This window comes from Adiantum capillus-veneris, chromosome 21 (assembly GCF_014529385.1).
Source record: "Adiantum capillus-veneris isolate H3 chromosome 21, ASM1452938v2, whole genome shotgun sequence".
Lineage (NCBI taxonomy): Eukaryota > Viridiplantae > Streptophyta > Polypodiopsida > Polypodiales > Pteridaceae > Adiantum > Adiantum capillus-veneris.
This window is the reverse complement of record NC_140951.1, coordinates 120,079,217-120,223,395: the sequence shown is the minus strand read 5'-3', so window position 1 is coordinate 120,223,395 and position 144,179 is coordinate 120,079,217. Positions and strand designations below refer to the sequence as shown.

The 144,179-nt window shown below is 40.4% G+C and overlaps 3 pseudogenes; 2 read left to right on the top strand and 1 right to left on the bottom strand.

The window, feature by feature from the left end:
- Positions 1 to 66,549: 66,549 nt before the first annotated feature.
- Positions 66,550 to 67,268, bottom strand: LOC147431624 (small ribosomal subunit protein eS27w pseudogene; annotated as a pseudogene).
- Positions 67,269 to 67,573: 305 nt separating this feature from the next.
- Positions 67,574 to 68,329, top strand: LOC147431623 (uncharacterized; annotated as a pseudogene).
- Positions 68,330 to 68,674: 345 nt separating this feature from the next.
- LOC147431622 (mitochondrial adenine nucleotide transporter ADNT1-like) lies at positions 68,675 to 127,589 on the top strand (annotated as a pseudogene).
- The last annotated feature ends 16,590 nt before the right edge of the window (positions 127,590 to 144,179 follow it).

Sequence of the window (144,179 nt, the reverse complement as noted above, 5' to 3'; positions counted from 1 at the left end):
CTTTATCGCGTCGTACAGGGAATTTTGTGAGATTTTTTTGGAGGTTCAGGTGATCACATACGATGCGATACGTACCTATTCCAGAGCCTGGATCACCCTTCTATCGCATCGTGTTGTCACCCTTCTCCTCACACACGGCGCGATAGAAACATCTTGAAGGTTGGGGCTTGCGTGTCTGTCGCGTGGTGTGTTCTTTTACCCAAATGGTGAGAACTAAGAAAACTGCAAGGAAGGTCTACCAAGCCCCAACTGATCCAGAAATAGGTGATGTTGAGAAGATGCAGAGAAAGCACCCCCTCCACTACCTCTTCAGAGGCCCAATGCCAGAAAAAGATTGAATTATGAGGTGAAGTCCCTAAGAGAAATAACAAAATCACAAAAGTCTACTTGTCTACCGACTCCAAAGCTCTCCTTCATGAGAGTTGTCAAGGAGATATCTGATAGACTTGTAAGAATGATGAATATCAAAACTTTTGTCTCAGTAAGGTGGCAATCTCAAGCTGTGATGTGCCTTCACGAAGCTGCTGAGGATTTTCTCATAGACTTTATGAATGATAGCTACATTGAGCTCCAATTTCTCACAGGGTTACACTTATGAGCAAAGATTTTGTGCTTGTGTCAAGGCTTAGGTACAAGTTTGATAAGGCTCTTGAGCTCATTCCTAGTGAGGATCTTAGAGCCTTCCAAATTTTAAACATCCCTCCTTCCAAGCAGCAGAAAGATTATGGGGTTGTCATTAAGGATGTTACACATGAGTACGACACAAAAAAGTCCCAGGATATCAAATCAGGAAAGGAAGTTGAGAGGAAGCAAGACATGATATCCGAGGATGCTATCCTTAACACTAGAATGGTAACCTAACAGGACATAAAAGTGTCCTTTCAGGGTTTTGGGAAAAATTTCCAAAACCATAGTAGATCCACTCATTTTGAAAAATCCTTTCATGAGCTTATAGTTCAATAACTACTACATATGGAAAAAATGAGAAACTTGTAATTTTTCTCATCCCTTGGTCACTACAAGCCTCCAAAGTTGATGGACCAGTACATTTTGCCCAAAACAGCAGTTTCTTACGGTTGATTGCATATAAATAAGAGTGGAGATTTTTGTAGGACATGAGATAAAATTCCCCGTTAACTTCAATGGGTTGGTGACCAAAACATATGGTTGATTTTACCTCACTAATTTTTTTTTGGGCAAAAAAAATAGGTACAAAAAAGTTGCATTTTTGCCATTCTACGGACCTATCATCAAAGTTTCTATAGTCACGCTCAATACAGATACTATATACATGTTTTCTTAGTTCCCTTTGTGTATCTGGATTCAAAAGGAGCCATCGAGCATGTCGAAATGATAATGGACCTCTTACAATTGGAACCTTAGGGGCAATGATAAAGTGCTAAATACAACAAACATGAAAAAACTGGGTTTAGCATTATGACCTCTAGAAACCCATAGAAACTACTCAATATCTAGCCAAGTTTGTAGTCTATGATTAGATATGGTTACTACCTACAAAATACACACAATTGGCCTAAGAAACTAGCAATATTGAGAAAGTTATACTTGCTACTCTAAAATGTATCGTATTCTTCAGCAATCAAAAAACTCAACCATCATCATATACTATGCTATATAGCATATTAGGTCCCCCAAAACTCAAGGAAGATTAGCTTTATGTTATACATTACACTTACACAATCAAAATTGAATTTGGATATCAAGAAAGCCACCAAAAAAATCATAAAATTGCTAATTTTGGCCAAAAAATAGGATTATGCAATTCTTGTAAATTGGTCATAACTTTCAATTTTAACACTTAGCTCTCCCTACAAGAATCAAAACATGTTGAGAACTATAAAGGCCTAACCTCTAGCCATCTAAACCTCACAAACATGAAGTTTAGAGTGGTATAGTTGTCAAAAATTGAAAAAAAGCCAAAAACATGACCCGTTTTTTCACACAGTTTAGGTTCAAAAATGTTGTGCAAGAGTAAGGTTAATGGTGATATCGATACTCAAAAAAAAATGCTAAGTTTTTTTCAGCTCATAAGGCAACTTTGTGGATATATAGCACCTAGAAATTCATTTTCATACTCTTCAAATAATTCAAGCAAAATGGTCACTTAACAGGACACAAAAGTGTCCAAGGACATAAAAGTGTCCTGTTACCATTCTAGTGTTAAAGAGCAAGCTGAAATTTTAAGAGCATCCAACTCTCTTCTTTTTGAAAAAGTCACAGGCCAAATGGTGGCGGATGTCTCCTTGTTTGGAGATACTGAGGCATATTTGGACATATTCCCTCAAGACACAAGTATGCTTGTAAATCCCAACATTGAGCTTGGTGACACTGTGCTCTATATCTGTCTCAGGTATGTGTTGCTTTGCTAATTATTAGTGCATGTGCAAGGCAGACAGGCACAAGGGGCTCATTGGGGATTGTGTTTCCTTTTCCAGGTGTCTTACGAGGGATCTTCGAGACGCTCTAGCTATGCAAATTGCCATACTTGACCCTCTAGTGACACAGTGCCTTTTCAACAAGCAAGGAACCCTTTCAAGTTTTTTTGATGATTTTAACATGCTGACCTGCAATTACATATTATACCCCTATGTTGAAGGGTAATTCTTAACTCCTTACATGTTATTTTTAACATTTTGTGGTATTCTTAGCTAATTGTTTTTTATTTTGAAGAGGACATTGGAGTTTTATTATCTTCAATCTTTTGGAGAAAGATATTATATTTATGAATTCATTGTCAAGTATCCATGGGAAAAGTAAACTGTAAGTATGAAGCATAATCTATGCTTGATGATGGCCCATTGTTTTCTATTAGTAGCTTTTTGATTCAATTTCTTCTTGCAGTGCTGCCAAACTTGTTGTTGGTCACTTGAGTACCACAAATAAGGATTACAATATAGAAGCTTTCAAGTACTACAATCAAAAAGTTCCTTTACAGACAGACTCAACATCTTGTGGATGGAGGGTGCTTGCAAATGCATGGAGATATCTTGAGTCAAGGTTCTGGATGACTACACTCACTGTAAGTGTGGTTCATGTATTTATTTTGATGTTTTATGTATGTATGTCATGTCCTTTAGTTCCTTTTTCTATTTTTTTCAGTTGCATGACTATCCAGAGTCTTGGGTCACGTGGGTGAGAGAGAAGGCTGTTTCTATGGTTTTGGAAAGATCAATAAATCCAAATGATCCAGATTCTCCTTTGCCACCAAAGAAAGGTAGAACCACCAAAGGTTTGGATGCAAAGAAAATGGATCAAAAGAAGAAAAGTCCTGCAAAGAAGAACCATACAAAGAAAAAGGATCACAAGAAGAGTCCTGCCAAGGGGAAGAGTCCCACTAATAAGACTGCCAAGGGAAAGAGTCCCACTAAGATCCCTGCAAAAAAAAGAGCAGATACAAAGGGCCATCCATTCCACTCACCATTGAAATTCAAGGTTCAAAAGCATCGTACACTTAAGAACAATAAGGGGGAGGCACCTAACTCACCTTTCAAGCTACCATTCATGTTGTCAAAGAAAGCTGCCAAATCACCCAAGCCAGCCAGTCCTAAGGAGCCCAAATCACCAACCCCTACCAAGTCACCTGTGCCAAGCCCTAAGGGGTCCAAAGCACCAACCCCTGCCAAGTCAGCACCACCACCCACTCCTGAAATTTCACTCCCTTCTGAACACAAAAGGAAAAGGGTCTCTAAGGATGCAGAATCCTCTCAAGCAAAAAGAAAAGTGGAATTTCATGATTGAATAGTCCACAAAAGCTATGTACACTTTTGTTCATTTTGTCCATATGAACATATATATATATCCTTTGGTGATTCATAATTTTGTACTTCAAATACTTAATACCAACTGTCGATTCTTAAGTGTGTATCATGATGTCATGTAAGTTTCAAACAACATAAGTAGAGAAAAGATAAATATATTTACAAAATGATTACAATATTGAACTTGTTTTTTCAAGTCCTTGCAAGTGGCTCAAATACAACTCTTTTTGGGGGAAGGCATGTGATCCAAGAGGTTGAATTCTCCATCCTTGTGCTCACCACAATTTCATCCACTTTGAATCTATACTCGGGAGATGTTTCATCGAGAAACTCAAGAGATTCTCTAACATCATTTAGTCTCCAATTTGTTGCTACTATCAGGCTTCTATACTCGGTGTGTGGATGGACTGTGACCTTTAGTTCAAACTCTGGACAATTTTCCTCAGAGTCAAGAGGAACCCAGCTACCTAATTTGCTTCTCCATCTCCTATAGTCGTAGCCCAGAACTAATGATTGACGACATAGTTGATATGAGATAGACATAGAATTTGGGCTTACTCTACAACTAATATTGTCACCAATATGGAAAGTTTCTTTGGTGTTCCATCCGTCTCCAAGAACATTATCCAGTTCAATCATAGAAAGTCTTCTATTAAGCCACATCGTCTTTGTCCTCTGCAAATCCATTGTTTTGAAACATGCCACAAAGACATGTACACGCAAGAACCATTAAACTTTAATACTTCTTGATATCCTACCCGGAGACATAGCTTTAACACTAGAATGGTAACCTAATAGGACATAAAAGTGTCCTTTCAGGGTTTTGCGAAAAAACTCCAAAACCATAGTAGATCCACTCATTTTGAAAAATCCTTTCATGAGCTTATAGTTCAATAACTACTACATATAGAAAAAATGAGAAACTTGTAATTTTTCTCGTCCCTTGGTCACTACAAGCCTCCAAAGTTGATGGACCAGTGCATTTTGCCCAAAAGAGCAATTTCCTACGGTTGATTGCATATAAATAAGAGTGGGGATTTTTGTAAGACATAAGATAAAATGCCCCGTTAACTTCAATGGGTTGGTGATCAAAACATATGGTTGCTTTTACCTCAATATTTTTGTTTTTGGCAAAAAAAATAGGTACAAAAAAGTTGCATTTTTGCCATTCTGCGGACCTATCATCAAAGTTTCTATAGTCACGCTCAATACAGATACTATATACATGTTTTCGTAGTTCCCTTTGGGCCTTTGGATTCAAAAGGAGCCATGGAGCATGTCAAAAGGATAATGGATCTCTTACAATTGGAACCTTGGGGGCAATGATAAAGTGCTAAATACAGCAAGCATGAAAAAACTGGGTTTAGCATTATGACCTCTAGAAACCCATAGAAACTACTCAATATCTAGCCAAGTTTGTAGTCTATGATTAGATATGGTTACTACCTACAAAATACACACAATTAGCCTAAGAAACTAGCAATATTGAGAAAGTTATACTTGCTACTCTAAAATGTATCGTATTCTTTAGAAATCAAAAAACTCAACCATCATTATATACTATGCTATATAGCATATCAGGTCCCCCAGAACTCAAGGAAGATTAGCTTTATGTTATACATTACACTTACACAATCAAAATTGAATTTGGATATCAAGAAAGCCACCAAAAAAATCATAAAAGTGCTAATTTTGTCCAAAAAATAGGATTATGCAATTCTTGTAAATTGGTCATAACTTTCAATTTTATTACTTAGCTCTCCCTACAAGCATCAAAACATGTTGAGAACTATGAAAGCCTAACCTCTAGCCATCTAAACCTCACAAACATGAAGTTTAGAGTGGTATAGTTGCCAAAAATTTAAAAAAAGCCAAAACCAGGACCCGTTTTTTCACACAGTTTAGGTTCAAAAATGTTGTGCAAGAGTAAGGTTAATGGTGATATCGATACTCCAAAAAAAATGCTATGTTTTTTTCATCTCATAAGGCAACTTTGTGGATATATAGCACCTAGAAATTCATTTTCATACTCTTCAAATAATTCAAGCAAAATGGTCACTTAACAGGACACAAAAGTGTCCAAGGACATAAAAGTGTCCTATTACCATTCTAGTGTTAAGGATGTCTTCTTTGATCTTGGATTTGAAGCTTGATATAGTACATGCATCGGGAGCTTCCCAATCAAGTGAACTTATGGTGGGAACGGGTAATTGATGTAGTTCTCCATATGCACCTTCTCGTGATGGAACTTTGTATTCTGCAAAATAGACAAACAAATTGATTGTTTTGTAAAAGGAAGGTGGCTTGTCAGCATACATAGCATCTGCAATCCCTTTATGCATTGCTTTGAACGTCCCACTTAGACTCTCAACAGGCTACCATTCCACAACTGTTGAAGGAAATATATCTGGAATGGAATCAAAAAATGAGAAAAACAATGGGATAATGACAAAATTCACTGTATCAAATAGTTTTTTTTGTACTTACAGTAAGAATGCAGTGTGGGATGTTCTTCCCAGTCTAACACCATGTCCTTGGCCATGTACTCATGTTGAACCTTAGCTAGCCAGCCATTGTCGGTCACTTTGAAAGCAAGAACACGACCTTTCCAATGGTTTTTTACTTTATCGTGTTTAGTTCTCTTCACTCTGTGTGTACACCTTTGCATGAAGGAAGCATTGTTACCTAGTCATTCACACGAAAAGATATGGACTTCCAAAGACCATCCTCTCTAACGTTATGAAAGTCACAAGAAGTTATGTTATGTGAAGGGCGACGTGCAAAAGACGCCATGGAAACTCAGAGATTAGAGAAGAAAGAAAGTATAGACAGAAAGACTTAAAACCTCTCACAAACTAGAGAGTGAGAAAGGTATACGTTTGAAAAAAGTAGGTGATTTGTCATTAATGCTCTTGTTTTGAGATCCTTCTGACATAGATTTCGTATCTTTTGACAACGTTTTTATGAAATATAAAATAGAATAAAAGATGAGACTTCATTGCTTTGAGCCGCAAATTTAATGAGATCTCTCGCCGAAAGCACCTAAATATAGCAGTTTCAGCCTTGTGATCAAGACATTTAGCGGTTCTCCGTCAAAATAGGACCACCAAAACCCAGAATAGAGGAGACAAGAGTGCCATACTTTTGTATATGTGTCAAATAACTATTGGACTATTCCTTAATCCTTAGATTAACAAACAGCCCTTTTTGAGTCGTTTTTGGCCCTAATGATATGTACATGCCTGAATAGGATATCGGAGCCTTGGATATGGTTCTAGGTGGCTTATTTTGGCTCCATATAATTTTTTTGAGCTTTCTAGAATTTAAATAATGCAAGTGAAAAGTGTGGGTACTCTCATCCCGCTCGAGAAGTTTGACACATGCGGTAACTGTCTATTTGCGGTGCCTGATCTGTGGTGATACGTGCATCACCCTAGAAGTGGTCAAAATTGGAATGTGGGGATGTGGAAATGTGATTTGGGTATCTAGGATCAAGTGTGTGAAATTTGGTGAATTTTGGAGTCCGTTTGGGGTTTTTCCAGCAAAACATGCCCATCAGGGGTCAAAACTAGCCAAAACTGGGCCAAACAAGGTCCAAAAATGATGAAAAAAGGTGTGAAATGGCTTCAAATTTCCACATCACTCATGGTGCCGTGATGGCCCAGGGTGAGGGAAGACTTTGGAAGAGCAATATCAACACTTTCACCCCTCTGTGTGTGGGAGGAAGCAGGGTTCCTACAGGTGGTCTAGTGCAGTCCCGTTGCGTTCCCGTCCTGTTTTCAAGTGTATGGAGGAGTGAATGAGAGCTTTGTCTCCTCAATTTTGCACTTGGGAGAGTTTATGGAAGTTCTGAGGTTTCCATGGATGTGTGTGTGCAAGTAATTGAGGGAAGAAGGTGCGGCTTTCTGCAAGACTATGTGACCCTGTATCGGTGCCATTAGGGTTGGCGCTACTCCAAAGAGTCCAACAGAGTGGAGTTTGGTGAAGCTTTTGAAATGGTTTGAGAGTGGCCTTTTGTGGCTGGATTTTTTGGTTTTTTTATGGTTTTTCTTGTATATTTTGGTCACCATCAAGCGTGATTTCAAGTGTTGATCACCTCGACTCACCTTGGGGCAGGCAAGGGCTTGTAGGTCGAGGCGTTTGGAGTTTGAATTGAGCTTGTGGGTAGAGTTTTTAGGGAGCTTTTGAGTGGTATGGAGTGAGGTGAGGAGTTCGAGTAAATTCCTTGTGTTGTGTTGAGTAGTCTGGGTGTGTGAGTGTGCGCACGACATCTTTTGCTCCATCATCCTTTGGTGATCCCGCTGGGGAGCGGAAATTTGCCCTTTGTGCACCCAGGTGGAGCGGTTTTGCTGTGAAGTTCGAGCTTCATTGAAGAAAAGTGGTGGTTTGGTTGAGGTGCAAGACTTCAAATTTCGTGGAATTACTCAGGCAAGGGAGAAGCAACTTCAAAGGGATGGCGTATAGTCGGCCAGTGTTTACAGGGAAGGAGGATGTGAAGGATTGGATTGCGGACTTCGAGTGGCATACGCTTGGTATGCACATTGTGAATGACGAAGCCAATCTTCATGTATTTCCTCTTGCGCTCAAAGGAGAAGCTCGCGAGTGGTTTGAAGGTTTAGAGGAAGACAAAAAGCAAACATGAGAGCAGGTGAAGCTGGCAATTTTTGACAGGTTTGGGAAGAAACTAACCGCAACAGAAGCGACGACAAAATTGAGAGGTTTGCAGCAAGATGTTCATTCTAACTTTAAAGAGTTTTTGCAACACTTCAAAGGGCTTTGGGTTCAATTAGAGGCGGCATCCCAAGTACCTCCAGGGGATTTCTTTAAAGTGCGTCACTTTATGGATTGTCTCCATCCAAGTGTAAGGGAGAAGGTCGATGAAGATGAGCCTGCTACATTTGAAAGAGCTGTGGAAATTGCCGAGGCCAACAGCAAGAAGATCAAGAGAAGGTGGGAGCAAGGCATGACACACGCTGAGCCAGTTGTGGTGCAACCAACGGTCCTTGTGACAACGGATGATAGAGTGGAGCGAGTGGTTCAAGGTCCAGATCCTGTTACGGCCCGGGTTCTACATGATCTTTCCGGTCGCAAGAATTAAGAATTAACATAATGAATAAAAGCCAAAGAGAAGAGCCGCCAGCTGGGAGAGGTAGGGGACGAAGGCTACAAAGAAGATGCTACAATTGTGATGAAGAGGGTCACTACGCCCTTGATTGTCCTGAACCACAAAGAGAGAGAGAGGAGGGATATACCCCCTATATGAATGTGGTCGAGGAAGAATAGAAGAAAATCATCAAGAACCAGCATAGAAGCACCGCCACCGCAACAACAACCGCAACCGTTGCCTGCAAATGGAGAAGGTAGGGCTATCAACATCATTACCTTTGAGCATCAAGATGTGGATGTTTTGGCCAATAAGAGAGCTAGGCATGATAGGGAGAAAGAGACAGAAGAAGAGAAGGAAACAAGAGCAAGGAAAGGAAAGGCTAAGGTAGAAGACAAACCAAAAAGTAGCAAGAGGCGGCGAAGAAGGAAAATTGGTCCAAAGGACTACCTCCTTGGCCAAGATGTTGAAGACTATGATATTGTCGACGACATACGAAATCAAAAGGCAAATATATCTTTTGTTCAGTTGGTGGCTTTCAATGCTAAATTGAGGAGGCAGTGGACCAAGTGTGTGAGTACGCGGCTTCCTTCCAAGAAAGAAAAGCATCTATTGGATATGGTGCCAATAGTTGAAGCTATGCTGGGAAAGAAGACGAAAGTGCAAGCATATGTGGATGGTGGTGCCCAGGTGTGTGTCATGACCGAGTCTATCATGAAAGAAGCAGGTGTCAAGATGTCAGTGAATGCTTCGATCCGTATGAGGATGGCCAACCACAAAAAGGCAAGGTGTCTTGGAATAGCTGAAGATGTGAAGATAAAAGTCTTGGGGATTGAGTGCTTGGTTGATTTCTACGTGATGCAAGCGGGTGAGAATGCGCTTATAACCCTTGGTGCTAAGCAGGATTGGGACACGGGCTTGATCACCATCCCCGACAAAGAGAAAGGAAGGACCATTGTCTACAACATGAAGACACACGAGAGCCGTACACAGCCCCTAGTGGAGATGCAAGATACAGATTTGATGGAAACCACATCATATGATAGTGATGCTTCGTCTACATCATCAGAAGAAAGTGTAGAGGAAGGCTTGATGCAATTATGTCTTGATCTTTTTGGGATAAGTGTTGAAAAGGAAGCATCGATGCATGATGTGAAGGTCAAGGAGGAGAAGGATAGTCCAAAAGAAATTGTAGAGCCTGCCAAAGTGAATGTAAGGAGCATGCTAGGAGAGGACTTGACAGAAAAAGAAAAAAGGAGTATGAAGACATGTTTACAGAGTTTCCAAAGCTATTAGCCACTGAATATACAAAGTTGCAAGGAGCTAAAGGAGTTGAGCATAGAATCAATCTAAAAGAAGGTGCCAAGCCAAATGTTCAAAAGCTTAGGAGATTGGGGGTCATTCATGAGAAGGCACTTCATGAAGAGGTGACGAAGCTTTTGGAAGCAGATTTCATCTTTCAAGTGGAGGAGTCCGAATTGGTCTCTCCAGTTGTTATTGTGCCCAAGAAAAATGGAAGATTTAGGATATGTGTTGATTTCAAACCTTTGAATGCTGCCACAAAAAGGAATCTTTATCCACTACCCTTTTTAGATGAAATCCTCAATCAGGTTGTAGATCATGGACGTTACTCAATCATGGATGGATTTTCTGGCTACTTTCAGATCTTGATAGCGATTGAAGATCGATTGAAGACAACCTGCGGATAGCATTTTGAGAAAAGTGGCGTACAAAGAAGAGAGGCTTGATTTTGGAGCACTGCCATGAAGAAACGGGCCATCAAGGCAAGGATCAGGTTGTATTTCGTGTTTTGAGAGCAGGTTACTGTTGGCCCTCTATGATGAGAGATGGTTATTTTTGGTGCAAGTCATGCCATGAATGCCAAGTGTTTGCAAATCAGAAGCTTTTGGCTGAGCCTTAGAAAGCTATAATGTCTTTTGATGCATTTGCAAAATGGGGAGTAGATGTTGTAGGTCCAATGCCAAGGACCAACAATGGTAAAAGCTATATCCTTGTGGCTGTGGACTATTTGACAAAATGGGTGGAGGCAAGAGCAGTAAAAGATGTAATAGCAGGAAGAGTGGCCTCTTTTTTATATGAACAGGTGTGTTGCAGGTTTGGAGCTCCTATGGTTATTATTTCTGATCATGAACCAGGGTTTAGGGGAAAACTTGTTGCTTCTCTCATGGAGAAATTGAAAATTCAGCATAGGCATTCTTCTCCTTACTACCCACAGTGCAATGGGTTGGTTGAGAACTGCAATGGTCAAATTGTGAAGATGCTATCAAAGTATGCTAGAGAGCATCCTAAAGAGTGGGACTTGGACTTGGAAAAGTGTTTGTGGGCTTATAGATCTGCGTATAGAGTGTCAACACAATTTACACCATATGAGCTTGTTTATGGAAAAGAAGCTCTTATGCCCATACAAGTGCAGTTGGATGCCTTGAAGTTTTTCTGCAGAATGCAAGGTGAGCATAATGACAAGCTCCAAGAAAGAATTCTTTCTCTAGAGTTGTTGCGAATGAATAGAGAGAAAGCCAGTGATTATTATCTTCAACAAGCAGAGACAAGGATGGAGAAAATGAATAAGAGGTTGCCAGAGAAAGAGATCAAAGAAGGAGATTTGGTGATGAAGTATGATTCTCGCTTGGATTTTACTTTTCAAAAGAAGTTGAGGGACAAATGGTTGGGTCCATACAAAGTGAAGCATATATTTCGTAATGGCACCTATGAGTTGGAAAAATTATCTGGTGAACGTTTGCGCTACAGAATAAATGGGTATCGATTCAAGAAATATTTTGCGAGGGATGTGATTCCAGATGTAAATAGTCTCTTGGTTGAGCATAAATGCTCTACCTAGAGGGTGGGCAATGACGATAGACCGCTTTTGGTGTGTACAAAGTAGCGTTTATATGCATGGTCATATGTACAAAAATATGTAAATACATGCATTTGGGAGATTTGTAAAGTGGTTTCAAGTTCGAAAAAAGGTGCAATGTGTGCACATTGTAAATATGTGTGCTTGCGTGTCGGCAGTCGAGCATATGTACATGCTTGGATAGGGTATCGGGGCCTTGGATATGATTCTAGGTGGCTTATTTTGGCTCTATATAATGTGTTTGAGCTTTCTAGAATTTAAACAATGCAAGTGAAAAGTGTGGGTACTCTCATCCCACTCGAGAAGTTTGACACATGCGGTAACTGTCTATTTGCGGTGATACGTGCATCGCCCTAGAAGTGGTCAAAAATGGAATGTGGGGATGTGGAAATGTGCTTTGGTTATCGAGGACCAAGCGTGCGAAATTTGGTGAATTTTGGAGTCCGTTTGGGGTTTTTCTTGCGAAAAATGGCCGCCAGGGGTCAAAACGGGCCAAAACTAATGGTAAAAAAAAATGGCTTCAAATTGCCACATCACTCACGGTGCCGTGATGGTCTAGGCTGAGGGAAGACTTTGGAAGAGAAATATCAACACTTTCACCCCTCTCTGTGTGGGAGGAAGTAGGGTTCCTACAGGTGGTCTAGTGTAGTCCCGTTGCATTCCCGTCCTGTTTTCGACTGTATGGAGGAGTGAATGAGATCTTTCTCTCTTCAATTTTGCACTTGGGAGAGTCTATGGAAGTTCTTAGGTTTCCATGGATGTGTGTGTGCAAGGAATTAGGGGAAGAAGGTGCGGCTTTCTGCAAGACTATGTGACCCTGTATCGGTGCCATTATGGTTGGCGCTACTCCAAAGAGTCCAACAGAGTGGAGTTTGGTGAAGCTTTTGCAATGGTTTGAGAGTGGCCTTTTGTGGCTGGATTTTTTGGTTTTTTGATGGTTTTTCTTGTATATTTTGGTCACCATCAAGTGGATTTCAAGTGTTGATCACCTCGACTCACCTTGTAGTGTCTGCGGGCAGGCAAGGGCTTGTAGGTCGAGGCGTTTGGAGTTTGAATTGAGCTTGTGGGTAGATTTTTTAGGAAGCTTTTGAGTGGTATCGAGTGAGGTGAGGAATTCAAGTAAATTCCTTGTGTTGTGTTGAGTGTGCGCACAACATCTTTTGCTCCATCAACGGCTGTTGGAGCTATATAAGTCTCACTCTACTGAACTTGGTGTCACCTATATATTTGTATCTTGTCCTCAATATGAATCAGTCTTTGGGAGCGTATATGGTGTGTCTCTTGTCTCGGCTCTCTCTCTTTCTCTCTACATCTCAACATGGTATCAGAGCGGTAACGATCACGCGCCGATTCAATTCATGGTGACAACAGTACGTGTATGCGATTCGCATGTAAGATTCAAAATTGTTACAAATTTTATTTTTGAGCGTTGATTCTTGTTAACTGTGGTTGTTTTGTGTTAAGAAGAATATGCTTAGTGTTTTATGTGGCGTTTATTTCTAATCAATCTAATCGTTGATTACGTTTTCTTGTTGATGACACCCTGAACTTCATCTCAATTTTTCTTGCTGTTCTGCTCAAAATTTGGAGAAACGGGAAAAGCACAATGGAGCATAGTGCAATGGAACTTTTCATCCAAAACTTGTTCGTCTCCTCGAGCTCTTCAATTTGAGTCCTAGGTTTGCGTCAATCGGAGTTCGCAGCAGAAAGTTATGTTGTTTTTACTGCAATTGAGCTTGACGCAGCTTTCTTCGTCCTACTTCTTCGTGAAGCGTCTGAGATCGTTTTTCTTATTTTGGCGTTAACTTTTTTCGAGAAGATTTATATTTTTGCTATTCGTATTGTGGCCGTCAATCTTGCGTCTCATGCCTCTCTATTTTGAGGACTCGTTTATTATTAACGTCTCCTTTACCCTGCCTTTTTTTGGGTGACGTCTCTCACACCTTTGGACGTTCCTTGAGCATCCTTCTTACGTTTATCGTTGACAGAACGCAGTACTCATATCTCTCTCGTTCTCAATTGAGGCCTTCACCATATATGGTGTGCAGATTCACCGATCTTATCTTATACGTCTTCTCGCAACAAGATATGGCTATGAATATTCTCGTCAACGGCTTTCCTTCTGGCCAGCGTTCTGTTCCTCCTTTCCAAGGTCAAGGATTTCCAGGCTGGAAACCAAAGATGTTGTTAATTCTTGAAGGCGATGAACTCTCCGATGTTGTTCTTGGAAATCGTGTTTGTCTGCCTTAGCCTGTGGATACGGATAATGATAACGTGCTTATCACTAAAGGACCTATATTTGAAGATCGGAATGTTGCCTATACGGATTGGCAACGACGTGATAAAGCAGCTCATCAGTATATTCTTTCTACTCTTACTGATTCCCTTTTGCTTGATATGTAAGAACTACCTACTTTCCACGACGTATGGAAGTACCTTATTGCAAACTTTCAGAAGAAATGTGTTACAGAAATACTTTATTTGAGAGGGTTTCTTAACAAGTTACAATATGAAGTTGGTATTGCCATGACAGGACATATTGAATCTTTCAAATCTATTATTAATCAACTTGCTGCTGCCGGTGATCCTGTTCCACAAAAGCAACTGATTACACTTCTCCTTGATACGGTGAAGGACTCTTCTTATGATAACATTGTTACTATTCTTTCTAATAAAGATGGTCTTGATTTCGACCAAGATTGCATGTCTTTAATTGAATACTCTCAACGTCAAGAACGTCGGAATGCCGGTCACGATACAACTATGATTTCACAAGAGGAGACTGAGTCACAACAGATGGAACGTGCTTTTGATGCTCGAAGGCGTCCATTTCAACGAGGAAACCGCAGAGGTGGCCGTCGCGGTAATATTTTCTCTCGTCTCAAATTTCCTAATAAAAAATGTTCTTACTGCAACAGAAATGGCCATACTAAAGATGATTGTTGGGCACGTCAATATGATGAAGAACACAATATTACCACAAAACAACCACGTTTATCTAGAGACTCTTCTTCTTCTTCTTGTGAATATTGTGGACGATCTGATCATCCCACTCATATGTGTTATAAGCGTCCATTCGACACAGATCGGAATAGAGCATATGCTATTGAACATCGAAACAACATTGTACCAGAAACAAGCTCCGTCCTATGTTCAGTTGCTCTAGACAGAATACTTCATGTACGTGATGGATCACTTTTTATTGTCGATTCTAGTGCTAAAGGAAATATGACATATCAGTCTAAGTGGCTCCATAACTATCATCCACTGCCAGTTCAACGTGTTGTTTATCTTGTTGATGATACTACTTGTCAAGTAAAGGGTATTGGAGACTTATATCTTGGTACCTTATCTTCTTCCACTCGAATTTTGTGAGGAGTATTACATGTACCAGATCTTTAACATAATCTTCTTTCAGTTGCTAGACTTGTTGATCTTGGTCTGTTTGTTGGATTTGATCATACCAAATGCCGAACTGAGAAAGATGGACAGAGTATAGCCACTGCTCCTCGAAACGGTAATTTGTTTGAACTCTCTCTCAACGATGCTGTAGAAAATATTGTCACTGCTCCAGGTGATCATGATTGCAAAGTATGGCATCACCGTTTTGTTCATGCTGATTTCTTAAAACTCCTTGATCTTCAACGTCATGATCTTGTTCATGGCATGGATCTTAAAGACCATCCCCATATGGGAATTTGTGAATTTTGTTCTCTTGGGAAACAGAATCGTAAACCCTTTCCTCTTTCAAATACAACTCATTCTCATGACATATTGGATCTTGTTCATACTGATATATGTGGACCTCTACCTTCTTCTAGATCACAATATCGCTACTTCATTTCTTTCATTGATGATTTCTCAAGGTATACGATCGTATTTCTACTTAGACAAAAATCTGAAGCCTTATCTGTTTTCAAACAATTCCACAAGGCTGTTGAACTTCAAATTGGTCGTCGCTTTAAGAAGCTTCGTAGTGACAATGGAGGCGAATATGTTTCTCGAGAGTTTGTGAGTTACTGTGCTGACAGTGGAAGTCATCATGAACACACTATTCCATATTCGCCTCAACAAAACGGTGTTGCGGAACGAAATAATCGCACTATTCTCAATGCTATAAGATGTATGCTGGTTCATTCTGGCTTATCTTGTGTTTTCTGGGCTGAAGCTACTTTGACAGCAACATTTATTTAGAATCATCTTCCTACTACTGCACCCTCTGGTAAGATACCCATCACAGCATGGACCGGTGACATTCCTTCTGTATCTCATTTTCGAACCTTTGGATGTATTGCTTATATTCATGTTCCCAAAGAAACACGAACAAAGCTTGATGCTCCTGGTCTTAAAGTTATTTTTATTGGATATTCTGACACTTCCAAAGGCTACAAATTCTATGACCCTTCCTCCAAGAAAGTAATTGTGAATCGTGATGCTACTTTTAACGAACAGCTTATGGGAGGCTCATGGTCCATGGATGATTCTGATGATACTAAATCATTGCTTCAGGCTTTTCCATTTCTTTCAGAAGATGAAACTCTTCCTATAGAGCAACTTTCCTCTTCACAACCATCCATTCCAAATGTTGCCAATGATGATATTGATATTTTTGTTGATCTGCCTATTGATTTTGAACATGGCTCATGTCATGTTTATGATGACGATATTGCTGATAATGCTTTTTCTACTTCTGAAGATCCCATTACTTATGATGAAGCTATCTCTTCACCACAAAAGGATCAATGGCAAGAGGATATGGAAGCAGAGTCCGATTCTCTTATCTCTATAGGTACATGGATACTAACTGAATTACCTCCTAGTCGTACATCTATTAAATGTAAGTGGGTGTATAAGACAAAAGTAATGGATCTTTTGACAAGTTTAAGGCACGTTTAGTTGCAAAAGGTTACTCCCAAGTAGCTGGTGTTGATTATCAAGAGACTTTTTCACCAGTTGTTTGCATTGCAGGTGTTTGAGTTTTATTGGCATTTGCTGTTCAATTTGATTTAGAAGCTCATCAAATGGATGTGCGAACTGCTTTTCTTAATGGTGACTTGGAAGAGGAAATTTATATGGAACAACCAGAAGGGTTTGCTATTCCAGGTAAAGAAGACCTTGTTGCTCAACTCCATAAGGCACTATATGGTCTCAAACAAGCTTCGCGAGCCTGGTATACAAAATTTGATCTTTTTCTCACCTCTAAAGGATTCATCTCTTGCTCGTCAAACCCCAACTTATACATAAAACGCCAAGGTAGCAGTTTTGTGATTCTTGCTCTTTATGTGGATGATACCATCCTTGTTTCCAATGATTTGGGATTTCTTCATCAAGTGAAAAAGTTATTGTCTTCTGCATTCGATATGGTGGATCTTGGAGAGATTCACTCTTGTCTTGGCATTCAAATCCAACGGAACCGTACAAAAGGTATTTTATTCCTTCGACAATCAAAGTTTATTGCAGATACTATTCAAAAATTTGGTATGGAATCTGCACATTCAGCCAACACACCTTGTCTTGCGAGCTCTACGAAGAATATTTCTGACAATGGCGGTCAACTTGTCACAAATCAACCTTATGCTAACTTGATTGGATGTCTTCAGTTTGTTGGCATGAACACTCGTCCTGATATTCTGTTTGCTGCTAATTATCTTGGACAACATCTTGCATGTCCTTCTCTTAAGCATTGGTCTGCTGCAAAGCGTGTATTGAAATACTTGAAAGGCACTACAGATTTTGGTTTAGTCTATCGATGACAACTCACATCGGATTCTATGCAATCTCTTTCTCTTTTGGGTCACACAGATGCAAACTGGGCAAGCTCACATTTATCTATGCAATCTACTAGTTGAAATTGCTTCTTTATAAATGGTTGTCTTGTTTCTTGGACCAGCAAGAAACAACAGTGTGTTGCAGTTTCTACGACTGAGTCAGAATATGTTGCGGCATCACTTGCAGCTCGTGAGTTGATTTGGCTTCGACAAATGCTGGTTGATATTGGTCACTCTCCTCTTTCTAGCACACCCTTGCGGTGTGACAACCAAAGTGCTATTAGTCTTGCAAAAGACTATGTTCAACATAATAAGTCAAAGCACATTGCTTTCCATTATCATTATGTCAGGTATGAAGTATGCAAAGGAACCATTATGGTTGAACACTGTCCAAGTGACCAGATGATTGCAAACATTTTGACCAAAGGCCTCAATGAGTCACATTTCATCCTCTTGCGCTCGGAGCTTGGAGTTGCTTCGGCCTCACTTTTTCTAGATTAGCTTCTTTGCTATTGTAATAGCTTTGTACTTATGACATTGTAATCTTTTAGGTACCATGCACTATGCACACTCCACATTTGCACCTTGTGATATCTAAGTCACTTGAATATTTGTACATAGATGCACAATTCACCTTCACATCATCACCGCTGGTTCATATTTCACATTATATAGGGACTTGGGTTTTTCCCTTGAGCTCCCCAAGGGTTTTTTCATCCAAATCTAGAGACCTTTGTTTGACTGGGGGTGTTGGAGCTATATATGGCTCACTCTACTGAACTTGGTCTCACCTATATATTTGTATCTTTTCCTCAATATGAATCAGTCTTTGGGAGCGTATATGGTGTGTCTCTTGTCTCGTCTCTCTCTCTCTCTTTCTCTCTACATATCAACAACGGCTTCATGGCAGAGGTGCACAAGATGATCAAGAGGTATGGATGGATCAACTTCTTACACTAGTGGAGCTTGAGTGGAAAACAGAAGCAGCCTATGAGTGCTAAAAAACGAAAGCTACACAGATGAAGGAGAAGCTTGACAAGAGACTGAAGAACAAAGGCATCAATGAAGGAGATCTTGTGCTAAGATATGACAATCGACTCGATAATCGTTTTGATGCCAAGTTTGAAACTAGATGGCAAGGACCATACATAGTCAAGAAGGCTTTCAACTCAAGTTACTATCAGCTTATGGATTTGAATGGGAAAGATTACTCTAGGAAGGTAAATGCAAATCACTTGAAGCCCTATATGAGTCGCCTTCTACCAAAGGATCTACTAAAGATCTATCAAAAGGCAACTATCTCATGTAAGTATTGTTCCATGAAGAATGAGTGTAACTCCAACCAAAATGCTAAGGGGCCAAACAATGAAGATCTCGTCAAGGACTCTGAAGCACTCTCCTTGGAAAAGATGCTCTATGATGGTATATGAATATACCATCATCCTGGGGAAGGGCTAATGATAGTCGTTTTATGGCTATTCAAAATTGTCATAGTGAGCTACCTCACCCTATCAAATCACTCAAACACTGTGGTTATCTTCACCCTTTCACTGTACATAGGTGTGTGTGAGTTAGGGGACTTTTCTCAGATCTTCTAAAAAAACCCTCAATTAGCTAGTCATTGTGCTAGTTGAGCCAAAGAAATACAAAAAATAAAAGAAGAAGTATATTATGGCCTTTTTTGTGTGTAAATATTTCATTGTATATATGGCCTAAATATAGGGATTTTTAGAATTATTTTGATATTTTATTTAAATATTTATACCTAGGTGTGTGTCTTATTAAACCTATGTACGCCTTTTTTTATCCTCTTGCACCATAAGTATATTTTTTGCCAATGTGTACATACTATAACCTCATAAATTTTTTTTATACAAATCACCCCCACATTTTCACCCTCACCCTCATGAAAACAAAAAAACGATTTATACTCCCTTAGTCACGTTTATTATATTATTTTCATTTACTTGCATACCTTTTCCTCTTTCACCCAAAATAATACAAAAGAGGGATCATATCATATGATTCCAATATCTTTTTCCATATCCATAATTCTTCCATAATTTTCTTATTATATACTCATTATTCTAAGACCATGTGCTCATTGAGCTAAAAGCCATGAATAGTCCATACACTAGTCCCACCATGTATATACTTCTTATTTCATCAATAATCCTCCTCCATGCATGTGTAAAGGGAACTTGGATGCCTTGTATTATGATATGACAAAGGAGGGGCTCACATTGTGCAAATTCAACAAAGAAGGGGACCACTAAAAGACTTTTGCAGGCCTAAAAAGTAGGCTTTTTGGTGAGATTTTTGGCACCCATCTCCGCTCGGAATTTGAAGAAGTAGTCAACAAAGAAAATGTATCCTATAGGCTGAATAATCACTTCAATTTGTTTCATGATTTTTGGAACTACCACCGGTGAGATAGGATTTTTTGAGTGGACCCCAGTCTGCCCACTTTTCTCACAAAGTAACCCATAGTCTTCTCTCACCTCCTTTCCCACTTCCACATCCATGACTCAAGCAGACAAAGAAGGCCTACAATGTTTTGATATTCAAAAAATATCATAATCTTGATTTGTTAGCTTGTAAATTAGGATTTCTAATAATCTTAATGAGGGTATCCAACCTATAAATAGGCCCCTCTCTACAAAGAATAATCAACATCTACCCAATAAAAAGGACCAATGACTTTGTAACCTTAGGTCAATTCACAAGGAGATGACAATATCCAGCACTCGGATCCACTTCCCAAAAATTTGCCTAGTCAAAACACCACGGTAAGCACAATATTTGCTTTATATTATTGCACCCTCCAGGATTTTTTATTTTCTCGACGGGGCCGTCACGTATTGACTTTTACTCGTCGGACCCGCCGAGAAAAAAAAACCCCGATAGAACCTGCAATGATATTCTTTTACCCGGTGGGCTAAACAACTCTATGGGTTTTTGCAGGTCATCATCAAAGTCACGTTAACAATTAACATGATCGCGTGTTTTTTTGTGTAATTACTAGAGTTATTAACGTAATCACAGGATCGTGATCACGTCAATGAAAATCACAAAAAGCATACAACCACTTTTTATCGCACATTGAAAATAGTATAAATGTGTTTTTGCCAGGTATGGATGAGCATGAGAAATCCCAAAAAGCATACAACCGCTTGCATGCACTTGCATTTACTTTCGCTTCTGTTAACTGAGTCAATGTCAGTTTAACAGAAGTTGCTAAATACCAAAGACATACGGATGCACATCGAACATCAACATGAAAAAGCAATAAACATTGGAGTTACACATTTTTCACATTTTCCCAAAATGGTCACGTATTGTAAATTCCCAATTTATTTCAAGCCATTGTAATATTTTTAATGTGTTACGGGCTCAATGGGAGTTCCAAACTGTAAAGAATAGGTTAGTTATTGTGCCTAGGTTGCAAATTCAGTAAGTGGTGGAGCCCTAAAGGCCTTCGGTGCCCAGACATTGCATATTTTTACCCTAGGTACATAAGACAATGTGTAAAAGAAATTAGGGTTCTCAAGCTTATTTGTTGAAAGCACTCTTTGATGAGAGCTCTTGAGGTGTGTGGCTATGGAGTCCTTGAGCTTCTCCTTGCTCATGAGACTTGATTAACACTAATCTATGATTCATTCTCTCTCACTATGCCTCTCTCTTACCTCTTACGATTGCCTATGATGCTTAGATTAACTAGATCTTAACTAATTAGTGTTTAATCCCTCTCTATCTTGTGTGATTGCCCTCTTTTACTTGTGTGTGCATGTAGGTTTGATTGGAGTGTGGTGCTCGATAGATCTATGTGTGTGTGTTTGGGATTAGTTGTGTTGCATGATAGGATTAGTGTTGTGTGCATCTTGCAATTGTAGTGTGTGTGATTGGGTTGATTAGAGGTGAAGAAAAGTGGATATGGAGATTGCCCTTCATTGCGGCTTAGCTCCTCCATAGGCCAAGAATCTCACCTCGTAGAGTTAACCATTTGTATTGCCACGATTAGCTCACTAACCATGTGAGTATTTCCATGCCCTAGCTGGGTAGCTCATCCCTCTGGATTGATAATTTTGTTGGTCATTGGAGCTATTGCAACTGTGGGACCCCCAACATTTGGCACCGTTGCCGGGGACGATGGCCTGCGCTAGTGTAATTGTGGCATAAACGAATGCATCCCCTCACTAATTTCACTTGTGTCTTTATGTTTTTGTGGATTTTGGATGTGTGTGCATGAAGCAATGTGTTCATAATGCCCTAATGTGTGACTGTATCTTGCCTATAGTGTGTTTACACACTCTAATTTCACACTAACCCATTGCTAATTTGACTAATTTTTGCTAACTTACTAATTTGCTATAAAGGATTGGAGCATTCGATCATTCAACTGATCTTCAATGGAAAGGTAATTACGGTGGTATTCTCAACCTCCTTAGGATCTAAGGATGTGTAGAATTGTGTAGAAATCCCACCATGTTGCAATGTAATGCTGATGCAATGTAATGCTGATGCAATGTAATGCTATGCTATGTTGATGCAATGTAATGTTGATGCAATGCTATGTTGATGCAATGTGGATTGAAAATTTTGTGATTTTTCGTTTTCACGCCGTCAAAATGTCAAAATTTTTAAGATTTGGTGGCGTATGATTTGACAAGTTTCAATTGCTAATTGGTGATTCTAGATTGCTAATTGGGTGTCTAATTGAGTTAATTGCATGCTTGGATGTTCGATTTCAAGTGTGTGTGCACTAAAATCAAGTGTATGTGCATTTTAATTTAGTGTGTGTATGCCTAATTTTAAGTGTCTGTGCATTATTTTGCCCATGTTTGAGCACCTATAAATCAATGTGTGCGTTATGATTTTTCTATTGTGATGATTGATTTGTGTTCTGCTCATGCCCAACTAATGATTTGTGAAGTCACATTGCAATTTTGACAAAATTTACCCTTTTGTGTGCGCACCTAAAGATTAGTAAAAACTGTCAATTTTATTAGTGTGTGTGTGACTAAACAGTGCTTAATGTGCATGATTAATTCAATGTTTTGATTGCATACTTGATATGTGTAATGGTTAGTTGCTGTGTTTGTAGCTCAAAGCAGGGATTTACACACTTCAATTGCATCAAGTTTTGACCTAATTTTGCCACTAATTTTGCCGGTTTAATTGCCTAGTCTTGATTTTATTAATAAAATTGTTTGGCAATTGAATTGATGTGATTTGTGTAATTTTATTTGGTTGCACTATTCCCCTATGTGTGGAGAATTTTTAGAATTTTTTTGGGTATTTTTCGGATAATTTTTGCACTTTTTTGGTAATTTTTTACTAATTTGTGCATTACTATTTGCTTAAGTCCATAAAAATTTGATATTTGGCGATCTTTACAAGTTGTTTTGAATGTGTGTTTTTGGCTTGATTTCGAGTGCAATTGGGCCTTCATTCTCCAAATTTTGAGCGTTTTACTATTTCCAAGGGTCGGGTTGACGATTTTGTTAAATTTGGTATTCTCGGTAAAAATTGCTATTTTTGGTGTGCTTTTGTATGTGAAAAGTGTTTGGTTGTGAATGGCAATGATTTTCTAAGGTATTTTGATAATTTTTGGGATTTTTTGGTGATTTTTGAGATTTTGGAGTGAATTTTAGCGATTTCGGCTAATTATCGGCCTATTTTTGGCATTTTTGGACGTTTTGAAATAAAAAGAATAAAAAAGGATCAGTTCAAGTTGTGACGCCCGGGCCTTTTGGCGCCTAAAATTCTCCGCGGCGGATAGATCTTTACGCTCTGCTGGGATAATTTTCACCTATGTTAAAATTCTCTTCTTCTTCTTTCCTTTCCGTGTGAACCCACCCACACCCACTCTCTCTCTCTCTCTTCTCTTACTCTCTCTCTCTTACCTCTGCAAAAGCACGATTATTTGCTCTCTCTCTCTCTCTCTCTGCCTCTCCCACAATTCACAATTATTTAGACTCTCTCACTAACTCCCTCTCTCTTCCCACTCTCCAACTCACTCTCTCTCCTCGCTACACGCCAAACCCAGCCCGCCGCTGTCAACACACGTGCACACACACACATACACCCCCTGACGCTCTCTCTCCTCTGCCCGCATAACTGGGTCGCCTTCTCTTTGTACCTTCACAATTAATGCCAACAGATGCAGCCCACGTACAGTCTCTCTTAACTCTCTCTCTTCCGCTGTCTTCCCCACACACACACATGCGTGAATGCACCCCTGCACACACACACTTCATTAACCTACAAGAAGACACACAAAAGAAAAAAAAGGGACCTCTCTTTTCATGTTGTCTTCTTTCTCTCTTTTTTGAACGGCTGCCTATGGAACCTTTTGTCTTTTTGTTTTTTTTTTTTGTGTCATTGACTTTTGTATTTTATTCATGGGAAGATTACCAAAATACCCTCTAATTTGTGGAAATTCCCAAAATTCCTCTCAAATATCAAAACTCCCAAAATACCCTTGTATCTATTTTGGTTGAATTATTCAAGCTTATCATTCCTTTATTCTTTTCTGACAATCAAGATACATTTTTAAGTGCTTAGCACGTAATTTGTCACAAATTACCTCGCAAAAAAGGGCAATTATATCTAAAAATAATGATGCAATTCATCTCCAAAGCCTACATAACCTACTCAAATTCTAGTTTTAGTATCTTGTATTGATAGACAATCAGTCTTCTTATGAAAGATACAAATTTTTTAATCTTTGGAAAAATTTAATCTCACAACCAAGGGTATTTTGGGAATTTTTGAAATTTGAGGGGTATTTTGGGAATTTCCACAAATTAGAGGGTTATTTTGGTAATTTTCCCTTTATTCATTTCATTTTATTTGTTTTCACATTCATTTTAATTTCATTTCATTCCCTTTAAATTATATCACCAAAAAACAAAATCCCAAAAAATTTATAAAAAATTAGAAAACTCATTAAAAAAACACAGCTAATTCACAAAAATATAGAAAATCCATAAAAACTCACAAAACATTCATAAACTGATCGAAAAAAGTTACAATAAATCACAAAATTTGAATAAACCTTCAAAAATTCAAAAAATACAAGAAAATTAGAAAATTCACAAAACATTTCCTACAAATCAAAACTTTTCCAAAAAAATCATAAAAATATCCAAAAAAATTATAGAAAGAAAATCGTCGAAAGAGCAAGCAGAAGCCAAAAAGCAAAAAGCAAAGCGGAAAAGTGTACGCACACCGAACAAACCGCGAAAAAGTTGTGAAGGACAAACAAATTTCTAAATTTGTCAAAATCAAATCGAAAATCGATAAATCAGAACTGTGCAGCGATTCGATCAAGGAGCTATAAGTGAATGTGCACGTTAGAAATTGGCAGATTAAGGCTAGTACGAGTAGGAGAAATTCTGCTAATCAACACCAAAATCTTCTAGGAGATGATTTTTATAGATCAATCCAACAAGTGCAGTAGAGCAAGCTAGTAGCAGTGGCAACACATGCACACGTGCAACAGAGCAGATTTTGCAACTTTATGGCTACAATGGAGATAAAGTCTTGTACACAGATTCAGAAGGTCATAGGTATCTTATGAGCAACAAAAGCAGCACAAGAGCCAAGATCCTATTGATCAAAGTAAAGCAAGATTCAGAGAACTCCGAGATGTTCACAGACTTCAGTGGAGCCAGGTATTGCAAGCTCAAAGATGAAGTGCAGATAGAAGTTTAGAAAATCAACCCAAGTGGTTATCCAGAAACTTGCACAAGTCTGCAAAACATACACTTGGTGCATATGCAATCAGGGTCATTGGACATGGATTACAGTGGTCAGATCTATAGTCGAGAACCAGAAATGGAAGATCCAACACATCAACCAATAGAAGGCAGTCTAATTGGAGAACCGAGCCAAAGACAGTACTAAGGTCTGATGGAGCAATCTATAGCTTGATGCTCAGTGTTCTGAAAGAAGATGCCGACAACTTGGCAAGCAAAGAAACTGAAGCTCCTCAGGTAGAGCTTGACATGACAAAGCCAATTGAAATACCACTAGTCATGGCCTATTGCTCAAATTGTGGAAGAAAAGGTGGAAATTTTTCTGAAGATTGTCCGAGAAATCTAGACAACGAGGACACATCAACTACCAAGCAAGATACAAAGAAAATTGGAAATGCGAATCTCGATGTAAGTGCATTGAACTCATCACTTTTAATGCAATCGGATGATTCTGCATTACCATTAGAAGCACCAGTAAAATCACTGCAAATTCAAAATCAGCATAAAGATGCACAGACACCTGAAAAGCTTAAAATTGATTCTTTGCACAACAAATTCTTTAACATCGCCTTCTTGGATCTTTTCCTTCATTGAAAGTTGTGGATGTGCCTATCAGGCACTTGTGTTTGATGTTTAGACTGAGCTTCAATACATAACTCCCATGCTACGAAAGTGTTGGGAATAAGGTAATCTCTAGTTCCCTTTGAAACTCAAGCCACTTCAATCCCTCAATGGAGACTGAATCCAACCACATAATTGAAAATGATTCTTTGTGCAAAATCACTCGGGAGTTCATCAAGACAATTAAGAAGATCCAAAACAAGACAATGAGAGAGAGAAAACTTAGTACACATGTGAACCAAAACTAAAGCTATGCTTCTTTTATTCATCAAAATTTGATCTTTATGATTTCGTTACAATATTATGGGTGTCTTGGAGCTAGTTCTCTACATATTCTTTTAACTCTCTTAACAGTGTATTCTCTCAGACCTCCCACGTGACAAGGTGGTTTGTAGTTATCTTCCAACTTTTCTTTTCCTATGATAGCTGCAAGAGCTTCAAACTTCTTAGCGACTTCAAAAATCCTTAACATTTGGGAACTCATCGCCAAGTAGTAGAACATGTCTTCTAGGCCTAGCCATATTCTGAGTTGAAGTAGTCTGAGGTTGGCAAACCAATCTCATGGACTGTCGTCAATATAGATGATGAATTGATAGAAGGGTTCTTGGTGATGCGTAAGGTAACTAGGATCAACACTCTTCCAACAAGTTGTGCTTCGTGGTATGCCAAAGACTTTGGTCCCGATTTCTAAGTAAAAGAGTTCCTGTTCATCCCTGGACAATTGTGTCACCATATTGTTGAACACTATGGCCAAAACCTCATTCCCCTGGCTAAAGCATTCACACGTCACTCTGGGAGCCATTTGTTACAACAAAACAAACATTCAAATAAAATTACATCACCGTTGTTGAACAGTTCAACCACTTTATCATAACCTCAAGAAGACAAGTCAACAAGTACCACCAACCAATGTCACTTATAGATGCATCATGAATACAATACCCTTTCTCAAACAACATGCATGAATGCATGCACAATGCATAACTAACCCGACTAGTATTAGGATTTAGTCTATCCCCATAACCTTAAGCATTGGCTCTGATGCCAAGTGAGAGATATGTCAAGACAAGGATCCTAAGCCTAGGGGGTCAGGGACCTGAGCCAGGGGCTTAGATTGGACCAGTGGGGGTTGGGAATCCATATGATGGCTACGGCTAGGAGCCGGTCTATACATAGGGTGGTACGGCAGTGGATCCAGTATCACAGTTCCCTAGGTCTTACATTGGTATCAGAGAAAGGTGGAGAGGAGGGGAAAGCAGGGAGCTATGGAGGAGGGATGCATGGCGATCTTTCTTTCTCTCTCTCTCTCTCTCTGGTTCAAAAACCTTCACATGGCGAAGCATGATTCTTTTTTGAGGAAGGAGCTTAATGGAGGCGTGGAGATGAAGCCATGCATGTTCAGGCTTGCATGTTCATGTAACCTTAAGCAAAAGCCGAGGAGAAACCGAAGAAGCTCGGACGCGGGAAGCATCCCCTGTGCCAAGCCGAAGTTGAAGCCATTGCGGTCGCTGCGTGGGTAACACCGTTTGCGAGGAAGGTCATCCATAGGGACCTGCGATGTTTGCAACATGACTGGCCCCAAAAGGGAGCACCCTTGCGAGCTGGACCGTTCTCGACTCTGCAGGAGGAGAAGACAACCCCGCAGGGCGCTACAAGAAGGTTTTTCTTGGGCAGGCGTCGATGGCAGAAATCCGCCATGGCTGGCCTTGATTTCACATAAGTCAAAAGGGGTGTGCCCTATTTTGGGCACCCCCTCCCAGTTTAGGAGATTTTTCCCATGCCGAAGAGCAATGGGGAAGCAATACGATGCATGGCGAGTTCTGAAGCAAGGCACTGAGACAAGCTATACGATGCATGTTGAGTTCCGAAGCAAGGCACTGAGACAAAGTGCAAAAATTCTGATTGCACCACACCGGGCAGTCACAGTGTTAGCATCCCTTGGCCGGTGCACAACTACGAATGCAAAAGGGCTACAAAGTGCGTATTTGGAAAGATGGCTTTGCATGCATGATCATGTGACATGTGAGATGTTAATAACAAGGATAGAGGCCGCCGAGGATAAGCAGGTCCAAAAATCATGGCGGCTCCACCACACAAATCATGCAAGGCATGTCGAGTGGGTAGCAGAAAATTTGAAAGCAAGCAAAGAGCGTCAGTATGAATTAAGATCGGTCAAAGTAGGACCCCAATCAGGAATGATACCAAAGATTAAGCAGAACGCCACAACATTGGACATCATGGTTTTCTCGGTTTTCTTCTTCCTTCTATTAGTACAACGGTAAGACCAGACGGCATGAGCACTTAATGAGGTATGTATGGTGCCGTGCAAGCAATGCTTGTGAGCATTCTTACAAGCATGGTACTTTTATTTTTGTACACACGATACACACCAACCACTCACAATCAAGCAAGGCTTGGGTGAGAAATGGTTTCGTTTCCCAGCAAGGATTTTGTCCATGTCTGGCAAAGGTTAGGGCATGGTAGTGCTGGAGAATCTCATAGAGATCGGCACGGTCTGTTGCTAATCTTGATGAAGGAGGTAGTAGATGCTTGATAGGACCAACCATTAATGACCATTTCAAGAAGTTTGTTTTCTAAACATCACTGGAGCAAGGCTTCGTCTTCGTAATCAAGCCACGCAGGTACGAGGTACATACTTTGCAAGGAATTTTTATTTTTATTTTTTGTTTTTCAATACATTGTACAATTCGACAAGGTAGATTATTTGTGATTGCTCGACAAGGGCAACTTTCTTTTACTATGACATTTGTCTATGAGCAAGAGTATCTATAGCTCTGAGGCAAGGTAGCATCCAAAGTGGGTCTACTGAGAAGTATCATGCAAAGACAAGACTTCCATGTTTGGACTCTACTAGAAGCATACTAACTTGGGAAAACTTGTCGAGATGTTTCCAGTTTTTTTTCTTTTTTACATCACAAAAGCATGTATATGCTCCATCTAGCTCACTCAGGTGATACATATGTCTATGAGCCGTCTTCGATCGCCTTACCAAACTCTTGGCCACAAATGGGAGACAAGGTTAGTCAATTTTCAAACTATATTTGTTTTTGTCTATGTTTTCCTTTCTTTTTGGAAAAGATCTCTCTACCATGCCAAGAAAAGTGCTTGGGTAGACTCCTTACGAAGCAATTGTACAAGCAAAGTGCTTTACCTGTCTTCATATGAAGTACGACTTCTCTTATGTGTCATAGTCTTATTGATTGACTTTGTATGATTGATAATGACACACATCTTTGGCACTATATGGATATAAGCTCATAGTTTACGCAATGGCGTATCCATGCCAAGTGTAATTGTCCTACCAATTTACACTATGCAAGGCACTGTTGGTTTTGGTTCTTGTAGGGGAAGCGGATTGCGTCCCTAAGAGACATAGCTATGGAGAATGAGAGCGCAGATAAGACACGAGAGGAGAAAAGAAGATAACACTCTAATCTGTACAAAATGTAAGAGAGTTCCAATTAAAGTTTAATGAGCCTTATAAAGGCATGTATAAGAGTGCATACATGGTGTCCAGTTCACACTGTCTGCCCAAGTTAGGCTGACCCCAACAATCCCGCCTTCAGCCAAACTTTGGCATAATCATTCTCATGGCGCCCCCTAGAACTAGATTCTCACTCTCATGACACAAAGAGTTTTAGGTGTACTCCCAACCAAGAGTTTTTGGTATTTGTAAATCGTGAGTTTTAGGTTTTCTCACAACCAGGGGTTTTAGGTGTACCCATAACCTGACACTACCAAGAGAGCCTCTTGTTTCTCATAGGTGGAGGTAGACGTAGCCGCCAAACATGGAGTTTTTGGTTTACTCCCAAACCCTAGAGTTTTTGGATAACTCTAGCTAACCTTGGGTTTAGGTTTACCCAATAACCTTGTGAGACGTGACTCACAAAAAAAAATAGGGCTTTGCTTCGGGAAGGTCTTATCGCCGACTACGCTCACTTGTCGGGGCATTGTCTAGTCCAGTCCATCATAATCAAAAAGATGAAGGGGTGTGGGGTTTGAGCAAAACGCCATGCGTTATACATATCATATGTACGTTCATCGCCAAGTGAAATTCATATAGCGATCCTGTGAACAACACTTATAACTAAAACAAAATAAAGGCCACTCAATTTTGATAAGTCTCTACTGTCAACACCGGCGTCGATCCCCTGTGTGCTTGCAAATCCGCTTGCAAGGATGGTGGCGTCACTGCTGCTGCTTTAGTGTGGGTTGCCCTTATACCGCCACACGAGGGTTCCCCAAGGCAGCTCTCTCACAGCGGCTCTTTGACACTCGCATTTCCTGCTACCCGTTTGCTTTGCTTCCGACCTTGGATGCTCCTGTGCTTCCCAGGTCCAGGTGCCTGCACCTCCTCTCTCCTCCTCCGATAGGTACATGGCAGTGACTTGCAGCCTGTTCGACGGCTGGTTCCATGGCACCACTGGACTCTCTCTCTCTCTCTCTCTCATGCCGTCAGATGCCTCTCCAGCTCCAAAGATGCCTTGCACGCGAGCCTCTTCCAAATTCTGGGCCTTCCTCATGACTCTAGTTGAGCCGCTTTGGAGTAGGTGCTGCAATGGTTCTTTGCTGGCTCTCAACCACCATCAATTCTGCTTGAAGCCCTGCAAAATTGGTTGAAGTGCTGCTCTTGCACTCGAATCACGAACCTTGGCAAGCCATCCCAACTCAATCAGTTCCTCAATAGTCCATTGCACACGTCGATGGCATCCTACTGGCCCCTTCTACGGCTAGTCGTCTTCTCATTGGCCTTTGGCCGCTCAAGCCCGGTTGAGGCTATTCCGTTGGCTTCCTCTACACCAAGCTTTGCAGCATCCAATCACTTGCTTCTCAACTCCTTCACAAGCCTCTTCTTGACCTCCTCAGCTAGAGAATGCTCCCAAGACTGTCCGAAAGCTCTGATATCAATTGTAGGGGAAGCGGACTGCGTCCCTAAGAGACATAGCTATGGAGAATGAGAGCGCAGATAAGAGACGAGAGGAGAAAAGAAGATAACACTCTAATCCGTACAAAATGTAAGAGAGTTCCAATTAAAGTTTGATGAGCCTTATAAAGGCATGTATAAGAGTGCATACACGGTGTCCAGTTCACACTGTCCGCCCAAGTAAGGCTGACCCCAACAGTTCTCACGTTTGAAGCCATCACTTTTGCCAAGGGCTTAAAATTCTGTATGCACGGCATGCTAGCTAGGTGGATTCAATTCTATCGCCTCGCGAAACACGCTTCGGCTATAACATCAGACACTTTGTCAAAGACAAGATAAGTTCTGGATTGTTTAACATGATTTTTGGGTCATTGTCAAAACACAACAACACTAAAAAGAACCTAAAATTCGGACTTAATTCAAAGGCAAAGTGCTATCATTAAGTCACATTGGTGTCGTCACAACCACATACACGGTAGGTGAGTCAGTGTGTGACTTGTTTGTGTTTTTCTGTTACCTCTCTCCATGAGAATCATAGCAAAAAACTGCTGCATGCTTATAGGATAAGCTACACGTTAGGCATAAGAAGCATAAGAGCATGGCAATCAACTATACATGTCATAGTTGTTTAAGGAACGCTCCTCAGCCCAGCATGCTCTTCTTTTCTCTCTTTCTTATTTCTCTCAAAGAATAATGAAAAAATTTTAGGAATATTTTGATACATGCTTTGCTCGTGAGTCAGCCTGAGCCAAGGTGCTCTAACTCTCAACTAGTAAGTGGCCAAGACGCCACTTTAATTAGTCTTCATCGATTTCTCGATTAAACACTAATTTGTTATTGGCATAAGGGCTATGAGCCACACAGGCTAAGAGCCATTGTCAAACCTAGGGTAAGACCCAATGCTGGTATTTATTGGGTGATTGTTCTCCAGCTTGAACAGATCTATCCCATGGAGTTCCCATTGATGTTAATAGCCAAGCAAGAGTCTTGCCATTATAGATCTTCTGCGTGTTCGGTACTCACAACAGTTTTTTAGTGCGCCGCTTGAATTGAGTCTCTAATAATCTTAAACTCACATCAACTAATCTCTACCACGGAGTATAGATGCAGCAATCAGTTAAGACAGCATGGATGTCCATAAGAGCTAGACATCTCCCTTGTGTAGATCTCTTGCTCTCTCTATAGCACTACGAGTGTCTATGGCAACACATTTTTGGGGTAAGACCCAGCGGGTGATTTAGTTTGATCTATTCCATAAGAGCTAGACATCTCCCTTGTGTAGATCTCTTACTCTCTCTATAGCACTACGAGTGTCTATGGCAGCACATTTTTGGGGTAAGACCCAACGGGTGATTTAGTTTGATCTATTCCCGTTATATTTTCAAGAAAAGAAGTCCTCAATAAACTACCATGCTGTAGTGGACAAATTCAACTTTTTAAGTTGATTCCAATCATTCTCTACACAGTTGACTATGTTGGTTACCGTTACCTGCTTGTTGAGCAGTTTCTACAAAGGATCTTACCAAGGGGTTGGACTATGTAGATTCTAACCGACGGGTTTGAGTTGCACAAGCAACACCCAGGGTTTCCAGTGCAATGTTGCTTGGTTTTTCTCAGGTGGGAAACGTGCTCCTCTGCATTTGAATACGGGTAAGTGACCATTAAGTTCAAATCTCCAGGTACGCATCTATTGATTTGGTGTTACTCCATTTTTTAGTATGCTTTGCTTGGTTTCTTCAAGGCGTATAAATCTGCTTGAATATTTCTGAGCCATGACAAGGACATGTCGGAACACAGTATTTTGGGCCGTAGTGTCCAATCTACATTATGCTGTTATGAACCCACTTGACAGGTTCGATTTGGTACATGTTGTCACATGGGATACAACATGGTCTAGGAACTCAAGGAGTTCAGTTTAGCCTATGTGGAGCAATGATAATGAGGGTCCCTCTCACTCTTCTCGCGGAGTGTTTTGCAGTTACCTCCACACAGAAGTACATCTTGTACTTGATGGATGTCGCTTTTTTCGGCCATCCTTATTTGAGACGTATTCTACATGTGGAGACTATGACTCTCTGGGACTAACACTGGTGCCTAATTGATAATGATGTGTCACAACAAAGTCCCTACGCGTTGGTCGCATTCATTTATTCTACCATTTGGAACACACCGTATTAGGAACAATTTCAGTGGCCAAAAATTGTCGGGTACCCAATACAAAGTTGTTCTGATTACAAGTGCTGTGAAATCACCTTAACGGAGGATTGCTTCTACATCTATCCAAGTATGCTACGTTCATGATAATGTCTCATAGTTGGTACCTAGGTGTGACTGGGTGGTCACATTCTGATATGGTCCAAGTTTGTTGCAAGACTTTCACGTATGTATCGTGGAAAGTCTCGTCATAGAATTGCGGTTTGGATAAGTTTGTGTTAAATGCATGCACACTAGGTGTTATGGGCCCTAGTGTTTAACAGTGATTTATTTGGAAGGGCATGCAAATTCATGGACTTTATTATTTCTGCACCTTTTTTCACTGCAAGTGCAATCTACGGCAGATATATTATGCGTTTACACGCTGCCATACAAGGTCATGGCACAGTATGGGTATTTGTGGTTGTTTGGTCTAAACTATAAGAGTTTACTCCACTCCAACCCGCTTTCAACGTAGTTGGTTGTCTCCACTCCATATCAAATATATGGTTGGATACTCAATGGTTGAGTCCTAATTTATCATCAATCCTAGAAGACTGTCTGTAAGTGGTTGGGGAAAAGCACCTCACTCTCACTGCTGCTATTTTTTGCTAAAGGACCTGCTACGAGCATATGTTAGCACAACGCATTTTGAATGGGATATTCTCTCCCTATTCTAGAATTTGCTTACGTAAGGTTTTCAACTTTGAACATCTGTTGTGGTGGGGTTGGATACCGTTTCCATAGTTTCATAGGTCAAGGACTTAATAGGTGTGCTGACAAAGTATGTTGGCAGGTAACCTTCATTAGGAGTGAACATGTAGTTCTGGGTGTTCCAAAATGTTCAAAAGTCTGACATAAGGACACACCCTATTCTACTTCTTAGTAGCTATGATCTTTTTAAGATACTCACGCGAGTTGGAAATCTAACTCACAACTTCATAGAAAGTTGCACCAAGGTTTTCTTGCATTATTCCAGTACCCTCAGAAGATCTGAAAACTGGTTATGCCTTTGGACAACTCCTAGTTGTGGTTACTCCTTTACAATACTCAAGTGAGTTATAAATGGAGTTACCATTTAGACCCAAGTGCTTGCAAAAGGACAACAATGTTGAAAATCAAGATGTTTCTCTTGGTTTCATTGAACGTCCTCACTGCATCAAGTATCCGTTGGCTCGCGTATGGGATGCCAACACGAAAAACATCAGTGGTCTTACGAATATACTACCACTTTTGTTTTCGAGGACGAAAACGCTTCTCCGACGGGGGAGTAATGTCAGGATAAGGGACCCTGTGCAGGGATCGACCGGTCCACCCATCCACTTCCGCTCTACTACGACAGAGAGAATTTCACTTTTTATGTACGCATGTGATCATAAACGCATCATGTGCATAGATCAGCGTATTAAACATGATGAAATAAGCATGGGGAAACTTTGTATATACTCGGTTGATCCATACATGCACTCATATGCAAAAAAACAATCACCAAGAGGGTGACTACTCAGAAAAACAACATAGAGAGAGAGAGATGATGGCTATGGAGTTTAGAGCTTCTCAATGTGCTTTAGAATCGATTAGGGGCTGTCGAAAGGCTTCTTGCTTTTCCGCAAGAGAGCGGGGATGAAAGCTACATAGAGGTATCTGCCACAAAAACTTCCAAAGAGCGCTTACATCGTGAAACGAGAGAGAAGACAATAAGCAAGTAGAGATTTTGGAGGAAATTTTGCCACTGATATCACTTACAAGAAGATTTTGCAGGCTAGATTGTGGTGGAAACCTTTAATATCTAATGTTAGAAGCTTTTGTAAAACATGTGATATATGCCAGAGGATGGGCAGACCACGGCAGCAGTAGATATGACTCCTCTAACTCCAGTGCAGCCACTAGGAGTATTTATGAAATGGGGTTTGGATTTCATGGGTCCATTCACGAAAATTACTCCAAGAAGGAGTCGATATATATTGATGGCCACTTGTTATGTCACCAAAGGGATGGAAGCTAAGGCTCTTCCTAACAACACCGCGAAGTCCACTACTGTATTCTACTTTGAAAAATTTATCTACCGATATGGATGTCCTGTGGAGATTGTGTGTGATCAAGAAACACACTTTATAAATGATACTATGGACATTTGAATGGAAATGCTCTCAGCAAAGCAACGGAAATCAACACCATGTTATCCTAGTTGCAATGGGCAAGCAGAGAGTAGCAATAAAACTGTCAAGACTATTCTCACTAAGATTGTGCAGAAGGAGCCACACCAGTGGGATTTGAAGCTCTAGACTACTCTTTGGGCATATATGACAGCTTATAAGGTCACCACTAGACTAACATCGTTTAGAATGGTGTATGGCACTGAAGTTGTCGTGCCTATGGAATTTGTAATTCCCAGTCTCAGGATGGCAGTAGAGTATGGATTGGATTTTAATCACAATCTTAAATAGAGACTGGAGGAGTTGACACAGTTGGATGAGTTAAGACAGAGGGCTATGCTACAAAGAAGGAAACACTGGCATGATTGACGAATCAAAGTTAGGGAGTTTCATGAAGGAGATTCAGTACTACTCTATCGATTCAATTTGGGTCCTAAGAAACCAAACTTAAAGATATCTTGGTCCGGTCCATATGAAGTTGATTAGGTGTTTTCCAATGGCACACTAAGGTTGTAAGATTTATCTGGATTACTACTGCCAGGTGTCTATAGTGGGGCCAAAGTCAAGATATATTATTCGAATAACAAAGAGACTTCCAGGGATAATGATACTGTTATTCTGGGAAGTGAAGGTCAGGAGAATTCAGAATTAGTCATTTTAATCCTTTTACATATACAACCAATACCAGAGCCAGTCAAAGGGACAGAAAAGGCTCGGCACGACAAAACCACTTCAGTAGCATAATCAGTAGAGTGTTAGAGCTAGTATCAATTTTTATGGGAAAAAGGACCAGAAGGACTCTCTGTGATAATCATTTCAAGGAAAATGGTGAGTATTAACCAATGCAAGTACGTCACGTCATTGGCGGTGCACAAAACTCTAGGAAGGGCAAGTAGTGGAGCTTTTATAGTGCGGACACGTATAACAGTAAGGCGAGTAGGCATTTTTACTCCTACATCTCCTGCGTGACGTCTACCTGTTGTTACACATTCGCCATCGCCAAACTCTGAAGCTTCTTCACTACAACCACAAACTTATTCATTCGACGCATCTGTCGATTGCTATCTATCCTTACCGAACACACCTGGATATGGATTTGAATATTCAAGTAATTCTTCTTCTGCTATACAGATAATCATCCTCACAGTGCATGGGTAGGAAGAAAATGTCGAAAAAGATGCAGGAAATATTAAATGAAACCTCCACACTTGTTGTTGCTGCTAAAGCTTATCTATCACTAATTCCCCATAGCAAGATACAGCGGTATGTGTTTATTGAGAAAGCAAAAGCGTTGCTGCAACTGTGGGATTTTCATGTGGTTGTGCAAGCCACAAAAATCGAGTTTGACATGTCTATAATCAAGCTAGTTCTTGATTCCTTCAATGTTGATGAAGGCAGCACTCTAGTGTATGGTAGGAAAGTGTCAGCAACTCCGAACGACATTCCTTATGCTTTCAAGATGCCGAATGATCCGAGTCTGACCATTGCAACTGTAGAACAGATAATTGCAGCTCTTAAGGACATTCCTTATGCTTTCAAGATGCCGAATGATCCGAGTCCGACCATTGCAACTGCAGAACAGATAAGTGCAGCTCTTAAGGAAGATGACATAGCCAAGATAAAACACAAGGCTAGTGCACAAGGGGTTTCAGTAGCAAGTCTGGACATCCCAGTTGCTTACTGGTATGAAGCTTTCAATCTGAAAAACAATCCCACGTATGTCTCAGAAAAGTTGTTTGCTATGTTTCTTGCAAAGAAACTAGATGCCATGGATTTGATCAACTTATGTCAGCTTCTGTGTCATAATGTACTTCAGCAGACTGTCAAGTTATAATCTTGACATACTGTTTTTAAAGCCCGGTAAGTCTGAGAGTTTCTTTATTGGGGAACTTCTCTTGATGCTCATGACCAAGTACGGATGGCTTGGAGTCACAAAACCATACGAGAAACTAACAATGTTGATTTATCTTCAGATGAGGAAGTCTCAGATACTCAATTGACTATCACTAGACAGAAGAGAAAGGCCACACAGATGGAATCTAGTGGTGCAAAGAAACCAAAAACTACATTGGCCAAAAGCAGCGCTTTCTTGAATCTATTAGAAAGCCAGGTTAAGCCTTTGCCTACTACAAAATTTTTGGCTAACCAGACTTCAGTAGATAAGACTGCAGTAACATCTGTTGGGACCAGTTAGCAAGCAGAGCAGAATCTAGCAAACACCACTGTTGAAAAAGACCAGCCAAAAAAAACCAGTGTGGAAAAATTGGTAGTTCATACTGATAAAGGAAAAGGTCCTGCCAGTCCAGCCAGTAAAGTTCCCGTCCCTTTCAGCAAATTGGCTTTAGCCTAAACTAAAAAGGACAGATTACAACAACTACAGACTCACCCTCTCACAAGACAATTAGTCCTGCAGAAACCTGACTTTACCACATTACCATATATGGCCCTTGTTACAGTTTACGAGCCAGTTGCCTGTGACCCAGCAGTAGTAATGGATGGTTGCTCAGTGCCTATCCAGTCATCCTGGAATACAATTTTCAATGCTTTGGGACAAATCATGGATGCCTCATATCCACTGATGAAGTGAATAAGTTAAAAGAAGAACTGAGGATCAGTGAGCAACAAGTTCAAAAGTTGAAACGGGATATAGGGGATCAATCCTTGCGACATAGTATTCTTGAAAATTAGTCAGCCAAGACAATTCAGGCAATGGAAAGTAAGTTCTCAAAGCTTGAATTTGAGAATAGGTAGTGAATTGAAGACGAGGTAGAGGCGAAGAGAGCTGCTGACAAATTTGAGACTATGTTGAGGATGAAGAGGGTTGACTTCAACACGTTGTTGGGGCTAGCCACACTGCATTAAAGGCCTCTTTAACAGAAAGATACATCTACAATAACTTGGCTGATAATCTGAATCCGAAAGGCAACGTCATTCTCAATATGGATAATCTGAAGGCGCTTATGGAAACTATGCAGAATGATTTGTAGGCTAAGCTTTTTGAATATAACAGTGCTTTGGCAAATCAAGCTATTCTAGACTACCTTGATAAGTATAATAACCTCAATGAGTATTTTGACAAAGAAGAAGAGAAGGATGAAGAGAGGGAGGACAAACCAGCGGATAAACATGATGATGATAATGACTCTTCTCCATCTCCACCTTCAAGATCTGGTGTAGGTGGATCAACTGCCACGGGGGGTAGTTAGCCCAACACAGACCAGCCAGATCAATACAAGGATCATAAGCCAGAAGATCAGGGAGCTGATGAGCAGAGACTAGGTAACATTAAAGACTCCCCAATACACCAGTGCTCACAGCACAATTCAAATGTGAAAGGAAAAGCTAAAGCTGTGACTAAGACTTTGAAGGGTGATGAGCAGCATTCATTATAGATTATCACAATGAATAAAAGGCTAAGACATCAGCAAGCTCCTACTACGATGGTGTATCTAGAGGATGATGTTCTTCTTTATGATCTGAAAGGCTTTCAAAGACTATATGGCGGCACTAGAGAAATGATCCAACATTGGAAATCAGCTGCTTTCCATGGTCAGGAATTGTGCCACGTACCTGTGCATCCCAGCAGCATCCAGCTATTGGAGAGGGTACCTGAATCAGCACTAGCCTCTGATGATAAGCTGGTCAACCCACATTGGCAGCGGTAGTCCACTACAGACTATCACTCCCTAGCCATTCAATTAGAGCTCGTGCTTGGGAGCAAGCCCGCATATAAATGTATGACGGAGGTCAGGAATCAACTGAAAGAAGTTCTACTGCAAATGAAAATTACTAGAGGAGTTTTAGACTAGGGAGTGCAGGTTATCATTGAAGAACATGCTTCTAGCAGCAAAGGACCTTGGGTTTGAATGACAGTAGGAGAATAGGAAATTGCTCTTCGACAATGTTTTGAGCTGGTTTGAGTCACCAAGAAGATGATGCAGTAGGAGAACCAGACTATTCTCAACTTTCTAGATTTTGTCCCTAATTCCCCAGTACTCTTGTATGCATTGCCTGCTAAAGAGGCTGAGCTCCCCAGGTTTTTTCCAGCTTTGTATCCTCAGCATCCAGGACCAGTGGATCGGCTCACATACTATAATATCACTACTAACCTTTAAGAATGGTATGAGTGAGCCACTATAGAATGGAAAATCTGGCATACATTGATCAATGATGCTCTCCAACTAAATGATTTTTGGGAATTGCAAGAAGAAATGAAGAGGGTCAGACTCTGTATGGGACAATGGAAGATTCAGCTCAGAGGTCTCAACAAAATCACAAATCAACTGCTTCAACTTACTATGGAGTCCTCTAAGATTCCTAAAAAGGATATTACGGCTAAACTAGGGATGGGGCCACAGTACAGAGAAATGGATGGGATCCTCTTTAAGGCCAGGATTTAAAAAAATCATCCTCTTCTAGAAGGATGGATCCACACAGCTTTGCATTGTCATAAATTGGCCATAACCCGTTTGACAAAGGGTAGATGCACGCTATATGATCCCGACACCAAAACATATAACCCTCTCACACCTTATGAATTAGAGATGACTACTGAAAGGCGGGATCAGCTTGAGTAGGAATTATCCAGAAGGACAATGCTGGCACTGGGACTTCTGAGGCACCAGCACAGAAGAAGGGCAAGAGGAAGTAGGTTCATTGGAAGGATACTGGGTAGTTCCATCTCAGAATCAAATGGTGGATTTTTCCAATGAGGTGTTGGAATTTCTTTGGCTAGGCACCCTAGGAATTACAATTATAGGGGTGTCAAGCACTCCACAAGCATGAAATATGGCATAAAGCTAGCAATACCAGAAGAGCTAGCAACTCCAAAGGAGTACTATCATGAGGAACATCGGCCAACTCAGAAGAACATCGGCCAATTCAATAAATAGATAAATGGGTTTAGGGTTTAGGGTTTGGGACACAACCAGAAATCCAGATGGGTTCCTCAACACCAATTCAGGATCAGGTGGTGGATTTTTTTTCCCAAAAAGTTTGGAGATATACCAAAATTCAAGAAAGGAGGGAAGGATGTAGAAGGCAAAGACAATCCCAGCAGGCGTGAACTGTCTCCTGGAAAGTTGAACAATGGTTCAGACACACGTCAGTAATTACCATGGCAGTTACTGCAGTAACTTCTAAAGGGCTATAAATAGGACCCATTACATTGTAATCGTGCTTCTTGCTTCTTAGTTATCTTGTCTTAGCTTTCAAGTATTTCCGAGCTAGCTACAATCTCTTTGCCTTTAACTTCACCTTGTAATCATTATTGTTGTAATCATTTGAGCTTCAACCTGCTACACCTTGTACTGGTTTTCCTTGAACTATTAATCAAATACTTTTCCAATTGTCCAGTGTGTCTCTCATTTCAGTATACTATTTTAGTTCAGCTAACTATTTCAGTCCAGTCTCCATTGTCTATTCCGGTTTTACTAACTGAATTGACGACTTATCAGTAGTCTTAAATATTAACATTGGAATCAGTTATCTGAAGACATCAGCTCCAATTCCAACAACTCATATTGGCCTTCACCTTGCATCCTACGCTCTTTGTTCTCCCATAGAGCGCTAGTGAGGTCTTTGATGAAGACGTTGCTTTCACTAATCTTTTGTATGCGACCATTTGCACATGATGATATTGCCAAAATACATTATTTTTTAATGACAAGCATAATAATTTTCTTTTGATTTGGAATCATTTTAGCACTGGACAATAAAAAACAACATATCAAATACAAATTCATGGCTGCACACTGCACTAACACTCTCACACTACTTCAGACAAACCACAACCATGACTTTAAGCCTTTAATAAATGTGCACAAATATATTGATAAACATTGGAAACAATTTTAACTCTAAAATGCAATGTTTACATGTGTAAAATGCATAGCAAACAAGTAGTTTATAAGAACTTCATCCAGATCAAACAATACATGTTAAAAATCTGAAACATTTTAGCATAATGTGAATTTTGAACTTAAATTTTTCGTCGTGCACTCTCACACTAGTTCAAACAAAGCATATGTACACTGACTTAAAGACTTCAAAAAATTGTGCAAGATTATATTTATTCAAGTTGATAATCATTTTCACTTTAAAATAGTATGTTATTTTATTGTCAATTTTATTTTAGCTCATTTAAAACATTGAAAGTATACAAACCGGGCTAGGAAATTGCAAAGAACGTCTTGCTCTTTAAAAAGATAAAAAAGAATACTTAACATGCAAATTGTGTGCAGATACTTTTTTTATATAGAGTTTACAAAAATGTAGCATTTAAACTAGCGATGATGCTGGATGAATAAAGCATTCTTTTGACATGATTAGCTAGTATATATTTTCATAAGAACACTTAAAAACAACAATATCAAACAATTCAAACATTTATATATGAAATACTCTTCACAGCCGCGTTATCGACCAAGTATTTCATATTCTTAATACTTGAAAAAATGAACTGCACATGCACATAAAAATTATATGGCGTGTGTACGGGGGGCTAACGACCTGAACACCACATTTATGCAAAAACAGATGCTTCTAACAAACGACACTCAATTAGCCAACATTGCCTGGTTATCGGGAGTAGTACCAGCAGCAAAAAATAATCCTCCATCTCTTCGAGCCACACTTCAGCATCGCGCTCAACTAGGGCTCCTTCCCCTTTGAAAGAGGGAAGTTTACTTGCTTGAGAAGTAGCTTTTTCTCTTGAAGAGATGTGTACACCACACTCTGTGCAATATAGATTAAGTGAAACTTTATTGGATACTCTAACTTTAATCCATTTTAAGGTAAGACTTAATCAAACAATAATACAAAAAAAGGATAATATTAATCCAAACTTTATTTATACACATATTATTTTCTATCAAGGTTGGTAGTCTTTAGGTACAAGGATTGTAGTGTCTCTATATTTTGAGTTTAGTGACTACAAAAGGATAGGCTAAAGGATCAAAATAATAAGTTTCTTTTGACCCTTGAAAGCTACGAGATACAAATATGGGTCGAATCCTACCACCATGGATAACTTTTGTAACTTGGTTATAGACCCATTGAGTCTGAGATATCTTTTCTCCTCCTAAGGTAATGGTAGCATCCGGATTCTTAGTACCAATGAAAAGATAAACTTCGATGACTTTTAACTCCTCTGCCCATCGAAGTTTCTTAAGGTTGGTATCCATGCACCATATCTTGTCAGCATCGATGGTATAGATTCCTCCAGATGGACTCCAGTTGATGCCCCATCCTCTATGAACCCTTGGAATAGGTGGTGCAAACACCCTATCCAAAATCATCATCACCCTTTTTCGAAACTCATAATTTGGTGATTGGCATGCATTTTCAAACATGATGGTGAACACCTGGAATTTCTGGTAGGCTGAATGAACATTTTCCTGTACCGGGAAAGTTCAGTCTTCAATACCATATAAAAACTCAAAACAATTTTTCTAGGTTCTTCTATTATTTCAAACATTCGCATCCTTCAATATCCAAACATCAATCTAAAAATCTCCCCAAGCTTTAACCTAGGCTCTGATACCATTGTGAGGTCCCTGTCCCTTTTTGAGAGGATCGGAGTACCTTTGATAGGTCTCCAATCCTGAGAAGGGAAAAACCAACGTACATTGCCTTAGCTACTACGTAGCCACGGGCATGAACCGTTAGTGAAGGATTGGTCCTATCTCGCTATGGCGGAGCGTGACCACCATAACCCTATCTAAAAACTATCTATAATCAATTATACCTAAAAGTATAAATCTTAGAGTGACCAACGTGTGTGCTTTTTTCCCCATGTTTCAGAAGCACAGCCGCCAAGGTTTGTCTCTTTTAAGATTTATGACTAAAAAAAAAAATCAAACGTTGGAAAGTTACCCGACTCATCCGGTCCACCCGTCCATAGAATGATACCATCGGGGTATCATTCTCCCACTTTCCACACCACACTCACCCTTCTTTTGTTATCTAATTACTACCACACTGTTTAAACATACATGTTCCTTTACTTTATTTATGATACTGGTTCGTTAAAACAGCCCTTCAAACAGTATTACAAACAATAGTCAAACAAGAAGTCGTTCAATTTTAAACCAACAACCCTTGGATTAGGTTCACTCAAGAATCTCTACTAGTGCTATTATGTCCAATCGGTATATACATTATTTATAAAAACCCTTGTCCTCATGAGCATCCCATACCGCTCGACAAGTATTCGTTGTGCTAATCTGGACGTACTCCCGTCACAACAACAAAAGTGCCAATCTGGGCGTCATCCTCACGCCACGGCAAAACAAAACCGCAGTATCCAGCTGGGCTAATCTGGGTGTACTCCCACCACAGCATCAGCGGTGCCATCCTGGGCGTCATCTCACACCTCGGCAACTGCCACATAATACCAGCGCTAATAAGTAGAGAGACTTGAGAAAAACCATACCGAAGGTTTTGGACAAACATTCTTTCCTATAGCAACCAGTTTAACCAAACAATCTTTCCTACTTGTCAAACATATGATGAGTTTCTTGGGGTTAAGCCTCGTGGTTTCGGTCCGTGTTTTCTTTTCATAAGGTAAATAATATATTCCTATGGTCTCGCATATGCAATGATGCATAACTTGAAACTGCAATACTAACCTATACCATAGCTCCGATGATCCGATTGGTGGAGACATAGCATTTTCCGCAGGGATTCCACCGTTACTTGTACCAGCTTCATGATCATTAGCGCCTTGGGTTCGAGCACACTTTGGAGCCATTTTTTTTGTACTACACTTATGTTATACACTTAGAACTTTAAATTGGTCAATTTTCCTAGTAATCTCCTTGTTTTCAAAGAGAGTCTGTAATTTGAATCCTCGCTAACTCGGATTCACACTTAGTGTTGTTGTTCTACATCTAATTTCTATACATCAAATATTTGCTAATCTTAATTAATCAAAAATTAAGTGTGTAAATTACAAGTGAAAGTTTAGGAATGCATGACATTTCTAATCCAATTCTAACTTCCATTCTATACTTCAACTAAATCAATTTTTAGTATTATTCAAAATTCTATTTAACCTAATTGATAATAACATTGGTGAATGAGAATTTCATCATGTATAATAAGAATATGATGAGTTCTCTTAGGTATTAACTTTCAATTAACTATACATAAGTTAATAGTGAAGATCTACTAACTAGAGAGTAGGTATACTTAGAGAGATTAGAGTAAGAGAAAACATACACACACATCTTTTCTAAAGTTAATTGAATCTTACTATCCATTAGAAAGATTAGAGTAAAAGAGAACACACACACATACTTTTCTAAAGCTAATTGAATCTCACCAATCTATTAGAGAGATTAGAGTAAAAGATAACACACACACACACACACACACATATCCTTCTTAAAGCTAATTGAATCTTACTAATCTATTAGAAGATTAGAGTAATAAATAGCACACACACACACACATAATTAATTGAATCTTACTAATCTATTAGAGAGATTAGAGTAAAAGATAACTCACACACACACATATCCTTTTTAAAACTAATTGAATCTTACTAATCTATTAGAGAGATTAGAGTAAAAGATCACACACACACACACACACACACACACACATATCCTTCTTAAAGCTAATTGAATCTTACTAATCTATTAGAAGATTAGAGTAATAGATAGCACACACACACACATAACTAATTGAATCTTACTAATCTATTAGAGAGATTAGAGTAAGATATAGCACACATACATCATTCTTAAAGTTAATTGAATGCTTAATTAATACGCACCTTATTAGTCCACTAGAGTTTTTGCTCTCTTAGTGGTTTGTGGACGCCTTCTCTCTAAGAGAAGTGGCAGCACTTCGTGAGCGCTATAGAGGCAGTCTCTATGTCTAAAGTGTGAGCATGGATGCTCTATTTATAGCAGAAAGAAAAACGTCCAACTTTTTTTTCAAAAAAAATATTTTTTAATTTTTTCCAAAAATCATACCCGCGTTTTTGGTACCCTTGTTGTACCCATGAGCTTGACCACTTTGTCATTATCATCAAAAGATAAGGCCACACAAGCCCCCCCTCATTAAAATTAGTCAAGAGTAGCCTCTCCTTTTTCATGTGACAGTGTGTCCCACTTTGTCCCCTCCTATGTGATCCATGTGCCTTCATTTGTCATCTCTGTGTATTCTTTTGTCTTTATAATTATTTTATTTATTTTCTTAATGATAATTTACTTTACATTTTTAAGTTAAACTTTACAGTCTTATATTAACTTTACAGTAGTAAAAGAAAATTCTACAATCAGTAAATAAGTCTTGCAATAAGTTAGTTAGTGATTCATATAGCTAAACATGTCAGAATTTTGTAGCGTAAATTTTAATTTCTAGGTTTTCTTAACCTACGATTCATAATTTGAACTCGAATATCTTAAATAAGGAGTGATGGTTCAAAAAAATACAAATGTGTAATAGAACTTATGTGCAATTTGAAAGTAGAGACCTTACAATCAAAGAGGATGCACTATAGCCAGTGATGGATAATCAAATGTCCAGCAAAGGCCGCCGATTAATGTGATGCTACTAAGTCCTCGAGGGAAGTGCTTTATTAAATCAGTTAACAGTGTGGGTGAGATAAAGTGAGGGAGCTATATATACAATATAATCAAAGAAACAATTCATCAAGTTGGTGTCCAAAATGTAGTACATGTAATAATGGACAATGCCAAAAACCAGTATGAAAGAGCTTGTATTCAATGTGTTTTGATCATATACAATGCTTCATATTTTCAACTATACATAATTTGTCGATCTTAATTGTTATGCTCAAAACCAGCATCTTGGTCACCATATATATTTATAATTGTGCTAGGGGTATCTTGGAATGCTTGCTTGAATTTATACTCATTTTCCATGGAAAACATAACATATATTCCTTGTGGAATATCTTGTGAACAGATTGCACATCGGCTACTATTTTGCATCAAAAAAATAAGACAGATGAAGTGATAATAATAACCACATGTCAATGTATACTATCCACTCCATCCATCAAAATTCTTGTAGCAAACTAGACATTAAGAACATGAAGATGCACCCAAAGTAGACAATGGGACAAAATCTATATGCAAGACAAGCTTAAGGTGACCAATGTGTGTCCCTTGTACAGGCAGAGAATTCTGGCTGTGTCAGATTTTGACGTCTTGGCTTAAGCGGTGAATACTTTTCTCCATCCAGACTTGTGAGGGTTGGGATATTTGGATGGTTATAGAAATCCTTGTTATTTTTTCATCTTTCTTTGTCAGTTGTGTCATGTTAATATCTTTATCTCTCTTTAATTGTAGGTTGGTGCCTTCAACTATCAATGTCAACTCATCTCGGGTGAAAGTGACATAACTCTCCCTGATATCATGTGTGGCAACAATTGTCTCCTTCAGCGAAAAGTCTATTGGTTGCTGTTGCACAAAATGAACATATAACAATTTTGCAGAATATAACGCACAATCTACATTATGTAGTGGATGACCATAAACTTCCAAGTAGATCCTCTCAACGTTTTCTTTGATCGCTTCATGGAGGCACTTCAATACCTTCTGTTAGCAATGGCTAACACAAGCTACACCGGTTATGCTAGGCTAATTCAATTATTGGAAGCCTAAATTCCAAAAAAATGGACAAAATTTGAGTGTGTGCGCCCATCCAAGACGACTTGATTTTCAAGATTGATGTTCAATTGGGGCACCCAAATGGTTTTTGATTATAGAATGTTCATGAAAAGTGTATGCAATCATTATGTGTAAGCCTAATTGCATTGTCAATTGAGCCAAATTTGAACTTTTGTACTTAATTTTTGAGTGTGTGCATTGCTTGATTGGGTATAGTGTTAATTTTTGAAAAATTAAACATGCATGCATTCACTTATGCTTGATCAAGTGTGCAATTTGAGCATGGATTATGCGAAATTATGGATTTTTGGGGTATAATTTTGGTCTAACTTTGGGTGTGTGTGCCTACTCAATGGCATTCAATATCCAAATTGGGGATGAATAATTGGTAGCAATTACCAATTATGATGATTACTAGACCTAAAGATTGGTGTGTGCATGATTGATCGATTTGGGATTTGAGATGAATGACTCACTTTGTGAGTAATTGGAGATGATTGAGGTGCAATACCATTACCACATATCTAAATTGTTTAAATGTGGTGTACTTCTAATTTTCCATAATCACGTATGAATGACAAACCCCAATGGGAATTAATTGATTTGGAAGCTGGAGATGAGCAACTCAAAATTGCAATGATTGAAAAGTGGATACATTAAATTGGTACTTGAGGGACAATATTACACTACGTTGTGTGTGCAATTCTTGATTTGTAATCACTTTTGACTTTTTTTTAGCTTACCTTATGAGTTAATCTCAGGAATGTGTGTCCTAAATAATATGTTATTGCATGGCACATTGGATTGAAATAAAGTGATGAAATACTTCATTGGGACAATATGTAGATGAATTTGCATCATTGATTGAGTAATTGAAAATTACTTTTGGATGTGTTGAGATCAATTTAATGAAAGTTAACACATTGGGAGAGTGGTGTTAGCAGCAAGCTAACTCGGATACCATTTTTTGAAGCTCTCATTGTAAAAACACTTTTTATTTTGATAAATTGTGAATATTGTAACTCTTATTTTTTGGATAAACTTTGTAATAGATGAGCCGAGGCTACAAGCTTCCAGATTGAATCAACCTGTCTTCACCCATCTTTAGCTAGAGCTCCCAGCTTATTAGTTTTGACCACCAAAAACCTTGGCTAAGGTATAAAAGCCAATTTTTGTAAGTTAATTTCAAGTTTTGGATAATAAAATCCAGAGCGTGAGCTAATGGCGTTCATTTCTCTCTTTCTTCGCTTCCTACTTCCTCCTCGGTTGTCACGTTGCAGTCGCGTCCATTGCGTTGCAATCGCAGGTAAGAGCTCTACTCATTGACGTAAGCATTTCACGATATTTTCTAGCTTTTGGCGTCACCGACCCGCGGCCTAATCTCATCATAAGTAGGAATTTACACTTCAAAATCAAAAACTAAGCATAGGCGGGATATTGGGGCATCATTGCTAAGCATTTAGGTGTATTTTAGGTCAAAAACGACTAGGTAAAAAATCCACTGCTGTTAATAATCGAGATTTTTGCACTTAACCTAAAGTGAGATTTGAGACCATAAGCATGTGTGCTTAGGTCTTGTAAACTTTTCCTAGAAGTTTCGTTGCATTTGGATGTCATTTGATGCTGTAACGGATGTAATTTGTTTGCCGATGAGCGATTGGCTTTTGGTGAATTCAGTCACTTGAGTGTAGCTTGAGTTAGATGTGAGTTGTTTGTTTTTTTCCAAGAGATTGACAACCTCTTGTAGCCTCTATGTACTACTTGAGTCACCTTCGTCCCATGGATTGACAATTTAATCGTGGTTCTCGCTAAATCTGCAATAAGATAGGAGTGAGGTTAGACACTCATCCCACATTTGGCGCCGCTGCCGGGGATCGAAGAAACCTAACTAGGGAAAAACACGAGTGTCTTGTGAGGTTATCCTTTAACTTCCTCTAGGATCTTTTAGAGTAAAAACTTTCTTTTAGAACCGCATAGCGTAAGATTGTCGTCTTTTGCTATATAGAGGTAGCTTGAAAGTAATCATACTTGCTAAGTGCCTTTAGAATTGTAGGATTGTAGAACTAGATTAGGATTTTGAGGATGATTAATAGACGAGACAAGTATTAAGATCAATGCTCAAAAAACCATAAAAAACATTAAAAGGAGTGTTTGTGAACACTTTCCACAACCCCATTGCATGAGAACTTAAGAGTAGGGTAAGTAGGAACCAAGGTGGATTTCAGAACATTGCTCTCTCCGAAAGAATCATTGTGAGTGTTATTTGAAGTTGCAAAATTTCAGGTCTACGGCTAGAAATAGTACGAAAAGACTCCAAACCATTCAATCCAACTAGAGAGTATGCTTAAAAGTTTTATGAAACAGTGGGTAAGCTCAAGGACACATTGAGGTAAAAATTTCAAGAGTTTGCAAAAACTCAGATTATTTACTTTTTCTTGATATTTTAGGCCAAATTAAGTTTTGACTTGATTCATAGGCTTAAAATAGCTCATGAAAAGACTGTCCATTGAAAAAGTGCAAAAAAAATGTTCATTTTAAGCCTGAAGTAAATAATCGTGATTATTTACTTTCAGCTCAAAATTGACCAAGCTTGATACCAGTGACTCATTGCATATGTACAAACAACTTTTGTGAAGGCACATAGGATTTGGATCACCAAACTGGCAAAAAATTGGGTAAAAACTAAAGTTTGTACTGACTTTGGAGAACTTGAGTGTAAATTGGAAAACAAATTGTCCAAACTCAATGAAATTTGATCCATAGACTTATATTGATCTGATAGACATGTGTACATGCTCACTTGACAAAAAAGATGAAAAAAGTTGCTAGAAGTAAATAACCGCGATTATTTATATTTGTCCCATTTTTCAACTTTTTTGACTAAGTTAGCCTACCTATAGTTTTACCATGTTGTAATAAGCCCACAAACCAAATTTGAAAAGATTTGGATCATTGGATTGAAATTTGTGACCAAATTTGCAAAGTCAATCTGCGGACACAAAACTGATGACCATTTGATCAAAAATTGTCCAAACTTGATGAAACTTGGTTAGAGACCTTAAGTTGAGGTGCTTAACAGATCTGTGTCAAGATTGGGATAAAATTTTGTAAAAAAATAGTTAGAGTAAATAATCGTAATTATTTACATCTGCTTCAAAAATTGGTATTCTTGCACACTTGAGTATATCACAAGGTGAAGCATATCAAGTAGACCACATAAATCAATTTTGGTGAAATTTGGATCACAAAAGTGAGACTTACTTAAGCCAGATTCTTGAAATCAGAGCCTGCGAACTTGAAACATTTGATAAACTTGAATAGATTTTGTCCAAACTTGTTGAAACTTATCCAAGGACCTTAAAAGGTGGTATACTTGGCAAACCAAGCCAAAAAGTGCATAAAATTGACAAGTAAATAATCACAATTATTTACTATTGCTACACAAAGCCACCAATTTTGACTTTTGAACTTGTACAGTGTTAGACCAACATAATACAAGGCCACCAAGAAATTTTGGGTTCAATCGGATCAAAATTGGTACATGTTCACTCAGTTTCTAGGTTGCAGATTAATCCCTTGAATTTTTGCCAAAGTGGATCTGAAAATCTCAATTGTTGATCAATTAACTCGAATTGAAGTGATACACATAGACCAATCACAATAGTTAGCAAAACTTACACAGTCTTTGTGAAAGAATAGCTAACTTGATTAAAATTGATATAGGAATCAGGTTGCAGACAAGGAATCGCAGTTTGACAGAAGTTGCAATGAACTCAAGTTTTTTGGAGGAAATTGACAATAAGTCAATCTGACATCGGTAAGTATTCTATCTAGGGCTTCACAAGTCTTCATGAACCTTAGATTTGGTCATGCACTAGGAAATCAAGGCATATTTGGAGAAACCTCCAGTAGAATATCCATCAAAGAAAGCGTTGTCATGCATTTTTTGGGTGGAAATGAAGTTGCTAATCCATGCTAAAAAGCTTGCTCACTAGACCCGAGTACCTAGATGTACATAATGCTTTGAGTTTTTGGAGTGCTCTTGTAGAATTTATGTACAAAGGCTTGGTTTTGGTCAAGCTATTGGTTGAGTTTTGGGTTGTTCAAGTTTTTAAAAAGTATTTTTTAATGAGCATTCCTAGCCGTGCTTGATAGCTTGCAAATCGGACTCCGTCATCATGAGTTACACGCATTCGAAGTGGATGGTTTTTCACTTAAAAAGTGGCGGCGGATGCACGTGGGAAGACGGCAAGTGGGCCAACTTGATGGTTTTTTTTAGCAATGGTATGTTTAGAATTTTTGGAGTTAGCCGGGGTAATAAGCTCCAAGCCATGCTTTACGGCGCTATATTTGGTGGTCGTGGTCACCCGCTACGCCTCCGAGAAAATGACTCAGGTTGGGGGAAAAACAGAAATTTCGGGTTTGGACATGGGGAAGTTGGGGAAGTTGCGGAGAGCATGCCAAGTGGCAATGGAATAACCCCACATGGGGGGGAGCATGTGAAAATTGGAGGGTATAAGGGGGGGAGTGGGTACCCCTTAAGGGTGTATCAAAGGAGTTAATAGAGCTTCTTGGCCTTGCTTGAGAGGGCTTGTGGACTTTAGGGAGAGGAGGGGGCACCCAATTTGCATTCCCACTGCATGGGCAGGCGCCCTGTCCATTTTGTGGTCCCCGGACACTGTCCCCCTCCACTTGCCTTGGTCAAAAAGTGGCCGATAGCCCATTGTTTACCCAAAAAAAGGCTCAAAATGGGCCAATGAAAAGGTGCCTAAAGGGGGAAATGAAGTTGGCTAAGAGGGGAGAGAAAATCCCTTGGGATAAGAGCCAAAAAAAATCCCCCTTTAATATCGGCATTTCTCTGCACACCTGCAGACACTTTCCAGAGACCTCATTTTTGGAGCTTTTTGAAAACCCCCGAACTTCAAATGCTTGTAATTTGCTCATTCCTTATCGGAATCAAGCATATGGATGCTCTACGGACATCTATGCAAGCCAATATATACACTCATGTTCTCTAGTTCTTCTAATTCCAAGTGTGGTTTCCGCTAGAGCTGTTCTTCTCCAAGCTTTACAGGTGTTTAACACAGGTGAATTCGACGGTGCAGCTGTTGTTCTTTCCGACGATGTGATCGGTGCAAGGCTATAGGGGCATTCATTTTCATTGTCGTTTGCACTTCACATCATTTTGGTGCCCCCACTGAGGAGAAATCCTCATGTGCTCCAATTTTCGCAAAATTTGTCCACTATGCAAGCAGAGAATGTAAAGGGGATGTGGGTCCTTATGGACAGCCGCCTATGTATGTGCTATTCGTGGATAGTATTTGAGGCAGTCGTTTAATTTGGATTGCAGCATTTGTGAGGGTCGTGAGGTTTTGTGAAGCCGAGCACTGGGGGCCGGATTACCCAGTGTGAGGTGGATTAGGTACTCGAGCAATCCATCGACATCCCTTGAGTTTTCGACGTCACATGTAAGTGTTTTTGTGGCAATCAAACATGGCAGACGAGTTTCCACAGTTTCATGGATTGCCTAATGAAAATGCACAGACATTTATTGAAAAGTTGGAAGTCAATTGCTTATTGCGCAATATACTAGACCAAGCTATATTGTTGCGGCTGCTGCAATATAGCTTACAGGATGGGGCAAAAGTTTGGTTACACAATTTTGAGGAGTTAATGCAGGCACAAAACCCAGGAGTGGTTTTGGACTACAATTGTGTGAAGCAAGCTTTCCTGGCACAATACCGATCCATTGAAGCACATGACAAAGTTTGGCATGAAATTTTGGGATACACTCAGAAGGATAATCAAAGCGTGGATGATTTTGTCATGTAGTTTACCCGTTTATGGGATAAATGGGCTCGAGCTTTGGGAAATGAAATTCCGTCGGCCATGTTAAAGAAGGACCATTTTGTAGCCAATCTCAAGGAAGGTCTGAAGTTCAAAGTTGAGCTAAAAAGGCCCGTTACTTTCGAAGAGGCAGTCGCGATTGCCAGGGAGAAAGAATGGGAAAGCTCAACGACTCCATGAGTACGGCAAGGCAGTTCTTGTGCAAGCTAATGGTGGCCAAGGTGAATATAATCAGACAGAGACTAGAGTCCCACCCACTGAAAGGGCTGTAGACCCTGAGCAATTACAACGTAATATGCATGACATGATGAACATGATGTAGGAATTACGGCTCAATGTCCTTGGAGGTGGTCGCGGTCGCGGTCGAGTCCGTGGTAGAGGAATGGACCAACCATATGAAGCTCAACCTAATGCTAATGCAGGTCATGGATAGGGTGGCTTTGAGCCACGAGGAAGGTTCATTCCAACTTGTTATAATTGTGGGGAACTTGGTCATATCAGCACTCATTGTCTAGGACCAATAAGGATGGGAGGCGATATGTTTCCACTTCCTCAACAGATCCCTAACAGGGCCAATGATTATTCATTGGATATACGGGGAGATCAAGGTACTGGACAGGAAAATCAAGCCTCAACCTCTGGTGGTCATGTGGGTATTGTGCTGGTAGAAAAGAAAGACACAGATGTGTTGCCAGTAGGCAAAAGAGAAAGGGAAGGCTATGTAGCACCAGGGCCTAGTCGAAATAAAGGGAAGGAGAAGGAGGGTGAAGATGCGAAAGCCAAGAGAAAGAGAAAGCCTCGTAGGACGATTTGCAGTGGCAAATTTGCCTTTGGGAGAAGGCCAAACAGCTTACAGCTTAAAGGAAGACCTGATTGGGAGGAAAGTAGATTGTACTTTTGGACAGTTGATGAATATGGTGCCCAAACTTAAAGTCATTAGTGAATCCAGAAAAAGAGCCGAAGCATGGACAAGTTTGAGTGTTGTCCGTGGGAGAGTTACCCGACATCTGTCCTGTGGTGAACGCTTGGCACAAAGGTGTGGGCATGGGAGAAGCCTACATTGATGGAGGTGCTCAAGTTTGTGTGATCACACAGTCATGTGTTGAGATACTGGGTCTCATCACATGCGAAAGCTCTTGGTTTTGGATTTGACTAGCAAACCATGCCAAGGTGAAATTTTTGGGGATGATCAAGAATTTGGAAGTTGAAGTCTTTAACATGAAAGTTATGGTGAACTTTCATGTTATGCCAGCCGGTCTGGGAGCCTTTCCTCTCATTTTGGGAAAACCTTGGTTGAGAGCCGTTGGTGCCGTGCTAGATTGGGGCAAGTGCACAATTAGTGTGCATGGCAAGAAGGGTGAAAAGAGGGTGTTTGATATGACTACCAAACAACCTATGGCACTTGAGGATGTGAGTGAGAATGATGAGTCTGAAACTACCATTGATGTTAGTTCTGAAGACTCAAAAAGTAGCACTACTTTAAGTTCCAATGATGAGGGTGAAGTGTCATTCTTGTTGTTGGAGGAGGAACAGAGAGAAGTTAGTGAAGTGCTACAATTATCAGGGAATATAAATGCTTCAAGCCGTTTAGAGCAACTTGAAGAGTTGATGCAACCTAAACAGGAACTGCCAGTGAAGAAAGAGTTGATTCAAAATATGTTGAGTACTGATCTGACACAAGGAGAAAGAAGGGAGTACTTAGCAATGTTGGACAGGTTTTGAAATCTTTTTATTACCTCATATTAGGAAATAAGGGGTTTTGTTGGGGATCCTGTGAAGATCGAGCTAGTTAAAGGGGAAAAATCAATTAGATAGAAGTTAAGGAGGATGGGCAAGGAGCAGATGAATGCTTTAAAGGAAGAAGTGGATAAGCTTTTGGATGCAGGGTTCATTGTGCCAGTGGATAATGCTGAATGGGTAATCCATGTAGTAGTCACCCCAAAGAAAGATGGGCGTTGGAGAGTATGTCTTGATTACAAGCCACTAAATGCGGTGACCAAGAAAGATCCTTACCCTCTACCTTTTATTGATCAATTTCTAGATGCACTGGCCGGTTTTGAGAGATACAATGTCTGTGAGGGGTATTCAGGATACTTTCAACTTATCTTTGCTCCTGAAGATAGGAAAAAGATTACTTTTATCACGCCATGGGGCTGTTTCTGCTTTTGTTGCCTTCCTTTTGGGTTGACAAATGAGCCAGGAGCCTTTGAAAGAAAAGTAGATTGGGTCCTTGCCCCATTTCTTGGGAAGTTCGTCAAAGGGTTCATAGATTATTTTTGTGTACACAGTTCAAGGAAAGAGAATATTCAGAAGCTTGAAATGACGTTTGCAAGGTATGATGAATGCGGGGGTCAATTAAACCCCAAAATATGTCATTTGGCGCAGCCAAGGGTGAAGATTCTTGGAGATGTGATTTCAGAAAATGGGATTGAGGCAGATCCAGAGAAGTGGAAGCCTTATTATTGCTATCATCCCCTAAGGATACAAGACAATTGGTTACTTTCATTCAGAAGGTTAAATATCTGTCTTGATTCATACCTTTGGCATCACAGTTATTGTACCCACTGCAGCAAGTGGTTAAAAATGATCCATTGGAGTGGACACAAGATTGTGAACAAGTTTTTGATAAGGTCAAAGAAGTTTTGAGCACACTGCCTATTATAAAAGCTCTTGACTGGGAGAAAGAATTTTATGTTAACCTGTTAGTTGGAGATGATGCCATTGGGGCTATGCTATTGCAAAGAGGGAAGATTCCAAGTATATGAAGCCTGTTTATTATGCTAGCCGAGTTAAAACCCCTCATGAAAGAGAGTACTCAGAGATTGAGTTGGTGATAATTAGTATGGTCTATGCTTGCAGACAATTCAGGCATTACCTATTGCAAAAGTCATTCACTTTTCTCACCAGCTATTCATTGCTGCCTCAGTTGTTTAATAACTCATATATATCAAAGATAATGATGAAATGGGTTATAGAACTGCACGAATTTCAATTCACTTTTTTGGTGGAAGAGAGTACTCGGGCTACCCTGGCAGATTTACTCACTTACAAAGAGACTCCTGTTTTGGTTAAGGAGGAGGTGGTGCAAAGGAAGAAGGTCAAAAACCTTTCTATATCCAATGCTTCACTGTTATATTTTGATGGCTCTTATCGAAGAAGTCATGAAGCTGCTTCTAGAGGGATTGTTGTCTATGATGCACAAGGAAATCTTGTGAGGAAACAAGGGTTAAAGCTTGATGCAAAAAGCAATAATGAAGCAGAGTACATGGCCCTTGAGGGAGGTCTGCACATTTGCTTACAGCTGGGAATTAAACGCCTGCAAGTCAAAGGAGATGCCTTGTTGGTTGTGAAGCAGGTATTGGGGGTGTAGAAGAATAAGAGCCCTAAGCTGAAAAATTTATGTTTCAAAGTGAAATCTTTGCTCAAAAAGTTTGAGGCATGGCGTTTACAGCATATTGAGAGGTCTCAGAATGAAGAAGCTCATGATGCTGCACAACAAATGATCAATTGTGTGTTTGTGTTGAAGGCTGATGCCCCTCTATAGCATGGAAGAGAAGTGCTATCAAAGGAAGCGGATTTTCTGCTTACAGGTGTTTTGCCTGAAGATTTTCCATCATCCAAAAAGTATGCTTTTATGAGAAGAGTCAAAAAGTACAAAATTCTTGATGATGTGCTTTACATGAAAAGAAGTGATTTGATATTGCGAGGTGTTCCCTAGAAAGAAGAAATCTATAAGATTTTGGAAGAGAACCATCAAGGATCCTGTGGAGGACATTTTGCCATGAAAATTATCCTACATAAGGTTTTACAAGAAGGCTATGTGTGGCCGAGTGTCCTGCAGGATGTGAACCATTGGTGCAAGTCTTGTTTGTCTTGCCAGAAGATGGGGAAGAGAATTTGAAGCTTGAATTGCGAAAGATGATTTTAGCTTTTGATGTATTTGAAAAATGGGGTCTTGATGCTATTGGACCCTTACCCATGACTGGTAAAAGAAATGTTTACATTCTGACAACAGTGGATTATTTGTCACATTGGGCAAAAGCTAAGGTTGTCAAACAGATTACCAGTAAAGAAATGGGAAAGTTTGCGTACGAAGATATATGCTGCAAGTATGGTGTGCCTTTGGAACTACTTTTTGATCGGGGACCAGGATTTAGAGGAGAGTTGTTTGATTTCCTTTGTGGAAAGCTTAATATACAACATAGGTATAGTTCTCCTTATTATCCACAATGCAATGGTCTTAATGAGAGGTTCAATGGAGAGTTAGTGAACATCTTGACAAAAATGACTCAGACACATGGGAATCCTTGGGATTCAGAGTTGCCTTGTGCACTATGGGCTTATAGAACCGCTATCAAAACAAGCACAGGGTTTTCTCCTTATCACTTGATTTATGGCAAGGAATCTTTATTGCCTATTGAAGTGGAAATCCATGTACTTAAGTGGTTGTCATTGGAAGGTGAAGAGAAGCGAGATGCTTGGCGGAAAAGGTTGTTGGATTTACAATGCTTGCATCAGTTAGACAGAATTTTGGCCTTGAGTCATTATGAAGAAGTGTCAAAGAAGGCCCAGATGAAGGCCAATGAATGCGTCAAGGATAAAGGAATTGAAAAGGGTGATCTTGTGTTGCAGTACAATAGTAAACTGGACAATATTTTCCAGAAAAAGTTTTAGATTAAGTGGGAAGGTCCTTTTACTGTTGTAAATAAATTTGAAAATGGCACATATCAATTGGCAAACTTAAATGGTGCAGAGCATAAATACCGTGTTAGTGGTTACAGATTGAAGAAGTATCTGGCATGTTTGATGACAATGCTATCAATAGAAGCAGACAATGCGGAAACATCTGAACATGTGGACGAGGTTTCTAGGGATGAAATGCAGCAGTTATTCACCCTACGGACCTCTGCTTATCATGAATGACTAAGCAGGCAAGGGGGGGTTGGCAAGCTATGTCAGGCATTTTTTGGGTGGAAATGAAGTTGCCAATCCATGCTAAAAAGCTTGCTCACTAGCCCCGAGTACCTAGATGTACATACTGCTTTGAGTTTTTAGAGTGCTCTTGTAGAATTTATGTCCAAAGGCTTGGTTTTGTTCAAGCTGTTGGTTGAGTTTTGGGTTGGTCGAGTTTTCAAAAACTAGTTTTTAATGAGCATTCCTAGCCATGCTTGATAGCTTGCAAATCGGACTCCGACATCATGAGTTACACGCACTCGAAGTGGATGGTTTTTCACTTAAAAAGTGGCGGTGGATGCACGTGGGAATATGGCAAGTGGGACGACCTGATGGTTTTCTTTAGCAATGGTATGTTTAGAAATTTCTAGAGTTATTCGGGGTAATAAGCTCCAAGCCATGCTTTACGGCACTATATTTGGTGGTCGGGGTCACCCACTACGCCTCCGAGAAAATGGCATAGGTTAGGGGCAAAACATAAATTTCAGGTTTGGACATGGGGAAGTTGGGGAGAGCATGCCAAGTGGCAATGGAATAACCCCACATGGGGGGGAGCATGTGAAAATTGGAGGGTATAAGGGGGGGAGTGGGTACCCCCTAAGGGTGTATCAAAGGAGTTAATGGAGCTTCTTGGCCTTTCTTGAGAGGGCTCGTGGACTTTAGAGGGAGGAGGGGGTGCCCAATCTGTGTTCCCACTGCATGGACAGGCGCCCTACCCATTTTTTGGTCCCCGGACACTGTCCCCCCAACTTGCCTTGGTCAAAAAGTGGCCGACATCCCATTTTTTACCTAGAAAAGGCTCAAAATGGACCAATAAAAAGGTGCCTAAATGGGAAAATGAAGTCGGCTAAGAGGGGAGAGAAAATCCCTTGGGATAAGAGCCAAAAAAATCCCCCTTTAATAGCGTCATTTCTCTGCACACCTGCAGACACTTTCCAGAGACCTCTTTTTTGGAGCTTTTTGAAAACCCCCGAACTTCAAATGCTTGTAATTTGCTCATTCCTTATCGGAATCAAGCATATGGATGCTCTACGGACATCTATGCGAGAAAATCTATACACTCATTTTCTCTAATTCTTCTAGTTCTAAGTGTGGTTTTTTCCAGAGCTGTTCTTCTCCAAGATTTACAGGTGTTTAACACAGGTGAATTCGATGGTGCATCTGTTGTTCTTTCCGACGGTGTAATCAGTGCAAGGCTATAGGGGCATTCATTTCCATTGTCATTTGCACTCCACAGTGTGAATCAAGGCAATTCCTTGCACACTATCCTTGAAGAAGTCTCATACACTTTTTTTGATTCAGCATCTGAAATGTCTTCTTACTCGACTCACTCAAAAACCAAAACGACGGTGCGCTATAAGCATATATCTATCATTTTATAAGACTAATTGCCATGGATCTCAGGTTTACCTGGATCCTAACAAAGAGTATGCTATTCACATTGATGACCATGGTATTGAGTTCAAAGAGAAGATCAAGGAAAACAAACAAGAAAAAATGTACATGGATAGAAACAGAACTCAGTACTTACAAGTTTAAAACCCTAACATGATAGACAAATGGGGGTTAGAAGTTAACACCATAATTCCATATATGGCAGCTAAAGAAGGACCACCAACTTTAGAATTCGAGGGATACAATCAAGTTGATTTAAAGCCTTTGAAACGGCTTAGTACAAATAATCCTAGGATCGGAGTCTATTGTTGGGAGGATAGAAATATAAAAGATCTTCTATGGACTTTGCATGCCAGATCAGGACAATTAACACCTATGAAGATCATCTATATCTTCAGATCAAAGATAAGGGATCAGCAGATCTACCAACCTACCTGTTTAGGGATTGTTATAACAATAACTTTGCTATGATGACTACTGAGGAGGTGGAACAAACCAAATATCAAGGGTATTCAATAAGGGGTTGGATATTGAGCCAAGGACCAGAAACTATTCCAAGAGATGAACAACGTGAGAGATCTTCTGAGAGTAATGTTAAGAAATCAAAAACCACCTCATCACGAAGAAAACCGGGTGACTCTAAAGCCAGTCCAAGGCTACATGAGTCACTATTTCCAACAGACTGGTTTGAAGGACTCAAAAAAGAACCAACTGCCAGGAGACCGAGAGTTGAACCAAATAGACGTGTTAGACTAGCTGATTTTCAAAAATGGGTTAAAAAATAGAGTGGATCGGGAATCCATACGACCACTTAGCAATCTTTAAGCAAGTGCTAAGAGTAAAACGCATATTTGACTTCCATACCCAATTTGAGGGGTTTGGAATGACATTAGAAGGAGAAGCATTGACATAGGTCAATCATGGACTTGAACACATTAGCTCAAGGATTTGTAGCTGCTTGTTCCAAAACAGGGATCAAACACAATATGGTAGCTTAAATCTACAGCTTTAAACAGAAGCAAGGTGAGGTTGTTAGGGATTGTGCAACTCAAATGAAACAATACTTTATCAAGTGCCTAGAGCTAGAGATACCTGCAGAAGAACAACTAGTATCATTGTTTCTAGAGGAACTGCTAAACAAAGAACTCCATGCTATACTGTATAGCAAGAAGCATAAAACCCTAGAAGAGTGTGTGCCAGATGCTATTGACTTAGGAGACAATTATGATATTTTCAGCGAAGAAGATGTCCCTAAGGATAACCAAAGTGAGAAAATAGTATCCACTAAACTAGCACAAGGGGGAACGTCTGCTGCAGCACCACTTTTAGCCATAGAAGACATGCTCAAAAGAATGAATGACATGATGAATAACATGCAAAAAGCACCTATGAGGGGACTAGGGCAAGGGATACCTCAACAAGGACAACCAATTAGACTACAAAAGTGGTATGCAATCAAGGGTAAATGGACCAACCATGAGACCAATGAGTGCTACTATCGACCAAAGTATGATGGGAATGTTCAGTACGTGCCCATGAGTCCATATGGACAACCCATGTACAGATATCAGCCTAATATAGAATCAGCTCAAAGACCACCGATGGGTATGGAAAGACCTCAACCCATGTTGGGTCAACAACCTCCATATCCAAGAGATGCGTGTAAAGTACATGCATTGAGAACAAGTCATAGATGAACAAGCACTAGTTCTTATTACACCCTATGCTGAGCCTAGTCCATCTATAGGAATGGTAGAAGGAGATGGGTATAATTCACATCCACCACCAATGGAAGAACCTCTGACTTATACTCCACCAGAGCTTGCACCAATGTATTATATAGATAATCAAGGTGTCCGACCTCCTATGGTAAGACCCATGATTAAGCTAAGAACGGGAAACGGTCATAACTATGGTGCAGATGATCATTGGAAAATGAATTTCCAAAGCCAGTTGAAGCTTACTGCATACAATGTTACAAAAAGGGAGGACACTTGCCAGAAGATTTTCCTAAAAATCCTTTAAACAAGGGTAAAATAGTAGTGAATGTAGTCCAAATGATACCTAGTAGCTCATCTGGGAGTGAACCGATTGTTCCAATCAAGGTAATCACCCGAGCCCAGGCTAAGAAAAAGAAACATAACTCCTCTGATGATTCAAAGAACACAAAAATTGTGTCTCACAAGACCAAAAGAAGCAAAAGCAAAAGGTATGAGATGAGAAAACAGAAACAACGGGATGAAATTGAGGAGAAAGCAAAGAAGCTATTCCAGGAAAAGGTGAAAGAAACTGGAAGCAAAGTCAAAGAAACCACCATGAAATTGAGAGGATCAATTTTAGTTGATAAAATTTTTGAGCCTATTAATGCAGCTTTGGAAGCCTACCAAGCAGGACTTAAAGCAGGCCAAAACATGGAAAACAAATGGAAAAACTATCCTTCTCCACACATGGAAGCAGCTAAGCTTGAAGCTTATCAAAATTTGGTAAAAATCACGCAAGAAATGTTGGAAAAACAAAGAACCAAGCTCAAAAGTATGGCAAAACCTGAGGAGCTTGTGGTAAGAGACAATCAAGAAAAATCCGAAAGTGATGGTTGAACCCCACCTTGAAACAAAACAGTCAAAACTTATAGTGCCGGACAACGAAGATGCCTTAGACAGAATTCCATTTGTAGAAAAAGACTGCCAGGACACTTATGGAAAAAAGTTAGAGAGATCAATGATGAGAGCCTAACTCTAAAGTCAGCTCCTATAGAGGAAGTTTGGTAAGACAATCTACCTCCAAGGACTTGATGGAAGCTCAACAAGTCTTTTCAGACCTCTACTACGATGCAACAAATGAGTTAGAAGAACATTCATCTAACTCAGATGATTCAGGGTCGAAAAAAGAACATGTGAGAGCTAAGCTACTCATGAAAGGAGGGGAGGAAAAGTTTTTTGACTTTTCTAACCAGAAGCCGAGAAGACAAAAATGGTATAGAAGAAAACAAGACACTAGAAACGTGAAAACTAAACCTATGCCATCAGTCTCCAGTAGAACACAGTTTCTGATGTAGATAGATGCACATGATTGTATCAAGGAAAAAATCACTGGTAGATATCCTTCAAACAAAAATCCAATAATGTCAAAAACATCGAGAAAAACGAGAAAGAAAACTCAAGCAAAACCTAAAAAACAGGACAAAGGAATCAACCATGACATGAGTTGAGTGGAAAAACAAATATCAAGAGTTGAAAAAAGCTCTAAAGGAGATATATACGACCGAAATGGAAATCACAGAAGAGGATGATAAAGATATAATGAGTGTTCCATCCCATTACAAGAAATATACTCTCCAAGATAGTCGAACAACCTGTTAGAGAACTATGAAAACAAGGCGAGTCCTACGAAGTGCTTGAAAACGCAAAAAAGATAGATTTGGATGAACCAGAGAAGAGAGTAGATCAGCCTACATTGCAAATGACCTAACACAAGAAGAAGAGCTTTTGATAAGCTTACTAAAAGAATACCGAGATATCTTTAATGCTTGGTCTTATAAAGATCTCAAGGGTATTCATCCAGAAATTTGTCAACATACCATACCCATGAGAGATGATGCGAAACCAAGTAGACAAAGTCCATACACATATAATGAGACATTTTCCAAAAAGATCAAAGAAGAGATTGAAAAACTAAAGGAAGCCGAATTCATTTATGAAATTGAACACACAGATTGGGTGTCTCCAATTGTGGTAGTACCCAAGAAAAATAAAAAATTATGAGTGTGTGTCAACCTAAAGAAAGTGAATGCAGCTATCATTAGAGACAACTTTCCTCTTCAAATCATTGAGCATGTTTTAGAATGAGTTGCAAGTAAAGAAGCTTATAGCTTCTTAGATGGATTTTTGGGATACAATCAAGTTTTGATTGACCCAAAAGATCAGCATAAAACTGCTTTTGCAACGAAATGAGGTATTTTTGCCTATCGAGTTATGCCCAGGGATTTCACTAACGTAATCACGATCATGTGATTACGTTAATACCTCTCACAACCAGAGGTTTTGCACCTTCCCAGCTAGACCGCACACATTCTGACATTTCTGGTGAACCCGACGTGAAGTTAATACCTCTCACAACCAGAGGTTTTGCACCTTCCCAGCTAGACCGCACACATTCTGACATTTCTGGTGAACCCGACGTGAAGTTGCTGGGGTGGGAGTTTGTGAATTGATCTACATACTTTGTTAGCCATGGATGAAAATCAAGAGACACATGGGATGCACTTTGATCCTGCAGTCATGCAGATGTTTCAAGCATTTTCCATCTACATGCAGCAACAACAAGCAACGGAAAGAAGCCAGATTTCAACCTTTAAAGCACTACAGTTCATTGTGAAGAGAATTGACCAAATTGATGGCAAGGACATCACAAAGTATCTACGAGCTTGTATGAAGGAAATGGAGTTGAACCGAGTGTGTGAGGAAGACATGGTTCAAAGTTTTGAGCTAGTTTGTGTCCCATAGATCAGAGACCGTATTAGGGCAATTCAAAATGCTCATGGAAGATTTTGGGAGGAATTCAAGCTTACTCTAAAAGAAGACTACTTTATGGAGAACTCTAAGAGGGTGACCAAAAGAAATTTCTTAGATTGGGTTGCAAAGCCTAAAGAAGGGATTTCTGCTAAAGAGCTTCTCAGAGAGTTTGAGCGACGACATGCTCAGCTACCACAAACTGGAGTCTTACCACGCACCAAGCGAGTTTTTCCGAGCAAAGACAAACCCGAGCAAGTGTTTGTACGCAATATAGTAAATTTTATCATCAACAAAACATTTATTTTTTGCTATACATTGATGCACTACAACAAAAAGGTTTTTCAATGGATATACTACATCTTTGCATCAGGGTTTAGTGAACAATTCCTCGCAGGATCCTCTCACTGTCTCTCTTTTTTAGTCAAGAGGATATAGGATCCTTGGAGCATTATTACTTTTCAAGTCATAACAAAAACTCCTATTAACTAGTTTAGTATTCAAACCTCCACTCACAATTTTAATTGGTCTGGATCTTCCAATCATTCAAATTGTCTTGCTAGAAAGTGGATATTTACATCATGACTCCATCAATGCTGATCACTAGCCTATCATATTGATATGGCACATAAAAAAGAAGCTAAACTATAAACTATCAGATAATAGCTCGACCTAAAACATCAGTCAGCACACAGCATGGGCATGTTTTTCCCCCAACGCAGCAGTTTAAGTCTCCTGGCAAAAAATGGCTTAGACAAAGCAGATAACCCCCACGATTGCATTGGTATGATCAACAAACTTTTGGAGGCACATTTTCTTCATAGAGCCAAGTATTCAATGTCAGTGAGTTTGTCCTACTTCATAACACCTTTCACAATCCAATCCAAGGCATCAGATGAGATAGCATAGAGAAAAGGAGAAAGTGGACACCCTTGTCTTATGGATTTATGCAGTGGAATAACATCTGTAAGAGCACCATTAACTAAAAATCTACCTGATGCATTCCCAAAAGAATGTTAAAAAGAATCTATCCAAACTCATATCATACAAACATTAAAGTATGAACTCCCATTTAATTCTATCATAGGCCTTATCATATGCTCTGTGGCCGATTGTTTGTGAGGAGATCTTTTAGAAGAGAGTTTTTTGCAATTTGCAATGCAGTGATCAGCATCATATCTAATAAGCAATGAATTATTACTCTCTTCAAATGATGTACGATGGTGCTAGTACTACTACTTGTAGTCAACCGAAATATTGGCGGCTGTAGAAGTCATACCATAGTAGTGCAAGCTGAAGCTCATGCCTCCTGCCTCTTCCCAATATCGAAGGGCCAATTATCTCTCGTTCCTAATTGCACTTGCATGATTTACTACTTGACTTCGGATGCAATGTTATTGCATCTCCTTGGAGCTACGTCACATTAACCAACTCTTGTAGACACCATATTCTGCATTGAATCGGTCATGAGAGATGTTTCTGCTTGTCTGCAGATCGTTCCGAAATGCTTGCCTCATCAAATTTTCAAATAGGTTATCAACAGAGCTAGACGATGAGTGTGACTGAAGCCAAAGGCTCATCAGACCATGACTTGCACTAGTGGCATTATTCCCTAATGCCTTTCCCTCGACATTGAGTTGTCTGCCACTAATCCCCTCACACACTCTGCTAAAAGCACAAGCAACTAGCTTCATTGAAGCCGTTGGCTTAATTATTTGAGGATTATAACCATCATAATCTTTTCTGCCCTCATGTCCACTTTGACGTTTACTCGTTCTATTTCTTTGCCCTCCGCCGTCTGCATCGCCAACAACCTGATAGCATCAAAAGAAAAATGTGCTGACAAGTGGGGACTCAAGGAATTGAACACTTCTGACACCTTAACATTGTCTCGTCAAAATGCCTTCTTAAGGGGAGGATCACATAAGATTTGTGATTTCTCAGTATTACTATGGAGCTTGTGAGCCTTGATGTAGTCCCATACTCTCTTGAGGGCATCAAGCCTCGTGGTCTCCGAGGTTTGCAAGATGGGAGCCAGGCTGGAGTAGACCCTATAGAGGATCTTAGCGCCACCTCTGGGCTCGCCGTCAAGAGTGGTTTTGAGTTTGGCCTTGGGCACTTTCTTGCTCATCTATTTATCAACTCATGCAAAACACAGAGCAGTCACACACTAGGCTAGGGGCAAGATCCCGGTCGATGGCAAGACGAAGGATCGTGATCGATGGTAAGAAGATAGATTGGGATTGGCTGGGGTTAAACAATTGAAGTTGGCACTTGCATGTGCAATACCCCATACTTTAGCATGAACAAGGCTGCATGATACAACCGAGCATTGGACGGCCTGTACCGAAAAGCACCTGCATGGACCATAAGAGAGAGGTAGAGGTGATGGCGAGGCAACTTTACACAGCTTGCCGACGAGAGAGGAAATGCTGATCGGCTGGCTGCAACAGCACACATGGAAACCCTAACTTCTCCTCTCTCTCTCTCTCTCTCTCTCTCTCTCTCTCTCTCTCTCGAAAAATAAAGCACTAAATTTCTCCTCTTCAAGTATCATTCTCCTCGCATACAGAAAACTCAAGTACTAAAATAAGTCTCACAAACAGATAAACTAAAACCGCTCAAAATGAGCGGACTACACAAAAAAGTGACCCTCTTAACTAGACTCACTTCTCCAAAGTCGCTATATTGAAGCTCTATTAGCTCACAAGAGAGTCATTCAAAGATAAGCTTGACAGGTCGATTGCATTACTTGGCCCCGTACCATCTTGGGCCATTTGTAATACCTCCATCACCTCTGCCACTTTGGCTTTCAGCGCCTCAGAAGATTCAATCAATTAAATGTAAAAATTCTGGTGATCCAACTCCACTAACATGCCGATAACTAACTGGCTCTAGATAAATATCGGCCTGGTAGCCGACGTGTAGGTGGGCGAAACCAGCGCAGCCAGTCACAGCACTTTTGAGGGGGCAGCAAAACTCAGTGCGCTATCATGCACCAGCTTCAAGATCTTCACATGTGCTTGTATGCAGCGTAGCGGTACAACGTCCTAAGTTCGAGCCTGCGTGTACATGCCGCGTTTGCTTTATGGTCAACTGCTGGCAGCCGGTTGGCACTGACTGGCAATCGACTCGGCTGGCTTCGCCACGATGGCAACAAGTCGATAAATATTCAAACCATAACTGTTCTTGCGTGATCATGTTCCAATTGATCTCTGTTGAACATGATCACGCAAGAACAGTTATGGTTTGGAACATAATCATGCAAGTCGAGCACAGCCTCCTGTCGAGCACGATTACTGTCGACATAATCACGATTACGATTACTGTCGAGAGCTGATCGACGAGAGAGAGAGAGAGAGAGAGAGAGAGAGAGGATTACTGCTGCCTTCAGTAAGTCGAGCACGGCCTCATGTCGGCTGGCACAATACCGCCGAGCAGTTACCGCACAAGACCACAGTCTGGGAATGGCTGAACACAGTTGTAATGCTAAAACATCCCTGGCACTTCACATCCATGAAATATAAGTTCAGAGATTGGACCAGTCGCTTGAGCCTGGGCTCCTTCTTCTCCACCTCTGCGGGCGGATGCAGCAAGTCAATGTCATTTGAGAGAACCATGGTGGCGTATCAAGAAAGGCAGGGTGGAGGCTCCGTTTGCTCTGCTGCAAAGATGGTCTGGAAGCGCCAGCACTCTCGAGCAAGGAGGCACAGCTCTCTCTCTCTCTCTCTCTCTCTCTCTCTCTCTCACTCTTATAGTTAAAAAGAAACTCTTTGAAAGAGCGTGCGCCGGCACGCGCTGTTTCAGAGAGTTTCTTTTTAACTATAAGAGTGAGAGAGAGCTATTGCATGTTAGAAAGAGCTATTGAAAGAGCAAGAGAGAGCTATTGCATGTTAGAAAGAGCTATTGAAAGAGCGCGCGCACACTCTTATAGTTAAAAATAAACTCATTGAAAGAGCGCGCGCTCTTTCAGAGAGTTTCTTTTTTAACCATAAGAGTGAGAGAGAGCTATTGCATGTTAGAACCCAACATGGCGGCCATCCTGCGAGAAGTATCCATCAGCTTCATGCAAGCAAGTTCCATCAGCATTGCCGCAGGAAATGGAGCTCTGACCTCTCTCTCCACGCCCAGCACACCTTTGTAGGGTTTTCCCGCTTTCTTGTCTGTGGCCATTTCTGCATGCTTCGGGGCTTCCCGTGGAACTTTCTTCTAAGGAGAGCAACCGGGGATGGCAATGAAAGCACCGGATCCCTCACCATCCTCCCATCTGGCAAGTGGTCTGAGAATGTTTCCATTCTTACTTTCGACGATCTATCTAAGCACTATGAGTCTTTTCTTTTCAAAGAAGAGGTAGAGCCATCAAAATTTCTTGCAGATGTTATGTCAAACACTATTTACACAGAGCAACAAGGTCAATGCCTACCACTATTTACCCAACCGGACCAAGTCAACGCCTAGAGGAGATTGATCACCATTTTATTCATATCTCAAGATTGTCGATGATAAATGAGAATTTAGAGTGTATTGAAGTCTTATCTAATTAGAAAGACAAATTCAAAGCGAACGATGGGTTGAATTCAAAAGTTCAAGAGGTCATGAGTAGCCCTCCCATACCTTGCCTGCAAACAGGACGGTGTTAGATGCTACAATCTTGATTTTGAAGCACAAGATACATCAAATGCCTATATTTGTCAATCATTCAAGACAAGTTGTTGTTATTGTCACTAGGACGGACATATTTAGCGCATTGGACGGGAAATCATCTTCATGATTGATGGGTGATTAAGTTGGGCTATAGCAAGCAACACAAACTGCGTAGTGTGATGGAATACATACTTTAGTCTTAGGTCACATGCAAAGTTAGCTGATTTACTAAAACAAATTTGATGCGGTCTTGTGAGTGGAAGTGTGGCTTTTACTATTTTCAAATTTTGTAAGATCCATGTGTCATGTGAACACTTATGTCTGTACTTGTATTGTGTGGACTTGCCTTGAGAGAAACTGATTAATGAGAAGCTTATTTTAAGGGTAAAAGAGAGAGAGAGAGAGAGATAGAGAGAGAGAGAGAGGGAGAGAGATTTGTTGTGCCCTAAATCACCAACAACCACCATCCATCATGCTTCCTACATGCCGCTCATTGCAGCAGCAGGTGTGGCAGTGGCTTCTAGCCATAGGCACCTTTGTCCTTTTTCTCAGCTCGCTCGCCCCACCCAAGTGGCTCTTCCTCTCCTTCCATTTCGTGACTCGACTTGCCTCCATTAGCTTTCTGGTCTGTTGCTTTTCCCTAGTTTTCCATGGTTTCTCAGAGAGAGGCCACAACTTCCAGGATATAGAAGGACCATGCATGGTGTCATAGCAGCGCGAAAGAGGAGATTGCCTCTCATGGGAGCGTTGCCTTTTGCCAGAGATCTCCTCTTTATGCTTTTGGGGAAGAATTGGCTTCCTCCACACTTGCAACTCTTGCTGAAGAAGCAAAACTTGCAATTGTTGAAGTCAAGGCTCTAGGAGATAAATCACTGGCCGTTTGCAAGTCTCTCATTGCTGGAGATTTGGCTGGTGGAGTTTCACGTAGTGCTATGGCCCCACTTGAACGTTCAAAGATTCTTCTTCAAGTTCAAAATCCATTGAAGCCTAAATATAATGGCATGGTGCAAGGCTTGTAGTACATTTGGTCAATGAAGGCTTAGCTAGATTTTTCATAGGGAATGGAACAAACTGTGCTTGAATAATTCCTAACTCTGCTGTGAAGTTTTACAGTTATGAACAAGCTTGAAGTGAAATTTTGTGATTGTACAGGAGGGAGACTGGGTGAGAGGATGCTAAGCTTACACCATTACTAAGACTTGGAGTTGTTGCATGTGCTGGAATTATTGTAATATCTGCCATGTATCCTATGGACATGGTTCGGGGTAGGCTTACAGTGTAGACAAAGGTTTCACCAATGCGCTATCGAGAAATGTTCCATGCAGCGTCAACGATAATGAAAGAGGAAGGACCATCAGCAGCCTACAAAGGCTAGTTGCCAGCTGCCTGTTATTGGTGTGATCCCGTACGTGAGTTTGCATTTTGCGGTATATGAATCACTCACAAAGTTTGGCTGGTGAAGAGGAACATAGCAAGCAAGCCAGAAGAGAATGCTGATTTGAGCGTCCTTACAAAACTTGGGATGTGGAGCAGCAGCAGGTATAGTGGGCCAGATGGTAGCATATCCATTTGATGTTGTACGTGTTGGAGCTATATAAGGCTCACTCTACTGAACTTGGTCTCACCTATATATTTGTATCTTGTCCTCAATATGAATCAGTCTTTGGGAGCGTATATGGTGTGTCTCTTGTCTCGTCTCTCTCTTTTTCTCTCTACATCTCAACATGGTATCAGAGCAGTAACGATCATGCGCCGATTCAATTCATGGTGACAAAACAGTATGTGTATGCGATTTGCATGTAAGATTCAAAAATTGCTACAAATTTTATTTTTGAGCATTGATTCTTGTTAACTGTGGTTGTTTTGTGTTAAGAAGAATATGATTAGTGTTTTGTGTGACGTTTATTGCTAATCAATCTAATCGTTGATTACGTTTTTCTTGTTTGATTGACCCCAATGAACTCATCTCAATTTTTCTTGCTGTTCTGCTCAAAATTTGGAGAAAAAAAACGGGAAGCGCAATGGAGCATAGCACAAATGGCACTTTCATCTCCAAAACTTGTTCGTCTCCTCGAGCTCTTCGATTTGAGTTCTAGGTTTGCATCAATCGGAGTTCGCAGCAGAAAGTATGTTGTTTTTACTACAATTGAGCTGACGCAGCTTTCTTCGTCCTCCTTCTTCGTGAAGCATCCGCGATCGTTTTCTTATTTTGGCGTTAAGTTTTTCGAGAAGATTTAGATTTTTTCTATTTGTATTGTGGCCGTCAATCTTGCGTCTCACGCCACTCTATTTTGAGGACTCTTTTATTATTAACGTCTCTTTTACCCTGCCCTTTTTGGGTGACGTCTCTCTCATCTTTGGAAGTTCCTTGAGCATCCTTCTTACGTTTATCGTTGACAAAAACGCAGTCCTCATATCTCTCTCATTCTCAATTGCGGCCTTCCCATATATGGTGGCTTGACAAATTCTGCGATCTTATCTTATACGTCTTCTCGCAACAAGATATGGCTATGAATTTCTCGTCAACGGCTTTCCTTCTGGCCAGCGTTCTGTTCCTCCTTTCCAAGGTCAAGGTTTTCTAGTTTGGAAAGCAAAGATGTTGTTAATTCTTGAAGGCGATGAACTCTCCGATGTTGTTCTTAGAAATCGTGTTTGTCCGCCTCAGCCTGTTGATACGGATAAATGATACGTGCTTATCACTGAAGGACCTATATTTGAAGATTGGAATGTTGCCTATCGATTGGCAACGACGTGATAAAGCAGCTCGTCGGTATTCTTTTTGCTCTTACTAATTCCCTTTTGCTTGATATGTACAAACTGCCTACTTCCCACGACGTATGGAATACCTTATTGCAAACTTTCAGAAGAAGAAATCTGTCCCAGAAATACTTTATTTGAGAGGGTTGCTTAACAAGTTACAATATGAAGTTGGTACTGCCATGACGGGACATATTGAATCTTTCAAATCTATTATTAATCAACTTGCTGCTGCCGGTGATCCTGTTCCACAAAAGCAAGTGATTGCACTTCTCCTTGATACGGTGAAGGACTCTTCTTATGATAACATTGTTACTATTCTCTCTAATAAAGATGGTCTTGATTTCGACCAAGCCTGCATGTCTTTTATTGAATACTCTCAACGTCAAGAACGTCGCAATGCTAGTCATGATACAGCTATGATTTCACACGAGGAGACTGAGTCACAACAGATGGAACGGGCTTTTTATGCTCGAAGGCGTCCATTTTAACGAGGAAACCGCAGAGGTGGACGTCGCGGTAATATTTTCTCTCGTCTCAAATTTCCTAATAAGCAATGTTCTTATTGCAACAAAAATGTCCATACTGAAGATGATTGTTGGGCACGTCAATATGATGAAGAACACAATATTACCACAAAACAACCATGTTTATCTAGAGACTCTTCTTCTTCTTCTTGTGAATATTGTGGACGATCTGATCATCCCACTCATATGTGCTATAAGCGTCGATTCGACACAGATCGGAATAGAGCATATGCTACTGAACATCGAAACAACATTGCACCAGAAACAAGCTGCGTCCTATGTTCAGTTGCTCCAGACAGAATACTTCATGTACATGATGGATCACTTTTTATTGTCGATTCTAGTGCTACAGGAAATATGACATATCAGTCTAAGTGGCTCCATAACTATCATCCACTGCCAATTCAACGTGTTGTTTATCTTGCTGATGATACTACTTGTCAAGTAAAGGGTATTGGAGACTTATATCTTGGTACCTTATCTTCTTCCACTCGAATTTTGCGAGTATTACATGTACCAGATCTTCAACGTAATCTTCTTTCAGTTTCTAGACTTGTTGATCTTGGTCTATTTGTTGGATTTGATCATACTAAATGCCGAATTGAGAAAGATGGACAGACTATAGCCACTGCTCCTCGAAACGGTAATTTGTTTGAACTCTCTCTCAACGATGCTGTAGCAAATGTTGTCACTGCTCCAGGTGATCATGATTGCAAAGTATGGCATCACCATTTTGTTCATGCTGATTTCTCAAAACTCCTTGATCTTCAATGTCGTGATCTTGTTCATGGCATGGATCTTAAAGCCCATCCTCATATGGGAATTTGTGAATTTTGTGCTCTTGGGAAACACAATCGCAAACCCTTTCCTCTTTCAAATACAACTCATTCTCATGAAATATTGGATCTTGTTCATACTGATATATGTGGACCTCTACCTTCTTCGAGATCACAATATCGCTACTTCATTACTTTCATTGATGATTTCTCAAGGTATACGACTGTATTTCTACTAAGAAAAAAATCTGAAGTCTTATCTGTTTTCAAACATTTCCACAAGGCTGCGGAACTTCAAACTGGTCGTTGCCTTAAGAAGCTTCGTAGTGACAATGGAGGCGAATATGTTTCTTGAGAGTTTGTGAGTTATTGTGCTGACAATGGAATTCATCATGAACACACTATTCCATATTCTCCTAAACAAAACGGTGTTGCTGAACGAAATAATCGCACTATTCTCAATGCTATAAGATGTATGCTGGTTCATTCTGGCTTATCTCGTGTTTTCTGGGCTGAAGCTACTTTGACAGCAACATTTATTCAGAATCATCTTCCTACTACTGCACCCTCTGGTAAGATACCCATCACAGCATGGACCGGTGACATTCCTTCTGTATCTCATTTTCGAACCTTTGGATGTATTGCTTATATTCATGTTCCCAAAGAAACACGAACAAAGCTTGATGCTCCTGGTCTTAAAGTTATTTTTATTGGATATTCTGACACTTCCAAAGGCTACAAATTCTATGACCCTTCCTCCAAGAAAGTAATTGTGAATCGTGATGCTACTTTTAACGAACAGCTTATGGGAGGCTCATGGTCCATGGATGATTCTGATGATACTAAATCATTGCTTCAGGCTTTTCCATTTCTTTCAAAAGATGAAACTCTTCCTATAGAGCAACTTTCCTCTTCACAACCATCCATTCCAAATGTTGCCAATGATGATATTGATATTTTTGTTGATCTGCCTATTGATTTTGAACATGGCTCATGTCATGTTTATGATGACGATATTGCTGATAATGCTTTTTTTCTACTGAAGATCCCGTTACTTATGATGAAGCTATCTCTTCACCACAAAAGGATCAATGGCAAGAGGCTATGGAAGCAGAGTACGATTCTCTTATCTCTAAAGGTACATGGATACTAACTGAATTACCTCCTGGTCGTACAGCTATTAAATGTAAGTGGGTGTATAAGACAAAAGTAAAAGCAGATGGATCTTTTGACAAGTTCAAGGCGCGTTTAGTTGCAAAAGGTTACTCCCAATTAGCTGGTGTTGATTATCACGAGACTTTTTCACCAGTTGTTCGCATTACAAGTGTTCGAGTTTTATTGGCATTTGCTGTTCAATTTGATTTAGAAGCTCATCAAATGGATGTTCGAACTGCTTTTCTTAATGGTGACTTGGAAGAGGAAATTTATATGGAACAACCAGAAGGGTTTGTTATTCCAGGTAAAGAAGACCTTGTTGCTCAACTCCATAAGGCACTATATGGTCTCAAACAAGCTTCGCGAGCCTGGTATACAAAATTTGATCTTTTTCTCACCTCTAAAGGATTCATCTCTTGCTCGTCAGACCCCAACTTATACATAAAACGCCAAGGTAGCAGTTTTGTGATTCTTGCTCTTTATGTGGATGATACCATCCTTGTTTCCAATTGAGGGCGAGCTTTTTGAAATGGGGTCTCTAAACCCAAACCAATGGGCCTACCCTCACAAAATGTTCGTAAAGAGGTACGCACACTACTTGGGGCACCACCTTCTTTTGGGAGTGGAGAAGGAAACCAATCAAAATAACACTAGCACTCACCCACTCAAGCAAAACACTTTGAAAACCCCCTTACTCTATATACACTTTGGACACTTGAACACCATCAACGATTATGCAACCCAATGCCGTGCATCAAAATGAAATATGCAATTTGTGGAATAGCATTCACCTTCTCCCCATAAGAATACCCATAATACATCCAAACTCTTCCTCTCTCAAGCACTCATCAAAAAATCATGCGCACAAGACTTGCCTCTCAAACACGCAAGAGAATCACTTACATAAAACTAACACACTTTGCATAGAGAGCTCATCTCCATCTATGCAATGCCATGGCACAAATAAAATCACCATGAGAGGTAGCCACATGCATATGTAATGAAGCAAAAGAGAGTTGGAGTGAGAAATTTCTTTAGACCAATTGAATAAGTGTGGAGAAACAAACCAATGGTAAATTGAGAATAGAACACTTACTTGATTTCTCGCACACCTTTTAAGGGGAGGACAGACGCTGGCTAACCATCACGAATTGCGACACTTGAAAGTTTTGAAGATGATTTCATGATCATTAACATAACCATGAGAGAGATCATGATGTATTTACAAGTTATTGAGGTGCTACAAATGATTTATTGGGTTGATGGAGTAAGAGATTGTAGAATGGAAAGAGTGGAGAATAGAGTTGCACTTCCTCCAAAGAGGAGGGTTCGGAGGGAGGATGTGAAAGAGGGAGAGTTGGGGTTTTCTCTACTATTGATCAAGAAACAACATGAAGTTGAAATTATAGGTGTGTGTCCTTGAGTCTCTCCAAGGGGGGCTATTTATAGTTGTGTAGGAGTGGGATTATGCTACACTTAATTAGAGTAAGTGATTAGACCTAATTAAGTGTCCTTTGACCACTCATTGAATATTGGACATAAAAGGGACTATTTATTCACCAAAAATATCATTTTAAACCATGAAGGCTCCATAGGGGTGCATAATGTAGGTGGGCCCCACCATGAGGCCCTACGGGTGGCTCCTGCGGGGTATCTCAACTTGTCTGTCTTGGCATTTAGAAAGCATCTTTAGGTTGGTCCCATCACATGCAAGTGACCTTGAACACTCATTGCTCTTCTAGAAGATGAGTAGGGGAAAAATAAGATCTCACCCTCTTGATTTACTTGATTTACAGTTCCCTTTTGCTGCGAATCTGACAGATTTACACTATTTTGACCATAACTTTTTACCTGTAGCTCGGAATGACATGCTTCAAAAGGAAAAATTGACCTTCTCAACATGTTTGATATGAATTTGGACTATTCTTCACGCCCATGCACCAAGGAATTCGGTTTGGAAGGTCCACACTAGGCTAGGGAACCTTTTGCTTCCAAGTCTTCTTGTATGGGCCCTTTGCTTGTATGCATCCAAGGGGAATCATGCTTTTTCAAAAGGCTATGATGCTTAAGCAAATAGAGGAGGGCCCAATATTATTTTCTTGTGAAAAGAATATACAATTGGAGTCTTTTTTGAAAGGAGAGAAACTATATGTATATTCTTAAGAGATATTGGGCCACCTATGTAGGGGGCATAGAAGACTTGTAGAGAGGGACCATAATCTTTGGTAAAGACAAGTGGAGAGTTGATTTCCATGGGAATTTATCTATATGGGGTGGAAGATGGATATATTATTTTTCTACTACTAATTCACAAGAGGTAAGAAAGTTTAGGGGTATATAGTTGGTTATTGTATGCTTATTCCATTTACAAAGCAAAAAAGAAAAGGGTGGTAATATAAATATATGACTAAGGTGACATTTTTGGAAAGAGTATAATGTATGTGTCGCCAAAAAGGTTAAACGAAGAGGGGGAATTTACTCTAGATAACTTAATAGCGTAGAAAAATATAAACACATATGAGGAAGAGGACGTTGAGTAGGCTGACAAATGTTGCAAAAAGATGGTTACCATTTTATGCCACTCATATTAGCCCTCCCCCAAGCCTAGAGATATTAAGACCATATTAGGTATTTTGGTAAAAATCTCACATTATGGGAATCTCCAAATCGACCGAATTCATGTAATTTGGGAATTTTCCACTTAAAGTGGGAAAAATTGAGGTGTGTGGCTAGTAAATAAAGTGAAAATCTCATAGGATTGTGGTGTTGATAAACACCAAAAGTCAAGAGGATGTACAACACATGGATTTGAATAATAACTATAAATTACATAAAACAAAGGAAGATACAAAAAAGATTTTGTTTACAAATTGACTAGTATAGTCACAATAGAAGCTCCACATAATTCTACTCCACATTTGATACCATATCTGAACTTTGATCCAAGTGTGGCTGATGTGCACGAGTGAGGCCTTCTTTGGCTTTTAGAGCATGTCTTTCTGGAATCTTTATTCTAGAAAATGGTCCTTCTTTGTTGGGTCTCCAGGACCAAACAATTGCATCTATAGTTTCCCACACTTGTGGGTCCTTATAGTTGACAGCCCAATAACCCTTCCAACAATTACTGTAAGCTTGAGTATCTGTCATCCCACTTTTTCTCGCGCAAGGTGCCCAATATTGAATCAAGAGTTTTCTGTAGTTTGGTGATGTAGGCTCATTATCAATGTCAGATAAAGCCATTGCAAGCCACACTGGATAGATTTCTGTGTCACTCGGAACAAGCATAAGAAAGTCACCTTGGTGCACATCAGACATAGGGTCAAACTCTTCCCTTGGCCTATCTCGTTGAGGCCCACAAAAATGATCATTCAACTCTTCAAGGCCTAGGAATCTTTCTGCTCCTTGTTGCAAATTCATTGTAGTGCTTTGTAGATGAGAATATTCTTGAGTTTTTGGCCAAAACATTTCATACAAGACTCCCTCTGATATGATTGCTTTTCCAATCTCTTCAATTACCTTACTCCAATAATCTATCACGGGTCTATAATATCGCCTATCCGGAATACTTGAACCATTCCCTAAATTTTTCCAAAATTTTATATAGTCTTTAGCCCCAAAATGACTTCTTCGTGGGCCTTGACATACTCCGCCATTTGGTACAAGAGGTGGATCTCCATGTGGTAACATTGGCTTGCCTTCTGTGTCTGTTTCCAAAGGCGAATACTTCCACTCCAACTTGATACACCTACATGTGCCTTATATTGCATCATTGGTGTCTCATCCTTGCATAAAGAACCTGAACTGAAGCGGGTTTGGAATGTCCAACAAGTATGTCTGCTCCATCACAAAGATAGCCATCAAATATTGCTTGAAATCGGGGATCTTTGTGAGAAAAAATGGAGCTGGAGATGAAGATGAGCTGTTTCGTAATGTATCCATCAAATGTGGCAAAGTATAGGTTTGTGTAACTCTCAACTTCTTGAAAAAACCTACTAAAAACATGGCGTCTATGTCCTCATGTGTATGCCCAACCATTAAAAATCCAGCTGGATGGTTTGAAAACACCCCTTGCAACAAGCATTGACAAATAGGCAAATAAGTATCGATTTTTGTTTTCCCCTGCACAATTATCCAATTGTAGCAACAAGTTCTCTGGCAATCTGCGAAATGTTGACCCCAATTCCTCTTCTGCAATTTCTGACGACTGCACAATGGGCTCTTTTCCATCACTCAAGTTATGGTAGTCCAAAGCATCCCTGAGTTCAAAGCATGTAGTAGTGAAATATTGCTCCTTGGAAGTCCATTTGTTACTAGATCACCAAGAGGATGCTTATCTATCCTCTCGAGGTATGTAAACAATTAGCAATTGAGCCAATTGTAAGATTTGGATCAGCTGGCCACAAACCATTCAAGACAAAGTGTCCGTAATGACCTTCTCCATGTCCATGAGTGATCATGCCAATCAATGCCACCTGCAGATTTAATATCCTGAATCCACACCCTTGGGAACAATGCGTAATCTAGGAATGGCAGTCTTCTTTTGATCCATCTTATCATGGATTATGCATACATATTTTTGTGGTTGAGTTTCTGAATACGTGCGCCATGCATAATATAGGCTTCTGCAACTCTTTTGTTGTGCCATGTGAACTTCTCTCTCCCTCAAGAGAAGAGCTCTCTCTTCAAGAGAAGGTTTAGCTTCTAACCTTGCCTTGATTGAGCTACAAATATTGCACTTAGAGAACTCACTCGTCTTTGTTAAAGTGACATGTGGGTACTCTTTGTTCCAAATTCTACCAAAAGAAGATTGGGATAGCTTCTTCTCATAGCCCATTTGGTCAAGTGTCGTGTTGATTTCACATAAAATATCCACTTGTTTGTATGTTGATGGAATCACCAATTGAGTCTCTCTTGAGCCATCTAGCAGTGTTCTACTTCTATGTGGCATTTTCTCAGAGTTATTTTCCACAAAACTCGTTTAGTAGTGCTCTTGCTAAACTAGTATGTTGAAGTCCCTTCTCAATGTACATGTGTTCCATGTACATATTGGCGCACACACCATTTTCAAAGTTCTCCTTGTATCGATAAAATGATGTCTTTGGTATTCCATGTAGCTCATACCATGCTCTACACCAAAACAATAGAGCCATTTAGCCTGAATTGGTATCGTGACTTCTCATCTTTCTGATAACATATAGAAAGAACATCATAAACATAATTAGTGCGTGATTTTGAGACTCTCCCCAAAATTGTTGTCGTAAACCTTGTCACCATATCACGATCTGCAAATTGGCAGCATTTTTGTGCACAACAATCAATGCATGATACCCTTTGAATTGATTTGTTTGAAAGGTAAAAAGTCGAAGAAGTGGTGCTGCTTTTGATTTTTGAGTCCTGTTCATGAAAGTGTATCGTCTCTTCCTTGACAACTGGACAACATACTCCCATCAAGTTTTTTTCCAACATTCATCGTTGGATACATCCTCATATGTAGCATGCATGCCATCAACAGGAACAAAGCGTTGTAATGGGCTCCCATTCAACATTGTTGTTGCTTGATGGGCACTTTAGCAAAGTGATGCTACCCACTTCAACCACATCATGAATGCTTGCATTTTCTCTTTCAATACCCACACCCACACAATCAGGACCAAGTCCTGAAAGTTGACATAATCATGTGGAAATACATATAAGATGGTCCCTTCATTCATGGTTTGCATCATTGTGTCATCTTTTAAAAGGACCCTCTGATTTCTCCAAGACTCTCGAATCATTGCTTCAAATTCCTCTGGGATTGTCATAGGTATTGCATCTGTAACTAGAGATCAGAATGATCATGTTCTTCATCACCATTGTAGCTTTCGTGTGGATCAATTAAGTTCCCTTTAATACAAAAGATTGGCAAAAGAAGCTTGACCATCGAAAGCACTCCATAATGAGCCTTGGAGAGATGAAGTATCAATTGTAGGAAAGGTTAGGACTCATCCTTCAAGAATTCCTCCACTAGTATGGATTACATTTCCCAGCCCTATCTTTGTCTACCACACAAGTGGAATCTGGATCTGTTCTACACACACAACCAATACCACGATTTCATTGTCAAGTATTCATATGTACTTTCTCCCCAGATTCAAAGTCCATCCTGTAAGTAAAATGATTACATTGTTAATCCCATAGTTATAGAAATTACTCTTCAAAACAAAAATCATGCTACAACATGAAAAAGGTTTTGCCATAGTTGGACAAGTGGTGAACCTTGAGACCAAATCCTCCTTGCTATATTAATGGAAGCAAGGTTGGACAAGTGGTGAACTTGAAACCAAAGCCTCTTTGCTATATGAGAGCATGGTTGGAAAGTGGTGGACCTAGTTGTAATACCCACTGCCACCTATTCAACTACTATAGGACTATGCTTTCCAATGTCCAAGTATCCCTTGAGTCTTCAAGGTTGAACACGGGTGGACTGGAAACAAAAAAATCCCCTTTCTATATCAGAGCATAGCTTGGACAAGTGATGGGACCTGTTATAATGCCCAATATCCAAGGTTGAATTATACCTTAGGACTTTGCTACCTTGCTTGCCAATGTTGTACGTAGCCCCTCATTTCTTTAATGGAAGTAAGGTTGGACAAGTGGTGGACCTTGAAACCAAAGCCTCTTTGCTTTATAAGAGCATAGGTTGGACCTAGTTTTAAACCCACTGCCACCTATCAACTATATAAGACTATGCTTTCCAATGTCAAGTACCCTTGAGTCTTTCAGGTTGAACACGTGGTGGACCTTGAAACAAAAAATCCCTTTCTATATTAGAAAGGTTGAACACATGGTGGACCTTTGAAACGAAAATCCCCTTTCTTTATCAGAGCATAGCTTGGAAAGTGGTGGACCTAGTTATAATGCCCAATATCCAAGGTGAAATACCTTAGGACTTTGCTACCTTGCTTGCCATGTTTAGTAGCACCTCATTTCTTTAATGGAAGCAAGGTTGGACAAGTGGTGGACCTTGAACCAAAGCCTCTTTGCTATATGAGAGCATAGGTTGGACCCTGTTGTAATACCCACTGCCACCTATCAATACTATAGGACTATGCTTTCCAATGTCCAGTATCCCTTGAGTCTTTCAAGGTTGAACACGTGGTGGACCTTGAAACCAAAAATCCCTTTCTATATTAGAAAGGTTGAACACATGGTGGACCTTTAAACGAAAATCCCTTTCTTTATCAGAGCATAGCTTGGACAAGTGGTGGACCTAGTTATAATGCCCAATATCCAAGGTGAAACACCTTAGAACCTTGCTACCTTGCTTGCCAATGTTTACGTAGCCCTCATTTCTTTAATGGAAGCAAGGTTGGACAAGTGGTGGACTTGAAAGCAAAGCCTCTTTGCGATATGAGAGCATAGGTTGGACCTAGTTGTAATACCCACTGCCACCTATCAACTACTATAGGACTATGCTTTCCAATGTCCAAGTATCCCTTGAGTCTTGCAAGGTTGAACACGTGGTGGACCTTGAAACCAAAATCCCTTTCTATATTAGAAAGGTTGAACACATGGTGGACCTTTAAACGAAAATCCCTTTCTTTATCAGAGCATAGCTTGGACAAGTGGTGGACCTAGTTATAATGCCCAATATCCAAGGTGAAACACCTTAGAACCTTGCTACCTGCTTGCCAATGTTTACGTAGCCCTCATTTCTTTAATGGAAGCAAGGTTGGACAAGTGGTGGACCTTGAAAGAAAAGCCTCTTTGCGATATGAGAGCATAGGTTGGACCTAGTTGTAATACCCACTGCCACCTATCAACTACTATAGGACTATGCTTTCCAATGTCCAAGTATCCCTTGAGTCTTGCAAGGTTGAACACGTGGTGGACCTTGAAACCAAAATCCCTTTCCATATCAGAGCATAGCTTGGACAAGTGGTGGACCTAGTTATAAAGCCCCTCCTTTCTTTAATGGAAGAAAGGTTGGAAAAGTGGTGAATCTTGAAACCCAAACCTTTGGCTATATATAGAGGATATCTTGGACAAGTGGTGGGCTTAGTTGTAGTATCCAATGTCCAAGGTCCAAGGTGAACTATGTAAAGACCTTACTTCCAAACAGAGTCGTACAAGTGGTTCTCCTTGAAACCAAAACCTCCTTAGTGTATTAGAACATAGCTTGGAGAAGTGGTGGACTTAGTTGTAATGGTGAATGTCCAAAGCAAACTATTATAGGACCTTGCTTCCCAAATCAAGTTTGGACAAGTGGTGGATCTTGAAACCAAAACCCCCTTACTCTATTAGAGCATAGCTTAGATAAGTGGTGGACCTAGCTGCCATGGAAAATGTTCAATCTGAACTGCTGCAAGACCTTGCTATTAAATGTCTAAGTAGAGCTAGCTTCTTTAATGGAATCAAGGTTGGGAAGTGGTGCATCTTGAAACCAAAAGCCCTTTATTGTATTAGAGCATAGCTTGGACAAGTGAGGGACCTAGTTTTAATGTGTGATGTCCAAAGAAAAGTATTACAAGACCTTGCTTTCCAATATTTGAATTGGTCAAGTGGTTAAAACTAAGTATAAAACTTTGACCATTTTCTTCTCGAATTGCCAAAAAGCTAGTTTTAGACACCCCTAAATGAAAATGGTTTAGGGTGGCCTTAAACAATGTTTTTTCAAAGACTTGAACAAAAGGGTTGTTGAAGAGTAATGACAATTTATTGTGGCTTGAAGTGCCTGAGTATGTGAAAACAAGCCTAGGTTTTCCACGAGGCAAAAGGTGACATAATAAGAACATTGGAAAGTTAGGATTGACCATGTGGCCTAAACTTTGGCAAGTGAAGTGGTGGCCAAGTTTTGTGGCACAGTGTGCACTTGGTCCTATATGTGTTGACCACTTGGCTAAATCTAGGACCATAAGGCCAAACCTTTGGCACCTTAAATATAGTATGGGACATAATCTAGAACTGCTATAGTAAATTAGTAGTATAGCTAATATGTTAATATTTGTATTATATTTAAGTATATGCTAATATAATTTATGTTCAAAATTTCACTAATGAAGAATGTTCCCATTTAGCACTCCAGATGCGGGGTCTTAGGGCAATGCCACAATGGGGTGACAAGGCAGCGCTTCCACGTGAGGTTTTGGGGTAGCGCTCTTGATGGGGATGTGGAATATAGCGCTCTCGATGGCGGGGCTTGGGAGGTTGATTTTGGGATATTGTTCTGAGCGGGGTCCTGGGCAGGGCTCCCGGCGCGACTCGGGCGGGGTCAGGGCAGCGCCAAAGATTTTTTTTTTTTTAAGTGAATTCCTAGTATAGAGTTATGCATGTTTTTCATATTTCAACCATGATTTCTTTAATTTTGGCCGTGTGAATTGGTTAATTTTTTATATTGCTTTTGTTTTTTTTAATCCTATGATAAAACATGGACTTGTAGCATACGTGGCATTCTAATAAACCCTATCAAGATTAGGCACACAGAGAGCGCACGAGAAACGCACACAGAGAAAGCAGGCGAGCAGCAAAAACAAAAACACAGAAAGCGCACACGGATCGCACACAGTTGGAGTATACGCGCGCGTAGAGGAGCAAGCTCGGCATCGTACACAACACACAGGTGGAGTGCACAGGATTGAAAGTTCGCGCACAAGACAAAGAAACAGCAGCGTACACAACGCTTTCCAGAAGGGCAGGATCGGGCAGTCTTCTCAGGAGACATTGCACACCTCACGAATAGAGAAAAACAGGTATTTCTCTCTCTCTCACTCTCTGTCTTTCTCCATATAGAGAAGATGGTTCTCTGTAACTCTTCTTGCACACACACTCTCTCGTCAAAAGACAGAGATACATAGTTTAAACGTATCCCCGCACACATACACATATTCCCACACATCGTCTTCCTCTCTTCCACATACATAACCACAGTGAAATCTGTTATCTTGCTGTCTCTCTCTTGAAAATACATGCACATATTCCCACACATCGTCTTCCTCACTTCCACATACATAACCACAATGAAATCTGTTATCTTGTTGTCTCTCTCTTGAAAATACGTGCACATATTCCATACATCGTCTTCCTCTCTTCCACATACATAAACACAGTGAAATCTGTTATCTTTCTCTCTCCTCTCTCTAAAAAACAGTTATTTATCTCTCTCTCTCTCTATCTATCTATCTCTGTATTTGCTATCTCTCTCTTGAAAATACATGCTCATGTATGTGTGCGTCTGTGTTATCTATGTGTATGTATGTATATTTGTGTTATTTCATTGTAATACTCATACATAATGCAGATACACAATTACACTTAATTACGATATGCACACATAGTATATATACATACATAAATATCACAAATAACTAACACATTGTAATACTAGTAAAATTGAATGGAAGACTTACTTGCGTGATCTGTTAAAGTCGATTCTTGTAGCGAGTTCTGGATGTATGCTGAGCTGATTTTCCTCTAATCCATTTGTAGATATGATTGTAACTTCTGTTTCTCAAAAATAGTAGTGTTGTTTAGTGATACACCTAATGGACATAAATGGTTTAAACTAGGACATGTAGACCAAAAATACGTGTATTTCTTTGGATGAATATATACACTTTTTGGTGACCCTTACCACAAGTGGTGGACCTTAAGACCATGGACTATAAGGACCTCCAAACAATACCTTGTACACTCAATCCTTCTTGGTATCTAGGTTGGACAAGTGGTGGACCTTGTTCAAATTCTCTAACCACTCTCTCTAACATGGTGACATAATTTAGGTGTGATAAATTCATATCTATGCAAACTAATATCAGTTTAGGCTTGTTAATTTGAATTTGTTTGAATTTATGTACAATATAATGATTTGAGGTTTGCATATTTGAATTTAGGTGGTATAATGATATCTTTTTGTGGTAAACTTGAATTTAAAATCAATTTTGCGTAGAATATTTTAAATTTAAGTAGTAAAATTTAAATTTTTATAAAAAAGTTTGAATTTTAAAATTTGGCGGGATAGTTTAAAATTTAGGCGGGATATTTAAGATTTGGGAGGGATATTTTAAATTTAGGCGGGAAGGTTTTGAATTTATAGCGAGATCTCCCTTACATAAGAGAGTATAGGTTGGACAAGTGGTGGACCTTCAAGCTAGAGCATCCATGCTACTGGACATGATAGGTAGGGAATCTAGTTGAATATTGTATGTATAATATATATGTAATAGATCTAGCTTGGACAAGTGGTGGACCTTGGAATAAAACCCCATGTAAAACATATCATGCACATTCCAAGTGGTCAAAAAAAATATCATTTAGAATATAGCCTTATAGGTTGGACAAGTGGTGGACCTTAACACCCAGATATTCTTCATATAATGACATAGCGTGGAAAACTGGTGAATCTTGAGACCAAACCATGCTACTAGCGATAATAGCTTGGACAAGTGGTGGACCTTGAAAGTAAAACCCCCATCTACGAATATCGTGGGTTAAGGTATTTCGATGGAGCCTAGCATCTTGGAGACATCGTGCATCTTGCTTCTCTTCATGTTTCAATGGAGCCTATCTTGGACAAATGGTGGAGCATCCTTCTCTCCATGTTTCAATGGACCCTAGCTTGGACAAGTGGTGGACCTTTACTTCTCTCTATTATTCAATAGAGTTAGCTTGGACAAGTGGTGGACCTTGGAACCAAACCCCCATTTAAAACCTATCATGGTCACTCCAAGTGGTGAGAAAGAATAACCTTTAAGATATAGCCTTATAGGTTGGACAAGTGGTGGACCTTAACACGGCATATTCTTAATTTAATGACATAGAGGAAAAGTGGTGAATCTTGAGACCAAACCACTCAGGCTACTAGCAATAATAGCTTGGACAAGTGGTGGACCTTGAATGTAAACCCCTCATCTACGACATATCGTGGGTTTAATGTTTTTCGATGGAGCCTAGCATCTTGGAGACATGGTGCACCTTGATTCTCCTCATGTTTCAATGGAGCCTACCTTGCACAAATGGTGGAGCATCCTTCTCTCCATGTTTCAATGGACCCTAGCTTAGACAAGGGGTGGACCTTTGCTTCTCTCTATGTTTCAATAGAGTTAGCTTGGACAAGTGGTGGACCTTGGAACCAAACCCCCATGTAAAACCTATCATGGTCACTCCAAGTAGTAAGAAAGAATAACCTTTAAGATGTAGCCTTATAGGTTGGACAAGTGGTGGACCTTAACACCCACATATTCTTAATAAAAGTGGTGAATCTTGAGACCAAACACTCAGGCTACTAGCAATAATAGCTTGGACAAGTGGTGGACCTTGAATGTAAACCCCTCATCTACGAAATATCGTGGGTTTAATGTATTTTGATGGAGCCTAGCATCTTGGAGACATGGTGCAGCTTGCTTCTCGTCATGTTTCAATGGAGCCTATCTTGGACAAATGGTGGAGCATCCTTCTCTCCATGTTTCAATGGACCCTAGCTTGGACAAGTGGTGGACCTTTGCTTCTCTCTATTTTCAATAGAGTTAGCTTGGACAAGTGGTGGACCTTGGAACCAAACCCCCATGTAAAACCTATCATGGTCACTCCAAGTGGTAAGAAAGAATAACCTTTAAGATATAGCCTTATAGGTTGGACAAGTGGTGGACCTTAACACGCGCATATTCTTAATTTAATGACATAGAGTGGAAAAGTGGTGAATCTTGAGACCAAACCACTCAGGCTACTAGCAATAATAGCTTGGACAAGTGGTGGACCTTGAATGTAAACCCCTCATCTACGAAATATCGTGGGTTTAATGTTTTTCGATGGAGCCTAGCATCTTGGAGACATGGTGCACCTTGCTTCTCCTCATGTTTCAATGGAGCCTACCTTGGACAAATGGTGGAGCATCCTTCTCTCCATGTTTCAATGGACCCTAGCTTAGACAAGTGGTGGACCTTTGCTTCTCTCTATGTTTCAATAGAGTTAGCTTGGACAAGTGGTGGACCTTGGAACCAAACCCCCATGTAAAACCTATCATGGTCACTCCAAGTGGTGAGAAAGAATAACCTTTAAGATATAGCCTTATAGGTTGGACAAGTGGTGGACCTTAACACGCGCATATTCTTAATATAATGACATAGAGTGGAAAAGTGGTGAATCTTGAGACCAAACCACTCAGGCTACTAGCAATAATAGCTTGGACAAGTGGTGGACCTTGAATGTAAACCCCTCATCTACGACATATCGTGGGTTTAATGTTTTTCGATGGAGCCTAGCATCTTGGAGACATGGTGCACCTTGCTTCTCCTCATGTTTCAATGGAGCCTACCTTGGACAAATGGTGGAGCATCCTTCTCTCCATGTTTCAATGGACCCTAGCTTAGACAAGGGGTGGACCTTTGCTTCTCTCTATGTTTCAATAGAGTTAGCTTGGACAAGTGGTGGACCTTGGAACCAAACCCCCATGTAAAACCTATCATGGTCACTCCAAGTAGTAAGAAAGAATAACCTTTAAGATGTAGCCTTATAGGTTGGACAAGTGGTGGACCTTAACACCCACATATTCTTAATAAAAGTGGTGAATCTTGAGACCAAACCACTCAGGCTACTAGCAATAATAGCTTGGACAAGTGGTGGACCTTGAATGTAAACCCCTCATCTACGAAATATCGTGGGTTTAATGTATTTCGATGGAGCCTAGCATCTTGGAGACATGGTGCAGCTTGCTTCTCGTCATGTTTCAATGGAGCCTATCTTGGACAAATGGTGGAGCATCCTTCTCTCCATGTTTCAATGGACCCTAGCTTGGACAAGTGGTGGACCTTTGTTTCTCTCTATGTTTCAATAGAGTTAGCTTGGACAAGTGGTGGACCTTGGAACCAAACCCCCATGTAAAACCTATCATGGTCACTCCAAGTGGTAATAAAGAATAACCTTTAAGATGTAGCCTTATAGGTTGGACAAGTGGTGGACCTTAACACGCGCATATTCTTAATATAATGACATAGAGTGGAAAAGTGGTGAATCTTGAGACCAACCACTCAGGCTACTAGCAATAATAGCTTGGACAAGTGGTGGACCTTGAATGTAACCCCTCATCTACGACATATCGTGGGTTTAATGTTTTTCGATGGAGCCTAGCATCTTGGAGACATGGTGCACCTTGCTTCTCCTCATGTTTCAATGGAGCCTACCTTGGACAAATGGTGGAGCATCCTTCTCTCCATGTTTCAATGGACCCTAGCTTAGACAAGGGGTGGACCTTTGCTTCTCTCTATGTTTCAATAGAGTTAGCTTGGACAAGTGGTGGACCTTGGAACCAAACCCCCATGTAAAACCTATCATGGTCACTCCAAGTAGTAAGAAAGAATAACCTTTAAGATGTAGCCTTATAGGTTGGACAAGTGGTGGACCTTAACACCCACATATTCTTAAAAAGTGGTGAATCTTGAGACCAAACCACTCAGGCTACTAGCAATAATAGCTTGGACAAGTGGTGGACCTTGAATGTAAACCCCTCATCTACGAAATATCGTGGGTTTAATGTATTTCGATGGAGCCTAGCATCTTGGAGACATGGTGCAGCTTGCTTCTCGTCATGTTTCAATGGAGCCTATCTTGGACAAATGGTGGAGCATCCTTCTCTCCATGTTTCAATGGACCCTAGCTTGGACAAGTGGTGGACCTTTGTTTCTCTCTATGTTTCAATAGAGTTAGCTTGGACAAGTGGTGGACCTTGGAACCAAACCCCCATGTAAAACCTATCATGGTCACTCCAAGTGGTAATAAAGAATAACCTTTAAGATGTAGCCTTATAGGTTGGACAAGTGGTGGACCTTAACACGCGCATATTCTTAATATAATGACATAGAGTGGAAAGTGGTGAATCTTGAGACCAAACCACTCAGGCTACTAGCAATAATAGCTTGGACAAGTGGTGGACCTTGAATGTAAACCCCTCATCTACGACATATCGTGGGTTTAATGTTTTTCGATGGAGCCTAGCATCTTGGAGACATGGTGCACCTTGCTTCTCCTCATGTTTCAATGGAGCCTACCTTGGACAAATGGTGGAGCATCCTTCTCTCCATGTTTCAATGGACCCTAGCTTAGACAAGGGGTGGACCTTTGCTTCTCTCTATGTTTCAATAGAGTTAGCTTGGACAAGTGGTGGACCTTGGAACCAAACCCCCATGTAAAACCTATCATGGTCACTCCAAGTAGTAAGAAAGAATAACCTTTAAGATGTAGCCTTATAGGTTGGACAAGTGGTGGACCTTAACACCCACATATTCTTAATAAAAGTGGTGAATCTTGAGACCAAACCACTCAGGCTACTAGCAATAATAGCTTGGACAAGTGGTGGACCTTGAATGTAAACCCCTCATCTACGAAATATCGTGGGTTTAATGTATTTCGATGGAGCCTAGCATCTTGGAGACATGGTGCAGCTTGCTTCTCGTCATGTTTCAATGGAGCCTATCTTGGACAAATGGTGGAGCATCCTTCTCTCCATGTTTCAATGGACCCTAGCTTGGACAAGTGGTGGACCTTTGTTTCTCTCTATGTTTCAATAGAGTTAGCTTGGACAAGTGGTGGACCTTGGAACCAAACCCCCATGTAAAACCTATCATGGTCACTCCAAGTGGTAATAAAGAATAACCTTTAAGATGTAGCCTTATAGGTTGGACAAGTGGTGGACCTTAACACGCGCATATTCTTAATATAATGACATAGAGTGGAAAAGTGGTGAATCTTGAGACCAAACCACTCAGGCTACTAGCAATAATAGCTTGGACAAGTGTGGACCTTGAATGTAAACCCTCATCTACGACATATCGTGGGTTTAATGTTTTTCGATGGAGCCTAGCATCTTGGAGACATGGTGCACCTTGCTTCTCCTCATGTTTCAATGGAGCTACCTTGGACAAATGGTGGAGCATCCTTCTCTCCATGTTTCAATGGACCCTAGCTTAGACAAGGGGTGGACCTTTGCTTCTCTCTATGTTTCAATAGAGTTAGCTTGGACAAGTGGTGGACCTTGGAACCAAAACCCCATGTAAAACCTATCATGGTCACTCCAAGTAGTAAGAAAGAATAACCTTTAGATGTAGCCTTATAGGTTGGACAAGTGGTGGACCTTAACACCCCACATCTTATTCTTAATAAAAGTGGTGAATCTTGAGACCAAACCACTCAGGCTACTAGCAATAATAGCTTGGACAAGTGGGGACCTTGAATGTAAACCCCTCATGTACGAAATATCGTGGGTTTAATGTATTTCGATGGAGCCTAGCATCTTGGAGACATGGTGCAGCTTGCTTCTTTCATGTTTCAATGGAGCCTATCTTGGACAAATGGTGGAGCATCCTTCTCTCCATGTTTCAATGGACCCTAGCTTGGACAAGTGGTGGACCTTTGCTTCTCTCTATGTTTCAATAGAGTTAGCTTGGACAAGTGGTGGACCTTGGAACCAAACCCCATGTAAAACCTATCATGGTCACTCCAAGTGGTGAGAAAGAATAACCTTTAAGATATAGCCTTATAGGTTGGACAAGTGGTGGACCTGAGAAACACCCATCATTATTCTTAATATAATGACATAGAGTGGAAAAATGGTGAATCTTGAGACCAAACCACTCATGCTTTAGGAATAATAGCTTGGAAAAGTGGTGGCCTTGAATGTAAACCCCTCATGTAAACATATCGTGGGTTTAAGGTTTTCAATGGATCCTAGCATTCTTGGAGACATGGTGCACCTTGATTCTCCCTCATGTTTCAATGGAGCCTATCTTGGGACAAATGGTGGAGATCCTTCTCTCCATGTTTTCAATGGACCCTAGCTTACCTTGGACAAGTGGTGGACCTTTGCTTCTCTCTATGTTTCAATAGAGTTAGCTTGGACAAGTGGTGGACCTTGGAACCAACTCCCATGTTAAAACCTATCATGGTCTCTCAAGTGGTAAGAAAGAATAACCTTTAAGATGTAGCCTTATGGTTTGGACAAGTGGTGGACCTTAACACCACATATTCTTAATAAAAGTGGTGAATCTTGAGACCAAACCCTACTAGCAATAATGCTGGGATAACCATTAAAATATTGGTCTCCAAGTGGTGAGAAAGAATAAACCATAGATATAGCCTTATAGGTTGGACAAGTGGTGGACCTTAGCACCCATATATTCTTAATAGAATGACATAGAGTGGAAAAATGGTGAATCTTGAGACCAAACCACTCATGCTACTAGAGATAATAGGTTGGACAAGTGGTGGACCTTGAATGTAAACCCCCCATGTACAAAATATCATGGGTTTGAGGTATTTCAATGGAGCCTAGCATCTTGGAGACATGGTGTAGCTTGCTTCTCTTCATGTTTCAATGGAGTGTATCTTGGACAAATGGTGGAGCATCCTTCTCTCCATGTTTCAATGGACCCTAGCTTGGACAAGTGGTGGACCTTTGATTCTCTCTATGTTTCAATAGAGTTAGCTTGGACAAGTGGTGGACCTTGAAACAAAACCCCCATGTAAAACCTATGCTGGTCACTCCAAGTGGTGAGAAAGAATAACCCTTAAGATATAGCCTTATAGGTTGGACAAGTGGTGGACCTTAACACCCAAATATTCTTAATATAATGACATAGAGTGAAAAAGTGGTGAATCTTGAGACCAAACCACTCATGCTACTAGCGTTAATAGGTTGGACAAGTGGTGGACCTTGAATGTAAACCCCCCATGTTTCAATAGAGTTAGCTTCGACAAATGGTAGAGGATCCTTCTCTCCATGTTTCAATGGAGCCTAGCTTGGACAAGTGGTGGACCTTTGTTTCTCTCTATGTTTCAATAGAGTTAGCTTGGAGAGGTGGTGGACCTTGGAGCCAAACCCCCATGTAAAACATATCATGGACATTTCAAGTGGTGAGAAAGAATACCCTTTAAGATATACCCTTATAGGTTGGACAAGTGGTCGACCTTAACACCCAGATCTTCTTAACGTAATGACATAGAGTGGAAAAGTGGTGAATCTTCAGACCAAACCACTCATGCTACTAGAGATAATAGGTTGGACAAGTGGTGGACCTTGAATGTAAACTCCCCATGTACAAAATATCATGGGTTTAAGGTATTTCAATGGATCTTAGCATCTTGGAGACATGGTGCAGCTTGCTTCTCTTCATGTTTCAATGGAGCCTATCTTGGACAAATGGTGGAGCATCCTTCTCTCCATGTTTCAATGGACCCTAGCTTAGACAAGTGGTGGACCTTTGCTTCTCTCTATGTTTCAATAGAGTTAGCTTGGACAAGTGGTGGAACTTGGAACCAACCCCCATGTAAAACCTATCATGGTCATTCCAAGTGGTGAGAAAGAATACCCTTTAAGATATAGCCTTATAGGTTGGACAAGTGGTGGACCTTAACACCCAGATCTTCTTAATATAATGACATAGAGTAGAAAAGTGGTGAATCTTGACATCAAACCACTCATGCTACTAGTGATAATAGGTTGGACAAGTGGTGGACCTTGAATGTAAACCCCCCATGTACGAAATATCATGGGTTTAAGATATTTCAATGGAGCCTAGCATTTTGGAGACATGGTGCAGCTTGCTTCTCTTCATGTTTCAATCAAACCTGGCTTGGACAAATGGTGGAGCATCCTTCTCTCCATGTTTCAATGGAGCCTAGCTTGGACAAGTGGTGGACCTTTGATTCTCTCTATGTTTCAATAGAGTTAGCTTGGACAAGTGGTGGACCTTGGAACCGTACCCCTATGTAAAACCCATCATGTGCATTCCAAGTGGTGGTAAATAATACCATTTAAGATATAGCCTTATAGGTTGGACAAGTGGTGGACCTTAACACCCAGATCTTCTTAATATAATGACATAGAGTGGAAAAGTGGTGAATCTTGAGACCAAACCACTCATGCTACTAGGGATAATAGGTTGGACAAGTGGTGGACCTTGAATTTAAACCCCACATATACAAAATATCATGGGTTTAAGGTATTTCAATGGAGCCTAGCATCTCAAAGACATGGTGCATCTTGTTTCTCTTCATGTTTCAATGGAGCCTATTTTGGACAAATGGTGGAGCATCCTTCTCTCCATGTTTCAATGGACCCTAGATTGGACAAGTGGTGGACCTTTGCTTCTCTCTATGTTTCAATATAGTTAGCCTATATTAGACAATTAGTAGACCTCCAATCTCTCCATGTTGTCTAGAGCTAAGCTTGGACAAGTGGTGGACCTTACTTCTCCCTTCCCTTAGTTTACTAGCTTAAATGATCACTATGTATACTTGCTTAGATCTAGCTTGAACAAGTGGTGGAACTTGTATTCACACAAACTTAATCCATTACAAAAAAGTATATGTTAAAATAACATTTGGTTTTTTTGTTTCAGGAAAGATGGCTCCAAAAAAACAGGTTGCAAGGGTTGCTGTCTCAGTTGACTATACTTGCAATGATCTTAGGAAATGGTATTTGGACATACATGGTATAGAGGGTGCACAATTTCATAAGGTGCATCTATTTATTGCCAAAAAGGATAATGACAGCTTGTTTGAAGATGTTGGACAAGTTGTGGAAGCATCTGTCTCTGTAGTTGATAGTCATCCAGAGGTGGAATGCATTGACATTCTAGTTCCAATGAATCTAGAATTTCAACTATCTCCAGGAGCATATGCATTGGAGCGCATGTCTAGAAACAAAGAAGAGACAATGTTTTCTCGAGGATGGAAGTTTGCAGAATCAAATCCAAATATCACAGCAGATCAACTTCAAAGCTCCATCATTGCCACACTACAACGAAAAAAGGTGAAAGCTTCACGACCACCATCCACAAAGAAGCAAGCAAAAGTGCAGAAAGTAGAAGCTAAGCGAACTAGCTCCATTTTGGATGTAGACAAGGCATCTTTGGCATCCTCATCAACAGAGGGTTCAATGTCAAAGATGAGAATTGTGGATCCAGATGTTTTAGAAGCTGAGGCCATGAAAGGACAAGAAAAAGATACAGGTGGAATGAATAAGTACATAAATATTTTCCTTTCCAATATAGGGAATTTGATATCCCTATTCAAAATTGTTGGCTTGCTCCTGATCACTATAATGCACGTATTATGGATAAAAAACACGCTGAAAGTGTGTTATTTGGATTTTCACGGAGTACGACCAAGCCTGCAGCATGTGCATATTTGATGCCTGTTCGAAATGCAAAATCAAAGAAGGGGACTCCTTTGGCAGTAGAAGAGGTAGAGGAGCAAAAAATTAAAGATTATCATTATTGGATTCTTGATGGGCAGCATTCAATCTATGCTGCAAAAGTTTTGCTTCACAATGAACAAAACAACAAAGAGATCTTTGAAAGACTGATTAGCGTGTATAAATTTAGAAAGGCTCGCATTGTTGTGAATGCTCCTCCATTTGTTGCAACTGCTATATCTGCCATTGCAAATGAGGAGGCTCAGGCATTGTATGTCAAGCAACCTTACAGCCAAATATTGAGACATTTACGGAGTCAATGGATCTTCGCAGGACGACCACCAAAGGCAGCAAGTGGAATTGCAGAGGGACATGCATCTCGTGCCGGATGGGATGTAAGTTATTTTCTTTGTCTTTTTGATAGTGTTTAATTAACAAATCTTGCTCAATAGTTTAATTATTTCTCTATTTCTTTTCAGGGTTTTCTTCGATTGGCAAGAATGAGTGCAGCAGCAAGTTGGATTGCTAAACAGGCACACATGGTCACCTACTCTGATTTAGTTTATGATTGCTGGATAGAAATCATTGAAAATCTAGAAGAGGAGAATAAGAAACCCCCAACAACTGTATTTAGATATCTTTGTGGCCTTGAGGAATCAGAGGTAAAGACTATTCAAGAAGAGATTAGAGATGAGAAGATTTTACTGTCAAAGAGTGCAAAGGATGGTGATGCAACTGACATGTATGATCGAATCAAGCAGTTGAAGCAAGACAAATTGATTCAAGATGCACTTCTTGAAGGCTTCAACAATTTGAATGAGTCTTCACCATGTAAAGACTGGGAGGAGGTGGTCAAAATGTATAACATCAATGATGTTGTTTATAAAACAATTTTAATGCTATGCGAGGAATGGATCAGATCTAGTTTGACGCGTGGAACAAAGAAAATGGCTTTTCCAGATGGAGCAATAAAATACATGCAATGGGCAATTCACCTTCAAAAGGAGAAAACTGAGCCTAGAGATTTGCCATGGTCAATCTATGTGGTGAGCCTACAAATGGAAGGCAATCTCTACTTGATGCGCCACTTCAATAATAAAGTGCCTATTGGCTTATGTGTTTTAGATATGACAAAAAACGTTGGAGGCAATTTGAAGTGGAGTGAGGAGACATTTAACAATGCTTTGGATGGGATCTTGGCTATTGCTGGAGGGTCAACAGATCCTGGATTTGTCTTTCTTGCATTTGTGGATTTCACTAACTTCACAAAATTGCAATGTGCCTTTCACGCCATGGGAGATAATTTGAGCTACCATTGTTGTGGTGCATTGCATCACTTTCCATCAGCTCCTTGCAAAGGAGCAATTCAATTCCTAACAGTTATTGCCTTCTTGGGACAAGGCAATGCATTTGAAGACCTGAGAAGAAGATCAGAGGAACATCCCATGCCAATTGATTGTTCTCTTCTTCAAGTAGCAGATAACGATATGTCAGATTTGCAATATTTGGAGGCCAAAAAAGAGCTTTGGTCAAGCACTACATTCGTACATATTGTTTTGAAGACCGCAAGCTTGTTGATGTTTTTGGTGATGGCTCCTTGGTTGCACAAGAAGGAATACAACAGAAAAAAGAAGTCATCTGCTTAATTGATAGTGTGGAGGAGGCAAAAAGCATGGAGACCATGCTGCTAGACTTTGTTAAGTCTCATGAAGATATAGAAAAATGGGCTGGACTTCAACAATCCACTTCGCAATCAGGCGACATTGTGCCTGTTACAGAGGAGTGCTCTCCACAAAGAGAAGAAGAACAACAACAACACCATCCTCTGTCAATGGAGGACTTTTTGGAAATGGAGACACGTATGTTTTGAGTTTCTTGTGCATGTTAGTGTTTCTTGTTACTGATTTGATACTCTTAATGTTAGATTTTGCTTTATATAGTATTGATTGAGCTTGTATTTTTTATCTCAAGCATTCAAGGTTTGAATGTAAATAGTAAATTACTTGAGTTTTTGAATGGTGGATCTGTAGACTAAAACTAAAACATTTAATACTCACAAAGACTTAATTACTTAAGAGCTTGAACTCAATAAGTTTTGGACCTTTTATCAATACCCCCTTGATATGATACATTAGATCGTAGCATGGTTAAATGGTGATGCTTCATAAATTGAACCTAGCTTAGACAGGTGCTGGAGCCTAAATTTAAACTAACCTTGCTAGAAGGGAGCTTATGTTTGGACTTTGAGAGAAATAGCATAAGTAATCAATTAGAGCATAGATTAGACATGTGGTGGTGGCCGGCCTTAGAGACCAAAATCTTAATGAGCTTGGAAAGGTATTTAAGTACTGCAATTTACTTAGTTTTAGTACTCATTAAATGCATAGCTTGACAAAAGGTGGACCTTACATGGATCCTAATTTCAAGAGGTGTGGTAGACCTTCAAAACAAGCTCATATAGCTTGGACATGTGGTAGACCTTGCATGAAGACTAGTTTAGACAAGTGTGGTACACCTTGTAACCAACACCCATTTGTTATATTAGCTTGGACAAGTGGTGGACCTTGCTTTTATGTTTCAATGGAGCATATTTTGGACAGGTGGTAGACCTTGTTTCTCTCCATGCTTCAATGGAGAGAAACTTTAGCTTGGACAAGTGGTGGACCTTGTTTTTATGTTTTAAAGGAGCATATTTCGGACAAGTGGTAGACATAGTTTCTCTCCATGGTTCAATGGAACCCACCTCAGACAAGTGAAGTACCTTGAAACCAAACCCCCATAATACAACCTACTAAATAGGTTGGAAAATTGGTAGGATATGAAACCATCCATGATAGAGCATAGTATAGGTGAAAACGTAGTGGTCCTTATATCAATTACCCATGCATAGCTTGGACAAGTGGTGGACCTTGATTCTCTCTATGTTTCAATGGATCCTATCTTGGACTAGAGATATATCTTACTTAGTTCCATGCTTCAATGGATTGTAGCTTGGATAAGGAGTGGAACTTCAAACAAAACTCCACAGCATAGCATATATTAACAATTCATGGGTTTTATAGAGATTGTCCTGCCTATTTTGGAGAGTTGGTACACCTTTATTCTCCATTCTTCAATGGATCTGAGGTTGGACAAGCGGAGCTGGAGAAGTGGTCAACCTTAAAATGAAACCTCCCATGCTACAACCCATCATAGATCGTATATGTAGTGGACCTTGAAACTCTTTTATGTCCCTAGCTTAGAGAAGCATTGCACTCTTGATTATCTCCATACATGAAGGCAAGGTTGGACAAGTGGTGGACCTTCAAACCAGAATCTCTATGCAATAATAGGCAAGTGGTGGAGCTTGTTTTCTCCTTGTTCCAATGGAGCCTAGCTTAGACAAACAATGGAGCTTGCTTCTCTCCATGTTTCAATGGATCCTAGCTTAGAAAAGTGGTGGAGCTTTGCTTCTCTCCATGTTCCAATGGACCATAGCTTAGACAAGTGGTAGACCTTGAAAAAACACCCTCGTATACAACATATTATGGGGTTTTCATGTTTCAATGGCTCCTAGCTTGGACAAATGGTAGAGCTTGCTTCTCTTTATGTTTCAATGGATCCAATCTTAGCCAAGGGGTGGACCTTGAAACAAGAATCCCCCCCCCCCATGTACAACGTATTATGGGTTTGAAAGCACTGGGAGAAAATAATAGCTTTGATAAGTGGTGGACCTTGCTTCTCTCCATGCTTCAATGGAGCCGAGGTTGGACACATGTTGGAGAGAAGATGGTTGCCCATGAAATAAGACCATGCATGCTATAATCAATCATATGTTGTACACATGGTGGACCTTGCAATTGTTTTATATGCCTAACTTGGACAAGTGGAGGACCCTTGATTACCTCCAGATATCAACAACAAGCCAAGTTTGGACAAGTGTAGTACCACCAAACCAGAATCTATATGCTACAATAGAGTATAGGTAGGACACGCGATGAACCTTGATATCAAACCATCCATGCTACTAGAGATGATAGGTTTCACATGTGGTGGAACCTTGTATCAATGTTCTATGTGTAGTTTTTGACTAGTGATAGACCTTGAAACTAATCCCTCTAGGCTACAAGAAAAAAGAGATGGATGAGGAGGCTAGACTACTTTTGTTGCATCAATGCATCCCATGTTACCACATATACTATAGGGTTCTTGGATAAGTGTTGGATCTTGTGTCAATGCTCCATGTCTAGCTTGGACAAGTGGTGGACCTTGGTTCTCTCTATGCTTCAAATGGGCAATAGATTGGAGACACAGTGGCCTTTTTTTTCCAATGATTTTATTTTTTGGAAACCTTGGAGGCACCATGTAAGAGGCACTCTAAGTCTTCCATACAATGGACCTATTGGACTATAAAATAATGATATCTTTCTTTGATATTGTCATTATTTTATGCATAATATTTTCTTCTTTTTGCAGACACAAAGGAGTTAAGTGATATAAAATCTAGATGTATTTCACACTATGATTGGCATGAAGATCCTTTTGGGACACCAACTTTTCCTATTCCCAAAGATGTAATTTTCCATATTAACGGTGTGGATTTTGAAGTGCGACTTTCATGTATTGAAGGAGCTGGTTATGGGCTATTTGTGCATACTACCCTGGAAAGTGGTTTGACTATTCTAAACTATGGAGGGCATAAGTATAGATTTCAAGACTGGAAAAAGATATGCAAAATATTTCCAAGAGCTTATAAATATTCTCTTCTAGAGGATCCAAACATAGAAGAAGAGGAAGATCAATCATACATTATTGGTTGTGTAGAAGAAGGAAACGTGTCGGGCTATATAAATAGTTCTCACAGTACAAATGTCTGTCCCAACGTACGCTATACATTTGATCCAAATTTGCCACCTTGGCATAAATGCACCTCTTCACACATCAAGTCAGAAGAATATGGCCATGTATGCATTGAGACTATTTGTCAAGTTGAAGCAGGAGAAGAGTTGTTTGCTGACTATAACTTTACTTGACATTGTAAAGTATTGTACATGGATGGAAATCTCAAGTACATGCATCATTTTCATTTTTCATGGATGAAATCTCAAGTGAATATAACATTTGATTATTGTTTAGTTTATGCTCAACGAGAATCTAGAGTGCTCTTATGCTTTGTGTGTTGTCTAACATATTTGACTACCTTGGCCATAGAATCTTGATTCTACTCTAGATTTGTGATAAATCTTACCAAAATTTAATCAATGTCTAGGTTGGACAAGTGGTGGGGCTTCAAACATTACTGTCTTAAACAAGTGGAGTTATCTTACTTGAATAAGTGGTGGCCTTTGAATCCAAATCTAAGCCAAATCTCTAATTATTTTCTTGTAGTCTAGGTTGGACATTTGGTGGACCTTGTATCCATGTTTCCTCAACAAGGGTGGCTTTTAGTTTTCACTTTAAGTACTCATCTTTAATAAAGTGTAGGATGGAAAATGTTGAGTTAGTAGATTGTATTTTAGACAAGTGGTGTTTGGTGTACGAATGCTGAAAATGGTTGCAAGGATTCTAACAACGACTTTACCTTAAATAAATTTCTTACTAGGAGTTCTACATATAAATATGGTGAATAAAATTCTAGTGGTTTTGAGATACCATTTGTGTGTGTGTTTTCTTAGATTCACAAACTGGGATGGATAACGCTCCTATGGTTCAGTCAACAACTATAGAATCCATAGATTCTATGGTTTCTAAAGTGCCCAAGATGGATGATATTTCTATACTAGAGTCTAGTGTTGTGCAACTTGAGCAAGCTTCCAATAATGAGAACCAAGAAATCGATGCTTCAAAAATGCAACATACATCAAAAGAGACTGAAAAGTCCACTCACGAGCTATTGCCAATTGGTACTACGTCATGTAGCGTAGATGTTGAGAAATCCATGCTTACAATTATATTGGATTTAAATGGTCTATTGTTGAAACGTTCCCCTCAACCATCCTCACACCACAACTCAGTGCAAATGGATTCAAAAAGATATATTATACTCAGGCCAGGTTGCATCCAATTCTTGAAGACTATTTTACAAAGGTTTAATGTTGCAATTTGGTCGACAGCTACTAGGAATAATGTGTATCAAATCCTTGCAGCACTAAACAACTTAGCTGAGGATACATTGCCTTTCTTTGCAATTTGGTCGCAAGATGTTTGCTACACCGCTCAAACTCAAAAATTGTTTAGACCCGACAATCCAAACGTTGAGGCAATGTTCAAGCCTCTAGCCAAAATTGCCATGGGGTTTGAATGTGATCCACAAAGAACAGTGCTTATTGATGACTCTCCTTACAAGGGATGTATTTCACCAGCAAACAATTGCATTTTTCCACCACAATTTGATGCTGAGAAGATGGTTGACAATATGCTCTTGGAGGAGCTACTGCCATACTTGATTCAGCTTGATGAGAGAAGGGATGTGCGTGATTTAATTGCTTCTAATCGTTATGGACAACCTATAGTGACAAATGATAGTGAATACAAACAAATCATGGAGTATTGGAAGCAGAAAAATGATGTTTGGTCAGCTAAGGTGTTCTTTACAAGAAGAATACCACCTGCAAAAGGTGACAGAGATGAAACTATCATTGAAGATGCAAGTGACACAAGCCACCGCAATGAAATGAGAAGAGCCCAAATACAAGAGATCTTGGCAAAGGAGCGTACACCCATTGAAAGCATGAAGGCGTCACAATTGACCACTTTAGCTAGGCAATTGGGTTGTAACACAAAAGGAGTTTTGAAGGCAACCACAGCAAAGGCTTATATAAATAAGGTGAAAGCTGAGAACAATCTTCTAAGGCTGGATAGAAAGCAACCCTAAGGTACTAGTGACATGTCATATATTCTTGATACACATGCTTGAACACTCATGTGCATGGTATCTAACAAATCTTTCTTTTTATTCCTTCTTGCAGGATCTTACAAAGGATACTACTAGATGGAGCTCAATCAATAGAGATTTTGATATTTTTGCTCAAAATAATGAAGCAGTCACCTACATTTTTTGTTTATCAATTTCTTGAGAGACTTTATTTTAGTTTGTAATCATCAAATGAAATGAAAAGTATCCGTCTTATTAAGATTGTTGATCTTTTTCTTGTTCAAACCTTTCAATTGTGATTTATAGTTTTGTTAGCATGAGATTGTGCTTTTTTAGTTTGAAAAAAACTGTCAAAGATCCAAGTCTTTTTGGCTTTACTTAAGTTATTAATTGTGAAAGATCCAAGTTTTTTTTCTTTACTTAAGTTATTGATTGCCTATGTAATAGTCCTTAAAACAATATCGGATGGCTTTCTTGCTCCCATGTCTCACATTGGTCTTTAGGTAAGACAAGTGGTGACCTTGAAAGTATGGTCTCATATCTCGATCAAGTGAAGAGACATGAAGCTTAAATATCACTACTATGTATCTAGTGTTAAACTCCATCGAGACAAAGACTAGATAGCCAAATTGCAGTCGAGTTTAAGTGAAAAATCCATTTGAGCTAAGGTAAAACTTATAGTGCCTCATTTTTCTAGGATTCTACCCCATCAAGGAAGTTATAATCTAGCACAAACCAATTAAGACTCTTTTGGAGCCTAGATAGGACAATTCGTGGAACTTATGAAACTTATTATTGAGTTAGAGTCTAGTTTAGATAAGCAAAAGATCTTCAAACCAGCACTTGGTCTTACTATTCAATATTCAAAGTCCCTTGAAGCTAACAAATTACATACCCACTTGTAACCTAACTAATGAGTAATTATATAGATCTAAGCAAGTATATATAATGAGTCTTCAAACTAATAATCCAAGGGAAGAGAGTAGCAAGGTCCACTACTTGTCCAAGCTCAGCTCTAGACAACATAGAAAGATGCTAGTTCTACTAATTGTCTAATTATAGGCATGGAGAAATGATAGAAGGTTGACCACTTGTCCAACCTATCATCTCTAGTAAGATGGGAGGTTTGGCCTTAAGATTCACCATGTAACCAACCTATACATCATTGTATTATGAAGAGTAAAAAAGCAAAGCTCCACCACTTGTCCAAGCTAGTTCTAAAATCCACATGGAGATAAGCAAGCTCCACCATTTGTCGAATCTCTCTTCCATTAAAACATGAAAAAACTCATCTATGTTGTACAGGGGGACTTTTTTCCAAGGTCCACCACTTGTCCAAGCTAGGATCCCTAGTAGCACGAGTGGTTTGGTCTCAAGATACACCACTTGTACACTCTATGTCATTATATTAAGAAGAACTATGTATTAAGGTCCACCACTTGTCCAACCTATAAGGTTATATCTTAAATGGTATCCTTTCTCACCACTTGAAATGCCCATGATATGTTTTACACGGGGGTTTCATTCCAAGGTCCACCACTTGTCCAAGCTAACTCTATTCAAACATAGAGAGAAGCAAAGGTCCACCACTTGTCCAAGCTAACTCTATTCAAACATAGAGAGAAGCAAAGGTTCACCACTTGTCAAAGCTAGGCTCCGTTGAAGTATGGAGAGAAGTAACCTCCATCATTTTTCCAAGATAGGTGCCATTCAAACATGGAAAGAATCAAGATCTACCATGTCTCCGAGATTCTAGGCTCCATTGAAACACCCTAAAACCATGATATTTTGTACATGGGGTGTTTGCATTCAAGGTCTACCACTTCTCTAACGTATTATACCTAGTAGCATGAGTGATTTGGTCTTAAGATTCACCACTTATCCACTCTATGTCATTATATTAAGAATAACTGGGTGTTAAGGTCCACCACTAGTCCAACCTATAAGGGTATATCTTAAATGGTATCCTTCACCACTTATCAAGGTCCATCACCACTTTTCAACCTATAAGGTTATATCTTGAATGATATTTTTCCTCATCACTTGTAATGTCCATGCTATGTTTTACAAAGGGGTTTTGTTCCAAGACCCACCACTTGTCCAAGCTAACTCCATCCACCACTTGTCCAAGATAGGCTCCATTGAAACATGGAGAGAAGGATGATCCACCATTTCTCCAAGATAGGTTCCATTGAAACATTGAGAGAAGCAATCTCCACCATGTCTCCAAGCTAGGCTCCATTGAAATACCCTAAACCCATAATTTTGTACATGAGGGGTTTACATTCAAGGTCCACCACTTGTCCAACCTATTATCCCTAGTAGCAAGAGTGGTTTGGTCTCAAGATTCACCACTTGTACACTCTATGTCATTATATTAAGAAGAAATATGTGTTAAAGTCCACCACTTGTCCAGCCTATAAGGTTATATTTTAAATAGTATCCTTTCTCACCACTTGAAATGCCCATGATATGTTTTACATGGGGGTTTCATTCCAAGGTCCACCACTTGTCCAAGCTAACTCTATTAAAACATATAGAGAAAGAAAGGTCCACCACTTGTCCAAGCTAGGCTCATTGAAACATGGAGAGAAGGAACCTCCACTGTTTCTCCTAGATAGGCTCCATTGAAACATGGAGAGAAATAAGCTCCACCATGTCTCCAAGTTGCTAGGCTCCATTGAAATACCCAATACCCATAATTTTTTGTACATGGGGGGTTTACATTCAAGGTTCACCACTTGTCCAACCTATTATCCCTAGTAGGTTTGGTCTCATGATTCACCACTTGTCCACTCTATGTCATTATATTAAGAGGAATTAGGTGTTAAGGTCCACCACTTGTCTAACCTATAATGTTATAGCTTGAATGGTATTTTTTCTCACCACTTGTAATGCCCATGACATGATTTACATGGGGGTTTTGTTCCAAGGTACACCACTTATCCAAGATAAATCTATTGAAACATAGAGAGAAACAAAGGTCCACCACTTTTCCAAGCTAGGCTGCATTGAAACATGGACCTTAATACCAAATTATTTCTAGTAGCATGAGTGATATTTTGTACATGGGGCGTTTACATTCAAGGTCCACCACTTGTCCAACCTATTTCCCTAGTAGGTTTGGTCCCAATTTCACCACTTATCCACTCTATGTCATTATATTAAGAATAATTGGGTGTTAAGGTCCACCACTTGTCCAACCTATAAGGTTATATATTGAATGGTATTTTTTCTCACCACTTGTAATGCCCATGATATGTTTTACATGGGGTTTTTGTTCCAAGGTCCACCACTTTCCAAGATAACTCTATTTAAACATAGAGAGAAACAAAGGTCCACCACTTGTCCAATCTAGGCTCCATTGAAACATGGAGAGAATGATGCTGCACCATTTATCCAAGATAGGCTGCATTGAAACATGGAGAGAAGCAAGCTTTACCATGTTTCCAAGCTAGGATCCATTGAAACACTCTAGGGGGTTTTATTTCAAGGCCCACCACTTGTTTAACCTATTATCCCTAGTAGCATGAGTGGTTTGGTTTCAAGATTCACCACTTGTACACTCTATGTCATTATATTGTGTTAAAGTCCACCACTTGTCCAACCTATAAGGTTATATCTTAAATGGTATCCTTTCTCGCCACTTGAAATGCCCATGATATGTTTTACATGGGAGTTTCATTCCAAGATCCACCACTTGTCCAAGCTAACCATATTCAAACATAGAGAGAAACAAAGGTCCACGACTTGTCCAAGCTAGGCTCCATTGAAACATGGAGAGAAGGAACCTCCACCATTTCTCCTAGATAGGCTCCATTAAAACATGGAGAGAAGTAAGTTCCACCATGTCTCCAAGATGCTAGGCTCCATTGAAATACGCAAAACCCATGATATTTTGTACATGGGTGATTTACATTCAAGGTCAACCATTTCTCCAACCTATTATCCCTAGTAGGTTTGGTCTCACAATTCACCACTTTTCCACTATATGTCATTATAATAAGAGGAATTGGGTGCTAAGGTCCACCACTTGTCCAGCCTATAAGGTTATACCTTGAATGGTATTTTTTCTCACCACTTGTAATGCCCATGACATGCTTTACATGGGGGTTTTGTTCCAAGGTTCACCACTTGTCCAAGAAAATTCTATTGAAACATAGAGAGAAACAAAGGTCCACCACTTTTCCAAGCTAGGCTCCATTGAAACATGGACCTTAATACCAAATTATTCCTAGTAGCATGAGTAATATTTTGTACATGGGGGGTTTGCATTCAAGGTCCACCACTTGTCCAACGTACTTTTCCTAGTAGGTTTGGTCGCAAGATTCACCACTTGTCCACTCTATGTCATTATATTAATAATAATTGGGTGTTAAGGTCCACCACTTTTCCAACCTATAAGGTTATATATTGAATGGTATTTTTTCTCACCACTTGTAATGTCCATGATATGTTTTACATGGGGATTTTGTTCCAAGGTCCACCACTTGTCCAAGCTAGATCTGTTCAAACATAGAGAGAAACAAACATGCACCACTTGTCCAAGGTAGGCTCCATTGAAACATGGAGAGAATGATGCTCCACCATTTATCCAAGATAGACTCCATTGAAACATGGAGAGAAGTAAGCTCCACCATGTTTCCAAGATGCTAGAGTCCATTGAAATACCCAAAACCCCTGATACTTTGTACATGGGGGGTTTACATTCAAGGTCCACCACTTGTCCAACCTATTATCCCTAGTAGCATGAGTGGCTTGGTCTCAGGATTCACCACTTGTCCACTCTATATCATTATATTAAGAAAAATTGGGTTTCCATATCTAAATGGATCTTTGCTTGGATAAGTGGTAGACCTTGAGACCTAAATACCCATTCTACACTAGAGCATTGGTTAAGCCTTATACACTTCAAGCATACCTTTAACAACAAGTAGTAGTTATTAGTTGACTTAAATCTAGTTGAACTCCATGGTATTGAGACTAAGAGAGAGTGTAGCATAAAAAAGAGTCAGGATTTTAATTTGACTTTCTTTCTATTAATGAGTAGATCATAGATGGATTTTGGTATCTAATAAAACCTTAGGGTAGACAATGTAAAAATCATGTCTATTGTTGTGTTTGCATTAAGTGTTCTTGTTCTTTAATTTCAGAACCATTACAGAAAAATGGATTGGCTATATGCTGGCATAAATTGAAGAAAACTATTGAATTACCCATCCAACCTCCTCCAAGACCTTGTCCAAGGAATGAATCACCTCCTTATCACCTACCACTTGCTTTCAAGGACATCAAAAGAGTACTTATCTTGGATCTAGAGGGGTTACTTCTCAAGACAGTTGAAATGAAACATGGAGATTCTATGCCATCTTGGGCTCAACACATGCGACTTGTGGAGGACAAAGATGAAGTTTATCATGTGGTGCGACCAGACGCACAAAGTTTTTTGGATTTTTGTGCTGAATACTTTGAGCTATGGATATGGAGTTGCTATAACTTAACAAGGGTGCAACGCATCACACAAAAGTGTTTTCCTGAGCAGTATACCAAGTTCAAGGTGTTTATGAGTAACAAAAATTGCCAAAATCCAAATATCATGTTAGGATTTACAAGGGTTTATCACAAAAATCTGAGTGATATTTGGAAGATATTTGAGGATTTGGATGCAAACAATACCTTAATTTTTGATGACACTCCATATAGGGTGATGTGGAACATGCCAGGGACATATCTTATATTTCCAAAGATGTGGAGGCAAACTTCCGAGCAACTTCAAAACTTCTTGCAGAGAACCATAATTCCATGGTTGGTAGGATGGTTGTATGCAAGAGATAAGAGAGTCTATACATATAACACAATTGTAAATCAGTATAGTGATTCTGAGACAAATTATGTCCTTGGTGTGTACTTGTCAACACGAAAGCATTGAATAAATATGGCTATAAGATGCTTTTTTTATTCTAGTGTGTATCTTTCAACATTTGTATAATTTGATATAGTCTTTTTTTTTTTTATAAAAGGTGTGTCAATTTTATGAACACTTGAATGGAGTGCACCCTACTCTAAGGGGACTTCAATGTACTATTGGAGTGCATCCTATTGTAAGGGGACTCTGATGTATTGCTAGAGTGCACCCAAATTTTTGGGGACTCATTTTTTATTTGATTGGGGCCTATGTTGGGTCATATAGTAAAAGAAATTCATTTTTTGTCAATTCATATCGAGGTTGCATTTATTTGGAACTATGAAAGAATTGATGTTTGATGTCAAAATAAAACTTGTAAGTGTGGATCAGAGAATTCATGGACTTTAAATATGTGAGAGGGATCTTTTTCTTGGGCACAAATGTTTGCTTCAAGAATTTTGTCATTACATACTTTATGTGAAAGAGTTTTAGAACCTAAAAGACTTTGAAAACAAAACTATGGAATCTAAGTGCATGTATTCTTGAATGGCTTGAAAGTTGATGTATACATGCATGTCGCCTTGATGAAGATTTAGATCTGACAAGATGGAAAGATATAATTCTTGGACGTTACCTTTGTCAATTTGGTAATAACATATTTAACTTTCTTTTAATATGGGTGGAAAATATATTATTATGTGCATTTGGAAAATATATTATTATTTGCATATTTAACTTTCTTTTAATATGGGTGGAAAATATATTATTATGTGCATTTGGAACCTAATTGCTTGACCTTCAAACCAAGATTCCTATGTTATTTTTTCATATACTTTTTTATACTGAATTAAGATTGTGGATGCAAGGTCCACCACTTGTTCAAGCTAGATCTAAGAAAGTATATATACTGAGTCTTCAAACTAGTAAACCAAGGGGAGAGAGAAGCAGGGTCCATCACTTGTCCAAGCTCATCTCTAGACAACATAGAGAGATGTTATGTCTACTAATTGTCCAATATAGTCATGGAGAAATGATAGAAGGTTGATCCACTTGTCCAACCTATCATCTCTAGTAAAATGGGAGGTTTGGCCTTAAGATTCACCATGTAACCAACATATACTTCATTGTATTATGAAGAGTAGAAAAGAAAAGCTCCACCACTTGTCTAAGGTAGTTCCAAAATCAACATGGAGAGAAGAAAGCTTCACCATTTGTCCAAGATAGGCTCCATTAAAACATGGAAAACCTCATATATGTTGTACATGGAAGCTTTTTTCCAAGGTCCACCACTTGTCCAAGCTAGGATCCATTAAAACATGGATAGAAACAAGGCTCCACAACTCGTCCAACCTTTATAGCTGCGAAGTGTACCGGTTGTCTAAACTAGGCATGGGAAAATAATAGAAGGTCCACCACTTATCCAATATATTATCTCTAATAGCATGGGAGGTTTGGTCTCAAGATTTAGGAATTGGCTGACCTGTATTTCATTGTATTATGATGAATTTGGTTTTAAAGTCAACTACTTATCCAAGCTATAAGTTTATATCTTGAATGGTATTCCTTCCCATCACTTAGAAAACCAATGATATGTTGTACATGGGAGGGTTTGTTACAAGGTCCACCACTTGTCCAAGCTAGTTTCATTGAAACATGGATGAAGACAAGCTCCACCATTTGTTAAAGCTAGACTCCATTGAAATCTAGAAAATCCATTCTATGTTGTACATGGGGTTTTTGTTTTAAGGTCCAACACTTGTCCAAGCTAAGATCCATTGAAACATGGAGTAGAGAAACACTCCACCACTTGTCCAAGCTAGGCAACATTGATAGTAGTTGGTTTATTTTGAAGATCCACCACGTGTCTAAGCTAACTCTATTGAAACATAGAGAGAAGCAAAGGTCCACCAACTGTTCAAGCTAGGCTCCATTGAAACATGGACAGAAGCAAGCTCCACCATTTCTCCAAGATAGACTCCATTGAAACATGGAGAGAATCAAAGGTCCACCATTTCTCCAAGCCAAGATCTAGTTGTCCAACCTATAAGGTTATATCTTAAATGGTAATCTTTCTAATCACTTGGAATACCCATGATATGTTTTACATGGGGGTTTTGTTCCAAGATCACCACTTGTCCAAGCTAACTCTATTGAAACATAGAGAGAAGCAAAGGTCCACCACTTGTCCAAGCTAGTCTCCATTGAAACAAGGAGAGAGAAAGCTCCATCATTTCTCCAAGATAGGCTAGCATGGATAAGTGCACCTTGAAACCAACCTTCCTATGAGGCAATAGAGCATATGCTACATATTTTATGTATGCCCCATGCCTCAAATTAAGAAGTTATAGATTAGAAGTGGACCTTGCTTAAATGTCACATGCAATAAATTAAGGAAAAATAGCCAAGTGGATTGTATTCCTCAATGGATCCTTGCTTTCACAAGTTGTGAACCTTGAGTCACTTTTACATTAACTTGGACAAGTGGTGGACCTAGAAACCAAGCTCTCCATGTTGAGATAAGTTGTAGGTAGGACATTAGAACATAGACAACGATAATGGATGCAATATACTCCTCTCCTAATAATCCAATTGATTGAAACCATGATATTTTAGTTGTTTTCATTGTGTATTGTATGTGCATAAAGTGGAATGAGACCTTAAGAAAACTCAAATTTTTGACAAAATCTCTATATTTTATACATGATATATTGAAAGTTGTCCAACCTGGGAATTGGGATTTTCCCACTTTACCTAATATGGTCTTTATTCATATCTTTAGGAGGACGGTGTTGCTTCTTTTTCTTCTTTTTTTTCTCTTTTTTTGTCATTTTTCGTTTTCCACTTTTTTTTTCTCAATAGGAGGAGTGTCATGCACTCTATTACTCATTGACCTGCTTTTTATTTCTTCATATCCCATTAAATCGGAGATGGAAGGGGTTGTCTTGGGTTATTTCAGATTCCAATGGTGGTTCTTCTTTGCACATCAAAGCTTTAAAAATAGGTGGAGCATTTGCCAAGCCGAAGGGAGCCATGTCAATTTGGAGCTTAGACAATGTAGGCAGATGACTGCCTATCAACGGATTGATACGTTGAAAGTAGGGCTTTAATCTCCATCCATTGACTCTGGTCTTGTGGAGTTTTCCTGATAAATCTGCTAATCTGTAACTACCATTCCCAAACTTTGTTTTTATCATGAAAGGTCCCTCCCATGTTTGCAAAAACTTTTTGTCAAGTCGAGTATCAAGTCGGTTATCATAGCGAAGAACCAACATACCTTCCTTCAATCCTTTCCCCTTGAGCTTCTTGTTGATTTTATCCCTTTGGCTTGTCGCTTTGGTGATGTAGTGATCAATGGACTCTTCTCTATCTAGCTCAAGTCGTTGGAGATCTAAGATCCTTTCATGTAGAACCTCTTTTGGTTTTTTTGCCACTCTTGCAAGAACGCGCAAGCTTGAGAGCTCTACCTCAATGGGGAGAAATGCTTCCTGTCCATAAACTAGATGAAAAGGGGTGAATTGGGTAGATACCTTGAAAGATGTCCTATACGCCCAAAGAGCAGCCGTCAAATGGCGATCCCAATCATTAGGTCGGTCCACAACCTGCTTAGAAATGATCTTACATATCATTCCATTCACTTTTTCCACCAATCCATTGCATTGAGGATAGTAGGGTGTGGAATGCAGGTGTTTCACTTTTAACCTCCTCAAGAGACATTTAGAAGGTCAGCCCTAAAACCCGGGCCTCGATCTGATAAGATTTCTAGGGGTGTTCCAAACCTACTACAAATATGATCAAAAATAAACTTTGATACGTCTTCAGCTGTGATTCGGGTTGTGCTTGTTGCTTCCGCCCATCGTGTCATGTAGTCAACACCCATGATGATGAAAACCTTCCATGTAGAAGTACGAGGTAGGGGACCTATTGCATCCACACCCCACTTTTCAAAAGGGCCATAAGATATTATTGGGACTCGAGGCTCATATGTTAGTCGTCTATCCCCAGCAATTTGGCATGGTTTACATGCCTTACACCAATATTGGACATCACCATGTAAGCTCGGCCAAATAAACCCTGCTTGTAAAATCTTCCTACTTGTAATATCTTGAGAAAAGTGACCACCACAGACATCATCATGACATGAAAGAAGAATTTTCTCTATCTCTTGCACACTTGGTACTCTCCTCAAGACCAAATCTTTCCCTTTGTGATATAAATCATCCCCGATCAACTGGTAAGGTGTGGCCTTCTTAACTAGTCTATGTCTTTGCACCTTGTCTAAGTGTTTGGGACACTCACCTGCTTGTAGAAAGAAGATAATGTCTTTTAGCACCTCTTGACCTTGATATTTGGGTTCATATAGTTTCACACCTCCTACCGCCATTTGAAGCTTTTCATTTGCGAGTAAGTCTGCTTCCTTGTTATGAGTTCTCACAATGTGTTGTACCTGTGTTGCTTTAAAACCCTTCATCAAAGCTCTTACACTACTAATCCACTCAAACAATGTACGATTCTTGCACCTCCAAGTCCCTTGGATTTGCCTAACCACTAGCAAAGAATCACCTTTTATAATAAGTCTTTGTATGCCTAATTCTTTGCATTCTTCTAACCCAAGGGTTAGAGCAGCATACTCAGCCTCATTGTTAGAGTGAACACTGGGTAGAGTGATACCTTTTCTAACCATTACCTCCTTTTGTGGGTTCAAAATGATGATTCCCCCTTTTGCTTTGTCTTGTTGGCGTTGATAAGCTCCGTCAAATCATAAAGTATGGGCATTATCAATCTCCTTTACTTTGAACTGTTTTGAGCCTTCCTCTCTTTGTAGTCGTGATCCTTCACTTTCTCTCACTTTGTAGGTGAGAATGTCTGCAAGTCCTGCTCTTGTGCTATCTTCTACAAGGAAAGTGTATTCAAATTCTTGGAGTTCAAGCACCCACTTTGCTATTCTAGATGAGAGTCTCATGTGTTGTACTACATATGGTAGATTGTGCTCTAAGGTGAGAAAAACAAATGGCACAGGGAGAAGATACGATCGAAACTTCCTTACCGCAAACAAGATTGCAAAGACCACTTTCTCCATTTCAGTGTATCCCTTCTCGGCCGGAGTCATCACCTTGCTTGCAAAATAGATCGGCCTCATGTATGATGTTTTAGGATCTTTTTGCATCAAAACAACACCAATTGCTTCGAAACCTACACTTGGAGTGACATAGTAGGTCTCCTTTGGATCTGGTGGCATTAGGATTGGGAGAGAGCTAAGAATTCCCTTCACTTCCTCAAAACATTTTGCATTTTTCCTCCCCCATTCAAATGTAGATTGGCTTGCCAACCTATGCAAAGGGGCGATGGCTTCTGCTAGGAGATGGATGAAGCGAGACATGTACCTCACTTTGTGGTTGAAGGTCATTAGCTCCTTAGTTGTTGTTGGTGGAGATAATGACAAAAGGGCCTCTACTTTAGAGGGATCCACTTGAATTCCTTGTGAAGAAACCACATGGCCTAGCAAAACCACCTGAGATTCACCGATATGACACTTCTCTGGGTTGATTTGTCCCCCAAATTGATGGAGCCTCTTAAGCCCCTTTTCAACCTTTTGGCAATGAAGTGATCTACAACTATAAATACAGAAATCATCCATAAAGACTCTTATGGATTTTCCAAAGAATGGCTGAAATACAAATATTGTGAATCTCATGAAGGTGCTAGGAGCATTGGTGAGCCCAAAAGGCATTACTCTGAATGCAAAACATCCCCAAGGTGTGATGAAGGTGGTTTTTGGTTGGTCCTCTTCTGCTATTCTAATTTGAAAATATCTTGAATACCCATCACACACAGTGTAGCATTCGTGACCTGCTACTTCATTCAAAATTTCATCTTGGAAAGGGAGAGGGAAGTGGTCCCTCTTTGTCGCAGCGTTGAGGGGTTTGTAATCCACGCAGACCCTCCACTCACCATTCTTCTTGGGAGTGACTACAATAGGTGATACCCATTCGGAGTTGGATACTGGATAGATGAAGCCAGCCTTCAAGAGTCGATTCACTTCTTGTAGGAGAGCCTTTTGTTGCACAGATCCTAGTCGCCTTAACTTTTGAGCCACGGGTTTGGTCCCTGGTTTCAATTCAATTCGATGCTCTATTACATCTACACCTCTTATTTGTGAGTAGTCAGTGATAAACAAATTGGGATACCTCCTTAACATATTGATGTAGGACCTCTTCTCCTCACAAGTAAGATCTTTTGCAAGCATCTTCTCAAATCCTTCTTCAAGGTGGTGGCATCTTTCATCCCCTCGTGTGTGATTGTCTGTTGGCTTTTCTTCTATTGGAACATCTTGAGTGTTGGCGTTGAATACAATTCCCATTACCTCCAAAGAAGACTCCTCTTCACTGGTTGATGCACTGGTTGATGCTTCCTCATCACTTGAGTAAGGACTCTCCTCCTCGCTCTCTTCATCTACCGTGGTTTCATAGTTGATATCTAGTTGCTTTCCTTCTCGCCAATCATACACCACCGGTTGACCCTTCTTAAGAATCAAACGACCACTTCCCCATTTTTGATCTGCATTCACAGCAATGAGCTAAGGCCTCCCTAGGATGATGGGATAGCCCTCCCCCTTAGCTGGCATGACATACATATCCATTCGTGCATCTATGTTACATACAGAGACTTTTACATTTTCAATGATCCCCAAACACTTCACACTTGAGTTGTTGGCTAGCCTAGCTTGACAATTAGAGGACTTTGTAATTTCAAGCCCTAACCTGTTCATTGATTTTTTCGTGATCACACACATTTGAGCTCCACCATCAACATATACATTAGACACCTTTTTACCCCTTATGTAAGCATCCACAATGGGTTCCACATCTTTTTGTAGCTTTGAGGCCACAACCTTAATGGAAAGATTTTCTTTCTTTTTTGGAATTCCTGTACTTACCAACTTTGGCCATTGCCTTCTTACTTTGGCTGATAGGTGTAGAAGTTGAGGCCATGAAATGTTTGGCTTTTGGGTTTGTAAATCCTACAGGATGTTGTAGGGCTCTAGCTCCTTTCCCAATGGGAAGTCATTGATACCAATTTCCCTTCACCTTGATCTTTTCTTCCTGCTACTTTCAGCTTCTTCCATCTTTGACTTCTTCTTCTTGTCCCTTCTGGCTAAATTTGTTCCTTCACTTCTCATGTCTTCATCCTTATCATGTGCTCTTGTGCGTTTTTCTCCCGGCATAACATCAAAGTTTAGAGTATGCTCATCTATTACCTCTTCTAGCTTGATGATGTTGACTCCTCTTTCTTCCTCCTCATGTGGGATGGGAGGTATATTTGCTAGTGGTGGTGGTCGACGAAGGATTTGTGGACCTTGAGCTTGTTCTTGCTGCACAGTGAGAGGAGGCGATCTGGGGGATATATGTCTCCGGAAGTCTCCTTGGATGTGGACAATTGTACATGCCATGGCCCATTTCATTGCAATTCCAACATCGCAACTTTTGAGCTTGTCTTCGTTGATTGCAATTCCCTTCTCTTGGTTGTCGTTGTTGAGGTAGGCCTTGTACTAGATTCAGAGTGAGGTTCTCAAGCTGTTGAGTTAGCCTTTGTAAAACCTCTTGTTGAGAGTTATCTCCTATTTGTGAAGATTGTGCAAGAGGGGCCCTAATTGGTGCTTCCATGGTTTGTGAAGACTCCCTCTCATTCACTTCATTCAAACCCCTTGCTCTATGTGCTTGGAAGTGTAGTTTTCTAAACTTGATGATGGCTACCTCACGTGCTTCTTCGAAGGTGGATGGGAATTTTAGCTCTACTTTAGCATTTAAAAGTGGATACAAGCCAACCATGAATCTCTCTTTTTTTAGAAAGTTAGGTGCACCACCATGATTTTCTAATGTAGCCTCCCACCTACCCCATAGATTGACAAAGGTTGCTTCATAAGAGGGATAATCTTCAAGTGATACCAGCTTATGTCCAATAAGACATTTCCATAGTCCTTCAGAAGTATCACCTTGTCCGAACTTGGAGAGGAAGCTTGCTCGCAGTCTCTCCCAATTGGACTTGATTTGGGGTTGCAAGGTCTCATACCATGCTTTAGCTTCTGCTTTTAGAACCAACGGGAAGGCTCGTAGCTTTACTTCCTCTTCATCTCTCCCGGATATGAGATGTGCCATCTCCAAGTTGTCAAGAAACTCTTGCGCATCTTCCCCACTTCTTGCATAGAACGTGGAAAAAGAACTGGACATTTTGTTTAGACTTTTTGAAATCTCTTTTTTTTAAAGAAACTTTTCCCTTACGGGCCGCACAAGATTATTGACACTATAAATCAGATTACATTAAAATGAAGATGTACACATCCATTGTTAATTCGTACTTTATCATAGGTAGAATAAATGGATTAATTGAAGCATTGATTTCATTGAGGCGAGTGGATCCAAATATCCTCCTTATGATAGATTGAAACCTAAACTTAGTTGCAATGATTATATGAATGGATTGCCGAGCAATAGGCCTAAAAGGTTCATTGTTTTGATCGTGATTCATGTGCTACTCCTCGTTGTTGATTTGAAGACCTCGTTCCTTCATATGGCCCTTGAGCACCCCTTCACCACTCCTTGTTCCTGCCTTTAAAACAAACTGAAAACGTTGTCAGGAGTTTTTTGGAGCAAGGGATTGCGCATATGTACATATACATGCATGGTGCATCAAATAAAGGATTGCCCATTTTCCTTAGCCAGGTGGTTATGTGGGGCCCACATGTGTACAGGTAGGACAGTGTGTACATAATGCATCGATTTTCAATATTACCAGTACCAGTGTGTTTTTTCTACAATAAGGAGGAGTTGGTAGCGCGTAAAACTTCTCGAGGAAGCTATCCGCGGGCCGACGACATGAGGTAAGCAGGTGCGTCAGATGGCATCTAGTGGCGTCAGGAGGGCGAACGAGGTCAATATTTGCACGCGAATGAGGACGGACACAACGTGGGTGTTTGCTTGTGAGAATTATGCAGAAAGGTCATCATGAGGACCTTTTTTTGGGGCCACTTCACGTGGTGGCGAGATGCATTATTGGAAAAAAGTTGAGTGCCAGGTGTGCGAATGATGCAAAAAGGTGACAACTATGCACTGCGAGGTCAGTTTTTGGCCTGTTCGGGGTCCGTTTGAGGTCATCTAAAAGGCCAAGGGTGCCCAAGTAATAAAGCTAAGTGTGGGAACTGAAAAAACTGAGAGAAGACCAGAAAAAACGTGGAGAAGAGAGGAGGAACAGCCGCAGGTGTGTTTTTTGGGTTTTTGGAGCCTGTTTTGGCCGTAAACTGCTCATCCGAGGTCGGATTTGAGCACTTTGACATTGTAGACTGGGGTTTTGGGCCGTTCCGGACGCGATGGCGCTGTCCATTTTGCCAAATTCCTCCATCTTTTTCTGCTGTTTTGGCTGTGTAAGTTTCTCCTATGAGCGAAGTTTCTGCTCCAGTTTGTGATTGTATCTGGTATCTTTTACCCATATTGTGTGAGTTGTTTACCCCATTGGTGTTGGCCCAAGCTCATTTGTATCTAAACATCAGAAATTCTCCTCTTTTGAGCTGAGTTTTTTGGGTGTGTGTGTGTGTGTGTGTGTCTGTGTGGAGTGGGCAAGTGGATAGTCTCTCTCCTCTCACTCCAGAGGTGTGTTCCCTGTCTCGGCCAGGTGTGTTGTGTAAGCCGAGTGGTGCCCCCTAGTGTGTGTGTGTGTGTGTGTATCTTCCCAAGAGTGTGTGTCGGGTAATTATAGAGGCGCTGTGTGTGTTTTCATCCCGCTCACATTCTTTTGGCGCCCCCACGGAGGATCTTCTTCGAGTACCTTCTGCTTCGAGCTTCGAGCTTCGAGCTTCGGGATTACAGGTTACAGGTTACAGGGACAGGTACAGGTACAAGTGATTCACACAGTTACAGGTAGCTGGAGTACAGTGATATACTAGCAGTGATGTCACTTACAGTTGTTGTGGGAATGCATCACTTGGCGCCTATTTGAGCGCATTGTTTGTTGGATTGTATGTTACTTGTGGAAACTGCCATTGTACACATTTGTGGAGCCATATATGGTTTTATTTGGCAGTCCCAGCCATTTCTGAGACTTGGTCTGGAAGATAGTCATTTCTGAGACTTGACTATACGCGATTTGCATTAGCTTTCGTGTGAGGGTCGATAGCGTGAGGTTTTTATTGAGCTGGGGGATTCTCAAATGTAGAGATCCTTTCGGTGATACAGGTAGCTGGAGCACCCTTTTTGTGACCTCGCCATAGGCTATGTACTAGTGAGTCCTATTTTGATGCTCGGGTTCTATTGTTGGAAGTTTATGCATACAGATACAGTCTATATTTTGGGTTCTCATTGCTCTACTTCTGGGGAAACTCTGTCAAAATTTTTCCAAGTTATGATGGCTGGTCTTTTGGTCTTTTGAGCCATTTTATGCTGTTATACTGCTGAAATTTTGGCAAAATCAGAGGTTAAGTCAGGTGTGCCTTCTTGGGAGCTTCATGGTTGGCTTTAATGGATGATCAAAATGGCCCTCAGTTCACTCCTTTTCATTTAACTCAAAGAATTCAGATTAATGTTCATGTGTCCAGGAAGATCTTTTTCCAGCAGCGCATAGTCTTTATGTTCGGGCCAAGAAGATTACGAGAGATCTTGGAATGTCCTTTGCCTGTTGTAATTCCGATGATCAACTATGAAAACTCATTTGATGTGTATGTGTTTGTTCTCATCTAAAGCTGAGCTCCATTGAAGTTTTTGGGGATTGGGTAGTGAAAAGTTTTGGGTTCTTGCACGTGTGTTTGAAGGGGTTCTCAAAGCATCATAATTTGGGTAGCCATGGCTTTCTCTTATCCAGAGTTTCATGGAAGAAGTGATGAAGATGTGGAGGACTTTTTGGAAAAGATGGAGGTTGCCTGCATTAGCAACCAGATTCATGACCCTACGCAAATGTTACGCCTTCTCCAAATTTGTTTGAAGAGTGATGCACGAGTTTGGTCTAAGGCATTTGAAGAGGAGTTGCGTGCAGCAGATCCACCTATAAGATTGAGTTGGGACAATCTAAGGCATGGATTGGAAGTGGAGTTTGTGAAGATAGAAGACCCTGACAAAGTGTGGCAAGAAGTACAGGCTTTAGTGCAAAAGGACGGTGAGCCAATAGATGCGTATATACGAAAGTTTTCATTGGCATGGGAGCGGATGTGCAAGGCTTTAGCACCACAGGTACCCCCGCCTGACATGATGAAGAAGGACAGGTTCTTAGCTGGTCTTTGGGAGAATATACGTTGGAGAGTGGAGCTAAAGAAGCCTAGGACATATGAAGACGCACTAGAGGTAGCAAGGAACAAAGAGTGGAAGCTGAGGAAAATGAGCCAGTTAGGGGTGGAGTCTTTGCCCATGAGGTCTGAATTTCAGCCTATAGAGTCTTTACAAGGGTGCATGTCAGGGGTTCATCATGAACCAGTAGTTCCTATTACTATGCAGGTTATGCCAGCAGTGGTCACTACAGCAGTGCAAGATGATGGCCTAAGGCAAGACATGCGGCAAGTGGTTGATTTGATGAAGAATCTTAGTCTAAACATGCTAGGTCAAGTGGGAAATAATCGAGGTCGAGGGCGGTTTGCAAATCAGCCAGGAGGTGAAGAAAGGCCTAGGAATGGTGTTGGACAAAGCAATGGTAGGTTTTGGAGGCAGACGCCCACATGTTATAATTGTGGAGAGTTGGGTCACATCAGCCCGCAATGTGATAAGCCACCAAGGATGGGTGGAGACATGTATCCATTGCCAAGACAGGTGTTAACTAGGTCAAATGATTATGGCATCGAAATTAAGGGAGACGAAGGAACCAGTGGACTGACCCAAGAGGAAAAGGGAAAGACAAAAGTGCTAAGTGTAGTCACCTTGGAGAAGGCATCAAAGCTAGAGGATACATTAGTGATGCCTATTGGGAAGAGGACCACAGAGGAAAAGAAAGGAAGAAGTGCCCCAGGTCCTAGTAAGAAGAAAGGAAAGAGCCATGAAGGCGAGGATGTCAAGGCCAAGAGGAAAAGGAGAGCTCGTCGAAAGTTTCATGTTTCAGATTTTCCACTAGGGGATGGGCAATTAAGCTATGACTTGAGGGAGGATCTGACGAGCAGGAAGGCAGATGTTACTTTTGGGCAGCTTATAGAGATGGTGCCTAAGCTAAAGCGACAGTGGAAGAGGATGGTTAACCCAATGGAGAAAGAGCTAGAGAGAGGTTCAGTAAAGGTGTTGGCAATGGATGAGCTACCAGACATTTGTCCAATAGTAGATGTGTGGCATAAAAGGAAAAATTTGGGACAAGGTTATGTGGATGGCGGAGCCCAAATATGCGTCATAACACACTCATGCGTTGAGAAGATGGGTCTCACAGTGGCTAGGGTGTCAGGGTTTCGGATTAGATTGGCAAACCATCAAAAAGTAAAATTCTTGGGTGTTGTAAAGAGCTTAGAAGTGGAGGCATATGATGCAAAGGCAGTGGTTGATTTTCATGTGATGCCAGCAGGGTTGGGAGCATATCCTATTATACTGGGCAGACCATGGTTACGTGCAGTAGGAGCTGTTCAAGATTGGCAACATGGTACGATTAGCCTCTATGGAATGACAGGTACCAAGAAGCTTTATAATATGGACACAAGGAAACGATTAGAGGAGCTTTATGAAGATGAGGATGAGTCTAGTGATGAAGACTCTTCCACGATGACAGATGAGGACAGTGATAGCACTACCAGCAGTGATGAGGATGCTGATGTTGCATTTCTTTTGATGGACAAAGAAATCCAGGAGTTTGGTTTAGTTGCATTTGCGAATGAGGTTGAAGATGAAAGTGAAGGGCCTTATGAAGTGATTGAAGGGCTGATGCAAACCAAGGTTGAGTTGTCAAAGAAGCAGGAATTAATGAAGCAAATGATTAGTGGAGACCTCTCAGCTATGGAGAAGGATATATTTTTGCATATGCTGGCTAGTTTTCCTGATTTGTTCATTACTTCATATGAAGAGATCAGAGGGTTCAAGGGTGAAGAGATGCATATAGAGCTGAAAGAAGGTGCTAAGCCAGTGCGGCAAAGGCTAAGAAGGATGGGTCAAGAGCAAATGGAAGCCTTGCGGGTAGAGGTGGACAAGTTATTGAAGGCAGGGTTCATAGTTCCAGTGGAGACCACAGAATGGGTGAGTCCAGTTGTAGTTAGTCCAAAGAAGGATGGGAAGTGGAGAATTTGTGTGGATTTTAAACCCTTAAACGCAGCCACTAAGAAGAACCCATATCCTCTTCCATTCATCGATCAGATCTTGGATTCAGTGGCAGGTTATGAGAGGTACAGTGTGTGTGATGGTTTTTCAGGCTATTTTCAATTGAAGATTGCTCTTAAAGACCGCACAAAGACAACATTTATTACGCCATGGGGCTGCTATTGCTACACAGTGTTGCCGTTTGGGTTGTCAAATGGACCATCTTTCTATCAAGAAAGAGCAAATTGGGTGCTGGAACCATTCATTGGTAGTTGTGTTAAAGCTTTTATGGATGACTTTTGTGTCTATAGCAGTAGGGCTGATCACCATGAGAAGCTGCAGATGGTATTGGCTCGATATGATGAATGTGGAGGACAACTAAATCCAAAGAAATGTCATCTAGCACAGCCAAGGGTGAAGTTATTGGGCCATATGGTGTCAGAAAATGGCATTGAGGCTGATCCAGATAAGGTGAAGTCTATTATTCTTCTTCCATCACCTATGAGTACGAAGCAATTGGCAACCTTTATACACAAAGTGAAGTACATGGCACGGTTTATTCCATTGTCTTCGCAGCTTCTTTATCCATTACAGCAAGTGGCAAAGCATGATCCATTGCAATGGGATGACAAGTGTGAAGAAGTGTTTCAAGAGGTGAAAGAGGTGTTAGGGGGGTTGTCAGCCATGCAGGCTCCTGATTGGGAGAAAGTTTTTTATGTAAATCCATCAGTAGGGGATGATGCCATTGGAGCCATGCTATTGCAAAAGGGGAAGGGCAGCCATTATATGAGGCCAGTGTATTGTGCAAGCCGAGTGAAGTTGGTAGCGGAGAAAAAGTTATCGGAAGTAGAGCTAGTGATGGCCAGTGTAATATTTGCTTGTCGACGATTTCGTCATTACTTGCTACCACGGCCTTTTGTTTTCTTGACGAGTTATGCCTTTTTGCCACAGTTAATTAATGGTATTAACATGTCAAATGTGGTGAAGAAATGGGTAATTGAGCTGCAAGAGTTTGAGTTCTCTTTTCTAGTGGAAGATAGTACAAGGGCTACCCTAGCTGATTTGTTGACCTACAAGGAAAATCCCCTTATTGTTAAGGAAGAGGTGGTGAGAAAGGTAGTTGAAGAAGTGCCACATATCAGCAATGCACATGTGTTGTTCTTTGATGGTTCATACAGAAAGAGCCACGATGCAGCTTCAGGGGGTATAGCACTTTATGATCCAGAGGGGAAGCTAGTATGCAAGAGAGGGTTCAAATTGGATGCGCATAGTAACAATGAGGCTGAATATGCTACATTGGAAGCCGGATTACACATTTGTTTGAAGCATGGGGTTCGAAGGTTGAGCATAAAAGGTGATGCCTTGTTAGTGGTGAAGCAAGTGCTGGGTGTGTGGAAGAGCAAGAACACCTCATTGAAGGGAATGTGCTTCAGAATTAAAGGCCTGCTAAAAACGTTCGAAACATGGAGCATCAGACAAATTGAACGTGCTCTAAATGGAGAGGCACATGAAGCAGCTCAAGGCATGATTGGGGAGCTATTCGTGTTGAGGACCAATTTACCTCTTTATCATGGCCGGGAAAGTTTGGCTCAAGAAGAGGAGTTTTTGCTAACAGGAATCATTCCAAAGGAGATTCAGAAGTCTAAGAAGTATGGCTTTGTGCGTAGAGCATACAGGTACAAATTGATTGGTGATGTCTTATACATGAAAGGGGCTGATCTCGTGTTGAGACGTGTACCTTGGCGGGAGGAGCTTTACAGAGTGCTGGAAGAGGATCATGAAGGCGCATGTGGCGGCCATTTTGCTCTAAAGATCACCTTGCATAAGATCTTGCAAGAAGGGTATGTATGGCCTAGTTTGCACAAGGATGTTCACCATTGGTGTAGGTCTTGCAATAGATGTCAAGCATTTGGGAAGAGAGTGTTGAAGCCAGAGCTACGAAAAACCATTATGGCGTTTGATGTGTTTGAAAAGTGGGGGATTGATGCAATAGGCCCGTTACCTATCACAAGCAGGGGCAAAAGCTATATTTTGACGGCAGTGGACTATCTTTCTAGATGGGCAGAGGCTATATCAGTAAAACAGATCACTGCAAAGGATGTGGCAAAATTTGTGTATGATGAAATATGTTGCAAGTTTGGGGTGCCATTAGAGCTACTTTCAGATAACGGGCCAGGATTTAGAGCTAAACTGCTAGACTTCTTATGCACAAAGATGAAGATTAGGCACCAGCATACCACTCCTTATTACCCACAGTGTAATGGCTTAAATGAAAGATTCAATGGTGAGTTGGTACAGATTCTTTCGAAAGTGACAGAGCACCAAGGAAAGAATTGGGATTTGGAATTGCCTAGTGCATTATGGGCTTACCGTACTTCGGTGAAGATAGGTACAGGGTTTACTCCATTTCATTTGGTGTATGGAAAAGAAGCACTATTGCTTGTGGAAGTAGAGTTGCCTGCGGTCAAAATGTTGGAAAAGTTGCTTGGGCCGCCTAGTGATGCATTCAAAGAGAGGCTCTTGCAGTTACAAGAGGTCCAGTTGGATAGGATGAGCGCATTGGAGCATTATGGGCAGATGCAGGATAAGGCTTTGGCAAAGATAAATGAAAAGGTCAAAAGTAAGGGTATCAAGAAGCATGACTTGGTTTTGCGCTACAACAGCAAACTGGACAACACCTTCCAAAAGAAGTTTCAAATTAAGTGGGAAGGCCCTTTCAAGGTAGTGGAGTGTTTCCCGAATGGTACATATCAGTTGGCTAACCTGGATGGTATTTTACATACGTCAAGGGTAAATGGATTGCGTCTTAAGTTGTATCATGCCAGGTTGATGATGGTGGAGCAAGATGAGTTTTCTGAAGAGCGAGTGATGTCTATGAGGGATGAGGAGACCTGTGATGCGGCGAGTCTCATATCTCTCTTTGCTGCTGCTGATCATGAATGATCTAGCAGGCTAGGGGATGGGCAAATTATGTCAGGATTTTTTTGGAGCAAGGGATTGCGCATATGTACATATACATGCATGGTGCATCAAATAAAGGATTGCCCATTTTCCTTAGCCAGGTGGTTATGTGGGGCCCACATGTGTACAGGTAGGACAGTGTGTACATAATGCATCGATTTTCAATATTACCAGTACCAGTGTGTTTTTTCTACAATAAGGAGGAGTTGGTAGCGCGTAAAACTTCTCGAGGAAGCTATCCGCGGGCCGTCGACATGAGGTAAGCAGGTGCGTCAGATGGCATCTAGTGGCGTCAGGAGGGCGAACGAGGTCAATATTTGCACGCGGATGAGGACGGACACAACGTGGGTGTTTGCTTGTGAGAATTATGCAGAAAGGTCATCATGAGGACCTTTTTTTGGGGCCACTTCACGTGGTGGCGAGATGCATTATTGGAAAAAAGTTGAGTGCCAGGTGTGCGAATGATGCAAAAAGGTGACAACTATGCACTGCGAGGTCAGTTTTTGGCCTGTTCGGGGTCCGTTTGAGGTCATCTAAAAGTCCAAGGGTGCCCAAGTAATAAATCTAAGTGTGGGAACTGAAAAAACTGAGAGAAGACCAGAAAAAATGTGGAGAAGAGAGGAGGAACAGCCGCAGGTGTGTTTTTTGGGTTTTTGGAGCCTGTTTTGGCCGTAAATTGCTCATCCGAGGTCGGATTTGAGCACTTTGACATTGTAGACTGGGGTTTTGGGCCGTTCCGGACGCGATGGCGCTGTCCATTTTGCCAAATTCTTCCATCTTTTTCTGCTGTTTTGGCTGTGTAAGTTTCTCCTATGAGCGAAGTTTCTGCTCCAGTTTGTGATTGTATCTGGTATCTTTTACCCATATTGTGTGAGTTGTTTACCCCATTGGTGTTGGCCCAAGCTCATTTGTATCTAAACATCAGAAATTCTCCTCTTTTGAGCTGAGTTTTTTGGGTGTGTGTGTGTGTGTGTGTGTGTCTGTGTGGAGTGGGCAAGTGGATAGTCTCTCTCCTCTCACTCCAGAGGTGTGTTCCCTGTCTCGGCCAGGTGTGTTGTGTAAGCCGAGTGGTGCCCCCTAGTGTGTGTGTGTGTGTATCTTCCCAAGAGTGTGTGTCGGGTCGTTATAGAGGCGCTGTGTGTGTTTTCATCCCGCTCACAACGTGAACATCAAAAGAAGTTTCATAATTGATGATTGGAAGTATAATTGGATTGGGTGATGCCAGTATTTCTCTGAGTCTTTCTGCACCAAAAATAAAAACAATGCGTTGCTGGAAAAAGACTTTTCTATCTATGTGAACATTTACTCTAATGTGTTGTGCAAAGTGAAATGGATAAATGGGAACTCCATTGTTCATCACTAAAAAATTTAAAGGTAACTTGGAAATATGTTCCTCCGTGGGGACACCACTTTATGAGGGCGAGCTTTTTGAAATGGGGCCTCTAAACCCAAACCAATGGGCCTACCCTCACAAAATGTTCGTAAAGAGGTACGCACACTACTTGGGGCACCACCTTCTTTTGGGAGTGGAGAAGGAAACCAATCAAAATAACACTTGCTCTCACCCACTCAAGCAACACACTTTGAAAACCCCCTTACTCTATATACACTTTGGATACTTGAACACCATCAACGATTATGCAACCCAATGCCATGCATCAAAATGAAATATGCAATTTGTGGAATAGCATTCACCTTCTCCCCATAAGAATACCCATAATACATCCAAACTCTTCCTCTCTCAAGCACTCATCAAAAAATCATGCGCACAAGACTTGCCTCTCAAACACACAAGAGAATCACTTACATAAAACTAACACACTTTGCATAGAGAGCTCATCTCCATCTATGCAATGCCGTGACACAAATAAAATCACCATGAGAGGTAGCCACATGCATATGTAATGAAGCAAAAGAGAGTTGGAGTGAGAAATTTCTTTAGACCAATTGAATAAGTGTGGAGAAACAAACCAATGGTAAATTGAGAATAGAACACTTACTTGATTTCTCGCACACCTTTTAAGGGGAGGACAGACGCTGGCTAACCATCACGAATTGCGACACTTGAAAGTTTTGAAGATGATTTCATGATCATTAACAAAAACATGAGAGAGATCATGATGTATTTACAAGTTATTGAGGTGCTACAAATGATTTATTGGGTTGATGGAGTAAGAGATTGTAGAATGGAAAGAGTGGAGAATAGAGTTGCACTTCCTCCAAAGAGGAGGGTTAGGAGGGAGGATGTGAAAGAGGGAGAGCTGGGGTTTTCTCTACTATTGATCAAGAAACAACATGACGTTAAAAAAATAGGTGTGTGTCCTTGAGTCTCTCCAAGGGGGGCTATTTATAGTTGTGTAGGAGTGGGATTATGCTACACTTAATTAGAGTAAGTGATTAGACCTAATTAAGTGTCCTTTGACCACTCATTGAATATTGGACATAAAACGGACTATTTATTCACCAAAAATATCATTTTAGACCGTGAAGTCTCCATAGGGGTGCATAATGTAGGTGGGCCCCACCATGAGGCCCTACGGGTGGCTCCTGCGGGGTATCTCAACTTGTCTGTCTTGGCATTTAGAAAGCATCTTTAGGTTGGTCCCATCACATGCAAGTGACCTTGAACACTCATTGCTCTTCTAGAAGATGAGTAGGGGAAAAATAAGATCTCACCCTCTTGATTTACTTGATTTACAGTTCCCTTTTGCTGCGAATCTGACAGATTTACACTATTTTGACCATAACTTTTTACCTGTAGCTCGGAATGACATGCTTCAAAAGGCAAAATTTACCTTCTCAACATGTTTGATATGAATTTGGACTATTCTTCACGCTCATGCACCAAGGAATTCGGTTTGGAAGGTCCACACTAGGCTAGGGAACCTTTTGCTTCCAAGTCTTCTTGTATGGGCCCTTTGCTTGTATGCATACAAGGGGAATCATGCTTTTTCAAAAGGCTATGATGCTTAAGCAAATAGAGGAGGGCCCAATATTATTTTCTTGTGAAAAGAATATACAATTGGAGTCTTTTTTGAAAGGAGAGAAACTATATGTATATTCTTAAGAGATATTGGGCCACCTATGTAGGGGGCATAGAAGACTCCTAGAGAGGGACCATAATCTTTGGTAAAGACAAGTGGAGAGTTGATTTCCATGGGAATTTATCTATATGGGGTGGAAGAGGGATATATTATTTTTCTACTACTAATTCACAAGAGGTAAGAAAGTTTGGGGGTATATAGTTGGTTATTGTATGCTTATTCTATTCACAAAGCAAAAAAGAATAGGGTGGTAATATAAATATATGACTAAGGTGACATTTTTGGGAAGAGTATAATGTATGTGTCGCCACAAAGGTTAAACGAAGAGGGGGAATTTACTCTAGATAACTTAATAGCGTAGAAAAATATAAACACATATGAGGAAGAGGACGTTGAGTAGGCTGACAAATGTTGCAAAAAGATGGTTACCATTTTATGCCACTCACAATGATTTGGGATTTCTTCAGCAAGTGAAAAAGTTATTGTCTTCTGCATTTGATATGGTGGATCTTGGAGAGATTCACTCATGTCTTGGCATTCAAATCCAACGGAACCGTACAATAGATATTTTATTCCTTCGACAGTCAAAGTTTATTGCAGATACTATTCAAAAATTTGGTATGGAATCTGCACATTCAGCCAACACACCTTGTCTTGTGAGCTCTACGAAGAACACTTCTGACAATGGCGGTCAACTTGTCACAAATCAACCTTATGCTAACTTGATTGGATGTCTTCAGTTTGTTGGCATGAACACTCGTCCTGATATTCTGTTTGCTGCTAATTATCTTGGACAACATCTTGCATGTCCTTCTCTTAAGCATTGGTCTGCTGCAAAGCGTGTGTTGAAATACTTGAAAGGCACTACAGATTTTGGTTTAGTCTATCGACGACAACTCACATAGGATTCTATGCAATCTCTTTCTCTTTTGGGTTACACAGATGCAGACTGGGCAAGCTCACATTTATCTATGCGATCTACTAGTGGAAATTGCTTTGTTATAAATGGTTGTCTTGTTTCTTGGACTAGCAAGAAACAACGTTGTGTTGCAGTTTCTACGACTAAGTCAGAATATGTTGCGGCATCACTTGCAGCTCGTGAGTTGATTTGGCTTTGACAAATGCTGGTTGATATTGGTCACTCTCCTCTTTCTAGCACACCCTTGCGGTGTGACAACCAAAGTGCTATTAGTCTTGCAAAAGACTATGTTCAACATAATAAGTCAAAGCACATTGTTGTCCATTATCATTATGTCAGGTATGAAGTACGCAAAGGAACCATTATGGTTGAACACTATCCAAGTGACCAGATGATTGCAGACATTTTGACCACAGGCCTCAACGAGTCACGTTTCATCCTCTTGCACTCGAAGCTTGGAGTTGCTTCGACCTCACTCTTTCTAGATTAGCTTCTTTGCTATTGTAATAGCTTTGTACATATGACATTGTAATCTTTTAGGTACCATGCACTATGCACACTCCACATTTGCACATTGTGATCTCTAAGTCACTTGAATATTTGTACATAGATGCACAATTCACTTTCACATCATCATCGCTGGTTTATATTTTCACATTGTATAGGGGCTTGGGTTTTTCCCTTGAACTCCCCAAGGGTTTTTTCATCCAAAGCTAGAGACCTTTGTTTGAGTGGGGGTGTTGGAGCTATATATGGCTCACTCTACTCAAATTGGTCTCACCTATATATTTGTATCTTGTCCTCAATATGAATCAGTCTTTGGGAGCGTATATGGTGTGTCTCTTGTCTCGTCTCTCTCTCTTTCTCTCTACATCTCAACAGTACGGAGGAGTATGCAGATGGTGGGATGGAAGGATGCCTCCTCTGTCATCATTGAGGATGGTCAGATGAAGGCACCGGTTCAGTACACTAGGATGATTGATTCTTTTTTGAAGACTATTCAAAATGAAGGCTTTGGAGCCTTGTACAAAGGCCCAATTCCCAATTCTATCAATGTTGTTCCTTCTATTCCTCGCCTTACTCTTTTAGTGTGACTCTCGTGGTCCTACATGTAGGGAGGTAGGAATAGGAGATTTATATCCATTGGAATCATGGTGACACTATTCCCAAAAAGGATCAATGGTGGTATAAATGAACTTCCAATATGTGAGGGCCACTAGTTCCAAGAAGAGGAATATCAACATGCCATTGTATGGGTTCCAATTGCTCTAGCCTATCAAAGGAAACATTCTACCAAACCCTTGTTCAAGGGGTTTTTTTTGTCATAAATATGTGATCGTTTTACCATTAAAATTAGGTGTAATCTTGTTTTAAATTATTTTTTTTGTGCTTGAAGTTACCTAAAAAATCTTGTTTGGTTTTTGCTTTGTATAGTGTGCCATGGCCAGTCTTGCTCGGTTTAGGGATTGCTCGGAAAATCTCGCTCGAGATTTGGGATTCCTCCACAAACTGAACAAGCTTCCTTGAATAGGGAGAAGGTAGAACTTTTCCTACAAGCAGCAGGCAAAGAAATTGAAGAAAAGTTAGAACTTCTCTTGGAAGACAAAGATACACAGCAAGGTTTGAAGACAAGGTGGAATGATGTACAAGATGCAGTCTCCCTGTTGGCAAAAAGACAACGCAGAAGAGACAAGATGGTGGTGAACAATGGTGCTCCAGTTCCTGCTATTACTGAGAAGCATCCAAAACCTTCTATTGTAGCTTCTAAGGATGATGGGTCTATGCTTGAAGAACTTGTGAAGGGCATATGTGAGCTGAAATTAAAGCTAGCAAGGCTTGAAGAAAAGGGGCAAACATCTGGATAGTCATCAAGTCAAAGACCTCAGAACAGAGAGGAATTTGTAAATAGGTGCATATGGTGTGATAGCCCAGACCATCCAAGAAGGGACTGTGAAAGCTTCAAAGATGCCTTGGGTAAAGATATTGTCTTCTTCAAAGAAGGGAAGATACATCTTAGTGAAACAGGGAAGCCCTTGGTGACCAACTTTGGCAAAGGAGGGATGAAAAAGCTAGTTGAGGACATGGAAACCAGTCATGCTATCTCAATGGTTAAAGCAGCAGCATTTGGCTTAAAGACTGGTCAAGTCATGCTCAAAGGGTCAAAATCTATTGAAGACGTGAGTGAGGATGGTGAAGATGTCTGGCCATCTGCGATGGAGTTAGCTATGAAGGGAAAGTTGACTAAAGAAGTCTTACATGAAGCAGGAGATTGTATCCGTCTTGAGACTGGGTGGAATGAACCTGTAGATGCCTTGTCAGTGCATGCCTACATTGCAAAGTGTCGAGGAAACAAGGCACTTGTTGAAGAAAAACGCAGGAGAGAAAATGGGGATGAAGGCCCCTCAAAGAGGGCTACTAGAGGTGGAGGGAGAAAGGATCCGAGTCTGTTTGCGGGTCGCCACAAAGGACGTCCATAGCATAGCTCTCAAGCATCAACATATTTATCAATACAGGGGAAGCGACTTGGATGAGGCATGGAAACTCACTAGGGTGTCATTCCTAATGAAGTGAACTCGAAGAGATGCAACTACTAACTCTACAAGCGAATCAAACGCATTACCGCCAAGTAATCTGCCTACGTCCTCCTACACAGCTATCCAGTCATCACGCCCGTTTACCATGCAAATCATATCGAAATTGCACGAAACTTGAAGGGAAGCTACAGGGGATTATCAGGAACATGTCCTATCACTGTCACAGCATTCTGAAGAGGTACAATGAACGCGATCGTTCGTCCCAAAGTCAGCAAAAACAGCGAACAGGTGATCCTAATGGGTCGTTTTAGGGTCCCTAAATCTCCTCCTAGGGTCAAAACAACATGAAACACGCATATAGACACTCAAAACAACGATTTAAGGCCTCAAACTCGTAGTTGAAAACCTACACCGAATCTTGAATGATTACACTTGAATGAAAGAGCAAGATGAGAGGAACACAATGCAATAATCAAATGTGAATTTGGATTACCGTAGCCGCAATGGCGAAGATTACAAGTTTGAACAAGAAGGAGCTCTCAAACGTACACTATCTTCTCAGTTCTTCATTAAAAAAAGATCATCCTCTCTTACAAAAAATGACCTTTATAGATTAGGTCTTTACAAAATGGCTTGTCCGGCCATAAGCTCCCAAACTTCTAACTGGCTCTCTAATATACAATTGCTCCCATAAGAATAATCATACATCCTTTGACAAATTCCTGGCTTAGAGATGCTTCTTTACAAAAGAATTTTACAATGGTTTCTCAGAAAAATATGATCCTTCTGGAAATGGCCGCTTGTTGCTTCGTCCGCCAAACACTCCCCCCTTCCTTATCCTTGCACGCCCTCGTGCATGTTCAGTGCTTTGGCCGTTGATGTGGCTCTAATGAAGCAAGTGTCGCTAAAAAACTTTTTGTTTGCAGAATGGCTTCTAGGGCTTCTTGATGCTGTCTGAATGGATTTTCAGATAAGGTGTGTTGGTATGCTACGTACCTTGCCTTGAGGTCCGTCGCCATAGGATGGAAAATCCTTGAATCCATTTCAAAGAATCCTGTGATGAAGGCCTCTTCAAATGTCTGCAAGTAGTGTGATGGCAGGTACATTAGCCTGGAGTACATGGCCATCAAGATGTGTCATGGCAGGGAATCCTGTAGATTCCAGCAGATGTCTCTGTGTCCTTCCAAGAACAGATTCCACGGATGATCGTCGCCTTCAGTGTCTTTAAACACCTGGATGCAGGTGACGATCATCCGGGCTATCTTTACTAACATTTGGCACGCCAAGTCGGGGACATCCCGCAGCAATGTGACTGTCGAATTCAATGTGCTCACCATGTAGGCCACCATAGGGGGTTGCTGCGCTGTCAAAACCGGGTAATTTAGCTTTTGCGGCCTTGACCTCTTCCATGTGGCAAAGTCTTTCCAAGTGCGTCTTCGAGGGACTGGGTAGAATGTAGGATCTATTTGTATATGTTGAGGAGCATTGTGGTAATTCGTTAGATCCTATGACCTTTTGTCCAACCACTTCTGCCTCCACTTCGACAAGCATTTGAGCTTCTTCTGCTGTTAGTGCAATGCCTTCATAACCCCCATCTTTGTTTCGTGGAAAGGCTGGCCGCATCTTTTCTTTCCACAAAATTGCTTCATGGCATAGAAGAGGAAACGGGAGGTACTCATGGCCAAATCCTTCCACCTGCTTTTCTGGTTGTAAGTATGCCATGGCTGCTAACTCCGGTATCTTCTTTTCATAGAGCATGTACTCCTTTGCTGGCCCCTCTGGCATGTCCTGAATGCTCTCATTGAGCTCATCTCTTATATCCAGATCGGGCCCTTCAAACTCATGCTCCTGTTGCCCTTGGTGTGATGTTCCAGGCAAATCTGGCACTTGTTGTCTGGGCAGCAGTTGTGGTTGAGTCTGGGTTTTGTCTGCTTTGATTTGTTGTTGAAAAAGCAGATCTTCTTTTTCTTTTAGCAGCGTGTCACCGATCTGTTTCTGAATCTGTAGTTTGGCACTGGCTTGAGCTAGTTGCTGCTCCATTTCTTTTAGCTTTAGCTCATTTGCCGCCGTCTGGGCCACCATCCCTGATACGAGCAGCTGTCTTTGAAGCTTTTCTTACTCTAGCTCTGCTTTTAGTGCCGCTATAGTGTTCACTGTGGTGGCATCGTCAGATGTGGAGACCAATGCCCCCGCAGGTTCTTGATTTGCCATCAAAGTTGTCAGAGTGCCTTTGACAGTATTGTATGAACTGCTAAGCCTCTGAAATCCTACGCTCTCGTAGGCCAGCTGCTCCGTTGCTCTCTGTACTCTTGTCGTCACTTCTTGGCATTCCTTTTCTTTGGCTGTCAAGTCTGTCCTGACGTCCACCAAGTCTTTGATGAGAGACTGAGCCTGTTGTCGCTCAAGGTCTCTCTCCTCCGTTATGCGTTCCACTTGCGCTCTTAGGCTTTCTAACTTCTCTTGCCCAGATGCTTGCTTTTGTTGGGCCTCCTGTACCTGCCTTTCCTTTTCACTTAGCACCACGTGCTGACACAGGAATTGCCATTCCAATTCCCTTAGAGTTTTTTTGCAATCAAAACCAGCCTGCCTGGCAGGCTTCGGTGTATCCGAATGCTTCTGTAGGAGGTATAAATTACTTTTGAGAGGTTGAAGAGGGAGGAGTTGTCTATTTTTTGTTCGATGGAGTAGCGGGAGGAGGAGGAGATTTTGGTGAGGGAGGCGGCGATTTGGGAAAGGGAGGAGGTGATTTGGGCGAGGGAGGAGGTGGGCTTGATTCTTTTCGTGCATGCCTCTTTTTTGAAGTCTCTTTCCCTTATTGCGAAGTAGATGCTTCCGCTTTTCTTTTCTTTAAAATTCTGATGATTCTTTGGCGGGTGAGATCCGCCGCCCGTCGCGCTTCCAGATTCCTTTCTCTTTGGATCTTCTTTAACTGCTCTGCCTGGTTTGTTTCATCAGCAGCGTCTTTCTCTTTCGTTCCTTCAGTGGACTGCGAAGAGATGTCCACTTTCGCAGCCTTTTGCTTTGCTTCTAACCTTTGCATCTCCGTGCGTATGCGAGTTGCATTATCTATTCTTTCTTGCCTCTCCCTTTCGAATCTTCTTTTTTGTGCCTATTGTGTTGCAACCGCTCTAGCATGTCTGTCAGCCCTTAACTTTGTTCTTCTTTCCTCGACTCTTTTTTGAGCTTCCGCATATGCTTTTTGCAGGTCCGATTGAGGTACTGCGCTTCTCTCCCCTCTTTTTCTCTCGAGTGGCTTTGTGGAGTCTTCCTGCTCGCTTTCTTCAAGATCTGATGGCCCTTTATCTTTTGACTCTTGAGATTTTCCTTCATCTTCTGTCTCTGTTTTTTCTTCATCACTCGAGCTTTTGTTGGTGGCCTTTGCTGAGCGTGATGATGTCGCGCCAGGGGTCGTCCTTACAAAATGAGCAACTAGCTTGGCTTTCTGGATCAGGGCTGTTTGAGAACTGGCAACTGGAAAATCTTCGATCATTCCCAAAGCCTAGTATGCTATTCTGGTTAGCATCGGCCCTACGTTCATGTAGATTTTGTTTTTTGCCGAGATTTTCATATTTGCTTCAATCAGGTTTTCCAAAATGTAAGAACCATAGTCGCAGCGAATGGTTCTATTTTCGACCATCGGTAGAGCCATGACTACGGCAATGTGCAGGATTGGCTCAGTGTAGCGAGGAGGCTTTTGTACTATGAAATGCTGGGAGATCAATCGCATTGGCAATTCCAGCTCTCCGTATATCATGTCACTGTATTTGTATTTGTTTCCCTTTGCTTTGACGAATGCCTTCTCATTGTCTAGTGACTTTGTCTTCGCCAACAAATTGTGTTTCCCTGGGAGGAAATGTAAAGCTTCGTTGATGATTTCCTTGTGATCTTTACTTTCACCTTCGATCCATCCTTGTCCGTGAGCATTGCCTGCCCATCATATTGTATCTAGAATATGAGCTCGTGGGCCCTCATGTAATCTGTCCCCCATGGCTGTAATCTGAAAAACTGCTCCAAGTGTACTGCTTGCACTGCCTCTATCACCTTCGGCCTTCGGTGGAGGTTCCATATCTCTCGTGGCATGATAGTTGTCTTTACCAAGTCACCATCAGCATCCTTAAACTTCGAGATGAATATGTGGGCAGGGATTTGAGCAAGTATCTCATCCGAGATGTGAGCCTTTTCATTTGTAGAGAGCTCCTCCACTTCATATGGTATTGTTGTCCACTGCCTTTCTTTCTTTTGGCGAGGCATTCTGTGTCACGAGAATCACAAGCTCTCAGGATTTTGCCTTCGCAATCAATCGCATTTAGACTTTTAGTAAAAAAACAGTTCAAAAGTTAAAACTGATCATAACTTCAACAATTTTCATCCATTCTTGTCCATATTTCACCAGTGGGACTAGGAAGACTAGAGCTATGACTGATTAAAATCTGAGCCAATTCTGGAGCTGAGGTACACCGATCGCGATCGTAATACAAAGGCCAAAATTAGATTTGATCACATGAGTGGGTTGCTGATAGTTGGAGGGTCATTTTGGTCCACTCTGTGTTTCATTTGAACCACTTTTGAGTTTACAGGTCCCAATTCTGGGTTACAAGGGAGTTTTGGACTAGACTCTAACTTTTCATGAGTTTTTGATGTCCAAATGGCTTGAAACTTGGTTGGTGACTTGAACAAGATGTATACAAGGGATTTGATAGGTTTTTGTCAAAATCTGGTGCTGAGGTACACCAATCGCGATCGGTGTTCTGGGCCTTTTTTGGGTGAAAACTAGATGGACATGAACCCCCATGCCTACCTAGCCCATTGATGATTTATTTCCAAGTTTGGACTTAAAATGAACAAATTAGAGCAATTCTTTACTGTTTGACCATATTTTACTAAGTCTAACCATATTGGGTTTTCCTGATGAACTTTGGTTGGATCCTGGAGTTAGTTGAAGTTAGTTTTAGAGCTCCCACTGCTTCCATGAGGTTCTGCTACCATCAGCCTACTCCATTGTCTGATTTTGACCTTATCAGGCACTTTATACCCTGTCTTAGGAGGTTTTCCAGACTTGTGCATTTTTCAGGCATTTCTTGGATATCCATGTGATGCTTGAACATCCTTAAGTGACCTTTTGGTTTTGGCATTGGCTCGGCTCCAATTCTACCTTTGCGTGATCATTCGAGACTAAAATGACTATATCTGTACTTGCAGGAGATTCTGTGATCCATCCGAGGTTTTCTACAATTGTTCTGACTCTTAGTCGGACAAGTGTACCTTTCAAACCATTCATCATTATTTGTAACCGGCTTTGGGTAGTTGTAGGTCAAATTTTCCCTTTTCGCTTGTGTTTGACAAATTAGGCCCATTTCATGAGCAAAATTTGTGCATTTTCCTTGAAAATTCAAGAGTGTGTACTTTAATGGAGTTCCAAGCCTGGGACACATCAAAAATTGCAAAACCTGCATCTAGGGGCATCGATCGCGATCGTACCATGGAGGCCAAAATTGATTTTGACACCAACAGATTGTAGGCGAGGCTGAGGGGAGGTGTTTTGCATGTTCTGTCCTAGTTTTTGTTAGTCCGATCGCGGTCGGTGTACCACCACCAAATTGTGATTTGACCATATGGCTTTGTTTCTGACCTTGTGGGGAGCACATTGATGTGTTATGTGCCTAAAAAAAGTTTTGTCTGGATGCCTCTAAGGGCCCTTGACCTTGTTAACCCGATCCGACTTTGATTTGATCCCTTCGCCCGTTTGTGCAATGATTCGCACTTGCATGAGTAATAGACTTGATCTTTACTTGATAAGGAACATACCTGTGAAATCTGGTGTGAAATACTGTCTCCGACCGTAGGTATGGGGTAGAAACGTGGCAGCTCGCTCTAGGTCAAAAATCTCTCTCCTTCTCTCTCAAAAGGTGAAAATGAACAATGAGCTAGAGTTTGGCCTACCTGGCCTATATCTTCCCGAGATTTTCGTGACACCGGACTGATTTTCCTCACCTTTGATCCCGATATAATCTGCATACCACCTGTGGGTCGAACCGCTTGTCGTTCCGGCGTCGTATGACCATTTGGTGCGATTTTGGCGAAATGTAGTCATGATTATTAAGGCTGAATTTCGACATCTTCAGATTAGCTTCATATCTTCCATGCTTGATAACCTTATCTTGATACTTCGGATTTTGCTTCTAGAATTTGATTCCCCTAAGCATATATTTTCTCTAGAAGCATCCCAATGCTCCGGACTTTGTCATTACAGCTCATTATTATGCTGGTCGGATGATACAAAAACGCTAAAAATGCCAGGTTTTGATCTCATATGATCAAAATTGAACTCTAAATAATGAAAAAACACACACATTATGTACATATATACTCGTTGGACCCCTTAATGGCCCTGACTGTTGCTAGATTCACCAATTACTCCCCCCTTCCTTGTCTGAGTCGTCCCGAACGAAGGTTGGGTGCATGTGCATGGGTTTTGGAATATGTGTCTATGCATGGCCGTTTATTGTGGCCCTATTGTGATGTTTGATACAATGCGTTGGGTAACAATGAGCTGTGCAAGATGCGGGAACTGAATGTAGTTTTCAGTGGCTTTTGATAGCGAGGGTAGCTGTTTATGGAACAGAAGGGCTTGCAGTCGAATTGCTCTTTCCTTGACTGTGGGTGTTGTGATGGTAACTATTTTTGGGACCCATCTGTATGTGGTTTGTTGCCTCTTTACAGATTCTGCTTTAGTTTTCACAGGTTTCCAGTGCCATTTTGGAAGTTCTGGCTTCTTGTTTTGAGTTTTGGGTTTGCTTTTGAGCTCTGTCGCCGAATCTTTAGTTTTCTCCAGTTTTGGTTGCCATTTCCACTTTGGAGTAACTTATGAAGGTCTTTGAGATGATGTTTCTGTCGTCTGGAGTTTGTCCTTAGGTAGCCATATCTTGCTCGATTTTTTGGTCAACAATCTTTTCTTTATCCATACTTTCCGAATAACCTTTTGTGGTGTATTTGGTTGATTAGCCGGTTTCTTTCTTTCGATGGAGATGCTCGGCCACGAGTGATCTGTTTTGGCAAATGGAGTCATGTACACGTTAGAGTCATGTGTGTATCTTAACGCATGTTCTCACCATTCAGTGACTACATTGTACGTTCTCATCCATGGAACTCCCAAGCATATTGATTCTCTGATTTCTCCATCTTTCATTACGAAAAATTGATGAGGACAACTATTTCCATCAAGATTGATTCGTAAGTTTACTATCCCCAATGTTGGTATTGTTGCACCGTTTGCTGCTTGTAGATCACGTGTGGATTGCACGAGGGGTTCATCTATAAGCATCCTGTAAGTGGAGAAGTTGACCGCATTGACTCTTGCTCTTGTGTCAATGAATGCTCCTTGATATCTGCCATGCGGGAGTCTGACATTGATGCGAACATCGATTCCTGTTTCCCATTGCTCATCAGTTTGAATTATAGACAAGGGAATTTGAGCCGTATTTGCTAGTTGAGGAAGTCTTTGTTGTTGTAAGTTTTGTTTTCGCTTTAAAATCCTCAATTTGGCCTCCTCCTGTGCTTGAGATTTTGTTTCCTTTGCTTTGTTCTTGCGCTCCTTTCCAGCGTGTATTTTGGCAAGCATCTCTGTGGTGAGTGGTATGTTGTATTTCTTTAGTCTGCAACCACTAATCCAGTTAGGCATTTCCTCTCCCTCTAATGTCGCAAGTTTAATGGCACCACTAGATGATATGTCGTGAATCACATAGGGTCGATTTCCTCGTTTTTTGAGTTTCCGGGAATGTTTTTTCAGGGTATACATTAAGACGTAATCCCCAGTAGCAAATTCCTTGCTGATAACATGTTGATCAAAGAATGATTTCATGTTTTGTTTTTGCACGTAGATTGATGCAACGGCTCTCAATCTAGTTTCATCCAGTTTTTCCAGGACATCTACCTGATTGGATAATTCATGGCCCGTCCATTCTAATTGTTTAGCAACTCGAAGCGTGGGAATATGGAATTCAAGTGGCAAAAACGCTTGAATTCCATAAACCATGTTGAACGGAGTTGTTCCGATTGACGTTTTGTAAGCTACTCTATATGCCCATAAAGCTGAATGCAGCTTTTGATCCCAGTCAGCTCGCGATTCGCCAACAATTTTGGTGAGAATTGTCACCAAAATTTTATTCGTACTTTCTGCTTGGCCGTTCGCTTATGGGTGATAGGGAGCGGATTTCCTGTGAATTACCATGAATTCATCCAATAGGAATTCTGTCACCTCATTGATGAAGTGAGTTCCTCTATCGCTCACAAGCTCAATTGGTAAGCCATATCCGGTGAAAATGTTCTCATACAAAAATTGTGCTATTGTTTTTGCATCATTTTTTGTTGTTTCTTTAGCTTCCACCCATTTTGTTAGATAATCTGTTGCCACAATAATGTATTGAGCGTGCGTTTTATATCCCGGAGGCGCTATCGGTCCTACAAAATCTATTCCCCATTTCGCAAACGCTCTTGCCCCCATCATTGGCCTTAAGGGCATATCATCCTATGCTCTAGGAATTTTTGTTTTTTGGCAATCGTCACATCGTTTCACAAACTCTTCAGCGTCCATGAATAGTGTAGGCCACCATATGCCTGCAATAAGAATTGCTTTGGCCGTTTTGTCAGCCGAGAAATGTCCACCAGCTTGTCCACCGTGTGCTTGCTCTAAGATAGGAATATATTCCTCTTCAGTTGCGCACATTCTCAATTGATTGTCTTTTCCCCTCTTGTAAAGATTGTCCTCAATTAGTACATAGTTTTCTACCTCTTTCATGATCGTTTTGATTCGTGATCTACTCATCCCTTCAGGCAGTATCGTGGTGGTGAGGTATTCAACAATGTAGTTACTCCATCGGGGTGCTACAGATAATCTGAGTAGAGTCGCGTGCTCTATTGGCTTTTGAAGCGTGCATCTAACACAAGATTTGACATGCATATGAACACTATGTCGCATTTTTGGCCAATACACACCCATTCTCATCAATCTTTGATACATCTGTGCGTGCCCATTGTGAATCCCCATTGTTTGTATATGAGCTTGGTTTAGGTACAATTCCCGTTCGCTCGACTCAACACAAAGCCTAAGGATTTGATTCGATCCATGTTTGTATAGCCTGCCCGCCAACGTTACCAATGATCTGGATGCTGCAATGGTAGATGGTTGTCTTGTCACATTCAATGACCCGATAGTCAGCAAAGGAATTACATCCTCGCTCCATCTTGGAACCATTTCTATGTTGAAAAGATATGCATCTAGCAAATCATCATCAACTCCTACAGGGTTTTCTCCATGCATCATTCTAGATAAATGATCCGCTCTTTGGTGTGTAGTTTCTTTTTTTACTACTACCGTAAAGTCAAACTCAAGCAGTATGATGAACCATCGAACAATTCTCCCCGTACTGCAAGGTTTGTTTACTAAGTACAGCAGTGCTTGGTGATCAACGAAGAATACAAATTTATTGGAAAGTAAGTAGTGTCTAAACTTTTTCACCACATAGACCATACCCAATCCCTCCCTCTCAGTTGTCGTGTAATTCTTCTCTGCATTGTTCAGTTGTCTACTGGAGTAACTTATCAAAAAATCCATGTTGTTCTCTCCGGGTTGTGCAAGTATGCATCCTATTGCATACGCTGATGCATCTACGTGGATGTGAAATATCTTTTCCCAATCCGGAGCCTTCCAAATTGGAGCGGAAATTAATCTCCGCTTCAACGTTTGAAAAGCTTTCTTGCACTCATCCATCCACTCAAATTTAGTTATCAATGCATAAAGTGGTTTTGCAATTATAGCGTATGAGTAGATAAATCTGTGATAATATCCACAATGGCCCATAAATGCCTGTACCTCTTTCACCTTTACTGATCGTGGTAGATCAACAATGACGCTGATCTTCTCCATGTCTGTCGAAATACCGTTTTTGGACACTATATGTCCCAATATTTTGCCATGTCTTACCATGAAGACACATTTCTCTGGATTCAGGCAAATCCGATACAGTCTGCATTTTTCGAACACCTTGGTCAAGTGATCTATGTGCTCCAATCTTACAAGAGAGTGAACACACAGGTCATCCATGTAAATTTCTAAGAACTGTCTTAGATATTCTTTAAAAGCATGACCCATCAGCCTTTGAAATGTGGTTGGTGCATTTGTTAAGCCAAAAGCCATTACCCAGAATGCAAAAATATCCCATTCAGTTGCGAAAGCCGTTTTGTGTTGATCCTCTGGTTTTATTGTGAGTTAGTTGTAACCCGAAAATCCATTTAAAAAACTATAAGCCTCTTTGCCTGCCACCCTTTCTATTACATGATCAGTAATGGGTAGGGGATAGTTGTCCCGAATCGTAGCAGCGTTTACTTTCTTGAGATTGACGCACACTCTTAACTTTTCTTTTTTCTTCGGGACCACCACAATCGGTGAAACCCAATCGGTGTGCTCAATTTCGTAAATAAACTATGCTTCCTTAAGTTTATCTATCTCCTCCTTGATCTTTTTCGCAAACGTTTCATTGTAAGTATAGGGACGTTGTCTGCTGGGTTTGGCGTCATTCTTAAGGGGTATTGTGTGTTGACAGATACTTGGATCCACACCCTTAAGATCTTTGTATGACCATGCAAACACATCTCTATACTGTTTAAGAGTAGCTACCAAAAGCTTTTCCTCTTCTTCAGTAAGGTCCGTGGCAATATATGCAGGTTTTGGGTCTTCTCTTGGCTCCGCTAGATCTATTCGTTTGGCTTTCTCAGGACCATCGTATGATGTACCCGGTTCCTTCAATTCTCTCATTGGTTGTTGCACTATGATTTTCCTATCTTGTATGGTATACTTCTTATAATGGAACGGTGCATCCATCTTGTCAGAATTTGTGTCCTCATTTGTTTCAAAGTCAGTCGTCCATATGTCTCTGAGGGTTCGCTTGAGCTTATTGTATTCTGTTTTCCTCTCTGTTTTGGTCGTTCCAGACCCTGTTGTCCCTCTTTCCTGCGACTTAGTTGTTTGCTTTTCGTGTCTGTTCTTCTTGTTGTTTTTTCGCGGTTTAGTTTTGATAAATTGGCCAGTGACCTCGTCTTTGACACAATCATCAGCTTTGACAAGCTTTAGATATCCCGTTCTGTCATTGACAAGAGGCATTGGATTATGCTTATTCGCCCTCAATTTTCTCGTTCTCTTGGATTTATACCAGTCCTGTCGACTAGGTTTTTGGTTAGGAAACTCGTAAAACCTGTCCTGCCTCGACCTGTATTTCCTATTCGTCTCTGATGCACTTGATCTTTCATCATCAGCCTCTATGAGTTGGATTTCATTGTTCAGTGATGGAAGGTCACAGCTTAGTGAATCCGTGAATTCCTCCTCTGTTCGATTCCTATCGTTCACTACAGTTATCTCATCAATGATTCTTTTACACTTGGTCTCACGTGATGGTTCTTTTTGTTCCTCGCTCTCCGATCCTGACTCAAGGATGGCGCTAGCCATTTGCAACGTTACTAGGTCGTATCCTTCTTCATCACAAAATTTTGTAGTTGTGCACTCGTTAACACATATGTCCAAGGTTGACAATATTTGAGTCCACCCGAATGGCTCAAATAAATGTTCCGGGAAGGGTTCTCGGAAATACGCCTCGTCTTCTACGGATCTTTCCAAAACGCATTCCTCTTTGATTATGTCGCCACAATCAGATGCTCCACACATCTAGACATGCGCTTTCATTTGCATCCATGCAGGTATTTCTTTTTCATTTACAGTGGTTGAATTAAATTCTTACACTGGTGTTTTTGCAACGTCTCTATAGATGTGATCCTTCATGTTGATTTTCATTATTAGCTCTTCATGCCTTAGGTAGATTTGGTCGTACCCCCAATCTTGTATCATTTTGAGTTGACGCATAAAAGGTCGTCCCAAAATAATGTCAAATTTGTTCGTTTTCCCGAAATCCACCACAGCAAAGGTGTGCTCATAGTTAATTCCACATGCAGTTACAACTATTTGGTCCAGGATTCCCAATGGTCTCTCTACATACCCATCTGCGAGGTACAGTTTCATTCTCGTTTTTCTGAGAGTGGGACGGTCCGATTTCTCCCAGATTTGCTTTGTATCAATCGCCACTCTCGCTCCACTGTCTAGGATAGCAATCATTTTTATATCCTGATATTCAACAGGTAAGGTTGTATTACCCTCCTCGCCTTCACAATAATCCGACCTTGTTTATTGGCATTGGTTGGGCTTTGGGCTGACTTTCCCGTTTGTTTTCTTCTCCTGTAGGGTTTTTCTGAAGAGGAATCTTTACTCTGTGTTCCAAATGTTTCCCCATGTCTTCCCATAAGTGTGGTCTGACTCTCAAGAGTTTGGACAGTGTGATTGTGCATGTTATAGGTGTTGATAGCATCTCTTGAAGACTTTTCGAGTCAACCATATGTAGATTAGTTCTCATCTGGGATGGAACTAACCTTATCTCCGATTGTGCCTCATGTTCACCTATAAATGAAGGCAGGGTTTTCACTTGGAAGGGATAAAATTGAATTGGTTCCAACCATTGGACAAAAATGCCTTCTCAAACGTTGAACAACTGTTGCAAGAATTTGTTGTGGAGTTCTCTAAAAGGGGAATCAAGCATAACACAGAGTCCCAAATCTATGCATTCAAGCAAAAAGAAGATGAGAGAGTGAAAGAAGCATCGCTACGCTTCAAACAATATATAGAGAGATGTCCGGAACGCGAGTTATCGCAGGATGAAAGATCATCAATTCTCTTCATAGAGGGTTTGAAAAATGGAACTCTCAAGAAAGATTTTCACTTAAAAGGATGTACTTCCTTTGAACAAGTCACGAGAGAAGAGTTATACCTAGTTGACAATTGTAAAGCCTATGGCGAGGAAATTGGTGATACAAAGATCACTATGGATAATGCTCCTTTAGCATGTGGTGAAACCAACACAAGGCAAGTGGGTATGTCTCAATTAATGACCAACCTAGATGAGCTAGCAGCACAAGTAGCACAACGAATAAAATGGTGTGCCATTGAGCAAAAATGGACCAATCATGAGATGAGTGAGTGCTACTATAATCAAACCTACACGAGGGGGACACTATTTGGACATCAAATAGAAAAAAAAATGCCTTTACCAAATCATCCATTATTTCAAAATAGGGTTGTATCAAGGGCTTTACAAAGAGCTGAGGTATCACAACCTAGGCTAGGGCAAGAACCTATGAGAAAACTCTATTCATTGAATGAGGACACTCTGATGTTCATAGCAAATCAAGAGCGTAGACCAGAGACCATTATGGCTAAGCAAGAACAACCATCAATTGTGCCACCAGTGACTCAACAAGATGGACCATGCTACAAGTGTGGAGGTAATCATTGGGCCAAGAATTGTTCTCGTGTAGAGATAATTGGATATTGTTTGGAGTGTGCCATTACACACGTTGTTCCAAATTTTCCAAAACACCCAAACAAACAAGGGAAAACAACAATGAATGTTGTGGGAGTGTTACCTTCACCAAGTGGATCAGAGGCAGAACCCAAAATTCTTGTGAAGGTAGTGACGAGAGCCCAAGCAAAAGAAAATGCTGAGGACCAAGCTAATGAGGAGAAAGATCAACAACCCAAACAAGGGGAAACAATTACTAGTGTGTCAGTGAGGACTGGGAGAAAATCCTAGAAATCCAAAAGAGACAGAATTAAATAAAAAACAATTACAAATCAAACTGCACTACAAACAAAATTACAAGAGACAAAGGAGCAGTTAAAACAAGAACGGGAAAACAAAATGGTGGTGAGCGATAAGAAGCCAAGGAAGGCATCTTCGGGAGGATCTGTGTTGGTAGACAAAGTCCTAGAGCCATTAGATGCTGCATTGGAAGCATATGAGGCTAGATTGAAACCCAACCAAACCCTAGAGCAACGAGGAATGAAATATCCTCATGCTGAGGTAGAGACTAAGAGGTTGAAAATGTATAAGGAATTGGTAAAAACTGCACAGGCAATGATCGAGCATGAAGCACCAATTCCACCTCCAAGAAAAAAACCAAAAAGTGTTGGATTTGAAATGCCTAAGGAAAAGGTTGTTGAAACATTAACTCAAAGAAACATTGAGCTATAATCACAAAAGGATGTGCAAGCAAAGACTGCAACACAAGAAACCAACAACCTAGAAATTCAACTAGATGATCAAGTAGTGGCCAACACCACTAATGATGCAAGGTCAAGATCACAATTTATGGCACCTATCCCAGAGATAGATGAGCCATGGCCAAATGAATTGTGGGAAGCAATTAGAAGTGCAAAAGATGGAAGTGCAACATTCCAATCTGCACCCATAATTGAGGTCAATACAGGGAATGAAGTCTATCAGGGAGACATTCAATCTCTAAATGGAGATGCAGGGACGGAAGTTTCAATTGAAAGCAAACCAGAGTCCTTGAAGACCTTATCCTCATACATAGGAGAACATGAGGCAGGCTCAGAGACTAGAGTGGTGCCATATCAGAGGAGAGCCATATCCAAGATGATGGATACAAAGAGTATGCAAGAGTTGATGTCAGCTCCAATACAATGCACCATTACTCTATCTGAACTGCTTAAGATTAGAGCACATGTATGGGATGAAGTAGGCAACCATTTGGGGAAGATGAGATTAAAGATACCTCTTCAAGATCTACCCTCAAATGAACAATCAAACAAAACTCAACAAGAAAGTGCACACGCTAAACCTGTGCCAATAAACAAGGTGGGGGAATATTGCGAAGGAGAAAAGGAAACACCACCTTACCTGTGGAATACAAAGGAGTTAAAATATTGGCTATACTTGATAGTGGGGCTGGAGTAGCCATAGCCACAAAAAACATTTGGGAAAAATGGTGTAGACCAGCGCTTAGGAAAACTAGAATGAAGCTGCAACTTGCAGATGGATACACAAAAAAAGCTATGGGTATCCTAGAGCAAATTATTGTGACTTGCAATCCTAGAACATACACTTGCAATAGTAGATTTTGGAAAAGGGAACAATTTTGATATCATTTTAGGAAAGCCTTTCATGAGTCAACTTAAGATGGTTCAAGATTGGGGCTATGACTATATCTACTTGAGACATAAAAAGATCACCACAAAAATAAGCATAAAAGACC